Source organism: Thermobia domestica, chromosome 12, assembly GCF_964235325.1.
Source record: "Thermobia domestica chromosome 12, izTheDome1.hap1.1, whole genome shotgun sequence".
NCBI lineage: Eukaryota > Metazoa > Arthropoda > Insecta > Zygentoma > Lepismatidae > Thermobia > Thermobia domestica.
The window spans coordinates 230478155-230622333 of NC_137465.1; the positions used below are offsets into that span (position 1 = coordinate 230478155).

The following is a 144179-nucleotide window of genomic DNA, read 5'->3' on the forward strand; positions in this document are numbered from 1 at the left end:
ATTTCGAATTTCAAAGATTCAGAAGTGCTGAACCGAAGTCCTCATATTCTGGAATTCGGAAATTTCTAGCTGAAGTTTCGAGATTCCGGAGTTTCGGGTTTTCGAAATTCCGAAATTTTTAGCTGAAGTTCCGAGATTCCGGAATTCCGAGTTTCAGACATTCCGAAATTTCTGACTGAAGTTCGGGAATTCCGAGATTCCTGAATTCCGATATTTCGAGGTGAACTTTCGGAATTCCGAAATTCCGGAATTTAGAGATTTCGAAATTACGGAATTCCGAGATTCTGACATTACGGAAATCCGAGATTCCGAAATTACGGAATTCCGAGATTCCGAAATTACGGAATTCCGAGATTCCGAAATTACGGAATTCCGAGATTTCGGAATTCCGGAATAACTAAATTTTTAATTCCGATTCCGGAATTAAGATTTTCATTCCGAAGTATTCCGGAATTCCGGAATCCGGAACACCCCTAGTCCCTGGCCGGGGTCAATGACCTAGGGGTACTTAGGACCACCCCCTTTAAATTTTGGCAGGGGTACCATGGCCCACCCTCTAAATTTTGGCAGGGGTACATAGGACCACCCCCTTAAATTTTGGAAATTGCCAAATCTAAAAATTTGGTGTGGTAGCCTAGACCATAGTATGCACCTCTATCAGTATTGGGGGTCTATGTCGTTCCCTTTCATGGGTAAAAAATTGCCAAAAATTGAAATTACGGAGGTTTTTGACCTAATTTATCCCCTTTGATGAGGTATTATTACCCTATATGGTTATGTGGGCGTATACAGGGGTCCATTACCTTTCATAAGACATGGGTATATTAATGCACCCCTTGAAAAATTTGGGAGGGGTACCTTGGCCCACCCCTTAAATTTTGAAAATTGAACAATTTAAACATTGGGTATTATAGTACAGCACCCTAATATGTATTATGATAAATTTGGGTGGTCCACCTCATTCCCTTTTAGGGGTACAAAATTGTCAAAATATAAACGTAAGCAATACGTTGTACCACGTGTTTGGTCTTTTGGCCCAATTTATCCTCTTGGATGAGGTCCTATTACCTTATATGGTTATATGGTTATGTATAGGGGTCTATCCCCTATCATAAGACAGGTACATTTATGCACCCCTTTAAAAATTTGGGAGGGGTACCTTGGCCCACCCCTTAAATTTTAGAAATTGCCCAATTTCAACATTTGGTATTATAGTACTGGACCCTAATATGTATTATGATAAATTTGGGTGGTCCACCTCGTTCCCTTTCATGGGTACAAAATTGTCAAAATATAAACGTAAGCATTACGTTGTACCACGTGTTTGGTCTTTTGGCCCAATTTATCCTCTTGGATGAGGTCCTATTATCTTATATGGTTATATGGTTATGTATAGGGGTCTATTCCCTATCATAAGACATAGGTACATTTATGCACTCCTTTAAAAATTTGGGAGGGGCACCTTGGCCAAAAAGTGTCCTCAGGTCATGCCATTACTACTGATATGTTCTGAGAAAATCGCGTGTGAACATTTCAAATATAAATATAATTTTTATTTAACGTTTGTACATGTACACCCTAGAAGAGAAACATAGATTGATTCTTTTTCTTCTACAAAATACAATGAAACTATCAGTTTGTTTCACTATAACATAAATATGAATATTCTTAAAATAGCTTACATAGGCTCTTTTTAGAGAGAACGACTTCGTATGATTCTCGCCTATATATGTATCGCGTATATACGTATCGTGTGTGATATACTATGTGAAAATCAATTAAGAAACGTAATTGCAAAGTAAGGAACAAAGTACAAAGTAAACAGAACTATATATTTGTAACAATAATAGATTAAAATAGTCAATTTATTGTGTAGAACCTGCACAGTCCTGGGTACTAGAAACCAGTCGTTCTTTCAGAAAAAGTATTCCGGGGGGGCACGCGTAATATTCCAGGGGCACTCCTGGTACTATTTTATTTATTATTATATTATAGATGTATTATTTTGCTCTTGTCCGGAGGGCAATCTCAGAGCTCCGGGGAAGCAGTGCCCTCCCAAAAAGATGTCTGGAAGAAACACTACTAAAAACGGTTTATGCATTGTGTAACGCTGGTAAAACATACTTATGAAGAACGTCTGCATCCTCACTGTTTGCCTCTTGGTTTACCATTTGGGCTTGACGGAACATTTCCTCATACCAATCAACAGCATCTGGATCCAGAAACGGGAACAAACTCCGTCTCGTTCCTTGGCTCATTACATCTACTCTGTAGTATGTCTGACAGCAGGACGTCGTGTTGTTCCTTTGAAGCACTTCCGTAAAATTGAGCAGAAGACTTTTCTTATTCCCCAGCATTTAAGTTCTTGCAAAATTTACCTTAACAGCACTTGTGCACTACTTTACGAGAATATCTGTCACTACGTGTTGTATAGCTGTTATTTGTGTACCTTTTCTCTTTCTTTGCACTACGGTCGCTTTCCGACTGTCTCTTGTGTTTCTTTCGATTATATTCGAACTCGTACTACCACAGCGCGATATGTTCAACGTTGTTCAAACAACTTTCACACCAACATAACTTCAGCAGATACTCGCTTCCGTGTCTCGACGACCTCTATTCCTTCACTGTAGTAACATCAAGACTTACGATATCGCAATGAAATTTTGTAGGGTATATAATTAATACCAAAGAATTTTAAAATGCAATCTCCCGAAAAAGGGCCTATGCTAGTATGAGTCACAATTACATCGAATTCTTCAAGTATGGATTTCCTATGCGGAAAAATGCTTTGGTAGAAAATGAAATAAGTATGATATTATTCAATAACTAGTTAAATGTAAAAATGTATATATTTTCCCATACAAGCAATAATAATAGTACTAAGTTTACATTTTTTGGGTGTAAACTAAAAGTGTTTTGCTTTCTCGCCCACCTCAGATGACTACCCACGAGTTTAGAAAAATGCCTCGCTTGGAAAGAGAACAGTCAAAGCTAGAAGACGAACAGAGCAAGAAGTAATCGAGAATCATCCACCATCCTAATCTTTATTGTATCCCAGTGATGTAATTTTTATAGTGAGTGATATATCGTGAAAAAGGATTCTGCATATTCCTCCATAAGAACACAGAGCTAAGCATGACCCTATAATGTGATTTAATCGCGTCGAGTGATTCTGACGTGTTTTTTGCGTCTCGAAATTCGCCGTATGCATGTTGTGCTAGCATGTTTTACATTACGGCACAGCTATAAAAATAAAAAATCAACAAGTGTAATACAATAACTATCTGGATATTCATAAAAATAATTTGTAAAATGATAATATAGACATCTGCACAATTTTCATTGGATAGAAAATTTGTAATGTGCCTGACTTAATAATAATAATAATAATAATAATAATAATAATAATAATAATAATAATAATAATAATAATAATAATAATAATAATAATAATAATAATAATAATAAAGTCATTGAAAGTTTTATAAGACAATTTAAGTCATCTTTCATTCGTTTAACACATTTTCACTCTACTGGCATATTTACTGTAAATATTTTAGCTTTATGTGTGAATAAAATGTTATTTCCATCCGCATGCTAGTGTAGATCTTATTATTGGACGGTATGGGTATCCAAGATAAGATATGATCTATCCAGTTCGATGCCTTTTTGGAATATTTATACAATTACTCTTCAATCACTTTGCTGGGCTAGTGAACAATCGAACTTCGGCCACCGGACTTCGAGATCCTATGATTTCAATGTAATTGTAAACTTGTGATTTGGTTAGAGGGCACATCACTTAGAAACGAATCCAGAACTTCCTACGCTAAGTATCTGTAAAAGTGGGGCTATTGAGCTAAAGCTTAAATATCTACTTTAAGTTCACCTGTGAGACGATTTGAATTCAGTTATATTCAGGGGTAAAAGTGCATCTGAAAAGGTAGGTGGACGGTATAAGTAGCTGCATGACGTCACTCCGATCAACCTACTTATCTTTGCCCATTAGAATTTTTTTTAGAAACTGGGGGACGCCATACATATTTTTTCGAGGTGGGGACGGCGTCCCAGCTTTTCCCCCTGGTTATATTCAGAAGAGTGCCAGTCACTATCTAGATATAAAACTGTACGTTCCGGAACTATGTTCGAAAGAAACTCGAACTCCGGTAACCTCATAGCTTCAATGCAAGGGTAAGAATTATGTAATAACCTCAATAAACACATCTATTACATTCTGTTAAAATCAAATAATATTTATAGGAGTTAGAATATTTTTTTTTTAAACCAGAGGGAGCAAATTCACTCTGTCGTTTTCAATTGATTTTAAATAAAGTCAGTAGACACAATTGTGAAGCTTCAAAAATTGTAAATCATGTTCCATAAAAATCTAATATTTTTTCGAAAAATATCTTGGATTATTTTTTTTATCGGAGGGAGAAAGAGATGGTAATCCATAGCACATTAGGGGGCTAAATTTACTTTTCATTAGTGACTTATTTGCATTCCAAATGTAAGGATTTTGGAAAGGAGTCCAAAAATGTACATTATATTGTATCAAAACCGAACGATTTTTTTTTAAAAAAATGTAGTGGAATTCTAAAATGAATGGGGAGAGATTAGAGGATAAATCTACTACCGCTACTTTATTATTTACACATTTTAACTCTCTGCAGAGAGGATGATTGTGGAGCCTCAAAGACTATGTTTGGCACATTACACAAAAAGCAAAATTATCGTGGAACATAGAGTAGTTTTTTAAGTTGCTAAAATGAATCCACACTTTCATTCTTGGCAGGTTTTACACATCAGTTATGGGAATATTTCCAATGCCACAAACAAAATATACATTAAGTTCTCTCAACTGTCATAAGTGAAAGGAAATTTACGTAGTGAAAACTTGTCTTCCATGTACATGTGTAAAATTGCAACATGGAGTTGATTTTATCCTTTTATACCCCCTTGTATTTAATTACTTGTAACCAGATACAATAGTCATTTCAGCAAGTGAAAGAAAAGCACTGATTGGCAGACACAAATGCTAATCAAGTCGAATAGTAGAAGCTTAGCTGACGCTCGCATCAATAATAACAATAACAATAACGATTCTAGCCAAGCTTAGATATTATTGCTTCAAAATAGTATATTTTAAAGCCTAGTCCAATCTCTTAATTCCTTAAATTGGCTTTTTCTGTTAGTGGATTGATGTTTGCTAGGTATATATATATATGCACGAACAGATCCGTCCCATAACCCGGCAGCGAGGAAAGAAGGTTAGTACCACTAAAATTTTGAGTGAAGATCGCCTACGGATGTGGCTAGTTAAAGTTCCCAAGGCTTAAAGTATTTTAAGCAAATACATATTGGGTGCTTGCACAGCCTTCTATATACCATATAGAAGGCTATGGTGCTTGACATTCCTGCTTTTATAAATAGAAACTTGCGTGGTAGTGCAGAAGCAAATGTGCGTAGAAGAAAACGAAGATTTAAACATAAAATGGCTTCGACATAGAAAAACAAACCCCTTAAAATAACTGAAGTTAGAGTAAGAAAGATGTGAAACTATTTCCTTATTGTTAATTGTATTTGTCTCTGTACTGTTCAGAACAATGTACTCTCATCAGAGAATGTTTTGACTCTGTGCATAGCTATTGACTATGGGTAGCTGGACCACATTAGTGATGAGTGCACAATTCGTTATATGATGATACTGATTGGCTCACCTCTCCTTCCTCTTCAAAAGAACTTACTATCATCCTCTGCGATCATGGGAGGAAGATCCATGATCCCGTAAAATAAATAAATAAAATAAACGTATATTCTCGCCATGACTATGCTTTTATCTTTTAACAATTGGGATATTTATATCTTACACTAGCAAATGACCCTATGCATTACTATGAGCAATATTTTACGTTCCTCCTACTGTCTTTCATATAGAATTCGTTGGAATTCGAAGTCTAGCATAAAATTCAGCAAACAGCTCGTATGAACACCTCAGCGAATCACTTCATCCCTTTCAGATCAAGTATTAAAAAAGCTGAAACATATATTTCAATATTTAAAATGAAATGTCCAACCTCCAAATTTCACGTATCTAATTTATTAGTCCAAGTAGGTATTCCCTGACTGATTATTCTGTGATATGGCATCTTATTATAATAATTGAATTGAATTGAATTGAATTGAATTGAATTTCTCTTTATTTCAGCGGGCGAGGTTCAGCCGGAGGCTGCTTTGCCACCTAACCCTTGTCATCATTACAAAGAAAAAAATAAAGACACAAATAAGATACAAGATACAAATAACAACATAACATGATACATTCAATAATACTAATGATAAATAAAACACTCAGTAAATGTAAACGAATGAAAAAAAACTATACTCATACTGCTAGTCCAATTTCAGTCCAATTTTAAACTGTAGTAAACCTGTCATGTGTGCCAATGCTTTGTCTCTGATCTCTAAATAATAACGTTTGGAGTGATGATTTAAATAAATTATACGGTTTGTCAGTGATTGACTTTGGTAGGGAGTTCCAGATTCTTACTGCCGAGATTGAAAATGCCTTCTCTGTTATTTTTAAAGAATGCCGGGGCATATTCAGCTTATTACTTCCTCGGATATTGTAACGGTGAATTTCCGATCTACATGTTAATTTATGATGCAAGTAAGGTGGTGCTTTATGTGAATTTATTTTGTATAGTAAACAACAGTATCGGAGATATCGTCTTCGGGACATGGTTAGGATATTGTTTTCATTAAGTACCAGCAGAATATGCTGAGCCTTCCTGTAATTGAGAGAGAAGCGTATAGAGTAATTCTGTATTTTCTGAATTGCTCTAGTATTTTGAGTGGAGAGAGAGCTACCATATATTGAATCGCAGTAATCGAACAGAGGCAAAATGAGAGTGTTAACCAGATATAGTCTTGTTTCTTGCGACAAATAGCCTTTTAATTTATAAAGCTGTCGTAAGATGCGCTTAGCTTTAATACACGGTTTAGAAATGTGTTTATTCCAGCTAAGCCCTTGGTCTATTATTAAGCCTAGATCTTTTACAAAGGGAGAAAATGGAATACTGGAATTCACTACAGTTACTTTTAGGTCATCAGGGTTGATTTTGCTCAACTGATGTGATGTTCCCAATACAGTGAAAACACATTTTAATGGATTAAGTAAAAAAACATTCTTAAGGCACCAGTTGCTAACAGCTGAAAGATCCGTATTAAGTAACTCTATTGTGTCCATAATATTTTCAGGCGTACTACTGATGAAGATCGGGTATCATCCGCATAGAAGTGAACTGATGAATATTTTATGACTGTAGAAAGATCTGCTGAAAAGAGTGAAAATAATAGGGGACCTAATATTGAACCTTGCGGAACTCCTGCCTTTATCAGGGATGGGGTAGATACCTGAGTCTTTTCTCCTCTTAGTATTACTTGTTGCTGTCTACAAGAGAGATAGCTGTGGAACCATTTAATAACTGATTTCGAGAAGTTGTAATATTTCATTTTGGCCAGTAGGAGTTCATGATTTACTACATCAAATGCCTTCGAAAGATCCAACAAGACCAAAACTGTTACCATTGAATTTTCTATTGAATTCAAAATTGAATCTGTAATTTCTAAAAGGGCTGTGGTTGTGCTATGTTCTTTACGGAAGCCGGATTGAGTAACAGGCAATATTTCATTTTTATTGATAAAAGTTGTTAATTGCTGAAATGCTACCTTTTCTAGTACTTTGGAGATTATTGGAAGTATACTGATGGGACGAAGCTCATCAAGCGACTGTACAACTGTCTTCTTGGGCAGTGGAACCACCTTCGCTCGCTTCCACAGTTCTGGAAAACAACCTTGAGTTAATGAGTAATTTACAATGTAAGAAATAATTGCAACCACGACCCCTTTTTCTTCTTATCTCCTTTCTTCTCTTCTAAGACAAATATTAAAAACTATGAAGAACGTATTTAAATATAACAAATGAGGGGTCCAAATACTAAATTTCATGCAAGGATCTTATAAAAGAGAGGATCTGCCCTTACAACAAAATCTTGAAGCCATACGTCATAGTTTCTCCACCCCTACTCTACCCACTCCGCTCAATAGGATCGCAATGTTTTGAGCCAACAATCGTGGCGGAAACGAAAGTAGCCAATCAGACGATGGCGGAAACGAGAGTAGCCAATCAGATGTGCCTATGCTCGGTTGTTTTTTTGGCTTGATCGATTTAATAGGATGATGATTAATATGGGCAGATCCTCTATTTATAACATCCTTGATTTCATGTGTCTAATTAAAAAAATATTTCTTTCAGAATTGCTTCTGTATGATAATTACAATATTATTTTCTTCTTAATTATTTTGAGATATGTACATTTTATTATAATAATTCCAACCTCCACCCATCTTTCTTCCCTCATAGGACCAGCATAAAAACAATACGTGTTAAATTACTGAAAATGAATAGTCCAAAAAGCATACTCCATGTCACTACCGTAGAGTAATTTGAAGATATGGCCATCTTATTATAATAATTGTAATAATATCGCTTTTCCGTTTCATCCCTTTTCTTCTTCTCTAGCAAATAATAATAATAAAACAGTGAAACGCGTGTCTATTTTAAATGAAGTCCAGATAGGAAATTTCATATATCAAACCTTCATATGGATATTTCAATATAGCACTTTCCATCCCTATTTACCCTATTTAGCCCTTCGAATTTCCAACGTTACAAATTCAATTGAGAGAGAGAGTGAGTTATGTTTGTGGTCGGTCTGGTTATGTTGGTCTAGTTGGAGTAAAGGTAAAATAACTTGTAGTCTGAAGATGGCTCTGTAGTTGATATGATTTGAAAAATACAAAATTTCTGGCCTCTGTAGGTGGTTTGTGAAACTAAACCAATATGGCGAATGTGAGAGACAGTGATACTTCGTTATGGCTACATAATAAGTTAGGAACCTCTAATGACTCGTGGACCGGTGGTTCTATCTGTTCTCAACTTAACGCAGAAGTATTACGAAACATTAAGGATTGTTTTCCGGACTTACAAACCCAAGTGAAACTTAAATTACTACTATCATTCTTTCACATTCCGCGGAGAAATGTTGAGGAGGTGTGTCTGACATTAGTGTTATTTATAAAATTTGTGAAGTCTGTTTATAGTGATCGGAGTGGTATAGTGAAAGTAGATGCTTCAGTGAATGTGTATAGTATTGCTTTTGGTTGTTAATGATTTAGTAATTGTGTAATGCTTATGAATCTAAAGCGTTGGTCATAAATTTTGCAGCAGGGAGGTTGAAGAAATAATAGATATTAATCCTCTTGTTTGGTTTAGTACGGTAGTTATTATAATAATTATCATTGCGGCAGATATCGGCAGTCCTGATTTCGATTACTGTTATTTATTGAGAAGTATCCGCTCTTTCTCGTACCATTTCATTTGTGCCGACGGCTTTGTTTGGCATTATTTACGTGTGTGCTCAGGATTATTATTATAAAATTTCATTTGGTTGTGTTTTTAAAAGTATTACATTTGCTAAAGCGAATATTACTTAGTTTCTGTCCCAAATCACTTGGTAGTGACTCTGACTCACTTTGTAGTGACTACGGTTCGTTATTTGTAATTCTGATGTAGTCATGAGTATAAATACAGTGTGGATGTATAGCATAAAAACTACAGTACATAAAACACGAACCAACTTGTACTAGGGGACCATTAAATAAGCACGAATGCTATATAACGTAGTCGGGGCAGGAGCATAGCAGAAGGCCCAAGCGCAAACGAAGGAGTGCGTCTGTAGGAAGCGGGCACGTCAACGATGGTGGGTATACGCGTACACGTTTACAGCAGCTCCTATAAGTCAAAGCTACCGGCTCTGGAACTGTCGATGGATTTCAGGGAGATACTAACTTCTATCTGCTAAAGCTGTAATTGGAATTTGTTGAAATTAATTTGAGTGTCCCACGTTAAGTTTTAAGACTACTATAATTAATGATTTTCCTTTTGCGAAGGGTTTGCATAGATAGTGTGACATTGCGCGTATTGAGTACAGGTGAAGTTTATAATTAAGTCAAAATCAGCCTTCTCCAGCATATAAATTTCACTGTGAGCAACTAGCGGAGCGAAAACACTCACCTCTGATGTGAGGGCCCATAGTTTGATTTTAGATCACGTTAATTTGTAATGACCAACGTCGTGTGCGTCTGTGTTCTCCTGTTTCCTTTTATCATTCACTTTCTTAATCGTCCGTTATCTTTAGCCTATAGGGTTTTACCGTGAATTGTTAAGTTGAAAGACTTATAAGAAAGTAATTAATTGTGCTGTAATAAGAAATGAACACAATGCAGAGATGTTTCATGAAATAAGAAATGAACACAATGCAGAGATGTTTCATTTATTGTTTTGTGTTCCACGATTTTTGTATGTATTTTGGTTTTTTGGCCCGTGCATATCTAGTGGCTAATGTGCGAGCCTTTGGTCCCTTGTCCGGTTTCGATGGTAAGAGCGTTGAAATTTGAACCCATTATGGTGGTTCTTTAAAGGATTCAAAATTTTCCAGCCAACAAATATTTCTTTGGGTAAATCTCTGTGTGTCATTCCATGTCAAATCACCTCATTTTAAAGCATGACCGTGCTTCAATGTCTCAGGTTCTCTTCAATTCTTTTTCATACATAAATACCAATGAAATTATGCTAAATTATTTTTTTCCGATTTTTTGGATGAGAAATGTGCTGGGGGGAAATTTGTGTAAAATGTGGATTTTGGCGCCAATTTCACTTTCCGACATTCAGTATCATGGAATTAAAATTACTATAACTCCCTTATTTTTCAAGTTATTGGACTCATCCACGTGTCAAATGAAAGCTAAATTTTTGCTCTCTCAGAAGATCCTAAGAAACCTTGCAAAAGGTTACACTATCAAACATTAATGGGCATGCAAAGCAATTTTTTTTTTTTTTTTTTTTTTAAATACAAGTTGTATCATTGCTCATAAGTTTCATCTATGAAACTTTTGAAACTTTTTTAATATTTTCATCTTAACACGTACATGGTATGGTTAGAAAATAAAAAGCGTGTTTTTTTGTATTTTTGTAATTATTATTTTTTGTATTTTACATATACGGAAATATACAGTTTTAGGTTTTGTTACAAATTGTGTCATTGTTGGTAAGTTACAAGTATGAAACTGTTGAAACTTTTTTTATAGAATCATTTTAGCACGTACATGGTATGGTTAAAAAATAAAAAGGTGCTTTTAATATTTTTGCAATTATTATTATTATTATATTATTGTGCTTGAATTATGCCTTTCTTTTTTCCCAATTGTACCATTGCTTACTACTTACAAATTAACTATCAAACTTTTTAATAGGATTAGTTTGCATTTAGGGGGCGCGGTGGCTCAATGGCAGAGCGTTCACCTCTGGGGCTTGGAGTCTCTGGTTCGATCCCGGCGGACTTTGTGGTGGACAAACACCGTGCTCCTTGGTTTTCTCGGGGTTCTCCCGTTTTCTCCCACTTTCTTCATTCCATCATTTCTCATAATCACCGTCTCTTTAGCCTAACTGGCATAACCGTGGGACGTAAAACTCAAAGATTTCATTTCATTTCATTTTAGTTTGCATTTACTTGGTTAAATAGCAAAAAGGGTAGCCTTTTTTGTAATAATTTTGTGTTTTTTTTTTAATGGAAAAATATAGGCCTAGCAACGTAAGCGTTTGAGTAATTATTACAAAAGCTATCAACAAAAATAAATAGTAGACTAATGTACATAGATGAAAACAATAAATATACATAGCAGTAATACTTCTTAGAATTACACAGATTTACATACTAAATGTTGTGTCCTATATGTCACAGCTCATTGTTTTCACTGATGATATGATGTCTTTCGTAATTTGGTTTCAATTGCGTAAGTCCGGGCTGATTGGCTTGTATAAGATGAAACAGGAACTTCCCAGATATTTTCAAAAGGTACCCAACAAAAGTCTTCATTCTGTGGCCAGGAGAATGTAGAAGGCCGAGAGCGATTCATGAATTGTAGTCTGACGTACAAAAATAATAATTATAAAAATATCAAAAATACCCTTTTTATATTTTAATCATATCATGTATGTGCTAAAACGATTCTATATAAAAAGTTTCATAGTTGTAATTTACGAGCAATGCCACAGTTTGTAACAAAACCTAAAACTGTATATTTCCGTACATGTAAAATAATAAAATAGTAATAATAATAATAATAATTACAAAAATACAAAACACCCGTTTTTATTTTTTAACCATACCATGTACATGTTAAGATGAATGTATAAACAAAAGTTTCATAGTTATAACTTTTGAGCAGTGACACAATTTGTAAAAAAAAAAAAAAAAAACCTAAAATTTGCTTCGTATGCCCATTAATGTTTGACAGTGTAACCTTTTGCAAGGTTTCTTAGGATCTTCTGAGAGAGCAAAAATTTAGCTTTCATTGGACACGTGGATGAGTCCAATAACTTGAAAAATAAGGAAGTTATGGTAATTTTAATTCCATGATACTAAATGTCGGAAAGTGAAATTGGCGCCCAATTCACATTTTACGTCCAGCACATTTCTCATCCAAAAAATCGGAAAAAATTAGTTTAGCATAATTTCGTTGGTATTTATGTATGAAAAAAAAAAAAATGAAGAGAACCTGAGGCATTGAAGCACATAGCTCTAGGTGAGTTGACATGGAATTACCTCTGTGTGAAAAAGTAACTAGTTTAAGTGAAAAGATGCACGACTGAACTGTGAATCAAACCGTAGTCTCCGGTGTGTTAGCCACTACGTTGCTCAGTCCGTAACATGAGCAGCTATACGTTGCATCACACTTGAAGTCATAGTTCATATTTCACATACTTTATGGCAATTTCCCCCATGTTAAAAAAAAAAAAAAAAAAAAAAAAAAAACTACGTTATACGCAGAATAGTATTAAGATGGGAATTACTTTTTAAAGTATAACCGTGTTTGCAGTTTAGATGTAATGAGGATATCGTCTGGTGTTTTTTGTTAAAATGTAAACAATTTACTCGTCTCTTCTATGTGTCCTATATGCGTCTGCTTGGAATAATTTCAAGAGCCTCCCCTGCTTCCATCCTCAGCAAGGTTTCCAAGTGGTAAGTAACCGTGTCGAGTATTCAGATTCTATTCCTGACGCCAGTTTTTATCATTCTGAAATTTGGCTGGGGGTGGCAACAGGAATCTATCGAAATTATTCCAAGGATACACATAGAACACATGAAGTTGTCGTTAAATTATTTGTTGTTCCAGTTAGATTACAGTTAAATTAAGTTAACCAACAATTACGTTATATTTAGTTCATGTATGAAGTTACCAAAACTTCCGTTATTGTCCCCAAGCGAAGTAATTTTTTTTTTTCTTTCTTTCTTTTTGTTCCTGTTACCTTTTGGTATGTACATATACTCTATCTATTCACATTTTCAAGCAGTTGACGGTAATATAATTATTTCTGTTATTTTTCTTATTTCAGTGGCATGTTGAATTGGAAGAAATTTTGGAGGTAGCACAGGTTGACAGCGAGCAGTGGGTCTCCATGCTGGCTGAAATAATGAAAACATTCCCTTCGACAGGGTCTCTAAACACAGAGACAATGGAGTTTGACGAAAATAGGAGAATATTTTTAGACTTAGTTAATGATCTCAGAAAACTAGGTGAGTGAGTTTGTTAATTATTATTGTTATTCTAAGTTAGCAGAGAATAGAATAGAATTCTGACACATTAATCATAACATGTGTTGTTTTTGGAAGTAAACATTTCTACTTTTGTATTTTCTAAGTTTTTTTTTTTTTTTTTTTTTTTAAGTACATGGAGAAGGTTTAAAAGTAAAGACGATTACGAAGAAGAGTGAAAAGGAGAGCTTTTTTAATATCTTGTGAAATTACTTTGCCAGATCTCCGGAAGTATGGACATTGAACCTCTTCACTCAACTTAGTTTATTTTCTTTCTTTCTTTTTCAGTCTGCTTTTCTTTACATTTTATATGTTCTTGGCACATATGAAAAATCTATAATATTACTATATGAAAAAGCAGTTTCTTCGAAAATATTAACTATGGTTATGGTTTAGTTAACCCGAAATTTCATAAACAGTACTTGTTGTATTAGTCTAACTAAAGATCTTTTGCCCAACTAAGACCCTGTACACTGCATTCATACTTCGCCACCATGTCATCAACGCATACGTCACCAACATGTCTCTCTCGCCTTGGAGACCTGGATCTTACTATCTGTATGGTATTCGGGAACGAGGACGCATTGTACAATTTTGAATTATGCAACTCTGTATTGCCCATTAATTCGTCACTTTTTGCTCCAAATGTTCCCTTGACAATTTTTCTGCAAGTTTTGCAAGATAAAACACAGCTTATAGTACAACGTGTATTTTCGCTGTTAATTTATTCCATGTTAATTGCGATGAAAGCAGATTCTTTGCGGTATAATAGAACAAATGTTCTTACATTAGTACGGTTTTTAGTTTTATCCCTAACATCAAGGTTCCCACATTCTGCAAAACAGAGAATGTTAGGGAAATGATGCATTTTACGTAAAATATCATGGAAAGTCAGGGACCGTAAATATGCAGGTGTAACTTTTTTTTTTTTTTTAATCTAACATTGTTTCCTCTCTATCAGTTGTACAGATCGATATGTGAAGAGGACCACAATGCTATAATGTATGGTGGAAAAAAAAAATGCACAAAAACTACAATCCGTTTGCCACTCTGAACACCCGCAATTTTATTTTGTTCTTTGATTGGTAAACAAGAATGACATCTGCATTTGAATGTACAAAAACATTTACGCCATGTCTGCTGGCCTTGCGACAATTGCGGGGAACTTTCTGCATATATGACGCAAAACATGATGTATCAATTTCATTCAAGCATGTTACCTTATGCCCAGCATAACGTAACATGGCCCGATGCTTTTGAGCACCTTGTATGTTGGTAGGAAAATTTTAAAATTTATTTAGAATGTTAAGAGAAACTTTTATTTTATAGTAGAAAACCGTAGATCGAGAATTTTTGCGTAATTTTAGTACAACAGAGCGTTTCGATAGATGTTATAAGAAGATTACATGATTATTAGTTATATTTTATATATTTTACGCATTTATCCATGAATATATTATTATTTTAGACAAATAAGTGTATATTTCAGCTTTTTCAATGGTTTTCAGTTCATTTCTATTCATATTTCGGCATAGGGAATCTTCACAAGAAAGCTAAAAATTTTATTTCGTAAAATCTTCTTCAAAATTCCAAATTAATAAAGTCAGCCATAATTTCTTCTTGGTGCATCTCTTTGTTTCGAAGTAAAATTATCTGATTGGATAATCCACAATCACAGCTGCGGCTGAGATTTCGGTTTACTTTGATCTTCGCACAGAAGCCTATCATCCTATCATTACGTCATGATTATCTTCCAATTAGGGATCATCTTCTTGTAACTCTTTGTCTTACGGCGTTAGCCATTTCAAGAGTCAGACGTGCAGTGTTTAGCGTCTGCAGAAAAGTGGAATAATTTGTGATCACATTAAACTGTGTTAAATTCTTCGTTCTGGCGAATGTTGGAAATTGTCATCAGAGATAAACGTACGGTGTTTGGTGTTTTCAACAGATTATTAATCCAGAAATAGTCCAATTGTGAAGTGAGTTCGTATAACATAATGGATACTAGCCTGTAGATGTCTAGTGTTATGGAATGAGCTCCTTAGCAAATTTTGCGTTCTCGATCAGCCAGAGAACCTAAGAGAAGCCCGAGGAGACGGTGAAGGAGAGAGAACGTTGAGTAGTGGTGCAGACATTGAGGAAGAAGAAGTCAAGCCACGCTCGATGGTTTTGTCTGGATAGGTGCTGTAGGAGTTAGTATCCTAAAACTGTTTTGAGACCACGTTTTACGAGTTTCCCAGGAATCTCGGGTGGAAAAGTCGTCAGGAACCTTTTTTTTTTGTTGTTAATATGTCCGTTCAGTCGCTGTGTAAGAAGAGGATTCAAGTAAGTAAGGAATAGTGAAAGTGAAACTCAATCCAGGTATTTGGCGTCAAAATTTCCTTGTTCTGACAAACATGTGTGAATATATTTTCTGGTGTACGTGTAATATTTGTAATATGAAGCATTAAGTTCGTAAAGTTTCCCTCAACGCCGCACACATGTAGATTCAGGCAATGTGACATCGTGTTTTCATTCGATGGGGGGGGGGGGGGGAAAGAAGGCTAGGATCTCAGCACAGAGCGATTGTTGTAATCTCAAGAAAATGTGTGTACCACACACACATTTTCCCCAGTGATGAAAAGATGTTAGATTCCCCAAAATCTAGAAAGTATTCATTTCGGTAATTCTGCTCAAAATTCAACTTTTAGTTATTTTGGCATGTTTTCTTTGGTTTTGAAATAGAATGATTATAAATGTTGATTTACGTAAACAAGTGTCAGATTCACGGCTACTGTCAAGTGCAAGGGTACATGCATTTTGCGTACCGATAACCGAAAACTTTCATCAATAGGCTAAACCTACGTAGTATTTTAAAATTCTGATACCCATCAAGTTAAAAATTGCAATTTTTGTTAATTACTAGTAAATATCTTTTCCTTCCTTTTTTTTTAAGAAATTCAATATATATATTCAGAGCGACACTGATGCAAAACTAACCACTGCGTCTTCGGTAGGAATGTGGTAGCGGATACGAAACAAAATATAAATGCAAAATAAGTATGGTGCTTTATGAAATATATGGGTGATTTTTTTTTTTTTAATATATATATGCTTGTTTAGGTTAAGTTAGTATAGTTAGATTAGGGCTTTAGGTTTAAGTGTGATGTCAATATGTACATGAATGTTTTGCCTGTGCTAGATTGTCATGTGGGTCCGAGCTGAAGAGAGGTCGCGAAGAGCGTAAATCCTCTACGCCGGCCACAATCTCGACGCACAGAGGAGTGTAAGCACCAAAGAATATGTAAACAGAAGCAAAATTAGCTAACCACAACATGTAGGCAGTGAAGTTATTATTTTCAGTAGTGTTTTGTATTTTCTATTGTGTCCTTTTGATTGTTTTTGCGTGTCGATACAGTGTCAATGTTCTAGAAGGCAAGAATATTAAATGAATATTAAAGAGTATGAATATTTCGAGAATATGAGCAAAAGTAAAGAATGTTTCGGCTCTGAAAAGTATAGAAATCGATTTTATTAATTTTATTTTGATGGGTATGTCAGTTCAATGAAAATATTTTCCTGTTAATGAATATTTTGTCCGATAATACATTCATGAATATTTTAAAGAATAAAACTTACTAGCCGTGAACGCATCTCTCCTTTCGAATACTAAATCTAATTAGCTTGTAGTTTTAAGAAGTCATAGAAATATGTAGTTCGATGTTTTTGGTATGCATGCGAAGCATGGTCAAAACGAAGAGCAGTATGTGCAGAATAAGTTTACTGGGGAAATGAAATAGCTGTGAAATTCAGGGAAGAGACTTTCCTTAGTGTGACCGAGTTGAAAACAACCGAATCTGTAGAAATTTCTCATTTTATCAGTTTCGATCAAAATCTCAGTTTGGATTTTTGTTTTTTTAATTACAAAATTCTGTTTCGAGATTTTTTTTTTTTTTTTAAATTCAGATAGGGCTTTCACAGACAACATCAAGATCTTCTTTGTGCTCAGTGCCAGCTCTACTCGGAGGTCGGTGTCCTGTGTCTGTAGTCGTGGTTCACAACCTATTTCCGGATGGGATGTGGATGATGAACTGCAGACCTGGATATCGGGCTGTGAGTCGAGATGGAAGAGAGTTTGGAAGCTTTATATTTCGGGCCAAATTTGAGTTCTATTTTCCGGAGATGATTGGCTTGGTGAGTGTATCAGTGACTGCTGATGACGAGCCCATACGGGCCCAGTAGGTTCGGTGTCACTAGTCAGTGATACATTCAACATAGCATGTAATCTCAAGGAAAGGGAACATCATACAAGAAAACACAAATTAAGTCAATTCATTTTATTTTTATACATTATTTTTTATTTTTTTTTTAAATAGTAAAAATGGCGACCCAGCCAGGATTTCTGTTGTTTCAATCCTACGCGAGCGCTAAGGAAAACAAACGATCACAGCAGAGTATTTGTAATGGGGATCATTATGACAATCGCTGCATTGAATGAAACATGGTCACTTCTGAATCTGTATGTGCGTGATGTTGTGGGAAACAAACTTCATGAAAGTCGAAATGTCTGTGGGTAGCAGATCAAGTAACGAATCTCGTCATCCGAGTGAATATATATGCTGTTCTGACGAAATTGCAGGGTTTAGTGTTTATTGTGACAGCTGTTTTAGATGGGTACATGCCCAGTGTTATGGTTTGTCAGAGGAACAAGTGCAGGAGTTAGACAAAAGCAGTGAGCCGTGGTTATGTAAGCCGTGCCTGGCGAAGCAGGTGACAGTGTTGCCACTGCCGAAATCTCCGGAAACTGAGAGTGATGAAGGCGAACGTGTAACGCGGGGTAGCCCGAATGATTCTGATAAGGAGGAAGGAAGTCGAGGAAACGTAGCTTCCGGTCCAAATGTGCAATTAACGGACTTTGCGGCCATGATGGAACGCTTCAGTCAAACCTTAACTGTAACCCTAAACGAAAAATTTGAAAAGGTGGACAATAAATTTCAGCATATTAGCAGTAAATTTCAGGATGTTAATAGTAATTTTCAGGCGATGAGCAATCAAGTTGACAGTAAATTTCGGGACATACATAATAACTTTCAGGCAATGAATGAAAAATTCGATAATGTAAAATTTGAATTGTTACAAACAATTAATGAAAAAGTAGCCCATGTGAACGAAGACGTAGAGGCTGTTAGGTCGGAAGTTCGCGATTTATATACCTCTGTTGGGAACTATCAGAATAAAATAGACGCGCGGGTAGATGCCGTTGAGGAAGGTCTCCGGTTATCGGTTGAAGCGCAGAATCGACGATGTGACGACTTGACAAAGGAGTTCTCACATCTCGAACTCAGTACCCAAAGGTCGTGTCAGGCACTTGAAGCCAGGATTCAGACGTTAGAGGGAAAACAAAACCAAAGAAAAGATAAACGGTGTAGTCGTAAACGAGCGCGAGACTTTGTTGTCGGTGATGAAATCGAGTCTGACGGGACCGAGTCAGACATCCAAGTGGATGTACCGGTCTCTTCAGTTGGGGAGACTCGTACTATTCCCACGGTGACTGTCTCTGTCTGTCAGCCGACCAACATTCACGGCACAAATGTCCTTCCCTTTGAATTATCTTCCCGTACGTTGAACTTAAACAAGTCACATACGTCCTGTGTTGAGACAATAGGTTGTCAGGCGTTGTCCAGGAGGGCGAATCCATTGTTAGTTTCGCCTCAGGTGTCAGGATTTTCCAATCCTAGTTGTCGGTTGAACCATGTGGTGTCCTCTAGTAGTGTAGCAGACATGACTCCTTCGTGTGCTGGAGTTCAGGAGGGAATATGTGGTCACGCGGTGGTATCAATGCCAGACAACTTAATTTCTGGACAAAATTACCAACACTATTCCATTTTCGGTCAAAATCACTTGGGTGCAAAGAGCCCCGTCGTTGGCCACAATTCTCCCGTGAACCCCAGTAGAAGCGAGGAAGGCTTTGGTAAGCGAACTCTAAATTTAAGACTTTCTGAATTAAATCACTTACCCACATTTTCTGGTGAATACGGTTTGGCTAGAACATTTCTAGAAAATTTGGAACAAACTTTTAAGGTAATTTCGGCATCAGAACACGAACGTCTAACCTTGGTACCTTGTTGCTTAACAGCTGGGGCCAAGACATGGTTTCAGACTGTATGTCAAGACATTAATAGTTATGCGGATTTTGTGCGTCTGTTCCGAGAACACTATTTTTCGGCGAGAATGGAAAGGTTGCAAAAGAAATTCATTCAGGGAATGAAATACGATCGAGCGAAGTACAGCCGATTAACGGACTTTGCGTGGAAAATTGTAGCAGAATATTATGCTGTGGCACAACACCCGGATGAAACCGAACTGATTGAGATAGTCTTGGATTGCTTACCAGCTGGTGATGCCAAGTTGCTGAGGGCTGTTGAGCCAAAGAACATTCAACACCTTATGGTGAAAATAGCTGAGATAGAGGGACATCCAGAGCCTAGTGAACCGGTCACGGATAAGAAGTTTAGACGCTTTCAGGTACGTCAGGCGAAAGTTGTCAAAAAGACAGAAAAGTCAGGGAAACAAGCCACCAAAGATACTTCGTCTCAGACGGAGGAAGACGAAAGCAAGAGGAAGGAAGGAAGTTCCAATGGCAAAGGAGATGACCGATTTTCCGGAAACCGGGGTCGAAGAAGGAATTTTCAGTCTCGAAGACCATGGCCCAATCAAGGAAGACCGAATTGGGTAAGAGATAGTAATGGAAATCGGAATGCTCCGTATGGGTACAACCAACGCTACTATCCAGCAGCGATGAGTTATGGGTATCCGCGGGGTACATCTCAGACATGCGCGCCAAACGCGATGAACTCAGCAGGAGCGCAAGCCTATCCGGGATACGCGCCGAATTTACTTCCTGGAGGGGGAGTGGCGGCTCCCACGTCCACTTCTTCCCCGGGAGTGAACATGGCGATGTCCACTGGATGGCCTCCGCAATATACGACATTCGTACCTACGATGGCTCAGTCACCAGAAACGAACGGGAATAGTTTGGGAAATGCATACCGCAGCCCTCATTAGGGGAGAGTGTGGACTGCGATGTGGATTCCTCAACTCCCCAGAAAGAACAAGATCGGTTAGCGAGTAGTCAAAATTCCAATTTGGTAACAACCTCGTTCGATTTTGATACTAACCTTCCAAATTCAAAATTCAATGTTTTGGCAGCTTCCGAAATTCGGGGATTGTAGAAAACTACATGCCATCTGGAAGGATTCTCAATTGTAGTGAGAATCAGTCCAAATGGAGTAAGTTTCTAAAGCAGCCCAAGATTTGTGCAATCACTCTTGGTGTGATGCTCTCGGATGTACTCCAGCGGAGCGTTTCTTAACGTATTCAGCATCCAAGAGCTTCAAGGAAAACTTCGTTTGGCCCAAAGAGACGGTGCAAGTAAATGAAGACAAGAAATTTGTAGTTTCTGTTCCGGCAGCAGAACCGAAGAAGGAGAGAAAGCTGCGGAAACAGCAAGACATCGTCACAGAAGGTTCTTTGGTGATGGTGAAAACTCATCATATATCGTCAATACCCAAAAAGGTATTTGCTAAATTTATGCACACATATGTCGGACCTTACCAAGTGGTATCTTTATCTCGAAATTCGGCGAGATTGCAAACTCTGAAGGGAGAAAACATAGGAGTTCAGAGTTTTGACAATCTGAAACTGTTTCGCTGCTCAGAAGAGAAAAGAAAGGAATTATTAGAAGGATGAAAAAAAAAAAAAAAAAAAAAAAACAGTTTATAGGTTAAGGTTAGGTTAGGATTGATTAGAATGTATAGTTGTAATTAGAATTGAGAGAGGAAAAAAAAAAAAGGATGTTTTATCTTGTATAGTCTCTAGTAATTTAGTAGTAACAAAAAAAAAAAAAAAAAAAACAACTTAAGAAGAACTCATAAGTTCAGATTTTTTTTTTTCTCCGAAGCTCCCGGAGGATGTTACCTTATGCCCAGCATAACGTAACATGGCCCGATGCTTTTGAGCACCTTGTATGTTGGTAGGAAAATTTTAAAATTTATTTAGAATGTTAAGAGAAACTTTTATTTTATAGTAGAAAACCGTAGATCGAGAATTTTTGCGTAATTTTAGTACAACAGAGCGTTTCGATAGATGTTATAAGAAGATTACATGATTATTAGTTATATTTTATATATTTTACGCATTTATCCATGAATATATTATTATTTTAGACAAATAAGTGTATATTTCAGCTTTTTCAATGGTTTTCAGTTCATTTCTATTCATATTTCGGCATAGGGAATCTTCACAAGAAAGCTAAAAATTTTATTTCGTAAAATCTTCTTCAAAATTCCAAATTAATAAAGTCAGCCATAATTTCTTCTTGGTGCATCTCTTTGTTTCGAAGTAAAATTATCTGATTGGATAATCCACAATCACAGCTGCGGCTGAGATTTCGGTTTACTTTGATCTTCGCACAGAAGCCTATCATCCTATCATTACGTCATGATTATCTTCCAATTAGGGATCATCTTCTTGTAACTCTTTGTCTTACGGCGTTAGCCATTTCAAGAGTCAGACGTGCAGTGTTTAGCGTCTGCAGAAAAGTGGAATAATTTGTGATCACATTAAACTGTGTTAAATTCTTCGTTCTGGCGAATGTTGGAAATTGTCATCAGAGATAAACGTACGGTGTTTGGTGTTTTCAACAGATTATTAATCCAGAAATAGTCCAATTGTGAAGTGAGTTCGTATAACATAATGGATACTAGCCTGTAGATGTCTAGTGTTATGGAATGAGCTCCTTAGCAAATTTTGCGTTCTCGATCAGCCAGAGAACCTAAGAGAAGCCCGAGGAGACGGTGAAGGAGAGAGAACGTTGAGTAGTGGTGCAGACATTGAGGAAGAAGAAGTCAAGCCACGCTCGATGGTTTTGTCTGGATAGGTGCTGTAGGAGTTAGTATCCTAAAACTGTTTTGAGACCACGTTTTACGAGTTTCCCAGGAATCTCGGGTGGAAAAGTCGTCAGGAACCTTTTTTTTTTTGTTGTTAATATGTCCGTTCAGTCGCTGTGTAAGAAGAGGATTCAAGTAAGTAAGGAATAGTGAAAGTGAAACTCAATCCAGGTATTTGGCGTCAAAATTTCCTTGTTCTGACAAACATGTGTGAATATATTTTCTGGTGTACGTGTAATATTTGTAATATGAAGCATTAAGTTCGTAAAGTTTCCCTCAACGCCGCACACATGTAGATTCAGGCAATGTGACATCGTGTTTTCATTCGATGGGGGGGGGGGGGGGAAAGAAGGCTAGGATCTCAGCACAGAGCGATTGTTGTAATCTCAAGAAAATGTGTGTACCACACACACATTTTCCCCAGTGATGAAAAGATGTTAGATTCCCCAAAATCTAGAAAGTATTCATTTCGGTAATTCTGCTCAAAATTCAACTTTTAGTTATTTTGGCATGTTTTCTTTGGTTTTGAAATAGAATGATTATAAATGTTGATTTACGTAAACAAGTGTCAGATTCACGGCTACTGTCAAGTGCAAGGGTACATGCATTTTGCGTACCGATAACCGAAAACTTTCATCAATAGGCTAAACCTACGTAGTATTTTAAAATTCTGATACCCATCAAGTTAGAAATTGCAATTTTTGTTAATTACTAGTAAATATCTTTTCCTTCCTTTTTTTTTAAGAAATTCAATATATATATTCAGAGCGACACTGATGCAAAACTAACCACTGCGTCTTCGGTAGGAATGTGGTAGCGGATACGAAACAAAATATAAATGCAAAATAAGTATGGTGCTTTATGAAATATATGGGTGATTTTTTTTTTTTTAATATATATATGCTTGTTTAGGTTAAGTTAGTATAGTTAGATTAGGGCTTTAGGTTTAAGTGTGATGTCAATATGTACATGAATGTTTTGCCTGTGCTAGATTGTCATGTGGGTCCGAGCTGAAGAGAGGTCGCGAAGAGCGTAAATCCTCTACGCCGGCCACAATCTCGACGCACAGAGGAGTGTAAGCACCAAAGAATATGTAAACAGAAGCAAAATTAGCTAACCACAACATGTAGGCAGTGAAGTTATTATTTTCAGTAGTGTTTTGTATTTTCTATTGTGTCCTTTTGATTGTTTTTGCGTGTCGATACAGTGTCAATGTTCTAGAAGGCAAGAATATTAAATGAATATTAAAGAGTATGAATATTTCGAGAATATGAGCAAAAGTAAAGAATGTTTCGGCTCTGAAAAGTATAGAAATCGATTTTATTAATTTTATTTTGATGGGTATGTCAGTTCAATGAAAATATTTTCCTGTTAATGAATATTTTGTCCGATAATACATTCATGAATATTTTAAAGAATAAAACTTACTAGCCGTGAACGCATCTCTCCTTTCGAATACTAAATCTAATTAGCTTGTAGTTTTAAGAAGTCATAGAAATATGTAGTTCGATGTTTTTGGTATGCATGCGAAGCATGGTCAAAACGAAGAGCAGTATGTGCAGAATAAGTTTACTGGGGAAATGAAATAGCTGTGAAATTCAGGGAAGAGACTTTCCTTAGTGTGACCGAGTTGAAAACAACCGAATCTGTAGAAATTTCTCATTTTATCAGTTTCGATCAAAATCTCAGTTTGGATTTTTTTTGTTTAATTACAAAATTCTGTTTCGAGATTTTTTTTTTTTAAATTCAGATAGGGCTTTCACAGACAACATCAAGATCTTCTTTGTGCTCAGTGCCAGCTCCACTCGGAGGTCGGTGTCCTGTGTCTGTAGTCGTGGTTCACAACCTATTTCCGGATGGGATGTGGATGATGAACTGCAGACCTGGATATCGGGCTGTGAGTCGAGATGGAAGAGAGTTTGGAAGCTTTATATTTCGGGCCAAATTTGAGTTCTATTTTCCGGAGATGATTGGCTTGGTGAGTGTATCAGTGACTGCTGATGACGAGCCCATACGGGCCCAGTAGGTTCGGTGTCACTAGTCAGTGATACATTCAACATAGCATGTAATCTCAAGGAAAGGGAACATCATACAAGAAAACACAAATTAAGTCAATTCATTTTATTTTTATACATTATTTTTTATTTTTTTTTTTAAATAGTAAAAAGCATCTGCGGATCCGTTGGATGAGACCTGAAACGGATGTTAGCTGATAATTATTGGCATATACTTATCTGTTTAAATTTGCCTAAAAATCGTCAATAGGTCGAAGTTGTGGAACATTAGGAGGTTTTTGATCTTTGGGTATGTAGCGTATAACGTAGTGTGCCATGGTTGCAAGACTTGTTATAGCGTAGTGGCAGCTGGCTAAATCAGGCCAAAACACCACGTTGTCTCCACGATGATACATGTTGATAAACTGTTTAACTTTCGGCAGACAAAACTTCTCATACCGTTTAGTGTTTAACGCAATATCGGTGGTAAAAAAAACTGTAGTTTACAGAGTCCCTTTTCACTCATCGCAAGCTATAGCAAGACCTTCAGCGGATGTTTCAATTTCGCAGAAAAACGCACTGAATCAGACACATCACCAGTTCCTAGATCATAGTACGTTTTAGGCTGCTGCTCGTGACCGTCTAATGTGAAATAAGTCTCATTAATCATGATGCACATTATATCATTTGTGACAGTGAACGTTTTGGTGACTAGAGATCTTAAAATTGTTTCCGAACCACAACTTGTCGTTCCGTAATCTTCGGCATGGTTTTCCGTTTACGTCTGGTAATTCCCCTTTGTCGTAAACCGTCCTGCACTGTATTTTTTCTTTCTTTCTTTCTTTTTTTCTTTTTTAATCACAGTGATGTTTCCTACAAAGTTCCAGGTACGATTTTGTCACCTTACCTGCAGTAACTCGTCGAAATTGTCTCAACACTTTGGGATCACATAATGCCGATTTCCGTCCACTGCCGATCTTCCTTTCTACGTTCATACTTTTCTCTACTTTCGACACAATACTATATACCGTTCGTCTTGAATATCTCACATTCTGGAAGTGTTTCACAAGGTCTGACTTTTTAACATTTGGATTGTCTTTCCAATATTGCACGATTATTTTATGACGCTGTTCTTCATTTAACGCTAATCTCATTTCGTTCTGTTTCTCCTGCACTTGCTAATAGACGATAGATACACTACTCTTCCTGCATAGCTCATATCATGTGCCATGGCCCACTGTTGCAGGGTCTGCAGTGTTGCAAACTTTGTGCAATTTTTTTGACCATTGTTAGCATTCCCAATAATGACAGTGTTGCTATTTCGTGCTAAGGAAGTGAGGTACTGTGTGTGTGGGTGAGAGAGACAGGGAGGAGGATGATCTTGTAAAAGCAGAAATCGAGTATGACTTGTCATCTTCGTGGACATCGGTTTTGAGACAGAAAAACTACTGAAAAAACTGAAGCTTTCAGGCTTGTCTATCGAAACTTTTTGTTAAGCACAATCAAGAAAATTGTGAAAAGGAATCTTCTGAAGTACAAACTGGTAGGTGCTCTGTCAGCTTTGGACTCCAGGCTATAAAACAACAATCTAGAACTTGCTCAAACTAGAATGAAACGTATCCTACAAACTCAGCATAAGCATAACAGAATATCTGATTCTGTAGCTAAGAAAGCAAGTTTCAATTTATGTCTTTCTGTACTGAAATTCAGGGGTCTCATAACTTCAGAGAATACGAAAAGAAGATGAGCAGCATCAGGTTAGATGACTTCTTTGCAAAGGTAATGTCCAAAAACAAGAATATTCTGATTTGTGGAATGTTGTGAAAATGTTTAATTTCGTCTCATATCAATGCCTCAGTGAAGAGCGGGTTGTTAGTCAGTAAGACACTTATTGCAGAAAACGAAATCGAAGATTCTGTGGTAGCAAAGAGGCGTGTGTATGATGCAGTTATGTACCATAGAAGTGTAGAATCTGTTCCTGTTGATCGAAGAATGCATCTCTCAGTTCGTTCAGCTCGGAGACGCTATGATAAATACCTTAAACAAAAACGAATCAAATATGCAGAGGAAAGTAAAATCAAAGGTGAAAAAAAGGAAACGTAAGTGCTGAAGTTAAGAAATTGGAAGCAAAGAAGAAACAAAAATAAGATTATGTTACAAACAAGAATAAGACGCTCTCGTAGAACAAATTCAAGAACTGAAAGAAAAAGAAAATTCTGTTTAAAAGAAGTAATTGTGAGAGTATTAACGTCTCAGAGTTGGCAATAGTAGGACTGATAGTGTTCCACGGTGGCTTATCGGTAGAGCGTTCACCTCTGATTCATGGGGTTCTTGGTTCGATCCCAACTCACGCAAGGTGAACTTCGTGGTAGACAAATACCGCGTGCGTGGGTTTTCTCGGAGTTCTCCCGTTCCCTCCCATTTTCTTCATTCCACCATTCCTCTTTCCCACTTTCTCATCATCACCGTCTCCTTTAGCCTAGACGACATCACCGTGGAACGTAAAACTTGAAGATTTGATTTCATTTTAGGACTGATAATAGATCTCAGGGAGAGTTGGCAATATATTCTTGACTGCGTGTTTTATTGCTTTTTCAAGAAAAAAAAAAGTCAAATTTGCAATGTCAAGGTATGTGGTACTGTATCGTACACACATTATTATATACTTACATGATTCTTTTTGTAAATAAAAATTACTCATATTGAACATAACAAGTACTTAAATGGTAATTAAAGGAGTATGTTGGACGGCTATGGAGACGGAGGAGGCTGTTAAAAAAGTGTATGATAGAACTTGCCTGATGTTTTCCTATTTATATTAAACAATTTATGTCAGGGAAATCGAGTTTCACTTTTTTGTGGAAACCCTAAACATTATTCGCTGTTTTTTTTTTAAATTATCTTTTTCTCTCTATTTTTTTGTTCGTTCCGTGTCCTTATTTGTACGAAATACAAAACAGTTTTCGGTTCTGCATGGAATTCGATTTATACTCAATAGCCGTTTAATTTTATGTACATGAAAAATATTTTCGTTTCTACATGTAAAGCACTGTATGAATCATTGCAAGAATCAATACATTCCAGTGAATCATTTAAAAAAGAGAAGCAAATATAGGTTATTTTTCTTTTATACTTCAGCCCCCGCCAAGTGAACTTTGTGGTGGACAAACACCGTGTGCGTGGGTTTCCTCGGGGTTCTCCCGTTTCCTCCCACTTTCTTCATTCCACCATTTCATTCATTTCTCATCTTCACCGTCTCCTTTAGCCTAACCGGCATAATCGTGGGACGTAAAACTCAAAGATTTCATTTTTCTTCTTTTATACTTCTCAGTATTTAATGCACTATCGTTTAATAATTTTGTGCTAATAGATATTGCTTTAGTTTTCTTTTGAGTATCTTATGTAACTTTATTTCCTGTAAGTTAATTGGTACCGACAACGCTAAGGTTATATATTCAACATGAATGAAATAAGTTAGAATTTTTATTTTCATATACCCATTGTGGATATTTAGGTTATTCAATAAATTCATTAATTTTACAAGTTTCCTATACCTTTCAACTTACTTTATTCGTACAGCAGCAGATCATTGAATGATCTTTGTTACATATAGAAGGATTGATTGATTGTTATGCGTAAATAACAATTGTTTGTCTGTTGTATAAATATATTATGATTACTGTGGGTGACAAAAAAGATAACCAAGCTCGGGAATCGAACTTGGGAATCCGTCCAGCACCTTTACATTGATAATTTCACTAATGGCAACCTGAATACTTACAAAGCTATCTGCAAACAAGTGCTGTTTCCCCGCAAATTGTGATGTGGTTCAATAAAAGTAAGTTTTGTTCCAACCTCACCATAAACACAATATTATGAGTTACATTACAGCAATAACTTCAGCAATATAAGTTCATCGTAAATAACATAACATAAAGAAACCTATAATAGGCGGGCTATGCACATAACAAACGAGGGAATCTTTGAATCCAATGTATTTACAGTTCAATTTATTATATTTGACAAGTTTATAACAGCTACATACTTACGTTGTTGTACAGTAACAAAGCGTTAAAAAATGAATGAAAAAAATAATAACAGAAGAATTTAAGAACAAGGACCGTGTAACGTGGGTTCCTGTCACCACGGCATGGCGCGTCCTCAGGTTGCGGATCGAGAAGAAGACCTCTAGATATAGAGGTTAGCTGCGAATATACTGAATAAGCAGTCGCGGACAGCCGACTAGGAGTGGTCCTCCAGCTTGGGGGTTTGGGTAGGGCTAACAACCTCATCCTGTAAAAAAAAAGCACTTGTTCAGAAATATTCACAAAAGCCTCGGACAAGGACTGATAACTCGGCACGACCTCAGCAAAAGAAAATGGACATGAGATTTGGAACATGGAATATTAGGAGTCTTTATAGGGCAGGCGCGTTAAAATCCGTAACGAGTGAGTTAGAGAAATACAGGATGGACGTAGTAGGAGTTCAGGAAGTTAGGTGGGAAGGAAATGGATCTGAGAATTCCGGAAATTTTACGTTCTTTTACGGGGAAGGAAACAAAAATCACCAGTTAGGAACAGGGTTTTTCGTTCATAAACGTATATTACCAGCAATTAAACGGGTTGAATTTGTCACTGACAGACTTTCTTTTATTACTCTTAAGGGACGGTGGTATGATATTATTGTTTTAAATGTACATGCACCAACTGAAGATAAGGATGACGATATAAAAGACAGCTTTTACGAAGAAGTGGAACGGATATTTGACCAACTCCCGCGATACCATATGAAAATTCTATTAGGGGATTTCAATGCGAAGGTAGGACGAGAGGATATTTTCAAACCGATTATAGGGAACGAAAGTCTGCATAAGGAAAGTAATGACAACGGTGTTAGATTCGTAAATTTTGCAACATCCAAAAACCTAATCGTGAAGAGTACAAAATTCCCACATCGCGACATTCATAAATACACTTGGACATCACCAGACGGGAAAACACATAATCAAATTAATCACGTTTTAGTAGATAGAAGAAGGCAATCTAGCATAATTGACGTCCGGTCGTTTAGAGGGGCTGATTGCGATACCGACCACTACCTGGTAGCAGCGATAATACGAGAGAGGTTATCGTTGAATAAAGGTAATATTCATTGTCCGAAAACGGAGAGATTCAATTTAAAGAAATTAGAAGAGAGCCAGGTAAGAGAGAAATACCAGCTTGAAGTTTCGAATAGATTCGGAGTGCACTAGTGTTGAGGATACCTGGATTGAAATTAGAGATAGCATTAAAATTTCAACAAAAGAAAAATTGGGACACGCGGAAATACATAGGAACAAACCATGGTTCGACCAGGAATGCATAAAACTAGCAGAGAAGAGAAAACAGGCAAAATTACGCTGGCTACAAAATCCGAATGAAATAACTATACAAAATTTCGCAGATATCAGGCGGGAAACTTCCAAAACTTTTAGAACAAAGAAACGCGATTTTCTGAAAGCTAAATTTAAGGAACTTGAAGATAATAGTAAAAATAAAAACATCCGGGACATGCATAAGGGAATCAACGAATTTAAGAAAGGCTATCAACTTCGTGCTTATATATTAAAGAAATCTGACGGTACAGTTCTCACTGACACGGATAGCATCTTAAATAGATGGAAAGATTTCTTTGACGATTTGCTTAACACGCAACCGAAAACTAGTGTGCGTGGAGAAAAGGAGATACGCACCGCAGAACCGTATACTCCAGAACCCAACCGAATAGAAGTAGAAACTGCTATAAAGAAATTAAAGAAACACAAATCTCCGGGTGTAGATGAAATTCCGGCTGAGTTAATTTTAGCTGGAGGCGAAAAATTGTGGAACAAGATACACAAACTCATTCTCCTTATCTGGAACAAGGAAGAATTGCCACAAGAGTGGAAAGAATCAATCATTGTTCCAATTCACAAGAAAGGCGACAAAACTGACTGCAATAATTATCCAGGCATCTCTCTTCTGTCAACATCCTATAAAATTCTTTCAAATGTTCTATTAGCAAGACTGACCCCATACGCAGATGAAATTATTGGAGATTATCAATGCGGATTTAGACGGAATCGATCAACTATCGACCAAATATTTACCATTCGCCAAATACTCGAAAAAAAGTGGGAATACAATACCCCGGTACATCAACTATTTATTGATTTTAGAAAGGCGTACGACTCGGTTAGGAGAGAAACATTATACAACGTTCTTACAGAACTTGGAATACCGAGAAAGCTAATTAGATTAATTAAGATATGTTTAAATGAATCCCAAAGTAAAGTCCGGTAGGAAAATTTTTGTCCACGAGCTTTCACGTCGAAAATGGCCTGAAACAAGGAGATACGTTGTCGCCATTATTATTTAACTTCGTTCTGGAATACGCTATAAGGAAAACCAAAGATAGCAACCAGGGCCTAGAATTGAACGGTATTCACCAGGTTATGGCATATGCTGATGACGTAAATTTAATAGGTGATGATAGGAGAAGAATAGAAAGAAATGCAGAGATCTTATTAAACGCTTGCAGGGACATGGGTTTAGAAGTAAATGCAGATAAAACTAAATACAGTAAAACCTGTCTTCAACGGACCCTTTATTAAACGGAAAACTGTCTTAAACGGAAATATTTCACGGTCCCATGAATTTTGGAGAACAAAACGTGTAAAACTCCCTTCATTAAGCGGAAACTGTGTTACGCGGACAACGGAAAGAAAAATAAACATTTAACGGAAAATTCTGAGTTCCGGACTACAGCGTTTAGAAGATGTTTAGACATTCTGTGAGACATATACATTACACTGTCTGCGATAAAATGTTCGTTCTTTTGTTAAATATTTCTGGACAGCGTTGACCTTTCCCAACCACTACTCATATTCACCCCCACAAATTGTCCTTAATCCACGCAACTTGATCAAGAATCATACGGAATGTCGGAGAGAAGAAAACGAGATAGAAGAAGAAGAGGAATACGATACCGAGTTCCAAGAAGAGTGTAGAATAAATACATATCAAAATGCTCTCAGAAGTTTAAAGGAAATGGAAAAATTTGCCTTACGAAAAAATGATTCTGATTCACTTAGTATAATTTCTCAGGCTAAAGTGTATGCGGAAAGTCAAGCAGCCAAGCAGCAATGTACACAGAAAACCCTGCTTGGCTATTAGAAAAATAAAGAAAACGTCTGCACAGCATATTTTGTATTCATTTTAAATTTTTTGTATACTTATTCGTAGAAGAAAGAAGTACTGTAATCGAACAATGTACGTACAGCAATATATTTTCTCAGTATGCCCCTTTATAAGCATGTATTTTTTTTTTTTTTTTTTAAAAAAAGGAAAGATCTACCTCCACTAAGCGGAAACCTGACTTTAACGGAAATTTTTGCAAGTCCCGTTCGATTCCGCTAAAGACAGGTTTCACTGTACATGGAAGTGCGTCGGGACCGGAATACAGCAAACTATGGATGCGTTAAAATATTAAATAATATTTTTGATAAAGTGGATAGTTTCAAATACCTAGGATCAGTGTTAACAGAGGAAAATCATATTCACGGAGAAATTAAATGTCGACTAAAAGCGGGGAATTCGTGTTACTATTCGGTTCAAAATCTCTTGTCGTCGCGAATTCTGTCGAGAAATTTGAAGCTTAAAATATACAAAACGGTAATCATGCCTGTTGTTTTGTATGGCTGCGAAACATGGTCACTTACTCTGAGGGAAGAACATAGACTGAAAGTATTTGAGAACAAGATCCTGAGACGAATATTCGGACCCAAGAGGAACGGGAATGGGGGAAACTTCATAACGAAGAACTACATAATTTATATGGTTTACCCAACATTGTTAGGGTCGTGAAGTCTAGGAGGCTTAGGTGGGCGGGTCATGTAGCTAGAATGGAAGAATGTAGAAACGCTTTCAAAGTCTTGACAGGAAGACCAATCGGAAAACGACCATTAGGAAGACCTAGGCGCAGATGGGAGGACAATATTAAGATGGATCTCGCAGAGATTGGAATATAAAGTAGAAACTGGATGCAGTTAGCTAAGGATAGAAGTCAGTGGAGAGCTTTTGTGAACGCGGCATTGAACCTCCGGGTTCCATAGGCCATAGAGTTAGTTAGTTAGGTAGTTAGTTAGTTATTTAAGAACAAGGACAGGTCTGTTTGCTATTCCTCAATTTTGGAGAATGCTGTGTCGTTCTTCCCGCTTCGCAGACAAAACCCCGTCCACGGATCTAGAATCCAGCCGTCAAATGTAACCTCGGAATCCTAAATTCATGAAATTTTTATTCATTTCGTCGGCACTTATATCCCATTGACTGGATCATTATCGTAATGTATAAGCAGAGTCTGTGAGAGTACGTTGTCTCTACGGTTCCCACAGGTGATGTTCAAACGTGAATAAAGAGTCCATTGTAACGCAAAAAGAAAGAAAATGCAGCAGTGAAAACTAAATGCACTTTTTAAGTCTATTGCGCAAAATAAAATGAAATGTCCTCAAAATTGGTTCATAATTAAGATCACTATAACATGACTCCCAACAGGGTGAACGATAGAGTTCTCTTGATTCGTTTTCATTCAGAACCCTGGATTACTGTAAAACACATTAGAGAAGAAACGACACAATGAACAAAATATAAATAGTTCACTCAGTTCACCTGCGCATTCAAGGATTAAAAGGAAAAAAATCTCTGACACGAAGATTAACTTGAAATACTGATATACATAGGATAAATACATCAAAAAATTATTATATATAAAAATGAATATATATATATATATATACATGGTGAGTGCTAACTACATGAACAAACTTGGACGGATGATAGTACATCTAAAAAGAAGCAAAAAAGTCCTAATGAACATGGGAGAAATTCCGTCCTGTTTAGGAGTGACAGTGTGTCGAAAGCGTGGGAACATGAACTTCAGAGGACAACAGCTTAAAAACAATACATCATAGAGAGTGCGGTTAAAAACGTCAACTTAGAAAGTCATACCTATTCTATTGAAAAGTGCATCACAAGCACACAAAGGGAAGGAGGTTATAGAAATGAACACTGCTGTTGAAAAGAATTTGCACTGCCATTGTTATCTATAAACACATTTTATTCAAAATGCTATGAAAATAAGAAAGTTCATGAAACCCCAGTAAACACGCAAAAATGCAGCAGTAGTACAAGCAAATCTACCATTCGGGTGCCAACCGGAGAATATGTATACATGGAGCTCACTAAAGAACACACTAAACACCGATATTTTGGTGGTATGTGTACAAGTCTTTACTGTGACATGTACTTCGAACTTTTCCTTTTCGTAAACATGGATCATCTCTTGTACTCTTGTTTGGTCTCTCTCAGAAGAAACCAACAATAGTCCCCCATCATAGCAGGATCTCGTTTCCCTTAGTACCGTTGTTCCAGTTGTAACATCTGTTGGTGGAAAAGTTCCCTTTGTTCATCGCTTACTGCCCCTAAGTTGTGAGGGAAGTAGTCGAAGTGCGAGTGAGTGAAGTAAAATTTCAGCGACATCATGCATCCTAACAGTTCATAGTTTTGTACTAGGTCAGCTATGAGTTACTTGTAGTTACCAGCTTTCTCGTTCCCTAGGATACCTTCCACCATATCCTAGGGAACGAGATATGAGCAGGACATTGAGCAGGAGTTAATTTCCGCAGGAAAACATCATCGTGCAGAACCCCTCTGATCTGTGGCCCTATGAAAACGCCCTCCTTCAACTTGGCCTCCTAGAACTTTGGGAAGAATTCCCTCAAATAGGAGAAACGAGACCGCACGTGCAAGTGTCTTCTTTCCGTTCAAGGTCGTATGCGTCATCGTTTTGCTTGTAACTACCTCAACAAAATCAGCCACACACTGATTTACTTAAACTTCCTTACAAAACAAAAATGGATTACAACAGTTTCTATATGATCTATACATCCTCAACACGACAAATTATCTCTTGTGGAAAAAAAGTGCGTGCTGGAAACTTTTTGCATTGTTTCCAGTTATTATGGGGTAGTAGCAAATCGGAAACACCCATTCCCCACACTTCTACCAAAAGTGTGTTGGACAGTGTTATAATTTGTTGTAATTCAAATAAACTGCTGTTTTCCATTCTTGTATGAGAGTTTAGGTTATATTTGTACATATTTCATGCAGAAATACATAATATTGTTTGTAGACAATTGTGTATTTTTTTTAACGTGACAATATATATGAAAATAAAAGCAAAGTCAGTACAGGTATATATGTACATTAGGTATATGACTTTTTTTAAATTGAAAAGCCTGGGGTGGCAAACAATGAACATTTGGCTGCAAACCTCAAAAATGTCTTTGATTTTGTTTAATTGTAAAAAAAGCTCCCGCACCTGCATTGATGTTGTTTTAGCATTAAAAGAAAATTCGCCTAATTACATAGTCTACATTTCCCACTGAATATTCTATACAGTATATTAGGAAAAGGGTTTTAAATTTGTAAATTACTATTAATGAACTAGCTGTTGAGATATTTGTCACTTTTGCAAGTGTCGTGAAGCTTTTGCGTCACTTTCATAGCTTGCTCGGCCACCATATTTGAGCGAGGCACATCCAGCACAGAACGTTATTTTACCCAATGAGCGGAAAAACACTTTAAAGCTTTAGGACACTTTAGGTCGGAGATAGCAGCATGCAATTCATTGTATGTGTTCTCTGTATAGTGCTGATTTGAAAACATCCTTTGTCCATGTAGTTGCGATGAAGTCGCAAGTACGTTGTAGCTGATCTCTCCAATTTGGAAGGAGAAAAAAGGCAACCAGTGCATAGATTGCACGTGAATTCCACCTAGCATTCTTGAGGGAAGGTAGCTTCTGCCAGTTCAGTTGAGGCCACTTGTTCTCCTTCCGGTAGAAATTATATACTTCACAAAGTTCAAATAGAAACCGGAAATCATTTCTCCATCCTGGGTTTTCACGTGGTGGTACCTTTCCTGTGCCAGAATAGTTTTCTTGTAAGTCCTCATTCCCAGCTAAAACATCTTCAATGAATTGATAGTTGAAGTTGGGTGACCGTGATTTTATTGTGAACACTGAATCCATCCAGTGTCGCAGAACCAGGTCAAGAATATGGTACTGACATCCTGTAAACTGAAGGCCATCGAGCCCCATTTGTTGAAAATGTCTCTGGAGTCTAACAACAACATCACTTTTGTGCCCTATATTCAATGCTGTAGTGCCAGAAATGATCATTTTAATACTCCTCCATGCATTATACTCATCCAACAAAGCTTGCAGAAAGATATAGATGTTCTCGGCGGATCCGCTTTCACAAACCAAAACTCCAAGGTGAAGACTTCTTGCACAATTCTGCAGACAGACCACTTGATAATCTTTACTTCCTATTCTCTTCCCATCAAAGTGCAAGCAGTATTCCTCTTCACCGATAATTTCTTTCAGCCGGTTCTTCATTTTTCCAGGTTCCTTGATCACTCGACGCCAAATTCCCGATTGTGAAGGCGTGGGTACATTTATCTCTTCCTCCGCCAAGTTCTGAAGAACTTTCGCTGATTATCTTGTAGACAAAGACAGTTTTGACACGAGTTTGGCTGCAGACTTTGTTGCTTGATACTTGCGTTTCATAGCGGGAGGCTCTTCCGAAAATTCAGAGTCACTGCTGACCTTACCTTCTTTAATATCACTGATACTCACATGTTGCACTTGGCTTGTAGACGGACCAATTGAGCTACTTTTCCTTTTTGAAGGATGGATCGTTGATATAGAGGCTACTTTCTCTATAGTGTGTCCGACTCGGCCTTCAGATTCAATTTTTTTTTCTATACAATTCTTTGTCTTCACTGGAAGGCCAATTTCATGTTACTTTTGTAATATCGAAGACACTAGTGAGAAATTTTTCAAATACCTCATTCCTCCTTTTTCTGTATTTCACGAACAACTGCATCAGCTTGTCAACTTTTGCTGAAATTTGCTGCATAGAAAGCAAAGGAAAGTTCAGCTTCTCCCAAAGTCTGCACAATTCTTGAAAGAACTTCTTTATTCTGTCCGACTGCCCTTTCAGTTCAACGTACAACCCCAGGTATCTACCAATTATGTATCTGTTTGTAGGCATTTTACACATTTCACTCATGTCCGTTTTCATTTCTGGTATGCTGGACCGGCGTTTTCTACATGTTGTTAAATTCTGTGTCCACTTTTTCCCAGCTGATTCAACTGCTGATTTTGATCTTTTGGTTTTGAATGACATTTTCCAATTGAAAATAGAAGAGATCGCGATTAGAAAGACAATTGAGGGTAGCACTGTAGCAAATACATTTAAAAGCAAAGAATACTAAAGTTTTATCACCGGAAAATCAACCTACTAGGCTCGCAACACAATAAAAGTGATTTGCTAAAGTGTTTAATGTGCATAGTATAAATTAAAATTTGGAAAATAACTTGTATCTATGTTGCTTACTTATAACAAAACACAATGTGCTATTTACATAGGAGTCTCTGAGTTTCTGCGTGCCTGATAGGTTGATGTACAGACAAAGATATGTATATTTTGATTGTAAATAAACGATAAATAGATTACGTTACCACAATTTATGTTATACAAATGTCTATTAAACCTTTCCTAGATGCCAGACTTCTTTTCACTATCATGTTTTGCGAATCAAAAATTCCTATCATATATCGTTTTCTCATTTAACTCGCATATGACAATAGATTAGGTGCGGGACGTTTTTCCAGCCCCGAACGAAAATAACACCAGAGAACTAACGTATAGGCAAAAGTTCATTAAATACAACATCAGGAGAATTAAAATTTTGGAAAAAGTTAAAAAATCATATCCCTAATGTACATACCCCACCCTTACTATTTAGAATGGCATCGAAGTATTCCTCTCATCGACCCCTATGTTTTACTATCATTACATGTCACCCCACCCCTAACCCCCATGCCGATGGGAGGTAAATTTGGACTTACACGGCATCCTGAGAGTTACTATTCATCTCAGCAATTCAAAAAACTAAAGATTGGACACTATTATCGTTAATTTTTACACGCTACCCGTTCTCATCCTCATCCCTTCTTAGCAGCCCCCATTCCAAAACTGCGATCAAAGAGCTAAGTTAGATCATGGTCAATTCATGTACCAAAGACCATTAAGTGGTCTAGGGGGAGTTAGCAAACATAGGTACATTCATTTTTATTTATATGCATGATTACATATCTACATGATTATCTACATGTCTAGGTCTAATATATTTTAATTACTACGTTGCTTCGGTGTGGAGGAAGACCCAGTTCGATTCCCAGTAAGTGCCCTGGTGGTTCGGATCCCACGTTAAAATGTAGGCCTATTTGTCCGCCTCGCTGCTGAACGAGACGCTAAGTTCCAAATCAACCAACTTTTTTTTTTTTTTTTTTTTGTTTTGTTTTGTTATGTTTGTGAAGAAAGCATCATGTAGCTTCCGTCGGAATATTTCTTTGTGTCGTACAGCAGAATAAGGCATTTTCAGGGTTCAGATGGGTTTCATACCGAGAAACCCACACTAGATGCGGTAGCACTGCAAGAAGACGTAACATTACTCGGAAAATACGTAAATTTAATACAGTTATACTCCTGTATTAAATTTACGTATGTTCCCCGTAATATTACATCTTCTTGCAGTGCTGGATTGTTGAAAATGTTGCCAGCAAAGGAGTGAAACTTTTACTATTGATGATTAATCAATACATTTCGCAATGGGTATATAACTAACTAACTAATTCTATTGCCTATTTAACTCGGAGGTTCAATGCCTCGTTCGCAAAAGCTCTCCATTGACTTCTATCCTTAACCAACTGGATCCAGTTTCTATTTGTATTCCTATTTCTGCGAGATCCATCTTAATGTTGTCCTCCTATCTGCGCCTAGGTCTCCTTAATGGTCGTTTTCCGATTGCATTTCCAATTAAAACTTTGAAAGCGTTCCTACTTTCTTCCATTCTGGCTACATGACCTGCGCACCTAAGCCCCCTAGATATGGTGATCTTAACAATGTTTAGTAAACGATATAAATTGTGTAGTTCCTCATTGTGAAGTTTCCGCTTATATTAAAGCAGCTTACGTTAACAGAGCAGCTTGATAATACCTCCTTGTCGCATAATTTGAAGTAGGTATTGGCAACATTGGAATCGATAGAGAGGCGTATTTCATATGGAATGAAAAGCACAGAGTGAGTTACAGATATTATCTGTAGATAGAAGTTCGTTTGCTAATTTGAAAGTAGTATTTGTGGCATATAGTTCATTTTTATCACGTAAGTAATTTCATTTTAATACTAAATAATGTGAAAAGACAAATATATAACAAATTATTTTGTTAATATTCTGTTTGTATCAATTTCAGTTAAAAGGCATAATGACCATGGATTGTTACCTCTGGAATGCCATTATCTGAATAAGTCTGCATTGATAAGCGTAGTTGGACAGCAGGTTGGTATACTCATAAAGTATTACTTCGATATGGCATTGTATTTTTTAAAATTATTTATTTATTACCTTTCTCTTTTCACGTAATAAAGTATCAGTAAGTTATTTAGCGCTTTTGTGCTACTTGCCCAAGCGACATCGAAAGGTTCGATACTTCGATTTTTACAAGGAAAGTACTTGGGCTCGAACTGGTGAATATACACAAAAAGGAAAGCATGTGTAATGTTAGGACCCCGAAAACAAACCGTGATAAACGTTTTTCTGGTGTAAACGTCCGCAAGAGAAGGGCAAAGTAGAACACGTGCCATAACTACTGTAATCATGGCATGGGCTCTACTTCACCCTGCTTTTGCGGACGTTTACACCATCTTGCAGAAAAAGAGGTATCACTGTTTGCTTCCAGGGTGCTAACATTACATATGCCTTTTTTTTTTTTGTGCGTATTCACCCATTCGAGCCCAAGTACTTTCCTTGTAATTTGTATTCCTGTGAGGCATAAGTAACTTATTTTCTTATACTTTAATGAAGAATATTCCAAGAGAAAAGTGTAATTTATTATGCATTTTGTTCTAGCTGCATTCCGTTTGCTGCGTATTGCTGCTTCGTTTTGTGCTAACGTTGACGTCACAGGAAATTCCAAAGTATATTACGTAAGCACGTCCGCTAGGTGACGTGGGAGATTTATGCTTTCCATCAGGGCAAAGTCGGTTCTTATAGTAGCAGTGTCTAATTCCAGGGGCTTCATTTGGCAGGCTTACTTGCAAATAAAATTAAGTAAATACTTATGAATAGATGCTATCATGTGTATAAATATGTTAACTAGGGCTATATTTAGAATACTTACAATAATATATTCTTAAAAAGGAAATCTGTGACCATTTGTAAGTTATAATTGTATGGAAGGATCAGAAAAGTGGACGCGGTTAGGCTTTCATACATATACGATTATAATCAATGATACGTAAAGAACACTATCCAGATTTTTCATAATGACCTCCGTATTCTGTGGAGACATATGTATAATACCTAAACATCTGCAATATTTCGAAAACTACTCTATTTTTCTTCTGGCAACGAAGATTTGCAACTCCCCCCCCACACACACACATATTCTAATTTCGTACTTAATTATTGAGTTTCGGTAAATGTGTGTATCCTTATATGATTTGAAAAATCATTGACGTAACTGAGTTTATAAAAAAATTATACTAAAGAGTCTTGAATACCTCCGTCTCATTTTTCTTTTTCAACCTATTGATTTATATGGGGAAGTATTTTTCTTTGAAATAAGCAAAGCTTTTAATGTTTTATTTTACTAATTCTTTTTTTAGGTCTATTTAAATGGCTCTTTTCTGGAAATTAAATTCTTGTTGTACATTTTTAATATTTATAATTGAAATCTAAGTAAAGAAATATTATATTTGTATATAATAAAAGGTCATTTTGACAAAGCAGGATACATATAAATAAACCTGAAGAAAAAAAATCAGTAAAATAAAACCATTGAAAACTGCTTATTTTAAAGAAGACAGAAGAATACCCATATAAATCAATGGGCTGAAGAAGAAAATGGTGGAGGCATTCCAGACCCTTAACAGCATTTCAATGATGTTAACTGACTTGTATTCAAACACATTATTCTTTTCTTTTCAGACTTTTTTCTTCTTAGGTGCTCCTGAATAATTCACCACATTTTACTTTTTAAAAACATGCTGTTATTTATAAATCCGTGTGATTTAAACCTTTTTATGTTTTTTTCATTGATCTTTTAAATGTATTAAGAACGAAACACTAGATCTGTTTCCAGGAAACACGGAGGTGATTCTGAAAGAATGTGATCAATGAGTTTTAAGAATGTAACTGTAAGAAGAAGAATGTAAGAAATTTACATTCTTCTTACAGTTACATTCTTAAAACTCATTGATCACATTCTTTCAGAATAAGTGGTATTAATCTGAAATATTGTGACTTTTCTCACGTCCCTTCCTCGCAAAGTTATTTAATTCAGTAAATTTATTCATTTATTTTCCAAGTGTATCTTCATAATAAGCGGCACGTGAGGCGCATAAAAATACATATTATGAGCTCTACAATTTCTTTCTCCGTATTTCTTGTTTTCTTTCCAAATAGCTATTGTGTAACTCAAGAAAGGAAAGAAAGAGATTGGTCTCAGCTTCAAGGTTAAAATACTACACAGTTATCATTTATTTATGCATATAAACTGATCTATTCAGTTGAAGTCAACATTTGTTTACATGAGTGGTGCGTCATGGCGTCTGAATAAATCTGCGATATTTCGTGGACTTTTACTTCTGTCGGTATTGACGATAAATATGGAATAAGTAACAGTTCAAGAAATAATCCCAGAGTAATAATATGCCCGTTGATACGAATAAAGTCAACGAAATGTGGGAGTTTGTTTCAAACGCCACGATCACCACTCAGGTAATGAAACTCTTGACTTTTAATAGAAAATAGTGCGATAAAAATGCATGGACGTTAACGTATCATCTTTTCAATGTTTAAAGTAATTTTCTAATCCATTCTGTCTAATTGCTCTGATAAAGGTAGTAGGTTTAAAAAGTCATTAAAATATAAGCAACATAACATTGTTTTAGAACACTAAATAGGTTATAGCAGTGGTTCTTAAACTTGTTACCGCGACCCACATTACATATTAAAACTATTTTGTGGCCCACCTACTTTTATTCAAATACACATCGTGATGAATTCCAAACCAATTAAATTTTGTAAGTAATATTTCTAATTTTTCCATAGAAAGGTAACTCAGAACTAACAATATTCCCAACGCAATGCCCTACCCCGTGACAGATTTTGACTCACTCATTCTCTTTCCATCCTAATCCAGCATCTCTACTGATTGTACAATCACGAAAGAAAGTATTCTTCCGTTGACAAAATTTCTTTTCCTAATAACTCAACAAAAAATAACCTGTTAGAGTACCGCTTTTGACAAGTTATTAAGTTATAACTAATCTAAGGATAGCAACAAAAAGATCCAAATTAATTCATTTGTTCCCGAGTTATTGACAAAAGAAAATTTGTCAACTGTCAAATACTTTCTTTCCCATGTGTACAACAAGGCAGGGCTCTGAGCAATCACTTACTCTTCACCTCATTAACAAACGCTTCGAATTTTCATTTCCTGAATGGTATTTACTTTATAACATATGTTTCTGCATCAAAATAAATTTTTCATACTTAATTTCTCGCAACCCACAAAAGCATGGCCCGTGACCCACACTTTGAGAAACACTGGGTTATAGTGTATAAGTTGAAATACAAGGCGCGTTCGGAAAGTAACGTCCGATTGGTCACTGAGCGTGAATTAGTGGAGGCAGCGCTACCATCGTTGCACACAGATGCGCTATTGATCAGACTGTATCCACCTGTAGTAGAGTGAAGGTTGTCTGATCACTAATTCCACTTGTGTAGCGTCTTAAAATATGTGCTACAACAGAAAATCCCGCCAAGAGCGAGGTGCAAGCTGTTATACGTTTTCTTACCGCAAAATAATATTCGGTAGCAGATATTATCGGGAACTTTGTGACGTGTATGGACCAAATGTGATAAGTGAAAGAGTTGTTCGTGAATGGGTTCGTTCGTTTAAAAGTGGACGAACAAACATTCATGAGGAGTGGCAGGCCATCAGTAGTCACTGATAAACTCGTTCAGCAAATTAATTGAAAAATTCCTGAAAATCGACGTTTCACAATCTCGGAGCTTTCCAATGAATTTCCACACATTTCCAGGACTGGGTTATATGACGACTGTGATGAGGAGCACGGTCATAGGCTGGCTTAAAGGTACAGACGGGAAATTTTTATGCTGATTGAATTTCTAAGCTAGTGCAGAGATATGATAAGTTCTTGAATGTTTATGGAAACTATGTTGAAAAATAGAACAAAGAAGTAGTTTTCACACGTATATAATAAATTATTCTTATTTACTTTGGTGTTTCTTTTTTAACCAATCGGATGTTACTTTCCGAACGGCCCTCGTATGTGTTCTTCGCGTATTTTAATGTTTTAATTTTTGTGTAACTAATTTAAAGCGTGAAAACAGAACAAAATCTTAAATGATTGAGATTAGTGAGTATAATGCTTCAAGCTTATTGCTGCTAGGGACAGTATAACTAAATTTTGCAATAATGCGAGAAATCTATTGAATCGCTATGCTCTACCCTCCTCATCCACACTCAAGCTTCAAAGGGAACTAGAGAATGAAACAACAACGAGGTTATCATTTAAGATCGTTATTATTATTTGTTTAATCTAGGCTTTTGAATGTCAGATGATAATGAACATTTATTCCATTACTGTTCCACATGTTTCTAATAAAAATCAGGGCATGAAAAGGATATTTGAAGGATGGTAATAGAAGAAATTAAAACAATAAAAGTGTGTTCGGATATTGATAGCATAGGTTTGTGAACATTACAGGATGATTGATGGACAGACGAAGTACACATTAATTCAATTTAGAAGTTAAGGAGCTTGTAACTGAAAGTAACAATAATTGATGTTTTTCGTTTTAGCCTCAGCCAGCGAAGCATTTTACGTTGAAAAGAAAACCAAAGTCCGCGGCCTTGAGAGCAGAACTCCTTCAGAAGTCTGCAGATGCAGCAAGTAATTTGAAGAAAAGCACTGCTCCAACAGTTCCTGTACGGTCACGGGGAATGCCAAGGAAAATGACCGATACAAGTAAGTGATTTTATTCTATATTATTAGAATATTAATACAGGGTGTATCAGAACTCATATTGATTTATTCGTTGACCTTACAGACATGGTTTTAGTGTCATTTTTTAGCAAAATACATCAAGTTTTGACTCACGTAGTACACTATTTCAGAAACAAGCCACCACAAGCACTAGCGCAACTGCAGCAAAGATGGCTGCCTTTATTGGTCCCGAGCATGCTAGCTGTGTGTTTTGGTTTGAGGAATCCAAGTCTGCTACAACTGTGCAACGTAATTTTCATACAAAGTGTGGTAAAGATCCTCCTAGCAGGCCTACTATTTATCAGTGACATAAGTATTTTATTGAAACTGGATGTTCGGTAAGACACAACAAATCTTTAGGTCGTCCTCGTACGTCTGAAAACGTTATAGACAAGTGAGACAAAGCTTTGTGGACAGTCCTAGAAAATCAACCCGGCGTGTTTCTCGACAGCTGGGCGTCCCACACATAACAGTTTGGCGTGTATTAAGAATACTGTTGCATCTCAAACCATACAAATTATAAATGGTGCAAGAATTAAGAGATACTGATAGAATTGCTCGTAAGGAATTTTGTGTGGAAATGCTACATCGGTTGGATGACGATGAAAAGATTATTGATTGAGCAGGGTGTCTATCGGTCACGAATGTCACGAAGAAGTCACGAAATCAGAAAACGGTCATGAAAGTCACGAAAAAGTCACGAAATTTAGCGTTTGGGCAACGATTTTATTTTTTAACTGCAAATGTAAGTACAGATTGGAAAATTTTGTTCTATAAAACGTCCAAATTCACCACCAAAAATGTCTATGATCGGCTTTAGACGCTACCAAATCGCAAGCAAAATATGTTTCTATCGCATGGATGAAAATTCGGCCTAATTCGCACCCGAATTCGCTACTGAAAATGTTAAGAAATTTTATGATTTGGTAAAGAAAAGATCACGAAATTTCATTTTGGAATTTTAGTAGACACCCTGTTGAACCTCTTTAGGTACAAGGTAAGACACTTTTGATGTACTTTGCTACAAAATGACACCAAAACCATGCCTGTAACCTAAATAAATAAATCAATATAAATTTTCAAAGTTATAAAGTCCTTTTTGATACACTTTGTATTGTTTATGCTCGCTTCACCACTCTGTTTCAGGGACAGGCGTGTCACTTTCTTTAGTACCACTTCATTAAGGAATTCTACATTGCTTGAATAATCACATTGCCGTTATCATTCTTGCAGTGTAGAATAAATTATCAAAGTATCTTCTACTCACTCACGATTTAGTTCCTTATTTTTGAAAGAACACATTCAAACGATCATAGTTTCCACTGATGTTATCTCTTACAGTGCAGGAATATTACCAGTATTGTGATCCTTCAGGCAATGCAAAATACTGAAAAAAACAATAACCCGGCCACTGAAACTTCTATTATGAAGATTAATAAAATGGATGTTTAAATGAGTACAAACATGATTAATATTTGATATGCATCCTATCAGATCATTAAGTGATTTCTGTTGTTACTGTTTGTGTTGAATTTGTAAAAAAAAAATGTGAAAGTGTAAGTGCTTAAGTAAAATAATAATAATAGTAATAAATAAAAATAAAAATAAAAATGGTTGTTCACTTCAGAGTAGTAATATTCACTTACTGTAGATATTTCTGACATTTGCAGATGAGTCATTCTATTTCAGCTCAACCAATGATGAAAAATTCATGTCTCAGATTTTGATATTTTTTGTACATGTTTTTTGAGAATAGTTATTTCGCAAAATAAAACTTTTCCAGCCCTTGTAGTGAATTAGTAATTAATTACGCAATTAGCTTATAGGTCACGACTCAAAAATAGCTGATTTTGCGTTTTACTGTTTATTTCAATAGCTGTAAGAGCTATAAAACTAAAAATTTCCATCTGCATGTAATTTTGCTTGTAAATTTCACATCTGCAATCAAAACTAAACTTATCAATATTGTATAGGTGTAGTTATAACAGCATTTATAGTCCCAAGTTCGGGCCCCGGAATGAGCATTGGTGCGTGTGTAAATTTTAGCCCAAAGTTGTACGTGTGTGAAATTTTAGTACAAGGTGAAGAAATACCTATATTTCGTGTGAACCAAATTTGGTTTTGGGCATTTGAACCTAAGGCTCCCCAAAAATTTGAATGTGTCTTTTGACATAACGAGCTTCTGAAATAATGATACAATAATGACAATTTTACTACATATTATAAGTTTTATTTTGGTTCTTAGGTTCAATTATCCAAAAACTAAATTTGGTTAATATGAAATGTAGGTATTTCTTAACCTTGTGCTAAAGTTTCACACATGCACAACTTTCAACACATGCTCATTCTGAGGCCTGAACCTGGGACCGTAAATGCTGCTATAACTTTACACCTGTATAATATTCATCAGTTTTGACTGCAGATTTGAAATCTACAGGCAAAATGACATGCGGATGCAAATTTTTATCTTCATAGCTCTTATGGTTATTGAAATAAATAATAAAATGCAAAATCAGTAGTTTTTGAATCGTGACCTTGAAGCTGATTGCGTAATTAATTACTAATTCACTATGATGGCTGGGAAAAATTAATTTGGGGAAATAACTCTTCGCAAACATTCTTTCAATGTACAAAAAATTATCAAAATCTGATACCATGAATTTTTCATTTTTTCGTTATTGGTTGACTTGAAATAGAATGACTCAGATGAGTACTTCGATGACAAATTTTCACAGTGAAGTAATTGACATTGTCAAGACGATGAAAAGAGTAAACTCAAATGCATGCAAATGTAATACAAGAACGTCTCCTCCTTGTGTAACGCTCCTCATAGTTTACAATCACCTTATTAGATGTCTCTACCTGCGCTGTCTTACGTAAATAAATGACGCTAGCGTACAAGCAGTTGTAAAGCATTGTTTCAATTTAATTATTTCAAAATAAGACAAACCACGATTTTAACCTATATAATTTATATTAATAATGTGCTTAATTATTAATATATGTAATTCGTGTTCTGACAAATGCGTCATGTAGTACAGGAGCAAGATTTCACATTTCATCCCTCAATTTTCTTCCCATTGAATAGTTGCAAATGATCATGTTTTCTGAGGACCATACTTCCATGTGCCAGAATGATTCTTACTACCTTTCAAAAATTGTTTATTCCTACAACCTGCCTTAGATAATGACCAGGTAATATACGAAAAAAAAAATGGTTCTGCTCTGTATATAGGTTTAGCGTAAAGATGGAACGATGAAAGAATAGTCTCGTTTGTAATGATCCATTATGACCATTTAATTGAATTTCACTTATATGATGGCTATATAAATTAATATAAGTGTAGGTACGTTGTTTCCTACCTTGAAGCAAGCTATATATATATATGCTAAACGTATTTTAAATGATGTGTTTTTGTGTTCTAGCCCCATTGAAAGGTATTCCTAGTCGAGTTCCTGCCGGAGGCTTTCGATCTCCTAGTCATGCGAATCCATCAGTGTCTCGCCCAATGCCTCGAACGCCTGCAGGAAGGAAGGACGGAGGCATTAAGCTTTTGGATATTAATGAACAGCCGTTAGGATTTGCTCAGGCGAGGAAGAGAAAGCGGATGCTGGGTAAGTTAATATGTTTTATCTTAGAGATGTTATAACTTGTGTCATCATGTACTGTGAGGAACGGAAATGTATAAATGAAATAGTCCGTAATTAATTTGTTATAGTGCAATTTTATTATATGTACAATCTCTGTAATTGCAATTAACTTCTAATCTTTTTCTAAGCCTTTTTTCCAGTTAGCTGGGATCGGCTTTTCGGATCGATTTCCTTCACCTGTTTCTATCTTGTGTTATATTCGCTGTGACACCACACTGCATCATATCGTTCTTAACGCAATCTTCTTGTTTCTTCTTTGGCCGGCCTCGGGTTCCTTTCCCACTTACTTCTATAGCATCTACTCGGTAAGCTACGTATTTCAAAAGTCTTATCCTTCCTCTTGTAAGCCTTTTTCCCAGTTAGCTGGGATCGGCTTTTCGGATCGCTTTCCTTCACCTGTTTCTATCTTGTGTTATATGCGCTTTGACACCACACTGCATCATATCGTTTTTAACGCAATCTTCTTGCTTCTTTGGCCGGTCTCGGGTTCGTTTCCCACTTACTTCTATAGCATCTACTCGGTGACCTACGTATTTCAAAAGTCTTCTTCTTACATACCCAAAACCATCGCAGTTTACTTCTTTGCAGTTCTTCTACTCTAACTTTTAATATTTTGTAATAAGAGAAAATCAATCGTGGCCATGACTTTAGTTCCTTAGTTTTTGCATATGAGGATGCGCAAAGTTCATTTAATGAAATAACGGTCATTGGTTACTTTCAAGACACTATCCTGTTTGACCAATCGCATACATGTATGAAAAATAGTTTCCATTTTGTCTGAATAATAAAATAATATAATAAGAAAAATATTTGTATTGCAAAATAGGATGAATTTTTAATTATATTTTGAGAAAATAAAGTTAAGTATAGGCAAAAGGACACACACAGTTCTTGCACGGCGTGGGACGTAAAACTGAAATATTTAATGTTTTCATATCATGCATTCGCAAACATCGTTATCTTAAGATCGTTACAAACTGCCAACGATGGTGAGCAACTACGAAATGATCGGAAACAATCAGAAATTTATCCAAGTAAGGGCACTTTTAACTAGTGGCATGATTGTTAATTTTTTAACTTGGATTGCGTCATTCTAATGTAATACGATTCGATACATTCTTTTCAGTATGTAGTGAAGGTTTTCTGGTAATTTTAACCTCCTTAATTGAACATCCCTAGATGTTTGGAAATATATGAAACCAAAGAAACTTACATTTTTAGAGTCCCGTACATGTTCCTTGATCCTGGTGTTAATATTCCTCTTGATCTTATCAATGTAAGAGTTCTCATAAAGACAGATAGCTTTATATACTCTCGCATGTACACAGTTCTTACTAAATATATTTCCTTTTCATCGTAAAATATTTCTCTGTATTAATGGGAGATTTAAAACTTGCCTGTAAACCATATCTCGTAGCAACTTCGTCCAATAATTTAGGCTAAAAAGGAATAGAAATTCATTTTTTTTTTAACCTTTAAACTACGGGATATTTTGTTTTCAAAATACCCTGTTTCTTGTCTTAACTACGGATATTTCGATTTCGAAATGGTACTACAATAACTTTTTTAACACGTTTTGTTTCATGTGTCTTCGATAAATAGGAGTGAGTGTTCTTTGTAAACCTCACGAAAACGCTTTAAATGTAGTTTAAAGGTAAATTACCTTCGTAGTTTACAGGTTAAAGACTTACCTCCGTAGTTTAAGGGTTAATCATGATTATTCATAAACTTTTTATTGGACATCCTTGAATGTCCTCAGTTTTTTCTTTAATTAATATTTCAAGAGCAGGGTGTCTGTCGGTCACGAAAGTCACGAAATCAGAAAACGGTCAAGAAAAAGTCACGAAATTTAGTTTTTGGGTTACGATTTTTTTTATCTGGACAAATATAAGTACAGACTGGAAAATTTTGTTTTATAAAACATCAAAATTCACTACCAAAAATGTGTATGGTCGGATATAGACGCTGCTAAATCGCTAGCAAAACATGCTTCTATTGCATACATGAAAATTTGGCCTAATTCGCACCCAAATTCCCTCTTGAGAATGATTACGAAATTTTATGGTTTGGTAAAGAAGAGGTCACGAAAAAGTCAAGAAATTTCATTTTGGAATTTTAGAAGACACCCTGAAGAGTATCAATCTCTTTTCTCAATTCAAAAATAATTTTTACTTGATTTTTAATTTCTTTCTCCGTAGCTTTCAAAGTTAGTCATATCATTTAGTTAAAAATGTGCTGTATGATTTTCTGTTAACGTATAGTCTGTATTTGCTTACGCTCGGATGTATCTGTTCAATCTCCGTCTAGTATTGATAAAAGCAAGATATATGTGTTCCAATATCTGATTTTAGTAGAGAAATTGTGTTGTTATTTTTCAGAAATGGAAGAGGCGAAGAAAAACTCGGAAGCCCAGCAACAGCAGCAGCAGCAGCAACAGAATGCTACTCCAGATTATGCTGTTGGCCTTACTGCGACAAATCCTCCAACACCAGCACCTGCGTCGTCTACTTATCCTCCTACTCCGCAACCTGTTACTACTATCATTACTACGTTGCCAAGTAAGTCCTTAGTTCTCGATATGTTTGCCACTTTTTTATTTATTTATTTATTTATTTATTTATTTATTGACAAATTTTCAAATACAGATGACTATCTTTCCCCAGTGGTTAGCGCACTTGCTCTCAGGTTTGATTCTCGGTGGGAGAGGATTGTATGTATTACGTTGATTCGGATTCTTCTTTAAACTGTAGGTCCATGTATCATATAGCTTCGGTGCTGAAAAGAAACGCTGAACTTCAACAAACAAACAAGTGCAATTATGAAGTTATTTTACATGAGTAACTATTTATAGGGAAACAGGAATGAAATCGGCCACCAGCTGTTTAAAAGTACCATCCCAGCATCTCTTGTGAACTGAAGGAAAATCTCAAAAATCATAGGATTCGCACTGTGGACCTCTTGGTTACGAAACTAGACTGCTAACCTCTCATCAATATTTGCTCAGTGAATAGATTAAAGTATTATCGATTAATAGTAGGTTAATGTATGAAAATTATAAATACTGATTATTTATACAATATTTCGGCTGCTCTACTGTGGTCTTCTGCTGGTCTTTGTACCTAGGTATTTCATAATTAAAATGTCTACTGAGTGCATGCCGGAGGCTAGCGGACCACTCGTGAATGGAGTTACAAACAGTGTCGACGGAGACTGAGCGGCTACCTTGATCAGGATGCGTTCCAGGGAGTCCACATTAGGGTCTCTCTTGTTGCAAGTCATTCATTGAAACACTGACCACAGTTTGTAGTCGAGCGGGTTCAGATCCGGGTTGCTAGAGGGCCAGTCTGGTATGGAGATGAAGTCTATAACGTTGGCCCGAATCCACTCTTGTTGATTTCGAGTGGAGTTTCATCATATAATGCATCCTTGGCTGACGGTCCGATTCCACTCTTTACGGTTTCACGCTCGCTGCCCCACAATGATTGACCACTAGTGTCTGTCTTTTGGTATGCGGGATGTGCGATCTCCAATGAACAAATTTGGCTAATCCGCGTTTTTCCACGTGGTTAAAAAAAAGTCTTCGTATTAAATTAGCCACTTCTTCAGTGTTATATTACAAAAACTCAACGGTGTTCTGATCAAACAATTCTGTTAAAGGAATAAGCACGGAATGGAAGGAGCTTGTGGTTTCAACAAACGTATGTACAGAGACTAACAAAACTTGGGAGAATATTTCAAGGCAGCAAGAGCCTGTAGCAGCCGAAATATTGTCTGGTATGATTTCCATTCATTAAAATAGGCGCACAATGCGAACCGTAACTAAGCAGACAAATGTGTTGTGAAAGCAAATTCAAACATCGAGGTCAAATACTTTAAAGTTTATATCAGTCTATCAATCTGTACTGTATATTTCTAGATTCGATTTCTACCGAGGTAGTGCTGTTTATTATTTTGTATAGTATTTTCATACATTGCGAAATTTTTGAGAATCTAAGATGTGTGTATTGGCATCGGAAACCAATGTACTGGCGACTGCCTTTTCTTTGTGTCCATATTTCCGCTACCTCAGTTCAGACTCTGCTAGAAGCGCAGCATTTAAATAGGAACCCAATTCGTGAAGAACTATAAAATTCCAAAAGGGAGATACGATTGATATGGGAAGCACTGTAGATGATATGATGTAAGAAAGAAAGAAAAAAAAGTAGTTTTCATTCATTTGTAATAAAATGATTTTAAAAAAGTACGCTTAGAGTAACATTTTAGTACATACAAGAAATATTTCATTGTCTTATAGAATATTCACCTTACTTGACGAACGTTTTATATTCTTTAATCTTATAAAACTCCTTGAAATTTTTATGAAAACTGTTTTTTTTTTTTTTTTTTTTTTTTTTTTTTTTTTTTTTATTGTTTTGTTACTATGTGTAGATTACACAAGTAAGTGCTAGTACACAGTGAAGTATTTTTGTCTTTTCTTTTTTTTACTAATGAGTATCAGTGTGTGTGTGTAAAATAGTAACATTATTTTCTCGGGAAAGAAGCACTTTAGAGATATTCATTGTAAACTCGATTGTGGTTGATAAGTTGTGTTATTATTGGATGTATGACTCATAACGAATTTTAATAGAAACTGTAATGTTTCTAATCAAATGTTGTGCACATTGGTAATGTGGTAATGTATGGAACTGTATTGGTAATGTATCATCTACATGACCTTCTTTTTTCCAGCGAATGCAGCTGCAGCGACCGACGCAGCAACAGCTCAGGGCACTGAAACAATCGTGCAACCACTGCAGGCGGTGGCGGTGACGATAGCCAATCAACAGGAAACTAAACCTCAAGTGCAGCCTAGCTATGTTCCCCAGCCGGCTACAGCAGCTATTCAGGTATGAAGGGCAACACTTTTTTAAATGAAAGAATGTATTTATAGTGGTATGGCGCTTTAGAATTATAAATTTAAATCCTGCTGTTTCAATAATTGTTTTGACGTCAAAAATTTGAATTTGAACTAAACTCTATAGCCTATAGAACCTGGAGGTTCAATGCCACGTTCACAAAAGCACTCCATTGATTTCTGTCCTTGGCCAACTGGATTCAATTTCTACTTCCGCGAGATCTATCTCCCATTTGCACCTAGGTCTCCCTAGTGGTCGTTTTCCGATTGCATTTCAAGTTAAAACTTAGAACCTATTTTTACTTCCTTCTATTCTGGCTACATGACCAACCTACCTGAGCCTCCTAGACTTGATGACCGTAACAATGTTGGGTAAACCGTATAACTTATGTAGTTCCTCATTATGAAGTTACCGCCATTCCCCATTCCCGTTTCTCTTGGGTCCGAATATTCGTCTTAGGATCTTGTTCTCAAATACCTTCAGTCTGCGTTCTTCCCTCAGATTAACCGACCATGTTGCGCAACCATACAGCACAATAGGCATGATTATCGTTCTTCGTAACGACAAGAGATTTTTGACTGAATAATAACACGAATATCCTGTTTTAGTCCACATTTAATTTCTTCGTAGATATATTTTTGGTCTCTTAACATTGATCCTAGAATTTGAATTAAAATAATATTTTTATGACCTTACCCCTGGTTGTATTATATGTATGATACTACCTCTTCTCTGCTTATTAACTTTCCACCTAGTCAATTGACCCAAGCGCGGATTTTGTTTTACATAACGTTCCTACCACTCTAATGGAATTTTTTCTGCAAAGTAGAATGACTTCGATATTTACACTTTCCTTAGTCGAAAACAAAAGGTAAAGGAATAAGACTAGAAGGAACGGATTGCTAAGGGATTATATGTGATATTTAACAAAAGTAACTTAAATATACCTCTCAGAAATTTCATAATCCTCTTATGCTGAGAGTGTGGTCGTTCAACGCAAAAGATCGTTTTACGAGCACATTGTTTGGTAACGAGAGGAACATCCACATCTTTACCTGCAATAAATGTAGATGAAATTGGATAATGAAATCTAGAGATGCGAAGAGACACTTCGTTCAACTTCCAAGAATATATTGGTGAATAATTATAAAACATTATGCAAAAGTTGAGGAGGAAAAAAGGGGAGGGATGTTCTGTTAAAAAAAAAAAAAAAAAAGTTACTTAGCTTTAAAGATTCTGCAGAGCTGTCAATCCTCTTTCACTTCGCAAGTCACTAAAGTGTCTTCATCTAGGAGTACAACACAGTCACTACTTAGTTTGAAACAATCCATTCAGTGAACTTGAATCCAGACAGAACTTAGATTTCTCATTAAACTTGAATCTTCCATTTGGTGCCAATCCAATTCTATGGACCGCTTCCTCCACTGCTACCTCTGCTAGCAGCCAGACCTATAACCAAGAAGAGGAAGACTCATATGTGGCTACACTTATATAGGCATTGGGCAGCATATGGTTAATGGTGTTGCCAGATCCTTAGTCGAGAACGTGTGGTACCAGCTGCTAACACAGGAGCTCGACCATTTTAATCTTCTGTACAAAGTTGTCTGTTCGTGTTGTTAGGCGTAAACAAATCATCACTCTAAGTTAGTGATTCATAGCAGTTTTGAAATGGGAATAAATACGAATATATATTAACTTGTAATAAAATAATACTGTGCTATATTTCTGTAAGAACTTTGTAATAACAATAATATGCTAGTGATTATTAAGATTGCCTTACTTCAAATTCGAAGCTTATTGTTAATATGTGAAAGGATTCAAAAATTGATTAAATTATTTCGACATGTGTACGAAGTGGCGAAGTTTTGATCATCTGTAGTATTGGTTTCCGCGCTCTACACCTTTGGCGCTTTTTTTTATTATTTATTTATTTATTTATTTATTTATTTATTTATTTATTTATTTATTATGGAGAGTTATTTTATAGTAAGATATTGCTGGTATGTTGGAATTAACGCTTTATTTGCAAAACATGCAAAATTCATTATACTTCGGCCATTCTCTGTTTGAAATTACTAACTACCTTTACATTTATAATAATTAGTTTATCTTAGCCTTATTGCGTCTTGCCAGCAGTTGTCTAGGTTGTTTCGGCGGATTCGCTTGTTTTCATTAGTAAAATGGAGAATTCCTTTACTGGCAAAGTGATAAGTTTAATTAATTATTATTAAGCATCGCGCTGCCTAAGTATTTTTTGTAACGCAGACTACCCAGGGGATCATTTTGTACCCTCCTGCTAAGAATATATATATGTATCTCGCTAAACAAACAAATTCGAAACTCTCACAAAAATCTAAGGTAACTGAAGTGAACAGTACACGAAATAAGTAAGAACTATTTATTATACTGCCCTCTAGGAGTGACACATCTAAATGTCAGTTACATCTACCAACGGGGGGGGGGGGGGACTTTGTGCCCACTAAGTTAAAATAGCAAATGTATAAGACACACTAACGTTCAGTTTGCACCACCGTAAGGTATATGCGTTAGATAAACATGCTGAGCTTTTTTACAATTTTAAACAATTGGAAGAGTAGTTACGAAAAATCTACAAAGATGAGCACAAAGTACCCCCCCCCCCCCCCCCGTTGGTAGTGCGAGGGTTAACATGCATCAGTTTCTATCGATATATGCAGTTGGTAAATTTCCGGTAGGGAGTATTGCTATTTTCTTCTTGGTCCTCTAGCTTTAGTCACATGTGTTGAATAAGTATGTTTTACATGAATTTCAACTTTTTGAAGAAGAACTGTATAGTGCGTGAATTACTGGATAATGTAAATGTGATTTACTCATGATATAAGAAAGGTATTTTCAGTAAATGTGGTGTTTATAGGTTCAAAGTCAACCTTCTCAAGTGGTGACGACTCAGCCGGCAACAGCTCAGGTAGCTACAATCCCTGCGGCAACGCATGTGATACAAATCAAGCCAGCCACGCAGCAAATGACGCAGATCAGAATTCAGCCACAGCCGGTGCAGCCCCAGGGACAACAGCCACAGCAAAATCTTCAGAGGAAAGGACTCTCACTCACGGTAAGTACCTGCAGATCACTCCTTTTCGTTTTCCTGCTTTTACTATTAGCTCTGTAATTTTATAACGTAAAATATCGTACTAGTTGCTCCCGATTTTTGTCCAGTTACAATAATAGCTTCGTTGGTAGCTACAAAATTTCAGAAACATGAATGTTCGTGCCTGCAGTTCCTTATAGTCCCTTATTTATCTCTTGATCTGCTCCTTTCCATAGTAAACTCTTGGCGTAGATAAAAAATTTAAATAAAATAAAATAAAAACTGAATTTTTATACCATGCAAATAGTGACGGGACGTTGTTTGACATACAAAATGTGATCAAAAGGTACGGCGACTGTAGTTGCGCAGTGCCATCCGTCAATGCTGTATCCATTTCAACTAGTAAGCCCGGTAGCCTAAACCTTTGGTACAGTCAGTGTAGAGTTGGAACGAGTTGTGACATATTAGTTGGCTTCCAGAGGCAGGGAAGTGAGGACGTGCTATGTACTTAAAAGGTATGATCAAAAAGTAAGGTGAATGTAGTTGCGCAGTGCCATCCGTCAATGCTGTATCCATTTCAACTAGTAAGCCTGGTAGCCTAAACCTTTGGTACAGTCAGTGTCGAGTTTGAACGAGTTGTGACATGTTAGTTGGCTTCCAGAGGCAGAAGAGTGAGGCAGTGTTGCCAGAGCTACTGATTTTGCAGGAGATTTCCTGCTTTTTTCACGTTCTACTGATCTACTGCGAACGAAAATGAAACGTTAACAATCTCCTGCTTTTTCCTTATTTGTAGAAGTTAAAGAAATATATTATTATTAATATTGAACTTTCATTTTTTCCTTTCATAAAAAGATTAAATTTCTCTGTATGCATGCACAAAGATCTGTAGAGCATATAGTTATAGAGCTTTGCTGTATATAATATGAATACAAGGATACAATTGTACGTCATCTTTGGTATGCGAGATGGTTGGTGATCTTTATGACTTACTGTAAAATTTACGAGTACATGTTGTTTAGATTGGGACTTCGGTTGGAAGAGTAGCTTGGATCATCTCTCCACGATCGTTAGCGAAAAATCGTCTTACGTCATGATCACATGTGACTACCATATAGCTATAGTATCGCTAGGTGCATGATAAGACATTTTCGCACTCCACTTTGCTCTTTCAGTACGTCTTACTTCACACACATGTGTATCAAACATTATTGATATAAAGGGGCTATGAGGGTCTTTCTACCTCCAAAAGATTACCTAATCATCGGAAAACATGAAATTTAAAATTCAAATTTATGTTTTGTATGTATTGTTTTATTTAGGAATGAAAGTAATATTCAATTCTGGACTGCTTGTTTTGACCACTGTCCCCTTAATAATGGCAAAGTTTTTGCTCTCCCTGGATTTGCATTCAAACGACGCCCCTTTATGTGTCTACTGCTTTCTCCTGTTTCTTATCTTCGAGTCTTCTGCTTTTCCGTCTAATCGGTCTGGCAACACTGGGGTGAGGTCGTGTTAAGAGTGTCTTTCGCTAGCCAACATTAAGATCATGCATTCTAAGCTTAAAAAGTGTCAAAGAAGCTCACGAAATGTTAAACTCAGTGTATGGCGATGAAGCTGTTTATAAGTAGTACAAGCGATTCAAAAGCGCGAAGGAGTCTGTTGAAAACGAGCAATGTTTGAGACGTCCTTCGACGTCAAAAACAGATCAAAACGTGCAAAAATGGCACAAATTAAACAGCCGAGTGACTATTCGAGAGCTTTCCGAAGAACTAAACATTTCGTATGGGTCCATGAGAAACATTTTAACCGCAGATTAAATGGGCAAATGGGTTCCTTTCTCACCACGAAAACTCCTTGCTACTCCTTGCTTTTGATCCGCGAGTTTTTGGCCGAAAAAATATTTGTCTGTCCACATTCGTTGTGCTCTCCAGATAACAGCACCATACGACTTCTGGCTCTTCTCTCAAGTTAAAACTATGCTTAAAGGCAAACGTTTTGGCTCCATTCCTGACATTAAGACCACGACATAGCAGCTGAACATCCTACCAAAACAACCCTTCCAGAAATGCTTCCAGTCATGGATCCAGCGTTAAGATAAGTGCATTGTAGCCAGTGCCGGATTTACGTATAAGCTAAACAAGCTATAGCTTAGAGCCTCACTCTCTTGGAGGCCCCCCAAAAAATTAAAGACAAAAACTGGTTGTAATATAATTTCCAAATAATAAGAGAAAGCAAATAAGATAAAACCCACATACAACAACGGTATTTTGTATTGTTATGCACTAAGCTCTTATGAAGCAAATAATGAGGGCCTCGCTTGTAATGCGGCCCTGTTTGCCAACCCTGCTTGTAAAAGGGCCTCTGTTACCCAGCCTCACTAATGATGGAATCCCTGTTTCCTAGTCCTGCTTGAAATGAGGTCTCTGTTTCCTAACCCCTCTTGTAATAGAGACTCTGTTTCAGAGCCCCGCTTGTAATGGGGATCCAATTTTTCAGCTCCGCTTAAATGGGACCCCGTTTCCCAGTCCCGCTCATAATGGGGCCCTGTTTCCCAGCCTGCTTTTAATGTGGCCCTTGTTTCAGAGTTCTGCGTGTAATACTGACCTTGTTTCCCACCCATTACATTTAACTACTTTAATAAGATTTCACAGTATGAGTGTTATGGTATATTGTACTTGTATGCTGATAGAACTCTAGTGCTGCCCTTTCTCGTACTCTTTGGAATACGACAAGAAATCGGGGGCTGGGAACAGTGGATTCATTAAGAAGGCATGAAACGACGCTGGCGAAATAATAGAAAAATATCAAAAGAAATTACAGCCCTAAGCGGCGATACTTTTTATATCGCGAAATTATAGATATTTCGTTGTACGTATTCAGGGTGTCTATCGGTCACGGAAGTTATGAAAGTCATGAAAAAGTCACGAAATCAGAAAACGGTATTGAAAGTCAAGAAAAAGTCACGGAATTTAGCTTTTGGGTCACGATTTTTTAAAATCTGTACAAATATAAGTACAGACTGGAAAATTTTGTTCTATAAAACGTCAAAATTCAACACCAAAAATGTCTGTGGTCAGCTTTAGACGCTACCAAATCGCAAGCAAGCACACTTCTATCGCATGCATAAAAATTCTGCCTAATTCGCACCCGAATTCGCTCTTGGGAATATTACGAAATTTTATTGTTTGATAAAGAAAAGGTCACGAAAAAGTCACGAAATTTCATTTTGGAATTTTAGTAGACACCGTGATATTAGAAGTAGTGTCAAGAAATATTTTCATAATATTCAGAATTACTGTCCTTGCCACTCATTTTCATAGTGATCAATAATTTTTCACTAAAGGAAAGAAGAGGAGCATGAATCATTCGTTTTAGGCATCTGAGTCGTTCGTTTTTATATATTAACAGCGCACTGTATTTTGTTATGTATTGCTGTGTTCAGAACTGCACAACTGAATCTGTCTTCTGTAAATTAATACCCAGCATTCTGAATGTGTTAGGTCTATCGCCACTAGCTACTACATAACAAAGTAAAGTACCTAAATCTTTTCATGTCGTAGTAAAAAGAAGCTATGTATAATAGAATCATTTTAGTCTAACAGTGACGTTTTTCAACGATATTTTGAAGATATTTAGCGAATTTGCGTCGTACTATACCTCGTGGGTTGCATTCCATTTTGGTCCGAGTTACTCTAGTAACTTGACCTGAAAAAAACTCACACTATTGGTTGAAAGTGAAATTGAGCTTCAGGCAATACTTACTAACCAGGGCGATATTCAGACTGTATGTAACTACATTGAATCTGTGGAAACGTTTGAAACTTTACCAAAAAACGCGAATAGAAACAACTTGAAATTAGAAAAGTTGCGACCTCCACGTATAGAAGCTTGGAATGGAACTTTGCTCATAAGGAAGCAGAGAAGATCTGAAAGAGGCTTAATTAGGACGAAATTAAACTACAGCTAATTTTACAGTTTTCCTAGACAAAAGTAATCGAAAAGCGGAAACGCAGTGGGCTAGACAATATTATTTTGCTTGAGATACTGTTACTAGGATTCACCAGTCTGCTTTAGCTTTGCAACTTATAGATTCGGCATTTATTTGCGTCTCTATAAGTCTGCTGTCCCAATGAACAGTGTGGACTTTTATGATGATACTGATATTCACGGTTCCCACTCGTCCTGGAAATCCGGGAAAACCTGGAAATGTCCTTGAATTGATTTTGTCCGGGAAATGTCCTTGAAAATGAATTTCTGTCCCTGAAACTTACAGAAATATAGAATGTCAGACTTTTATTTTTCATAATTATAATGAAGATTTTAATTGATTGCTATTTTTGTTTGCTATTCCTGTTTGTGTACTGATTAATTGTCATAATCCTGCATGTGTGGGTGGTTGGTTGGTGGGCTTTCTTTCTCCCAACAATGTGGTTAGCTGGCAAAACTTCTCTCTTCTTCTTTCATCTACTAATTTGTCAACCCATTCTTGGATGCTCTTTCTTCGCTATCACTATCCTTCAGAAACTGTGTTTTGTACCAGTATCAATCCTTCATAGATTGGTGTATGGTAACATTTCCCATAAAGACCTTACTCTAGTTAACATCACGAAAGAAATATTGCATCATGCCTTCCACATAAGCATCGCTATATGGCAGAGCTGGAGAAAATAACGACTGTTGAAAGAGAAAGTCAAGTGCAGAGCAAGAGGAAAGACAGAGAAAAGGAAATTGATGAAAACAAGTGAAGTTTGGAGACTGAAGCAAACCAGTTTGCACATGAAGCAGATATTTTTTTTTTTTTTTTTTTTTTGTGTTCAGTTATTATTATTTTTTTGTTTTGAGTGGCCGTTTTGTTGGCACTTAAGGCTGTTTTACACATTACAAAGGTTAACGCTGTAGCTCCGTTATTTTTAAAGATATTAATTTCTAACAAAAAAAGCATTTGAAAGAATACGTATACTTACTTACACAGGAGCTCTAGGGCACATATTCGTGAGAAAAGTGGCTCACATTGTGCCTCCGTGTTTATTACTTTAATTCAGTATTTTCTTTTTCTCTGGGAACGTCGTCAGCACTATTTTTATTACTGCGTCACCGGATTCTTACTTTTACATCCCTTACTGTAAGTTTTGTTATCTTCTTGTAGAGCCAAAAATGAATTGAGGGACTACCATATAAAGCAATAAGTTAAAGATGTATTGTTGACATAAATTATTAATGTGAAAAGCGTTTACGTAAAAACAATCAATTGACTGTAAATACAAGGATAAATATTAAGGGTGATCAAACCCGAAATTTAGTCACGGAATACTCTGTACTAATTATTCTTTAAACAGTCACAAAATCTACAATAGGAGGTGTAGAAGTTAGGATCCGGTGACACGGTAATAAAAATGGAGCTGAGAGCATTCTTAAGAGAGGAAGGAAACAATCAATTAAAGTAATAAACACCGAGGCAAAAGATAAGCCTCTTTCCATTTGAAAGAGAATTAAAGAGAGCGTTGACTTCGCATTCCGGAGGTTGCGGATTCGATTCCCGGTGCCGACCATCCTCACGGGTTTTCCAGGGTTTTCCTCAGTACTACCAGGTAAATGCCAGGAGGGTACCTACTAAACAGGCCCTAGCCAATACCTTCCCAGATTCTTTCCATTGTTATTGTTGTTAGATATCCAGTATAAAATGCCCTTTGAGCTGTATTTGGTGATTGTTAAATAATTAAAAATAAATAAATCTTTAAGTTTTACGTCCCACGGTTATGCCGGTTAGGCTAAAGGAGACGGTGATGATGAGAGATGAATGAAATGGTGGAATGAAGAAAGTGGGAGGAAACGGGAGAACCCCGAGAAAACCCACGCACACGGTGTTTGTCCACCACAAAGTTCACTTGGCGGGGGCTGGGATCGAACCCGGGACCCCAAGCACCAGAGGTGAACGCTCTACCACTGAGCCACCGCGGCCCCAAATAAATAAATAAGTGTCAAGCATTTTATGTCCAGTGGACATTTAAGCGTACTACATTTCAAATACGTGAAAAGACCTTGTTGAAAGTTAAAGTTGAAAGTTAACAAATACTCATAACACCACCCTTTTCTTCTTGCCTTTTTTTCTTCGTTTCTAGGGCTAATATATATATATATATAGATGAAAGATGTATTTAATTATTTTAAATGAGAAGTCCATATGCCAAATTTAATGTTTCTAACATTCAGAGATTCCGAGATACGGACATTTTAAGATAATAATTACCACCCCTATCGTACCCCCCTCCTTCCCCGTTGAATATCCAAAAATCCTTCCTTAGTGGGATCTTAATCACAAATCCATGCCCTGTCCAAATTTCAAGTATCTTGCTTAAGCGGTTTGATCTAATATATGCAAAGAGATATACTAATTATATCTGTGGCTTGGTTCTAAAAGAGCCAATGTCACTTTTGGTAAAAATAAGATGTTTGTCAAATTTTAATGCCTATAAATGGATATTTTTTGTGCAAGAGAAGCAAATGTTAATATGAATGGTATATATTCAAAACTATTTCGTGTTGACATTTGCTCTTGTACAAGAAAACATCCATTTATAGAATTTTATTTATTAAAATTGAAGAGTATCTCATTTTTGCCAAAAAGTGACATTGGCTCTTTTAGAGCCAGAGCCAAGCCACAGATATATAGAGATTACTAATAAGAAATACAGTGTAGTTGTAAGTATTGTTAGACAATAAAGGATATTAATGTTCTATTCTTTCCTTCTTCAATAGCGAGAACAAATGTTGGAAGCGCAGGAGATGTTTCGAACTGCCAACAAAGTCACGAGACCAGAAAAGGCTCTTATTCTTGGTTTCATGGCAGGATCCAGGGGTAAGCATTGGATAAAATTAGAATTTACTTAGTATCACAAGCCTGCATGGCACTTATAATCTAAAGTGGCAAATTTGCTGAGAATAATGTAGTTTGCCTTTCGAGACTGAAGAACATAGTTTTAATATATTTGCGAACTTAATACTTGATTCAGACAGTATTCTCAAGAAGAATGTTCCTAATCAATCAATCATACTGACACATTTGTGTCTGATCGGATACCTTACGCGAAGTACAAATGTGTACATTTGAAAGCACTTGTTTTCTTTTTTCTTATCTTTCTTTTGTCAACAAACTTTAAAAGTTATTTACTGAATTCTATACGTCTGTGTGTCTGTCTGATTGTTATTTGCGATTTTTTCAATTTTAAACCCTGCATTCGATAGAGCATCAAAAATTATCTGAGAAAGTGATTAAATTTTTCGCGTCACTCTTACCGTTCCCGAGATATTGGCCAAAAAATGGCCGATTTCCAGAGATTTAAGGAGCCATATCTCGGAAACCGTAAGTCATAGAGAGATCATATTGGTGTTGATCAATACCTAAGAGGATGGTAAATATTTTGGTACTAAATAGTAACCGGCGCGAAAAAGTAAGATTTTCGAGTATCGAATTGTAATAGTGATCAAAAGTTGCGTATTTGCGTGCTAAATCAATGGAAAAGTAGCGAAAATAAACACACTTTGGATCTTCAGTCTGCGCAAACGGCCTAAATTTTGAAACAATTTACAAAAAAACACCAAAATTTACCTTTACACAAGGAATATACAGATTACTTTTTTTCATTTCTATAGAGTTTGTATTTTATTTTAGTTGTGTGAGGTCATGTTTGTTATTAATTCGTTAATGTGGGTATTTTTATACGTACATTTTATTTTCATAATGATTTTGCAGCTCTTCGCCCATTTGTCTTTTTTTTTTTTCTTCATGAAATGGCGCAGAACTCACCAGGAGAAGGTGGCTGCAGTTCGAGTTCCACCCACTCCCTACCTAACTCTCCTATCAATTAGAGTGTGCTAAATTATGTTTATTTAGTCAGGAATGTTGTCTTAAATCCAGATTTTTTAAATCCACTTTCAACACTGTGAGTCTTGAGAGCAAATTAGCTCTTAATATAGCCATCTCCGTTTTCTTATCCGCACAATTTTCCCACAGACTCTATAACAAGTTTCACACATCTTTCAACTTCCTGAGTGTAGCATGGAAAATTTAAGAAGTCAAACTCATGAGCAGATTTGTCATGCATAAGTGATAAGATATTGTCTGTTGTCAAGCTTTCGAACACTGGAGGGGGCGACAGCTTACATTTTATTTTCTCCAATCTATCAGTCCGTGGCATCAAAATGTACTGAAGGTGCCATAGAAGTTCTAGCAGAGCATGAGACCGACTGATTTTCCGCCTCAGTTAATTATATATTGTTCTCTGTACGGAAGAATGCATAGATATTTCAGTAACTTTTACACCAAAATTTCCGAAGCTTGAAAATTTCATTGCAAATATTGCTATTTGCGTTATTCAAATTTTGCGAAAGCACACCCGGCGCGAGGCTAGCTTGCGTTAATCAGAACTTGCGGAAGCGCACCCAGCGCGAGGCTAGCTATCAGAACATTTAATTTTTTGTTACTCTTTATACAAATATTTATTGTAATATTTAGTAAATAAGTCATTTAAAGGAAGTTTAAATGTTCAATTGTGTTTTATAAGTGTGTTTTCCTATTAAAAGCGAATAAGAAATAATAACTTACATGCTTCAGCGGAGCTTCCGCTTGAAATGCCGGTAGAGAAAAAAAAAGTGAGACTTCTATGTATCAGTGTTGGTATGAGATATTACTTATAAAAATACTCAGAATTAGTGTTAAATAGGTTTAACGTGAAGAAACAATAATTGGAGAAAAAATTACAAGCCATACAGAATTTATTGTGTGTTAAAGGAACGTCGTTACTTATACAGTTACGACAATGTCATAAAATATAGAAAGCCGTGATACAACAAGATGTTAAAACATGTGGTTATAATTCCTGAAGTGACGTATAAGTGGGAATTTGAGTTCATGATGGCTTGTTTTACATTCTCTTTCTCTTCTGCTTCATATGCAGGTAAAGTTTAGATAATAAGTGTATTGATATCCCAGATGTTCTGAAAGAAACTCGTTTCATCTGCATGACCAGTGGGACGAACTGCATGGAAACACATTTCTAATTATATTTGAAATACTGTAGTTTTCATAGAAGTATAAACAAGGAAATTCATCATCTGATATTCAGAAAGTGATGGTTTATAGGCATTTCATTACCTGGAAATTCTTGAACCAAAAGCCAGCTCTCAGGGGGCTTGTGGAAAAAAAAAAAAATGTAAGGTCCGGGTACTGCTGGATTTTTTTTCTTTCATATTAATCCAACGACTTCTTATTGGTGTATTGAGGTAATCTATGGCATGAATTACTATAATTTAACAAGGGATCTATTTATATTTGAGCAGTCTCGTGGCAAAATATTACAATGAGTGCTTAATTACAAACGTGTTTTCCCACAGAGAGCTCCCACAGCTTCGATAATCTTCATTCCTATTAGCTTAAATGTCCGTCCTCAACCATTAAAAATCCAACAACTAAAGGTGTTTAAAAGAAATTTCTATACGTCTATTGCTACTTCTTGCCATTATTGGTATTTAATACAGTATATAATTTGCTTCGAAGTATTTACGCTTTTATGTTAATAATGTTCTTTTGATTTTGTGTTTATTATCGCTACTATTCCATAAACAAAAGTGTATTATGTTATTGGAGATCATACCGCAGAGCAGTCCCTATCAGAGATAATTTGTCAGGTTCTGTCTACATATTTCAGTGCATTTTAATCAGAATTGGATTCTGGTAAAAAGAACGTGCATCTCCTCGATACTCTCTGGTCAAAAATAGGAAAGTAAGCGTTTACCATTAGTTTCGGCGAAACTACCTACTCAGATTTGAGAAGTTATTACGAAATATTCCTATCACATCTGATAATTTTGTCGAAGTGTACCATCAGAGTACAGTGAAGCCCGTCAAGGCTATGGGCATAAATAGATGTTAATACGGTTGAGTTCCGTCTACACAGGTTACACGTCAGATGTATGAGAGGTGAGTGACGGTTGCTGAGTAAATTGCACGTGTCACCAGTGAATATATATGGGTGACGGTTGCTGAATAAATCGCACGTCCCGCTGTCAGAGTAATACTGATTTGTTTTGTATTTTAAAAGTGTAATCCTGTTTGTAGTGGTTCGGAACTAATTTTTGCTAGTATTACTATTTATTGTAAGTCACGACGGCTGCGCTGATACCTTCATAAATCAAGCAAATAAGTAAATGTTATTACGCTTACTGCTAATTGTGTAATTAGAGCAAATTTGTAGGTGTATTATTTCACGCTCTTATCAGAGAAAACAAAGGTGTGTAAGGAAAATCATTAATATGTCCAATTTGATAATTGAATGATGTAAAGCAGTATACTTGGCCGGTGCTATGATGTACGTTGTCCTTGTCTTGTGTCCCTGAGAGTAGATTAGCGCGTCGTTTTTCTGAAGTTGGCTAGAGCTGCATATTATTTCTTAGGCGTCAAATTTATTAATTCATCACCTTCGATATAACAGACTTATCAGGTTCAATTACATGGAAGAAGATTAAAGCAAACTCAAAGTCTGAATACTGAGTTGATGTTCATTGACTTTTTTTTCTTTTTTAATGGTTTAAATTGACTTTTTCATTTTATTTTCCTGTTTCTCCAAAGACTTATAACCTTGTATTATCGAAGACTTGTGAACAATAAACATACTCCAAGTAATATATATACAAGGTGTGATTGAAAAGTACCGGAACTTTTCCCGCCGAGCGGCTCCCTGGCCTTCGAAAAATGTGAGGGGTGGGGGAAAATGTGCGCGGGACCTTCCTCTTTCAAGCGGAACTTGGCCCAGTGCGCTGCGAGCAGCGGTTGAGAAAGCATCGCTGTCCGCGCGAACGTCGTTTTGGTCGTCGGTCACGTTTTTTGAGCGCCCGAAATGGAGTCAAAGATTGACCAACGCTACGCCAAGAGACGTTAACCGAGGGGTCGTACTCGTAGCAGCAGGTTTCATCACCGCTGATCACACTGTCTAATAACTCTTCGTCGGCTTCCACACAATCCAGCACTTCACGACTCATTTTCACTCGCAGTTCTTTTTGCTCCTTGGTCAACACCTTGGGGACCAGTTTGGCGCACACCTTCCGCATGTTCAATTCTTCAGTCACAATTTTTTGCACTGCATAGTATGTCAAATTAAGTTCTTCGCTGATCTTCCGGAGGGTTGTCCGATGGTCCAGGTTCAGGTATTCGCGAAGTCGGTCGACGTTTCATCGGTTTTCGACGTCGACGGCCTCCCAGAGCGTGGTTCGTCATCGGCGTCCTCCCGGCCTTCCCTGAAGGCCTTGTGCCACTCAAAGATCCGAGTACGGGACATCACATCTTCCCCAAAGGCTTCCTTGAGCAGGTCCTGGGTCTCGGCGAACGTCTTTTTTAGTTTGACACAAAACTTGATGGTGTAGCGTTGATCAATCTTTGACTCCATTTTCGGCGCTCAAAAAACGTGACCGACGATCAAAACGACGTTCGCGCGGATAGCGATGCTTTCTCAACCGCTGCTCGCAGCGCACTGAGCCAAGTTCCGCTTGAAAGAGGAAGGTCCCGCGCACATTTTCCCCCACCCCTCACATTTTTCGAACGCCAGGGAGCCGCGCGGCGGGAAAAGTTCCGGTACTTTTTAATCACACCTTGTAATATGTTTCCAAAAATACCGATAGAAGAGATAGACTGCCAACAGACTACCAAGGAATTAAGTAGTAAGGTAAGATTGGTTACATTTCTAATGATATTGTTCTTTATAAGTTTGTTAAGTTCATTTGGTTGCTCCAGAATGCAAGAACCCTAAAATGTTACCAGCTCTAAATTTAAATAAGATTCCGTTGCGCGTTTGTTATAAAGTTTCCAAATCAGCCTGATTCTTGTTAGAAAGTTATCCAAGTTAAACATAATTTGTAGAACGTAAGAGATTTAAGTTACAAGCATGTTACCTTACGCTCGGCATAATGTAACATGGTCCGGTACTTTTGGACACCTAGTATATATAAAGAAATTTTATCTTTATTGAAAAATGTTAGAAAACATGTTTATTTCTCATATTAAAAAAGTAGGTCGCAAATTTTGCGTAATTTTATTCAGGTAAATAGTTTCAATAAGTATTACAGGAAAATATATGGTTAGTAACTATATTTTGCAAATTTTACGTATTTAACCAAAAAGATAACATTACTTTAGAAAATAAGTGTATATTTTAGCTTTCTTTATGGTTTTCAGTTTATTTCTATGGGTATTTTGGTATAGGACATCTTCAAAAGAAAACTAAAAATTTTATTTCGTAATTTTTCGTCAAAATTCCAAATTTTGAAAGTCAGCCATAATGTCATCTTGATGCATCTCTTTGTCTTCGGAATAAATTATCTGATTGGATCATCCGCAGTCACAGATGTGGTTGAGATATTTTCGGCTTTCTTTGATCTCAGCAGAGAAACCTATCATCCTATAGTTACGTCACAATAATCCTCCAATTAGGGATCATCTTCCCATTGTTCTTTGTCTTACATCAGAAGCAGCTATAGGAGATAGACGTGAAGTGTTCATCGTCTGTGTCAATTTGTTAAAATTCTTGTTGTAAATCAGTGATACTCATTTGGAATGATGATTCGTGCTAAATTCACGAGCTAGAACAGTGAGAAATTGTTGTAGCAGATTAAGACAGTGGCAAAATAAGAAAATCTCGAGTTTGGAGATTATCGTTGTGGAAGAAGAAGTGAGTTGGTAAGCCATATTTGCAGAAGAAAATCTGTCCGGAGCTATCGCAGCTATGTTCTATTTTGGGACCACAAATAAATGATTCTTTATAGAATCATGTGGAGTAAGTAGGTATATTTTGGAAAATTTTATGCTCTAACAATTTTGGCTCATCGTTGGATGAAAAACAAGTAAGTGTAACGAGAAAAAAATCAAGGAAACTGTTCAGGCACAATAACTTCTAAATTCATTGTCTTGTGGCAGAACAAACGAGTGTGATGTTTACTGTGCATATGTTAAATTCGAATATGATGTGCTAATTGCCGTGAGTTTTTCCCCAAAATTTCATACATATAGGTCCAGAAATGTGACTGCGTGAATACATTCAATGGGGGGGAATTAGAATCATCTTAACGAAGACGATTGTCATAATAACAAGAAATGTGTGTACCCAATGAAAGAAATTTTAGAATCCCTGTTAACTTCAAAATTATTTATTTATTTCGGAAATTTAGTACTGCTCGGAATATTTTACAATTTGGCATGGTGCTTTTCTTTGTCTAAATCATTCTAAAGGTCATAGAATTTTGGAAACAAATGTCAGAATCACGGCTTATGGTTAGTACAAGGGTACATGAATTTGGATACCAATAACAAGAGACTGTCGTCAACAGGTCAGTTCTCCGTTGTTTATTCTTATACCCATCTAGAAATTTTCAGATACAGTTTAAAGATTTATTAGTGTAAATATTTCAGTATTCTAAAAGTGAAAGAGAGAATTTTCAGAGCGACACTTTCGTGAATAGCCACTGCGTCTTTGCCAAACTGTGGTAGCTAAAGAAACATAATTGGTGAATAAAAAGGGTGCTTCATGTGTATGATTTTTTTTTTTTTTTTATTCTTAGGTTAAGGTAGTATAGTTAGGTTTAAGTATTGTACAATTTTCTTTTGAAGCGTTTTCCTGTGCTAGTTGTTCAACGAGGTCCGAGCTTCAAGGGAGGTAGCGAAGAGAGCGTAAACCCTCTATGCCGGCCACAACTACAGCGCACAGAGGTTTGAGCACCGAAAAAAAAAAAAAAAAAAAAAAGCTAACCACAGGGAATTTGTAAATTGGCTTAGTGTAGATTTAATGTAATGTGTTTTGTTGATTTTCATTGTTTTGGGTCGTTATAATGTAAATGTCTACAAATATCGAGAATATTAATGAATATGCATATTTTAAGAATATTGTGGAAAACAATGAAAAGTAAACAATGTTTCGGTACTGAAGATTTAGAAATATTTAATGTTATTCTCTTTTATTTCAATTCAGATGGGTATTTCCGTACAAGCAACTGTAAAGATTTTTTTTTTTTTTTTTTTTTATTTATTTAGTATTAGATTTCCTGTCAACTCTCTTTTCAATGAATGATGAAAATAAAATTTTACTAGCCGTGAAGTAACATCTTTCTTTTCAAGTACAGAATATAGCATTTGAGTTTTAAGTAGTAAATTTGAGTACAGTTATGTTTGAATAGTATATGAAGTATGGACAAGGCAAAGAGCAGTACGAATACAATTATTTTACTGGTGAAATGAAATAGCTGTGAATCGAAGAAATAAATTTTCCTTAGTGTGACCGGGGTTGGAAACAACCGAGTCTGCAGAATTTCATTATTTTTTTCTTTTCTACCAGTTTGATCAAAATCTCAGTTTGGATTTTTTTTTATTTCCGTTGCGCTACTAAATTCTGTTTGTGATTCGTATGAGATTTTTTTTTTTTTTTTATTTTGATAGGGCTTTTACAGACAGAATTAAGATCTCCATGGTGCTCATTGCCAGCTCCACTCGTAGGTCGATGTCCTGTGTCGGTAGTTTGTGGTTCGCAACCTATTTCACGGTGGGATGCGGATGATGAACTGCAGGCCTGGATACCGGACTGTGAGTTGAAAATGAAGAGACTCTGGAATCTTCTCATTTGGGCAAATTTGAGTTCTATTTTCCGTAGATGATTGGCTTGTAAATGTGTCAGTGACTGTTGATGGCAAGCCCACATGGGCCCAGTAGGTTTGTTACCACCAGTCGATGATACATTTGCATAGTCCATAGTCTTAAGGAAAGTGAACATCATACAAAACACAAACACACAGGTTTATTTATATCATATATATTAATATCATATATTTATATTTATATATTATTATTATTATTATTATTATTATTATTATTATTATTATTATTATTATTATTATTGTAAAAAGCAATTAGACAGGGCGGTGTGTTCCAGATGTGACTATAAGAGATCCTGGACCTCTCAGTTGCTTCCGATGGCTGACATGTGCAAATCGGGTCTTACGGTTGTACGTTTCTCAAACAAATGATAGGAACAAACTGAAAGTTCTTGTAAACTACATTTTAAAGACATGCTCCTGCCTGTTTCGACATAAAGAGATATCAGTGATAGCAGTCAGTGAAATATGGACCTAAACATATTTTAAAGGTAGTTCAAACAATTAGACATTTGCCTAACAAGATTTAAAGAATCTTCGATCTTGTGATTGAGAGAGACGCGTTCATCTGTCATCCAGAGAACATATTGTTGTCTATGACAGTGAATGAGAGACAACACGTACGACAATTGGGTTACAGGAAAGTGCTAGAGGCAAGAAATCAAGATCTGATTGGAGAAAATGTAAGCTGTCGCCCCCTGCAGTGCTCGAAAGCTTGACAACAGACACTATCTTATCACTTATGCATGACAAATCTGCTCATGAGTTTGACTTCTTAAATTTTCCATGCTATACTCAGGAAGTTGAAAGTTGTGTCGAACTTGTTTCCGAGTTCTCAGGAAAAGTGTGCGGACAAGAAAACAAGAGCATTTTTAAGTTTCTTCCGGCAATGTTCTTGGAGCATTCTCAACTTTTTTTTTCTAATATCTGCCTGTCCAAACGAAGAGTATAAATCAAGCCTTATAATATAGGTTTTTCAAGGGTAAAGAGATAGGGAATAAAAGTTTTTAAATGAAGGTAAGTATATGATTAATGGAGTAAATCGATGGTGATTAATGTGAAAAGAACTCAAACCAACTACTCTTTCTATTTCAATACTCCGTATAAGTTAAGGACACGGTGGCTCAGAGGTAGAACTCTCACCTGTGGTACTAGGGGTCTCTGGTTCTATTCCACACCAAGTGGATTTGTGGTGGACAACATCGTCTGCGGGTTCTCTCATTTCCTTCCACATTCTCTTTCCATCAAGTCTTTCATAATCATTCACTTCCATTAATCATTCGTTTTTTTTTTTTTTTTTTAAATCCTACAAGGCATGACCGTGGGATGTAAAAGATTTTATTCCAGTTATTTTTCTTTTTTTAAAGTTGTTTCGAAGGTGGATTTGCGTTTTTTTTTTTTTTTTTTTTCCTTTACTCAGTGGGTCTAGTAAGTTGATACTGTACAATAGAATCGAACACAAAAATGCATGTACCATTGAGCTCTTATCACCAGGTGAAAGGTTTAAAAGGAAGATTAAAATATTGGTAAAGACATTAAGAGATACTTACCGTAGTCCGCTGGTTTAAGAATTTTTATAAGAAGTCTTTGTCAGAATCTACGTTATATTCTTCGCCCACCTGTCTTTTTTTGTACACAAGACATAATATAGCTTCAAACACAGCTCTTTGTAGTGGGCTAATGTATCCTTTTACCGATATTTTGACTTTCCTTTTTAATCCTTTCAAACTGATGATACAGATCAGATTAGCCCTGAAACATTGTGAAATTGAAGCATGTCCTTTTGAGGTAACTTTTTTTTTTTTAAATTCGATTTGATTCAGTGTTTCATAGGCCATTAAAATTGAAGAATTTACAAATAATTATGTTCTTATAGTCATTCTCTTTCTCCCATTGAAATGCTTTTATGTTTGGTTTCCTTTGTAGACAATCCATGCCCGCATTTGGGTAACATCGTAACGATAAAGCTTAGTGAGAATCAAGAAAATATTCAACAAGCGGATGGTACATATCTCACTATGATTGTAGAAACTCACTTCCAGATGAACTATAACACAGGCGAGTGGAAAAGGATAAAAAAATATAGGAAACTGGAGGAATCGACAGCCACTTAAGGTATGCACTTTTTCTTGTTATTATTATTATAAAATTTAATTTAATTAATGATTATAGTGAGCATTGTGCATTTTCGAACATACAATGCTCACATCATGCGGTTTCGTACATTGAATTTTTCATTATACCTGTGGGTAGTTGATACGGTATATCAAGCAAGTTACTGTATTTTGTAATTGAAGGTTGTAAGTCACATAATCTCTCTGCGGTATCCTCCTTTCCTTATGTCTTTTCATACCTTGAAAACAAAGAAAACAAAATATTTTCTTCGAAAACGAAGTTTCCTGGAAGATTATCGTATTAGTACATATCAAAAAACTTTGCCTGTAGTTGAAAATTTTATCTATAAGCCTTCTAAAAGTTGTAGGAACTTGTATTTTAATACATGATGTTCCTCTATGGAATCAGTGTATTTCCTATATTTCACTGGTTGGGATGCTGCAAGCTTACTGTGAGCAAATGCAATTTCAAGTAGCAGGCACGTGTGAAATTTTATACTTTTTTTTTTTTTTTTTTTTTAAATACCTCAAATCTATTTTTAAAAACTGTGGAAACTGAGGTTATTTGTTTAAACTGCAATGCAAAAATGTGCTTATCCTTTGAAGTCTAATGAAATTTACTACTGCCGTGTATCATTTACTTGCCGATGTTTTGAATTCTTGATATTATATTTTCAAATGTACTGTTCCTTACTTTCAGTTAATTTACATTTTCTAATTAATCTGTAAAGACAATTCGGTTGTACATTTGCAGATATTGGGTACAATATTAAGAGTTCAAAATATTAGCAAGTAAAAGATGCATGGTTGCAGTAAACAGCATTTGGATTTCAAAACGTTAGGCATTTTAGCATTGCAGTATGAACAAATAATCGCAGTTTTTGCAGTTTTTAGTGTGGATTTGAAGTGTGTTTTAAAAAAGAATAATAAGAAAATTATATAAGATGTAAAAATTTCACACGCACTTGCTATTTGGAACTGCATTTGCTCACAGGATGTTCGCAGAAGTGTCAGTGAATGAAATAAAAGAAGGAATAAACTGATTTCAAAGAGGAACAGAACACGCAATCTAAGGTAAAATGGTTTCATTATAGTAGTACAAGTTATGTAAAATAAAATGAAATCGTTAACGTTTTACTTCTATATTGTTAAGCAAAAGGGACTGAGATAATCCGATGACATAGAAAGGGTAAGTGGTGAGTGAAAGGGGATTCAAAGACGTACCGTATATACGAAGGTGTCAAAAATTATCCGCAATGTAGCTGTAACGTGTTACGCACGAGAAAGGAGCCGTAGATGGTCGTAACACTTGTGCGACCATTTTTGAATTTTTCAATCCATTCGTAGACACTTCGTTGTGACAAGACACTGTTCCTGTATTGTGCCGAAAGTTTATGATGGATTGCGGCCCCTGATACACCTTCCGACCCCAAAAACCGGATCACTGCTCGTTGTTCCTCTTTGGTGCAAACTTCTATTAGAGCGGCCATGATCTATCTGTAACAAAAGGGAGACAAATGGAGGAATTAGTGTCAAGCATGACTACAACAGTATAACAATAAAATAAACGAGGATAGAGGTCAGTATGAACAATGTAAAAAAAGTTATAGCTACATTGCGGATAATTTTTGACTTACCCTCATATATGCAGGTACCCACGTGGTAGATGAAGGTTCCGTTGTGTGTATTAATAGAAAACACACATGAACATTTTGGCTGAAGTAGCATTTATTGATAATTGGAAGGACGTATTGAAATAGAGTAGGCAGAGCGAGAGCTGTGACTTCCTTCTTTATATGTGTAACTAACACTTTCAAGAAATTAAAATAACTGCGGAAAGAAAATGACTTACGGATACTAAAGTTCAGAGTAATTATAGAAAGTGACACTGACAGTCGTTTAGAAGATTCATAATAGTGTGCGTCGCTAGAGCTTTTTTCGAGGGCAATTTCCACTCGAAAAAAATTTTTTTTCCCTAATGATGTATAAAAAACTATAATACCTCCTTATTTAGTATTGCATTTGAGTGAAAACAAGTTTGCTGCGCCCATTATTTATGATCAATTTACTAGAGATGTTGGGTAATGTATGAGATAATGTAGGTAACGTAATAATAATAATAATAATAATAATAATAATAATAATAATAATAATAATAATAATAATAATAATAATAATAATAATAGATCTTTTTTTTTTACTTCCGTCGCTGCTCTGAGAGGTGACTCGCTGAAAATATGAATGCATGCTAGTCAGTATTCTAGAAAGAAAACATGGTGCAAGTTTAAACCTCGATGTTAAATGATACCTGAAAAAGCTAAAAATCTGTAACATGAAGGAAATACTGAAGATACTTCAATGCGTTCAACATACAATATTTTTTTTTTCTTTCGAAAACAATGTACTTTGTCAAGTAGATAGATTAACCATAGCCAATCCTTTATCTCCAATCTTGGCTAAATTAGCTTTCCACTATTTTGAAAGTAAAATCTTAAAAAAAAACAAGAATTAAGTACTATAGATATGCTGTTTCCATACGAAGAAAATCCGCATTCGGATTTCTTAAACTAAATAAGATCCACCGTAAGTTGAAATTCACTGTGGAACATGAGAAGGAAGGTACACTCTCCTAGTCAGACCGTAATATTAAATGTCATTAGTAATAAGTTGGTTACCAGCGTTTACTACAAGCGCTCTATATGTATGCAATATAGATCCATACATTCATCACTGACTGAAGCGAATATATGGAAAAACGTTTTTCTTTGTGCTACAAAAGGCTTTCTTCATTGGAGTCAGATGTAATGAAAGAGATCGATTACTTACTGAAGCATTGCAGCCTGAATGAATATTCTGTTTCCACTACAGTCAGCTCCCTCGTAGCTAAGTGGTTAACGTATGCATCTTTGGCATCTAGACCCGGGTTCGATTCGCAGTGGGTGCTCATGTAGTTCAGATCCCACATTGAGCGGGGGAAAATAAGTCTGATACTTTTTGAATACACTATACGTATTCTATTATAAATGTATTATAACGTGAGAGAGAGAAGAATTGTAAGTGCTAATTTTCATGTATTTGTTTTTCTTTCTTTCTGAAAATAGGAGAAAGGAAGGCCGACTGTCTCTACTTATTTTTGTTATAAAATTGAAGTGCGCTAAGATGAAAGTTGTGTTGATGAACATCATACAAGAGTCAAACTGAAGAGAGCGTCGCTTTATGGAAAAAATTATTTGTTAAGTGTTTTATATATGTATAAAGAAAAGAAAAAAAACTTTCGAGTAATCTCTTGTAACAACAAACATAAGGCAACTACAATTATCAGTATTCTTTTTTGGTTTTATATGACAAGTAATTCGAATCATTCGCTGTACGTGTTAACAGCATTTAAGTCTTTATTATTGTTTGGATAATTCTTGATATTTGATAAACATTGAGCTGCAGGAATGTTGCTTCCGACATGGTGGTTATGTTAGAGGTGAGGTCTTGGGCAAATGTGTATTTGTTTATGTTCGTTTGCTTGTTTGTATGTATGGATGTATGTGTGTGTGTGTAAAAGAGAAAGATGTATATTCTAACAGTGTTACTTGAGTGGTTCATATGTTGAGTGCATATATTGTGCTTACGCATGAAAATGATGTAAGTGCGGTTTCGTGGGCAAAAAATAACTATACAAATGCTAAAACTAGAATACAAGAAGAAACTGTCTTCCGTAACCAGCTTGGCTTTACGATATAGATAAATATCAGATGCCACATTTTTTTTGTGCTTTTTTGTTAGTGTAAGTACCAATTTGCGTTTATTTTTGTTATTAACATCTTGCTTGTTTCCTGTTTAGACCCAACAAAATCCAGTGAGATGAAATGTCTTTTTTTTTTTTTAATATTTTTTTAAGAAGAAAATCACACACACAAATAAAGTTTTCCTACGTCTTCCTTAATATACAGGGTGTTTCAAAAAGAATGATCTGATTTTAAAGTCCATATGTATTCATAAAAACATACTACAAAAGTGGGATAAATTGCAAAGTACTCACAAATTTGTTTGCACCGTTTCATCGGAAGTGCGAGGTCGACCTGGACTCTTACCTTTACACAGGCATCCTGTCTCTTCAAATTGGCGATACCAACAACGAATGTTTTTGAGTGCAGGCGGATCAATGCCAAAACGCCGATAAAAAGCACGCTGGACCGAAATCATTGACTTAGTCTTGGCGAACTGCATCACACAAAACGCCTTCAGTTGACTGGACGCCATCTTACTTTTGACTGACTGCAAACTTTGAAGACGCATTGACTGACATCTAACAACGATTTTCTGAAACTCGAGGCCACGCCCATTCAAACAACACTCATTCCCTTGCCTACACGCCCCATGTTTCGAAATTATTACCGTCCAAAATCAGGTCATTCTTTTTGAAACACTCTTTATATTCAGTTTTTAAAGGTATTTCTGATAACTAGGTATGAAATCTTTTATTAAATGTCTTATATATCATCAATTGAAAAATATGCCATATAATTTAAATTTGCATTCTCTTGTTTATTTTCCTTGGAAATATGTGCAATATTGATTCTAGTACAATATATGTATAATATTATTGGTTTGTTTAGACAGCAGAATGGAATAATGTGTGTAAGTATAATTTAGATCTGACACTGTTCTTCCGTTATTCTCACAGGACGTAACAAGAAACTTTACACTAATTTTATGCGTGCGTGTTTGACATCCAATAAAAGTGGGTTTTGTATGGATGTAGGGTAAATGTGTTTTCAATTAAACTATTTTTGTCAGACAAATTTTTGTATGGTACAAGAAAGAAGTTTGTAGATTGGTTATTACATGTATGTGAGAAGGGACAGGGCAAAATGAAAATTACATTCAGCTGTTTGAAGAATATTATTATTAAAATGTGCACGTCAATACTTGTTTAAATTTTAATTCTTCATTTGTGCTATGAAAACTTTTGTGAGTTAAGTTCATAGTCCTTGTAGCCATATAAAATTTATCATGCCAAATCTGTATTGTAAAACAGGCCAAGGACTAGATAAGTTATGATACAGTTGTAAAAAGCTGTTGTAAACTTCCTTAATTTTTGTATTTCTTTATATGTATTGGTATGTTTGTTTGAATTTCTCAGAAATTACATGATAATTTTCAATTTGTAGTGTACTTGTTAATTTTACTTGAGAATAGAAATTTTTCGAAGACAATAGTCCTAAACAGAAAGGAAAATATTAGATGATATATGTATTGCATTGATTAGAAAACTGAAAATAGTCGACACGGTGCCCCGAAGACCCAGGTTTGATTCATAATTCAGTCTTCATAATTTCTCTCAGAGGAATTGGTATTAAATAAAATCGGTTAACTTAGACAGTATGAAACCACGCTCAGGAATTCTATCATTCTACTTATAGATTTCTGTAATTCCTCAATATTATATGTACCTCCCTCGTGAGCAAGACTCGATGGGAGAGTCGAAAGCTCGGAAGTACAAATAATATTGAGAAATTAAAGATATGGGTAAGTAGAATGATAACATCGGTTATTGTCCTCGATTTATTGTATGAAATTTACTACAAGAATTTTATTTAATATAACAAAAATAGATTGTTCATAAATTTGAAAATAGAGTCAAAATTAAATCTACTTTATTTCTCATGAAAAGGTTGAAGGGTTTTATTCCGGTTAATACTTGATATTGTAAAAGAAATTCAGTGGTGTATGAAGTGGACAAAGTAGAACTTCCAGTTTTCCTATATAGCTTCGATAAGTGTGGTTTAATCAGTATGATTAGATATCAGATTGCTGAATTATTTTTTAATAAAGTCAGCACCAAGTGATAGAGAATCGTTAGCGTGTTTGCTTAACAATTGTTCAACAAAAATTCTGTATAGTTTCAGTATCTGTTTTAAATAAGTGATGTAGTTATGATCAGTATTAACAAACATTTGTCAAATTCTATGAAGAGGCATTAAGTAATATTTACTTATATGCTAATCCTTCAGGCCGGCATTTAAATCCCTTCTTTCATACCCAACTGACGTTATTTATATAATGCCCTGTTAGTAAGACTTTCAGAGCTTCTATTTAAAGCATAAAGAAAACTCCATAAGAGGCAGAGCAATGCCAAATTTAAGACTGAAAAGATTGCGTCCGAATGAGTTTCAGAGTTTCGCAGGGGCCGCGGTGGCTCAGTTCACCTCTGGTGCATGGGGTCTTTGGTTCGATCCCAGCTCGCGCCTAGTAAGCTTTGTAGTGGACAAACACCATGTGCGTGGGTTTTCTCGGGTTTTCCCGTTTCCTCCCACTTCATTCCACCATTTCATTCATTTCTCATTATCACCGTCTCCTTTAGCTTTCCTGGCGTAATCGTTGGACGTAAAACGTAAAGATTTGATTTAATTTAATTTCATTAATATTTAAAAACAAGTCTAATTTGATTCAATATAAACACTAATACAGCATTTTCGACAACAGTCCGTGCCACTAAGGTTACATCTTATAATGTAAGTAATCAACGGAAAGGGAAAAAGCGAGTACGTGCTCGGGATTCTGCCGAAGGGGTAGGCATTTAAATGGCGACTGTGTACTCGGGCTCCTGACTTGAAGGATTGAAATTAACGATGTGAGATTAAAACTTGAGTGTTTTACCGATTACCGTTAAGCATAACGTAAGTACTATTTAATGTCTCTTAAGTACAAATTGTTAAGCGAATAATAATGAAACATGATGGGACAGGAAACTGGAGGGCTAGTTAGCGTTTTTTAAAGCCTATCTGCTTGACATCAGCAGATGTGAATGAATATGTATATCTTTCATCACTGTAATGATAGTTCTGCCAGTTTGAACTTGTTATCCCAGATAAAAGAATTTAGTTTCTCTCATTGTGATGCAGTCCACAGTTTTTAATTTAAACGTTAAATGTTAAGTTCTACAACGAGTTTCTCACATTTTGAATAAAGACTAAACAGGCAATATAAATAAAAATAACTTAATTACCCAATAAAATCCTTTTTAAACGTTGAAAACTGGTCTGAATACGCTTAACGAAATAGAGCATGGTATCTATATTGTTGGTACTCTTTTAATATTAACAGTTTGTAACAAATGATAGTAAGGAAACACTTATGTTCAGAGCTTTAAATTAATTTTAGTATTGTTTCTGTATTGTAGAATGATTTTAATTTTATAATCATCTATGATTTGTTTTCAATTGAGTACTAAAGAAATAATTCCAAACAATTTTGGTATATTGTTTTAAAAACAACAGGTTTGATTATATTGCTGAAGGTAATATTTGTTTTATGCGGTCAAAAGTCCGTGATTATGTAACAAATCAACTGAGGAACAGCTTCTGTTTAAATATATTCATAGTTTCTTCGTACTACCTAAAAAATGGGTCGATGCTTTAAGAGTTTCATTGGTATGGTGACTGACTAGTTTCTCTAAGAGTGGGATTGATGAAATAGGGTCGAGTTTAGATCAGTGTTTTTTCTTCTTCTTCTTCCTTGCCTTCGTAGGAAGTCTTAATTACAAATACAGTATAATGTACCGATAAATAACTTCAGAGTCTATGCTCTATGTAAGTATCATACTAAAGAACTCTTTTTGAACATATTACAAAATCAGTGTATCGGAGGACTTTACATTTTTTGAGATAACCGTTCCGTGTTGGTTATTTAAATGTAAAGTAAGCTGTTTCAGGTACTACTAGTATCATAGAGACTTGTGTTTTTTTAAGCTTTGGAAGCCATGTCTCGCATCGGAAAGTATTTTGAATAACTGATTCTGTAAGAAGGTACAGTTTTATATATATATATAGGCTTAATCTATAAACAACCATTATCAATCCGTTGCTGTCTCTCCAACTCTCCTCCATACCATTTGTCTGGGGGGAATTCCTTTCCACATTAACGCTGCGGTGATTCTAAATTTCGTTACATTACCTTGTATGAAGACGTTCCTGAGGCCGTTTCGTGTCATTTGGTATCCAGTCAAGGTTTACCGTTGTTCACTGATCATCGTCTCTCTTGGCCATTCTCTGTTCAGTACTTTTGTTTTCACGAAAACATCGGTCACTCGTGTCATTTTTCTTGCCAAGATTGGACATTTAATTATTTACCAGAAAATAATAAATACAATAATACACACCAAAGTACCACACTTTTTGGTATATTCTCTTTAGTAGTATATATTGTTTTACTGTTTTCTGGTATATATATCAAATGACGTAAGTGCCATTTTATTCAGTGTAAATCTGGAAAATTAAGTAATAGCGTTCCCATTGAATCTGCTCGCTAAATATAATTTTCCAACTTACCGTACGTGAAATTTTCTGTTTTCATATGTACTTCTATTATTTTTTTTGAATAGATGAGTGGCTAGCAGAGGTTTGATCATCTTTGGGAAACTTAAATGGTTCAGATCCTATGTTGTTTGTTTCATTTCCTCGTATATCCTCAGTTCTGAAAATGAACATTTCACATTAAATTTCATCCACGCATATCATATCATGAATATATGTAACCGAAAGCTGTGGTGTACACTCTTATTAATTTTCAGGGTTATTTCCTATCAGATCATTTGAGACATTTTTAAAATGCTAAATTCATTTTGTTTTGGATTTACCACTAAGCAAAATAAATAAATAAGTTCAGATTTTCACATTTATTCGTTTTTTCACCGTTAAAACTATGAAATAAGGGCATTTTGTACTAAAAAATAAATTCTCTCTTGAATTATTGGCCAAATTTGAATTTTACGACCTTGTTCGCACTGTAGGTTGAAAAATGTTAAAAATTTAATGTCATTTCACTGTGCTTAAATGAATAGTAAAATTACATGCTTGCATCTGACGCAGAATTCAAACCAGCGAGTATGGCTTCTTGTGATCCCCAACTTAGTACCGCAGATCATCCGATTATGTCAGCCATCTTCGTAATTAGTATCCTTGGTTGATGTATGTGCGTATGTGCTTCAGTGTGGTGTCGATATATCGATTGGGCTTTTTCGATTTAAGAACATATTCATGAATACAAAAGCAAACAAACAAACAGTTCAATAAATATAATGTCGAAAATGTCACTAACAGTTGTTAATACTTTGTAATGCATGCGAGGGTTGGAAGATATGTCCTTATGGTGGAAGTTTGGGAGCCATTTAAGTGTGATATTTTTTTCCCTCCCTGTTGGAATGTAATGTAAGCCGTGAAGTTTTCTAACAAAATTACATAATACACTCAGAGATTCATAAAATTGTATTTCTGAAGTCTGTTGTTATCTATAAAGGGAATTTTTTTCGTTGCTTTTCGTACTTTAAAAAAAAATCGCTGGATGAGATCTACCGTTATACTTTTTTTTTTCAAATATATATATAAAAATGTGTGTGTAAAAGTAGCAGTGTGTGGGAAAAACTAACTATGCAGTTCGTACCGTTCGCTTGTTCAGATTTATGCATTATATGTAATACGCATGTAAAATATTTACATATATATATATCTTTTCTTTCTTGCATCACTTATTTCCGACGAAAATATGTGATTTTTTTTGCGATAAATTCCTATGAAAGAAAAAGTTCATTATTGAAACCAAAAATTATTTGGGGTAAACAATGGTGAATTTTCAAATTTTAAAAAATAAAAGAAATAAATACTGTCAGCCTTATTACATTAAAATGGTCTGATGTTTATTTTCTGTACAGAAAATTTAAAGAAAAAGAAAAAAACTTTCTTGTAAGTTGTGTAAATAAATATTTTTCTATAAGATATTTGTAAATTTCCTTTTTTGCCCTGAACATACAGAATCAAAGAAATCGGCGTTTTGATATCTGTTCTGCGTTGCACTTGCGCTAGAGAAAGATCCAATTCTCCACCACACCAAAAGATTGATCTTAATACGATAACCGACATAGTCTACTAGTTGTTGGATCGTTTGTGTCCAAAATGGACGTTGGTTTGAAAAGAAGTTTGGGGTGACGGTGAAGTGGTCCGTTGATGTGTAGTGATCCAGTACAGTTTGCTTAATTCAGGCGAATCCATTACGACCGAGAGGTATGGTTAGGAAAGTGACGGAATGAATCCAAAACCCCAACGCCTGTGTCCGGGGCTGGTCAACAGAAAAAAGTATGTTACGCTTTAGCAATGTGATAAATGGCACTGCTGAAGTTACAGTGGTTCGTATTCTACTCGAAGCAGTAGGTTCCGTCTCATATAACGTCTGTGCGGTGCTGTACTTTACCTGAAAGCAGTGGAACTATTCAGCTGGTTCTCCCGAAACGTTTGTTAAAATTTCTCAGGTTCCTAAAACCGTCTCTTCACTTCTAGATTCAGTATTTACAAATAAGAATAGTAATTATTTTCTGAAAATCAGTATACAAAACACCAATTATAGATGTTATGTGAATGAATGCTACTCACTATTGGTAGTATTATTTTAATAAATAAATAATGTAATTATATAGTAATAATATTAAGTTATATTTTCCATTGTACAGGCTTTCCTTTTAGTATACTTAAATCCAATTTAAACTACTCACCGAGGAAAACCATACCTTTATTGTAAAAATTATTTACATGTAATATTTTCGCCAACTATCCACTTGACTTAGTGTCTGATGAAGCCAAGTGGATAATTGGCGAAAATGTTACACGTTAATAAACGTACTGTTTTCCTCGGTGAGTAGTTTAAATTGGGTTTTAAGTTAAGCACAGAACCGGTTGCTAAATTAGGATCTTGGAAGAGATAGGGCGAACCCGAAAAACCTTTTTTTTTTCCCCTCGCAACAGACAGGTGTGGACAATACATAGATATCGTGTTTTGCCCTGGTTCGTCCTTAATTTCCTCACAGTTTCAACATAAACAAAGATTCTCCCTTGCTATCATAATGTACTTGCAAAACTTTCAGCTTGATTTCCCAACACCTCGATTTCAGGATTCGCCCTTTCTCTTCCAAGGTCCTGAAATCATCTCAATGACACCACTGCCTGAAGGGTTTGTTTCATAATGGTAGCACACGAAATAAGCGAGCGGGTTCAAATCCCCCATATCAATTACTTTTCTTCATTTTTTTTTGTTTGTTTAGGTAAATTACTTTAATTCTATTATTACTTTATTATTATTGTTATAACCAATCACTCCATCCGAATCATTTCACGGATTCAGCCTCTCTACTTAAGTTATTGACATATGAAAAGTACGTTTATACATTGCAAGAGCTCAATTATTCGCCGCAAATTCAATCGTATCTGACAGTAAACAAAAGTTAGTGTCGAGCAGAAAACCACTTTGTATAAAAATCGAAAGCAAATGTAAGACAGCATAAGAAATGGTCGAGCAATTTGGGTAAATAGTCTGTCAATTGGAAGTTCCTGGGTTCGAACCCTGTAGGAGGTTAAGATTTTTCAGTTGCTCTAATTTTGACCCGGACACTGTGCTATGGGGGCCACCCATAGGTCCTGTTGGATCGAAAAGGTCGAGAGCAAATTAATACTGGACTTTGTCTAATGGTACTAGTGGATGATTTCTGGCTTCATCACATGTTCTGAAAACCGTGAGTTTTATGGCAATATGGCCGCCAAGGTCAAAGGTCGCCGAAAAATTACTCTATATCAGAAATCTTTAAATATATTTAAAAAGGTTGAGTTTTTTGAAAAAATAGCCTTCTACAAAACTTGTTTAGAATTATATTTTCAGCAAATTCACTATTTTTTACCTTTTTGTCCAGTGGCGTAGCGTGATCAAAAATTTAGGAGGCTACTATTTCTTAAACTATCTTATAAATATCTGGAACATACAAATATCAATAATAATAAAGAGGTTAAGTACATATATTAGGGGGTACAAAGTTGGGGGCATGTACACTCATGTCCAAAATTATTGTCGCATGTTTATAAATATGTTGTAGGAATATAATTTGATAACGAATTCGCCTGGTATATCTTATAATGTTAGTATGTGTATAATCGGCAAAGACATGTATGTGGCAAATTTCATGTCAAAGGACCAGTAAATAAGAAAAATAAAACGAAAATAAAATTTTCTCCATTCAGCAACATTTTATTTTACTCACTGTAATTTTCGTATTTGTAATTCTTTTCCTATGAAATTTACCCCAAATATACATTTCCCGATTATACATATAGTATCAGTATTAAAGTACCCTGCAAAATCATTATCAAATTATATTCTTACAAGAAGACAGTTATAGATATGCGACAATAATTTTGGACATGAGTGTACCTCCTTGTTCCAACCCCGCCCCACCCGCGACACGACGCCCTTGCCTGAAACTTACCGTATCTTTATCGCAAAAATGCGCACAAAGTTAAATGCTAATATATAACGTAAACGTATATGCTACGTTTTATTTTATTTTTACTTTTACGGTATTTAGTTAAATGTAAGTCATTTTAATTTCTCAGAGGTTTTATTTCATTTAGTAGAAGGAATGCTGTTTTTAGTAAAGCCAGTATTAACTAGTTCTTTTTGTATATAACCTACATGTTTATATCTTGGTTATCTGAGTTCTGAATATAAGTCTTATTTACTTACAAGAAAATAATTTTATTCTACATAGATACTTAAATTACATTCTCGCTTATTACCATGTTAAGTTTGAAGTTATATGTACTGATAATTGTTTATTTTTTTTTAAATTGTATGAATTGTTTTCTCTCCTATTACTTCAAATACTGATTACGCTGAATGTACTGTACAAAGACCTTATTTCCATTTTTCTTTACAAGGTATAACACTAAGTTGGAATCTAATTGCAATCGATAAACAAATAAAGTGACATTGAGGTTTAGAACATATACATGTTCTACACGAATAGATGTACATAGATGTGATTTATAAAAAATAGACGTGACTCGATAACATGAAAATTACGGGAACGGATTTTTATTCTCTGCTTTCACAACTGCAGAATTGACAAGACATGACATTAATGCGACACTTACAAGATGTGTTTCTTGTGCGACTTTTGGAAGTGCAGGAAAATGGGAAGTCGATAGGAAGAGTTCCAAATGTCATTTCTAGGATCCATTCTCCATTATTGTTTGTGTATTGAGATGGGTCGAGTTCTTGGCCTTCATCAAGTATGTGTTACCACTTGTAGCAATGAAAGTAAGCTCTTCTGATGTCAATATGTATCAAAGATGAGGTTGGCGGTAATTGGAGAAATCCAGACGCTTCATGGGATGATACTGGTGAATTCTATATTTATCCATCGATGAGAATTTACTTGGCATTATCTGCACTAGAAAGGTTTCTGCACACATTATCATAGTTTCTGACAATTCTTCTGTGCCCAATTCAGTCAGATACTGTGCAGTGGTAACAGCAGAACTCTTAGTGCCAACTTTGCTTGTCGTGTCACATCCAGTTAGAGCGTGGGCTGTCGGTAAGACATCAATCACGGGACTCCACAAACATTCAGCAAGAATATGGATGGGGACATACCGTGAAGTGATCCCAGTCGCACATAATACCCATAACTCTACTAATCCGTGACTTCTGAAGTCTTTCTGGTAATGATACAAGGCACAAATGAAGGTATCAGTATCAGAGGATACAAGAATTAGACGCGTAATTCTCGAGTTGGATACTGCATGTTTAATATGAAAAGTTATTCTCTCATCAGCTTCTTCTAGATCGCATTGCAAATCAGGAACATCGCGTATTTCCTCATTTAATATGCGAATGCTTATTTCCCCACAAACTTCTAACCCACTAACATACACATCCATCTTTCGCAATTCATGATTGTTTCATCAAATAGTCAGCGAAAAACATTTGTAGTCTGTACTTATTTTGGGAAGATGTCCAGAATGAATGCATATCTTTTGGCATTGGGGTTTTTGCACCATTCAGGGTAATTTCAGTGGGTTGACTCTCACATCATCTGAGGCGTTCGTGCGATTTTACACTATCCTCTTTATACACATCGAATATGATATCCATTCTGCTTGATCCGTGTGCTATCGATAGAATTCTACGCAAGATATGATGTGCAGAATCTCCAAACGCCATTCCAACCGACGCAGCAATAACACAGGCAAGAGAGACGAAGTCAAATGCAGCTGAAGTTGCTAAAAAAAAGAAAAAGAAAGATGAACTAGGCATTTCAGGCTATTCTTTTTCCAGTTCCTTCATCATTTTAGATTATTTTCGTTTGGACAGGAAACCGTCTTTTGTTAGGAAGAACCAAGCTAAAGTTGTTTCATAGCACAATAAGCGATCGAGTGAGTATTTTTTTTTTTCTCTCTCTCTCTAGCTATGTCAATAATCCTCATGCTTTCAGATGATATCAAATTTCTTGTTTTCTGGTTGAGTCTTTGGTTTTTTATTTACGCCACAGGACTGAACAAATTCTGTCCGTCGCGAAATTGAAGGTATACTCTATCGCCAATGCTCATGCACATCAGCTTGAAGTTCTCGTCTGTTTCCTTATAATGTTTTCCAGTTACTAGATTAAGCAAACTACAATCATTTAAATCAAACAAGTTCTGTCTTTCACAGATAATGTTCATTTTTATTTTTTCACAGAATCAGCATCTGATTGCGTGACACTATTGAGAATTCGTGGTGAAGAGTGTACTCGTCATCTTCCTGGAACCCACACATCCTACAATGGTCTTGATGCTGGTCTTTTTATGTCGAATTAGATCGCGTTGAGCAACAGCTTCCTTCCATCTTTGATCCTAATGATTCCTGTTGAACCTTTTGCGGGTTTGTTGTACATTTGCTCCATTGCCTGGTCCATTGCAACTCCACTAAAGTTTCGATCTGTTTGTTGGACAACAAAGTGACCTCTCATGAACTCCTCGTGGATAATTTTGTGTGTTTCTTCAAGCTTCAAGTAGCCTTCCAAATGAACTGAGCCCCAAATAAAAAACAGAATTTTTCCGAACGCAAAGAACAGTAGAAGGGTCCGTCAGAGAGCAGACACATGAAGCTCCAAATTGCCCTCTCTATCAGCTCTAATCATATCTCTCAAGACAGGAAACATCAACACTGACGAATGTATTTCAATAACGGAGCATTTTTGATTAATTGCATCCATCTTCCATAAAGGAATTGCAATCATCGATCGTGTCTTGCATAACGTTGGAAACTTCAATATGCGAACATATTGCAGCATCTCGGTCTTCAACTTCACATGCATCTTGAAGACATTTCACTGACTGAATAACATCCATATATTTCCTGAGATCTGATTTCAGAAAAAATAGTCGCGACTGTAAAATCTGAATTGCTTTTGCGAATAGAAATAGAATAGAAATAGAAATAGAATAGATTTCTGATATAAAGTGATTTTCGGCGGCCATATTGCCATAAAACTCATGGTTTTCAGAACATGTGATGAAGCCAGAAATCATCCACTTGTACCATTAGACAAACTCTAGTAATAATTTGCTCTCGACCTTTTCGATCCAACAGGACCTATGGGTGGCCCCTAGACTACTGAGAACATTTCTTTTAATATCCCTTAGCGAACTCGTTTTTTTTTTTTTTTTTTTTTTTTTTTTTTAATGAAATATTTCAGTTGAACGTTCCTCGATTATGCCTGTTAGGCTAAAGGAAACGAATGATTTACGCAAATGAATGATGAAGATGGAATGAGAAAGTGGATGGAAACGGGCAGTGGCGGATCCAGGATATGATGAAGGGAGGGGCTAAACCATAGTTTGCAGCTTTATCCAGTGTAAAGCTGGATTAAAGCCCATTTCATTCAGTGTATACCTGAGCGTTAAGGGGGAGCTATAGTCCCTATAGCCCCCCCTTGGATCCGCGCCTAGAAACGGGAGTACCCCGAGAAAACCTACGAACATGATGTTGTCCACCACAAACTTATTTGGGCGGGGATCGAACCAGGACCCCATGCACCACAGGTAAGCACTCTACCACTGAGGCACCTTCCCTCTCATTTCCTTTCTAATTAGATTAGGATTGAATGTTATAAGAACGGCAAATGTAAAACGCCATAGCTCTAAACAAAATATTATGTTCACTACTCTATATGAGCCTCTGATTTGTAACAAAATCATACAGTAAGGTTTTCTTAACAAATAGAATATCGGCGGTACTTTGCAGCTACGTCATATCTCAGAAACAAAACACAACTTTACAGAAGAAAAAAAGTTTGAAAAAGTTTGAGATTAGTTGACACTCAGCGACTTCTTACGATAACAGATTGACTTCTCCATCAGAACAGTCGCTGACTTTTAACTAACTCCAACTTTTTTATTTTTTTTTTCCTTCTCCGGTAAAGTTTTTTTCAGATGCGAGGTAGCTGCAAAGTACCGTCGATTTGTTTCTTGTTAGACTATACATGTTGAAATGGCATAGATGATAAATCAAGCATAATGGGATTAATGTAAATATTGCTGTGTATGATACCAATATCCGGTGGGGATACTTACCTAGGATTGAAACTCGAAAACTTTTTCAGATTGCACTTTAACGTAAGCCCCCTTTTGTATAAATGTGGTGCTGGAAAAAGTCGCAAAACTCCAGTTTATCTGCATTGTAAACAGAAAATGTGTATCACTTATTTCACAAAGAGAACAAACATCTGATTCTTGTTTCGGAATACGTATTTTTACACTTCCAAACTATATGCTATGGATAAGTGTGGGAAATCTTGTTAGAGAATAACCGGTAGACAGATATAAGAGCAAAAGAGGTAAGAAATATCGAGCTTTCTTTCTTTTAATCGATTCAGCGTCTCAATAATAGATTCAATCTCCATCGTATCGTAGAAATCAACTGTTTCCGGTTTCTACATTGAAAAGACACCGTAGTGACGAAACTGGTTACACATTTCGTGAATTTGGAAGTAGTCAGACCCGTGACCCGGTATTGACCTAAGCAAACCAGGGAAAGATGAAACATTGTCATTCACATGTAGAATTTGTATGAGGGTGTTAACTAATTCTAGCCCTTCCTGCTAGTCTAGCGGCTAGCGCGTGCAACTTTGGTGCACGTAGTCCCTGGTACGATCTCCGATGGTAAATCATTAAACTTTTATTTTCACTAGCATTTCCCTTCATAATCATCCCTTTTAAAATATAATTCTAACAAACACGATTCTGCTTTTTCCTCTTTTTCATAAACCTGTTATTTTCTTTTTCCCTTGAAGTCTGCGAGTGTATATGTCAAAATATTACACTGAAAGATAACTACAAGGTCTGTAAGAATATAAATGCGCGGGAATTACATAAAAGATAAGCTATATGTTTTTCTCATAAGAGATCGTCAAAATTTAATCAAGCGAGCCCGTAAAACATGTTATGTAGAGTACCAATGAACACAGTGCTAAATTTAATTGATATATAGTTGTAGTCGTATTTTCCTACTACAATATTTTCGATTGAAGCAAAATGATCTCCGAACGGTTCGAAGGAAAAGTAATCTGTAAGTAGTGTCATTGATATTTCTTACAAAGTTCTGCAATAATTATTATATTAAAAGGAAAGATAATACAATTGCACTATGAAGATATTGCACTCGGTGTTGCAAAGGGATGTTAAACACTAACTAATTTGTAAAGAGTTTGGTTTAGGAGTTCATTGATGGAAGTGATATTCAAACCAGAAGTGGTAGAAATCATCAACTTCCGGCTTCATTTGGTAATTGGTCATTATAGAGTAAAACGGTAATAGCGAGAAGCGGTTTTTTGCATTCGATTAAGGGTCCTAAGAAAGTATTTCATGTTTTGAAACTATTTCGATGGTTGAGCGCCAAAAGGGCGTAACTGTCGAATTTTCATATTTTGAGTTAATGCTATGAGGACATGTATAATGGATTGAATTTTCTTGTGCCAAGACGCCTTAATGAAAATCCTTGGAACGTTATTCGAAAATGATATAAAGGTACAACTGAGTTATTAGCATTTGGTTCTGTGCCAGAGAGGCACATATCACTTAAGCCTCTAAACTAATAAAATTGCAGTTACGCCTTTTTGGCGCTCAACCATCGATTTGATTCATCTGAGCTTTGCTTTAGTCGTTCAAAATGGAAGTGACACAGCTTCTGAGTAAAGCATATTGTTATTGAAATATCGATATGTAACAGTTTGGGCAAGTAGCTAAATCTTGGGTTCCATCGGGCACATATCTGATGTCTCTGATGAAGATAAAGGCTTAATTATTTGGCGAAACTCTTACTTTAATATATTAATATTAATAAAATATATTAATAAAAAAAACCTTGTCCTTTGCTCAGAGACTGTGTTATTTCTATTTCGTCTCCATCCTTGATTCTCTGCTGAAACTGGAAGTAATAAAAATGCAGTGCGACTTGTGGCTTCAATATTGATCTATAAAGAGCAAACACTACAAGATATAGCGTGAAGCCGAGTTTCTGGAATCGATTTAGCATTCTAATAATATATATAGGAACTATCTTCTCTCTTAAACCTCTATTCAACCCGGAAGTGGCAGAAATCAACTACTTCCGGTTTTGACGTTGATCTCAAAAGAGCAAAAACTAATAATAATTGGCAAGAAGTGGATTTCTGCAATCAATTAAACGTCCCAGGATTATAACTCATCTCTAATCTCAGAACCAAAACCGGAAGCAATAGAAATCTACTACTACTTCCGGTTTCAAAATTAATTGAGAAAAAATCACACCATACAAGCCAGACCTATTCATTGGTGTACAAGTGACAGAGCTACTTGTTAATCTTACATTACATTTTCTGAAGAAAGATCTTCACGAAAAATTCAGGATCTTTAACTGGGAATGATGAATTCACTATACTGTGACATGTATAAGACTTTTTTTTTTTTTTTTTTTAAATATTTCTTTCTAAGATGATGATTTCCATTGAACCGCTTTCGTGAGTGAGAATCCTCTTGAAGTAAGGGCGTTTCCTCTTCTTGTGACGGTGAATGAGATGAGACACATTCCTTTGACACTTCCTTCTTGTCGCTGTATGGTGGCGACCTAATGACCTCGTGATTTTCTTTTCAAAAACCCAGTTGACATTCATCCAGAAGAACAATTGGTTCGCGTGTGCCAATAATTTATGCAGAGCGTCACACCTTTTGATGAGCGTGATGATTGAAGCGTCCTCAATGAGTGGGAAATACGATTTTTTTTTCTTTCTTGAAAACTTTAAAAGTTGTTTTAAGAAGTTCCATCTGACTCGGAGATTCTAGGCAAACGTAAGGTTTATAACTACTTAAACCGCCCACCTACATTTCAATGAGTTATAACTAGGTATACGCCTTTAATTCAATACTAAGTCAATAACTATATTTTATATATTAAAAAAATAAAAGTGCCTTACGATCATAGTTGAAATTCAAATCAAACAATACTTGCAATAGATAAATATTAAAAGAAAACCCGCTTTGTAAATTTTAGTCAGTTTTCTAGTGGTCACTGTTTTCATCCCGTGTGCAATTTAATGGTAGAGTATTGTGGATGGTATCATTTTGTTCCTTATAAGGTAAGGAATGAGAAAAGTGATGGTGGACATATCAGACCCACGACTGGGAGGGGGAGGGGGGAAATGATGAGTCATCGTTCGCTTAACTTCTGATAACTTCGCTCGTAATCATTCGATTTTATTTTTTTTTTTTTTAAGAAAGATCTAAGTACGTTCTACACATTATGTTATTAACATCTTTTACGTAAATGTAGTAGTTTTGGCTAAAAATTTCAAAAAAAGGGATTTTTCCTAAGAGAAAAATATTTTGTTTGACAAAATAATATTTTTTTAAATTATCTATTTATCCAAATAGCTAAATTTATAAAAGGAGCATGAAATACAATTTTTTAATTTCCAAAATCGTTGTTATATAAAACATAAAGAAAAGAACAGTACACAAAATCTAATATTTCACTCAAGAGAAGCAATTAATATTTTTAAAAAAATTATCATTACACCTATTTCTACTATTTATTATATTATGTGATCCATATTAATGTTAATTCTGTAGATGTTCATAAGTATTTTAGAAATATGTTTTAATTATCATGGAATAAGAACTCCAGTCATGTGTTTTCTTATTATATTCAGTTACTGAAAAATAAAGGATACTCTTCTTCTGGTGTGAATTCACAAAGCAGTCATCCAGACACTTCCAAAATCCGAAGTTGTCCTTACTTTAATCTTTACAACATTAATTCTTCTTAATGTTTTAATATACACTTCACTACACTCTGACACCACGTTAAGAACGCACTAAGAAAAAATAAGATGGTTAAAAGGGGAACAAAGGAAACATACAAACACTTCCTGATTTCCGTTCCTTCACGTCACAGAGAGTTTAAGCTGTTCAACCGATCGTCAGCAGGTCGAAAGACGGACGGACTGGTTCACGAAAGAATAGAATAAGAAGTCATATAACTAAGGCTTTCCCTTAATGACAGTGCTAAGTAATTTCTTGTTTCACAAGAGTCTACTGGTTCTATCCTAGTAACAGATTCCCTGTCTGCGTAGTCCGCTTCGAGGTACTCATCTCGTAACCATGATTCAAATTCATTGCTGAGAGAAGCTCTTTAGGACCACTAAGAAAATCACACATTATTGGCTCGTATTACTCTTTCCCATTAACAGTCCAACCCCAGACAGTCACTGTAGGTAGTTCAGGATTCGCAATATGTCCTTTACATTATATTAGGGCTTGAAAATGTGCTCTTTTTTTATGGCCAGACGCAGAGTATATTGTGTTGGAGGCATGCATGATCCATCGACTTGCTTTCAGTAAAAAACCACTACCGCAGTTCTTTTAGGGATGTTATCTTCGGGATTCTTAAGTATACAGAGCGTATAAATGCTTCCAGGACTCGGAACATTTTTTCATTAAAAGTATCTTTTCCCAGTGTTGACAAAGGGTCAAGTAGTGTCTCATCAGCGTCTATAAAATTATTAAAGAAACTTGTATTCACTTTACCATAAAATGATCTCCCAGAGAGAGAATGCAATCCAATCAAAGCACCAGCTCGTTTATGAGCTAACGCTTGATATATCATACGAACAGAAAATTCACGTATTTTAGTTCCTGAGACAACAAACCAGATATCCTCTGGAAGTTGAGGGTAGAAATTCATCGCTAGCAGTAGCGTAGCCAGGATGTGTGTTTGGAGGGGGGGGGGGGAGAAGTGCTGTTATAGGTACATGTAGAGAAATTACAAACAAAAAATATGTAAACATAAAAATATATAAAAAATTACAAACATCAAAGTACCAAAGTACATTGTCGGACATCTTTGGAGGGGGAACCTCTGGGCCCTCCCTTCCCTACGCCACTGGTCGCTAGTATCAGTAGGACATCAGTCTCAGGAGAAAATATTTTTAGAGTTCTGCTTCGTTTAAACTCGCGAAGAGTGCATATAAAATAGTCTCGTATCATAATACCGTATGTGATGTATCGTGGTGGACATAAATCATTGATCAGGTAATGGCGACTGCTTTGAAACAAATGCAGAGTATGAGAATTAAATCTGTCATATCTGTAGTTTGGTGTGGAGAAGATACAAACTTCTAAACCAAAGGTTTAAGAACAACTCAAGTTATTAATATAAACTATGCCGAAGATAATTGATTTATATCATGATAAAAGAAATACGAAAGAGGTTTTGAAATGAAGAAAGTAACATAGTGAACTTTCCAAGCGGAGGCAAAGAAATTTAACGTAACCACACTAAAGACGAATCATTTACCGCATAGTAATCGTGGTTCAGTGGTCAAGGCGCTCGACTACTAATGTTCGATTTCTTGGATTGAGTCTCCGTCGAGGAAGTATTTTTCTTTCTTACTTTAGAATTTTTGGTGGCGATGACACATGTTTTATTATCTTAAGATATTTGGATACTCGGATGTCAATACTTGAACTATCAAATCTTCAGGAATAATAATAGTATAATAATTAACTAATTATTATTATTATTATCATGTAAAAGATTAAAAGCTAGGAGCTAATTATCGCTCAGTTTATATCGTTACAAGCAGGAACGTGACATTTGGCAAGAATATTTCGGTTTTGTTTAATGTTGCCCACGAGAAGAGGAATTTCTCATCTTGTTTCTAAAACAAACAAAATAACATGAGAATTAACATTTTAAATTCGAGACGGAACAAGGCTAACTCAAATTATCGTCTCGCTTTGGAAATGAAAATCGAGACGAGATGAAAAGTATCGTAAACATTTTTCGTCTTGTCTCGATTTTCGAAATAGTGTATGTCTATTCTTTAAGTAGCAATTGCTCTGTAGACTGAATCTTATAGCCTATTTTGTTACTTTGTATTTCAGAGCTCATTGAATTATGGTCTGTGTAGGTATTTTTGTAGCAAAGCTTTTATAATTACCTCTGCATATCCTAGTTTATTATATGCCTTATTGTTGAGTGATATTCAGTTATTTTTACTACAGTTATTTTCCTTAAAACATACAGTAGAATACTTTCGACATGAAACTTGAGTGGAACGCTTTCGTTCAAAATTTGGGTAGTTGTAGAGATGTGTCTTGAAGGTATTGAAGCCCTTTCCCGAAATCCCTACTTTTAAGTAAGTTTTGCCAAATTTTAGGGCAACTTTCAAACTTTTAATACCATTATTATTATTATTATTATTATTATTATTATTATTATTATTATTATTATTATTATTATTATTATTATTATTATTATTATTATTATTATTGAATATTTGAGACCTCAATATTATGTCCGCCCCCCAGAAGAGTCGAGTCGAGTCGAGATTCGAGACATGTTTCGAATCGTCCGCATCCCTATTAGCATATATATAATTATTGTTTTCGTTCCCATTCCCATGAACGCAATAGGGCTACATAACTTCTGGATTATTCGCTTTCCCAACTATTTTGAGGCTTTAATGTGTTGCAGCATATCCCGAGTTATGGATAATATATAATGTAACATTTGTTGTATATATATTATAATACGAGACTATTTTACATAGTATATTACAATAAATGAACTGCTTGGATGCCAAGAACTAGTACAGTTAGATACGTTTCACTTCTATAGATAGGTAGGGCTATTTTTTAAAAGGATTTTTGTAAACACTAAATGAAAAAACAATAAACTACATACAGTAGTTATGGTTTTGGTTCCCAACATAAAAGAAATATGGATTTTTTAATGAGATATTGCACTTCAACTTTCACTCCTGGAAAATTTCAATTTTGGAGTTAGGCCACTTGGCATCAAAGCAGTTCACTGTAAGATAAATACATTCCTCACTTTACTCTAGTAACATAGTTGTTCAGGAGCCTGGGATTTCCATCTTCTCAAACGAAAGCTGAACGATTGTTTAGTACATGCTGACTATATAGGAGTAAGAGTGTATTAAGTTTCCGAGCTTTGGTGCGTATCAAGGGCGGCCATCAGTGGGGGCAAGGTGGGGCGCTTGCCCCCTATAGGAAATTGTACTTGGGAATATCGAAAACCCAATAGAATTTTTACATTAGTTACAGCAAAATTTGAAACTATATTTGAAATATCGCTTATACTTGCACCCCTTGGAAACCACAACATGGGCACCCTTGGTGCGTATCCCTATTTACACACTGATATAACTTTTAATATGAGTTTATTTAGCTTTCTCTTCTTATTGACTTAACACCGATTTCTGCCTGTTATCATGGAGGTGTTCATTCACTAGACATCGATTCTGCGCACTGCTGAAGGAAGGATGGATTTAGTAATTTTTATTTTCCGAAATCCACGTCTGAAATGTATTTCAATTACTTACTAATCTGGTTGTAACGCTATTTCCTTTTTTCTTTCTTTCTTTTCATGACATAGTTTTGTTTTTTGCTGGGAGTGTATTTTACATTCACCCAATAAAATTACGGGTTCATTATGTAATCAGTTATAAATTTACAGAAATTATTAATATAAGTTCGCGCTAATTGTTTAATGCATTTCAAAGGTTTTTGTTTTTATGCAGCTCACTAAGGAAAATTTATTTCATAATCGTAACATTTATGAACTAAGAAACTTTACTAGTAAAGTGAACTCGACCTAGCACTGTGGCCGCTGTGACTCAGTAGCATAGCTTTCACCTTTGGTGTGTGAGGACTCTGATTCGATCCCAGCTGGTGCCAAGTGGGCTTTGTGGCACAGAAACACCGTGTGTGTGGACTTTCTCGTGGTTCTCTAGATTCCTTCCACTTACTTCATCCCAGCATTTCATTCATTCTCAATGTCACCGTTTTCTTAAGCTTACAGGGAATAATCGTGGGACGTGACGTAATACTGAAATATTTTATTTCAAGTTAGAAAAGCCCAAAATTATCTTGCCCTCCCCCTGTTTTAATGTTATGGTTAGGGGTCTGAGTTGGAGGTGTGAAATCCAGCATGCAAACACTTCGCTCATGAAGTAAGAAACAGTAATTCCTATACTGCTCTAACTTCAGATCTTATAAGTACATGTTGGATGTGAGGATTCACTAAAGTCAGAGACGTGGGTTATTGATTATAAGCTTGTCAATAACAATGAGCAAACAAGTATTCCAGCTTTCCCGTTTTTAAAGTAGAAAGAAAATTATGGTGAATAGGTAGGAAATCCGACTGTATTACTTAATAAATATCAAATTCATTCTTTAATTACTAGATGGTTATTTAGTGCTCCTGTTGCAGGTGATACAAATGACCATTATATTTTTCATTGACAACGATAAAATCCATTTATTGCTAATTGAAACATAAAATACCCACTAAAATACCCATTTTGGGTAAATACACGGGTATTTTACATCCCTAGGAATGCCTCGTAGCTATAAAGAAAAGTTATATATACATACATTCATACATACATATATATATATATATATATATATATATATATATATATATATATATATATATATATATATATATATATATATATATATATATATATATAACTTTTTCTTTATAGCTATACGGATCCACAGATTTGTAAAATTTACAGAACAAATTTGTAAAATTTTTTAATAGACTAGTGCGTAAATAATCTAAATATCTTATGTTCTTATCTGTGAAATGCGTATTTACATACAAATACATTATTGAAAGTCGAAATGTTATGCACGAATTCACTCATAAGATAGCTACTAAGTACAGTAAATGAGGTTTCTAAAGTAAATATTCTAACTCATCACTCGCAATTATAGAAATGTCCGAAAGCGAAGGAATCCACATATTGCGAAATTTACGTTAGTAATGTGTTATGTTACTTTGGAACACAAATATGCAAGCAATGAAAACATATCGGAATATTACCTATAACGTCTTTAGTAATGTATATACATACAAATACATAATTCAACACACAAGGTAATCCAATTGAGCTAAGTTTACTCTTGGATTACCTTAAGAGATGAGACTGAAAAAACTCGGAAGCCGAAAAATAACGACCACTGTAATATATACGAGGGCCACTATTTATTTTGAGCCTAACAATGAAAAAACAGTAATTTGTCATTGAAAATTAATTTATTGTTTTTCGAAATATTCTTCTTTATGATCAATACACTTTTACATTCGTTCGAATCATTTGTCAAAACATTTTTTCCAATCTTCTTGAGACACCTCCATAATACGGTTTTTGAACGCATCAACGGCTTCTTCCGCCGACGAAAATCGTTGTCCACGCAATTTATTCTTGACATTCGGGAACAAGAAGAAGTCATTGCGTGCCAAATCAGGACTGTATGGCGGATGACCCGTCAATTCTAGTTTTTGAGTGTTTAAATAGTCCGTTGTTAGACGAGATGTGTGAGAGCTCGCATTGTCTTGATGAAGAATAATCCGACGGCTCTTGTTTGTTTTCCGTATTTGACCGAAAACCACCGGCAAACAAATTGTTGTGTACCATTCAGATCTGACCGTTCTACGTTCCTCCAAGGACACAGTTGCCACATGACCAGTTTTGCCGAAAAAAACAGGCGACCACTTGTTTCGACGTGCTTCAACGCGAACAACTGTTGTTGGATTTGGTTCATCTTGAAACACCCATACAGTCGACTGCTGTTTATGTTCCGGCTCATATGCATATATCCATGATTCGTCACCTGTTACAATCTTTTATACGTCTTTTGAAGCACCGCCATTGTATTTATTGAGCATTTGTGTGCACCAATCGACGAGAGCTTCTTTTTGAGTCTTTGTCAAATTATGTGGGATCCTACGAGAACAAACCTTTCTCACAGGTAAATGATCATGTAATATTTTATATATGCTGGTGGAACTAATGCCTAGGGTTGAATCAATCTCACAGTATGTCACATGACGATTTTGCAGTATTAAGTTTTGCACAGCATCAATGTTTTCTTGATTAACAACTGATTTTGGATGACCTTCGCGAATTTCGTCAGTGAGCGAATGGCGGCCACGAGTAAAATCGTTATACCAGCGTTTCACAGTGGCAAAGGTTGGGGCTTCATCGCCAAATGTGGAAGTAAGTTGATCGTTGCACTCTTGTCTCGATAATCCACATCGAAAATCGTAATAAATCATCGCACGAAAATTTTCACGAGTTAATTCCATTTTTCTTTTGTCACGCAATCTTCGTAAACAACACAAACAAAGCAATAAATTGACAAAATATGTGAAGTACGTTATGGTCAACAATGTCAAACGTTTGTATGCAAACAAAAAAAATGTCGTCTAACTACAATCAGTGTTGCCAAGGCTCAAAATATAAACAGTGGCCATTGTGTATTTTAGGGCATTACCGGCATCTATGGTCTTGGCTCGTCACGTATGAGAGATGGCATCCCTCAGCAAGTACTATGAGGAAAGGGGAAGGAAAGAAGTGGCCTTGGACCTGTATGTTAAGGTACAATCCCGGTATTTGCCTGATCTGAATGAAGAAAACCCAGGAAAACCTCACTTAATATGACTGACCTGAAAAAACTGTTACACATTTTCAACTTAGTGTCCTCACCGGAAATCCAACCCGGGATCACTCGCACTAAAGGCGAGAGTGTCAGCAACTACGCTACGGGTTGCCACAGGAAAAGTATTGTAAAGATGGACAAATAAATTAACGCTTGTCAGTTTCAGTTGTTTTAATTATTTTAATGCGTTGACGTTAAAAAAGTTCATATTCTATTATAAGTATTCTCCATTTGCTGTGAGTATGAAACACGTAACAGGTGAATCTCATTCGGAAGAAACTAGAGATCATTCGGGGGCCCGGACAACTCTTGTCTCTTCTCTATCTTCTCCGTGACTTAACCTCTGGATCCACGTCTGAGTTTTGAAAATGTACAGTACCTTGAACCTCAAACCAACTGACAGATTAAGTTGAAAAATGTACAATTTAATCAGGGGTTTATTAATCCATCTGAAGGCCCCGGGGCTAGAAAAAATATGTGGCCTCTGCTGACTTCGTCTAATATATTTCTGTGAAAGTACGGTAGGAAAGTTAAGGGAATATATTTCATATTTTTGGTCATATTTTATTTTATGATGATAATTGTATCTTCATGATTCTTTTTAGATAACCAGTTGAGATTTTGATCAGAGTGGAGGCTCCTATCTACCTGGAGGCTCGGAGCTATAGCCTCCCTAACTCCCCCTTAATCCGGCCCTGAATTTAATGCACAAATTAATACAAATTGAGAATAAACAGTAAAAAATGGTTGTATCAATTCAACTCAAATTTAACACAGGGCAGTGGTTCCAGCGTGACTACCACTGTGCGGTGTTAATTCATCACAGACCCCGCAGTGTTGGCGTTTAACACAGGGAGTGTGTTACGTTTTCAACACACAACCGGTGATGAGCGGTGTTAAATTCGGATCTGTGTTAGTATTTTCGGTGTTGATTCGACACCATGTCAGAGTCAGAGGTGTGGGGAAAAATGTTGCGTGTTACTTGTGGCGGTGTTGCACCAACACGAAGCAAGTTAAACAGTGTGTTAATTATTTAGTGTTAATATTACACCATGTCAAGTATCAATATAACACAGTCCCTGTGTTATTTCAACATCATTTCCTTATTATTTCAACACAAAATCTGTGTCAGAATTCAAGGTCAAAGCCGTACTAGCAACATCGTTTTGGTGTTAATTCAATAGTTCCTGTGTTAAAATTCAAGGTCAGACAACCAGATTAACACCATTTTTGGTGTTAGTTCGACTCCACTTCTGTGTTACTACGACACCTATTTCGGTGTTGAAATAACTCCGTGTGCGGTGTTGATGTAACCATTTTTCTGTGTTGGAAAAGCTTGTGGTGTGCATGCTTACAATTACCAAAGATTCTAATTTTAAAATAAGAATAGTAAACTACAGAATACTTCATATAGAAAAATCTTCATAAAAATTTTTGTCGTCCTCCCCAACATTTATTGTGAAGTATTTCTTGATGGTGCGAAACACAACCTTCACCAATATCTTGTTAAAGAATGATAGGAAACTCTTACCTATATTCTTATAGTATCTTTGCCTCTTAATCGTGTTTCTACTTGTTTAACGCCATTTTTGAAGCACAGTCCCCGGTGTTGACTGGTGAGCTCTAGTGCAGTGTAGAAGTGACAAAGTAACACGGTGTTGTTTCTCGCTGTTGACATATTTCTTCAGAAACATTATGTAAAAAAAAAAAAAAAAAAAAAAAAAAAAAAAAAAAAAAAAAACCAGAATACATCGAGCGGTTTGCATGTTGAAATTTTGCGTATACCTGGATTTGTTTAAGTATTTCTTTCTACTGTGTTTGTCTGTAGCTTCAGTACATAAGCCTTTATAATTACTTGCCCAACATATTTGGCAATCACGCAGAAAACAACACCGAAAATTCTACACTTGTGTTAATTTAACACACAGGCTGTGTGTCATTTCAACTACCGGCATTTGATACACAACTCCAAATGGAGACTGAGTTGTTTTAACCAGCTGTTTGTGTTATATTTTAACACAATCGTGTTAACACACAGGCATGTCGTTGAAATAACACGATTTTTTACAGTGTACGGTTTACTAATGTTGGAAGAGTTATTTTGAATGAAGAGAGATTAAATTTAACCTTATTTGTATGGTTAGGGTAACAAAACGATTTTTCAAACAAAGAACAGTTTATTTAATGCATGAGGTCGTTGTAAGACACTATATATATATATAAGAACCTCTAAGTGTTTGATTATACCTACACATCAAATTGAAAACAATATATTTTGCTTGTTTGTTTCGTATGTATGATAATAGCATAAAAGTAAGAACAAATCCTGTTGAAGTGAAAAGTTATTTGATAATTTTACTTTCTGTTCCAACTAAGACAACATATCTATTGCTTGTTTCATACAGAGTGCTGGAATGAAAATTATAGTTCAGCCCAGTCATAACTTCCGTTTGACTTCTCCGAAAGCGATTATAATCTATGGAAGTCACTGTGCCAAAACGTGATAATATTCTGGTCTAGTTCTCAGTTTGATTTCAAGGACGCACAATACTCATTGCAATGTAATTTTCAGTTTTCTTCTGGTCATCAATATGCGTAAGCAATGGCTGTTGGAAGAAGCCTTCACTTTGCCGCTCTCGCAAGTTCAAAGCACGTCCGTCGATTTCCGTTCCGAATTACCGTTACCTGATTCTTCATTGATAATCACATGTACATGAGGTGACAATGGTGCTCTTTGGAGCTTTTAAAACAAAGTTAGTGACCACTGGAATGTATTATTCATTAGGATGTCCAATCTTGGAGCTTCAATCAGGCTGCAACCCTATTAAACATATGCGTCGTATATAAAGTTTGCTTTGAGGCCGTGGCACGCATTTCAAGGTTTGGTGGGTGAAGTGTTAACTGGACGAGAGCAGGTCCAGTAATATAAAATTCAATTTAAATAATTGGAAGACGAAATATATCTAAATATATTTTAGTGTGAATTTGTTGAAGATCATCCATTCGTGATGGGACCACGGTTAATTTTATTATTTGCTCTGGCTGCAGTTGCCGCCTGTATGGAAATGCCAACTACCATGATGGATACCATGGAAGATCCTACGACAGAATATGCTCCTACGGAGATGCCGATGTCTATGGGAGACGACATAGATATCGACAAAGAACCAGAGGCTGAACCACAAGAGGAGGAAGCTACCACAACACCCATGGAAGACGCTGAAATGGAAACTGCAAGAAGTAGTCATTCTTCATCACATGCATCCGAACTTTTTAAGAGAATTTACAACGAGTGTATACAAAGAGGTTCCCTTGCATGTGTTAAACCAAAAGTTCTTAGCTTCCTAAGCACTGCTGTCAAGAAGGACAATATTCATATCACGGATACTTTATCGATTGTAAAGAACGGCAAAGCTGCGTTTATGGGGTTGGACGAATCTCCCGAATATTTGGAGAAAACTTTGCCTCACGATGAAGATGAAAGAAGAGAAGCTGTGAGGTTGTTAGTGTTGGATAAAGTAGAGCGATTTCTCTCTACTCATGACTTGAAAGTTCGAATCCCGAAGGAGATAGTTACTGGTGAGGTTCTTCCATTTGTGCCAAAGTTCCTTCTGAACAACATTCCTAGCGAAATTCGAGTGCCGCTGTCTGACAGTCGAACGGTAGAAGGTAAGTTTTGTATACTTTCTTTAATTACTCTATTTATCCTTTATGTTTTTAGTCTGCAAGTTTATGAGTAGTCTATAGTCGAATTTCAAACAACAAATCTGTTTATCTTATAACATGTGATTGAGGTGGTGTTTTCGTGAACGTACTTAACGATAAAATAATAATAATAATAATAATAATAATAATAATAATAATAATAATAATAATAATAATAATAATAATAATAATCGTGAATTGCTAACTTAACAATATACAGTATTTTACTTTGTTGTATTTTATGAAATAGAGTTACTAACCTATCTTAGGCTAGATGTATCTGATATCTTATAATCATAAAAAAGCAAATTTAATTTAAGTCTCTATCAGTGCGAAATTAAAATACCGCTAATTTTACAGTAATTATGTGATATCTTCAAATAGATAAAATATAATCGAAAAGTGGATCAAGACCTCCCTAGACGATGCTATTTTGCATGAGTTACCGTTATCACGAGTCACCTAGTAGCTTTTCGTTTGCTGTTATTTAGAAACGCGAAAATAAATGCCGATTTCTAAATGGCTGGAAATTGAAAGCAGATAAATGAGTCGTCATAACGGTATCTCACGCAAAATAATACTGTCTAGGGAGGTCTTGTTCCACTTTTCGATTATCTTTTATCTATTTGAAGATATCACATAATTACTGTAAAATTAGCGGTATTTTAATTTCGCAGTGATAAGGCCTCTTAATTGTAGCTCTTAAGTAATTCATTGATTTTAACTGAGATGATAAAGTTATCTAGCACTATCTGGAACCTGATTTCTCTGCTACAAATTATTATGTTAGTTAATTAAAGACGAATATGTTTCGGATACCGCGATGGCTCAGTGGTATAGCGCTCACCTCTGGTGCATGGGAGTCCCTGGTTCGATCTCGCCTCACGCCAACTGGGCTTTGTGGTAGACAAAAGCTGTATGCATGGGTTAACTCAGAGATTTCTTCATTCCACTATTTCGTTCATTATCATCACCGTTTCCCTTAGTCTCGGAAATAGTGGTAAGTTAAACTAAAGTAGATATAAATAAATAAAACTTTTTTAAAAATGAATATGTTATATACTTTTCATTCTGTACATCAATCTGTATACCTTTACGGCCGAGTGATTGACATACGTGCTTTCTGTGTAAATAGCAACGGGGGGCGCGGTGGCTCAGTGGTAGAGCGTTCACCTCTGGTGCTTAGGGTCCCTGGTTCGATCCCAGCTCGCGTCATGTGGACTTTATGGTGGACAAACACCGTGCTCGTGGGTTTTCTCGGGGTTCTCCCGTTTACTCCTATTTTCTTCATTCCACCATTTCATTCATCTCTCATACCGGCATAATCATGAGACGTAAAACTTAAAGAATTCATTGCATTTTTTCTGTGTAAATAGCGCAAGCTTTGATCTTGAGTGTAGGCACGAAACGTTGGATACAGGTCTGACTTTAAGCAGTAAGTTCCTTGTTATATATAACCTTGATGGTGAAAAGGGGAGCTACATTCAAACTAATCACTGTCCTCTATTTTATGAAAACCATTTCTTAATTGACTGAAAGCTTAATGTTGCCTATAAAGAAAAGTAGTGTTTAATTATTTTGGAGCGCAGAAAACCAAGGTTCGATTCCCGGTGGTAACTCATATGGATCTGACGTTAAACTGTAGATTCTCGTCTCATATAGCCGCGGGGACTGAATGGACACTGAACTTAAATTCAAGCAACTAGCTAATTACTCTCGAAACAATATAGAGTATCCTATGCTAATGAATATATACTGTTAATTTTGATAAACTGATTGAAATGGGCTAAAGGTTCGGAAAGCTACATGAGACACAAGTTAAATGTTAGCAGTGGCCCACTGGAAAGCGAGATTTCTAATTGAATCCTTGCTCTTCCCTCTCCGGAAATTTCGCACTCTGATTCAAGAAATATTTGTGGTTATCTTCCAGATGTAACGCTATTCATGAGTGTTGATAATAAAGCTCAAATAAAATTTCTAAAAGTTCGGGGTCAAGAAAATAAGAAGTTTGCTTCTACAAAACATTTGTTCATTTGCTTAGTTTTTAAACATCAACATATAGATTTATAAGAAGAAGAAGAAGCAATACTATTCATTGATATCAAATAAACAACTCTTAAAATACATTCTCCAAAATTAATTTGAACTTTTTATTTATTTTATTTTGGATGGTACCGAAATACAGTAGAGCGTCGATTATCCGAAGTAATTGGGGGACATGGGTGTTCGGAAAACTGGTTTGTTCGGATAATCGAACTGTACATGTTTATTTGCCAAGAAGAAGTACTGTACAGTAAATTTATTCATAAAAAGAAGTGTGCTGATTGTTGAAACACAGCGACTGGCGGCTTGGCCGGTCAGCAGCGCCTTATGAAGGCCCCATTAGAAGCAATGTTCCGCCAGCGGTGGCTCAGTGCGGCGACTACTGTGGGAAACTTGGTTTGGGAGTGAGGGGGATGATGGACGGTAGGGTGGGAGAGTAACAGGTGCGAGCGAGTATACAGTTCGATTAAGCGGTCGTTCGGTTGACCGACGTTCGGATAATCGACGCTCTACTGTACATAGAAACTGAGTGAATAGTTATATTTTCTAAACGTTTTTAAAGAACATAGGCAGATGTTCCCTCTATTTTTGTGTGTCGCTATTCAAATATATGGTCTGGAGCACTATTGTGAAGCAATAGGAGAGCTACTTAAATGAACAGGTAAAAATTTCCGCTAACAAAGCAAGACAAAACAATGTGATGTGGAGAGCCGATGCATGGAGATTAAAATGTTACCAAACTAACAAGACGTGACGATGATATAATATTTTGTGATCTTACACGAATGGTACTAAATTTCCCATAATCTGACTTTAGCACCTTATCACATTTAATTACGAAAGAAACGGTACCTAGTGTTTTAGAAGTAAACAACTGAGATTAATTGAAGATTCGAACTAATCTTGATATATCTAAGAACTAATTTCATCTTTCAATAAGTAGGTCTTGATCGAAACAATGTAAAAAATTGTATAAATGTATTTCCAATATACGAGGGCTATCCAGAAAGTAGATTACGTTTTCGTCTGTGTCCGCTAGGGGCGGGGCTAGCGCGGCCATCTTGGGGTCAGAGCGTTGCGCAGCTCAGTCGGCATCTAGCCGTGCTAGTGAGAGGTTCGTGCTGTGCTCCGTTAAGATACTGTGACGGTTTGAAATGTCTGCGTTAATTGAAAATCCCGCGAGCTGCGAGGTGCGTGCAGTAATAAGGTTTCTGACAGCAAAAAACTGTAAACCGATAGAAATCTATCGGCAGCTGTGTGAAGTGTATGGGGACAACATTATCACTGAAGGTGGAGTGCGACAGTGGGTCATAAGATTTAAAAATGGCCGAACCAATGTTCACGACGAAGATCGAAGTGGGAGACCCAGCAAAGTGACTGCCGAACTTGTCGAAAAAGTCGATGTTAAAGTCCGTGAAAATCGAAAGTTCACAATAACGGAACTTTCTTTGAGTTTTCCACAAATTTCGCGAAGTTTGTTGCACGAAATCATCAGCGAAAAGCTTGGTTACCACAAGTTTTGTGCAAGATGGATTCCAAAAATCTTGACAGAGGACCACAAAAATCAGCGAATGGCTGCAGCGTTGCACTTTTTGGACGCCTACAATAAGGATGGTGACTCTTTACTCGATCGCATCGTTACTGGTGACGAAACATGGGTGAAACACGTGAACTGTGAAACGAAATTGCAATCAATGCAGTGGGGGCACACAGGTTCTCCCCAAAAACCCAAGAAATGCATGCAAACAATGTCGGCAAGGAAGATGATGGCGACTGTTTTTTGGGACAGAAAAGGTGTGATTTTGGTGGACTTCCTGGAAAGAGGCACTACAATAAACGCTCAAAGGTATTGCCAAACTCTGCAAAACCTCAGAAGAGCAATTCAAAACAAGCGCAGAGGAATGTTGAGCTCTAAGATCTTGTTGATTCACGACAACGCCCGGCCCCACACGGCAAATGTCACGCGTGAAGTTCTTGAATCTTTTCAGTGGGAGTTGTTTCCTCATCCGCCGTACAGTCCCGACCTGGCACCGAGCGACTTCCACCTATTCCCAGCAATGAAGAAGTGGCTGGCTATGCAGCGTTTTGATGACGACGAACAGCTGCAAGAAGAGGTAACGAAGTGGTTGAAGTCGCAGGCGGCCGAATTTTTCGACGAAGGAATTTCCAAGCTCGTACATCGCTACGATAAATGCCTTAATTTGAATGGTGACTATGTCGAAAAGTAGTATTTGTGTGTGGCTTTCATCTGTATATAATAAAATTTGTTTCCTATACTTTGTTGATTTTTTATTCCAAAACGTAATCTACTTTCTGGATAGCCCTCGTAGAATGTATTAAGCTATTGTTGCAACACAATATCTTGGTTACGCATTTCCAGTAATGAGCATAAAACCAATTTTGTGAGTACACCTTCCTAATGGAAAAGCAGACGATAAGATTAATGAAATCACTAGATTAAGGGAAGGGGATAATATTATCTTCCAAAAAAAGTGCCAAAATGAGAAAGAAAATACACAAAGTCAAATGTTGTCTCTGTTGCATCTTGTAGAGTGGACTTGGCAACATACAAAGAAGGGCGGAGCAATGCACTGACTGGGTAATATACAAGTTCCTTCCGTATTTCTTAAAACTTTTTCGTGACTAAATAGAATACCAAAAATAATTGTGTTTTTTGTGTATAAACTCGTTAATATTTATTTGTTTATTTCCAGAAAGAGGCTTGATGAAGAAAGTGGTGATACCGTTCCTCCTTGGTCTGAAATTCAAAGCTACCGCCTTAATTCCTTTGGCATTGGCTCTGATTGCCCTGAAGACATGGAAGGCTCTCACTCTGGGGCTTCTGTCCCTGGTTCTTTCTGGAGCAATGCTTATCTTGAAAGGAAGCAAACCCAAAGTTGTTAGTTACGAAGTTGTTCATTATCCTCAACATCACGCACCTCACAGCTATGACCACGTAGCATATGACAGAGGGAGCTTCGACTATGGTCCATATGAGAGTACGTATGCAAGGACGTTGTCTGCGCAACCATTGGCATACAGAGGGCAACTGGAAGGACAATGACGGCATTATGTAAAAGGTAAATTAAAGTGTTAAGGGTTTTTCACTACGCTTTGTATTGTCTCACTTTAACTATTTTTTAGAGCAAATATCTTAGTAACAGAAAACAGTTTAATAATTTTTGTAAGTGGGCCATGAAATAATTACACAAAATGCTATTAAATGAAGTGATCGTTGTTTTCGAAAACTTACTTTGTACAGACATTGAATCAGGGGCGGATCCAGGACTGACTTCTGGGGGGGGGGGCGGTGGGTTGTCATACTGCTACTTTTAAGGGCTCCAAACTTTGGGATGGGTTTCATTTATATATATATAAAATAAGAAAGTTTCCTCTTCTGGGAGGGGAGAAGCCCCGATCGCCCCCCTAAATCCGCTCGTTGAGTGATCAATAATTACAATCTTACAAACAGAGTTTTAGCCTATAAGAAAACATTTGGAAACAGCCATTACTTAATTTAATACCATTTTGTAAATTTTATCTGGCTTACTTTTTAATTTTTAAAAGTGTTTGCTTTACCAAAACTCCTTTATATAGTGTTTATTCGTTGGGTGGGTATTTAAATACCCCACGGCCTCTCTTCAGCAACATTTTCTCGTTGTAGGTAGATACATTTGTTGTTTAATGTAATTCCAAGGAAAGTAGTATATTTCATTTGTACGTTTGTCCTGATTATGTGTAACCATATCTGCAACTATTGCGCGCAATATAACTATTACTACAAGATTTGTAGTGTAATTTTAATGTGGGGTTTTCAGATACCCCACCAGTAGGCAAACGTGACTTTATTTTTCCAGCACTGTTAAGGGTTATCCTGTTTATTCGCCCGTACGAGAGACAAAAGATCTAAAAAAAAAAAAAAAAAATATTTGATGAATCATCAGGATGCAGAGGGTTAAAAATTAGGAATCGGATTCGTAGATGGATATAATATTCAAACCGGAAGTACTAGAAATAAAGCGAGCAACAACCATTTTAACGTTGTTCACTATAGACCAAATCAGTAATAGATAGCGAGAGGCAGTTTTCTGCAATCGATTAAACGTCTCAAGAATACGTTTCATCTCCACCCTTAACTCTCTACTAAAACCGGAAGTGATATATATCCACTACAACTTCCGGTTTCGATATGGTTGTGCACAGAGTATAAACGATAAGAGATAACAGGAAGCGGTTTTTAAATCGATTTAGTGTTCTAAGATTAGTTACCATCTTCTCTATTAACTCTGGTAACAGTTGTTGCTACCTACGCTAGTGCTTGACTGCTTAATATTAATTGATGTTGCTATCTACGATAACCCTTGTCTGCCTAATGCTAATAGATGTTGCTATCTACGCTAGCGCTTGCCTGCCTAATGCTAATAGATGTTGCTATCTACGCTAGCGCTTGTCTGCCTAATGCTAATAGATGTTGCTATCTACGCTAGCGCTTGTCTGCCTAATGCTAATTGATGTTGCTATCTACGCTAGCGCTTGTCTGCTTAATGCTAATTGATGTTGCTACCTACGCTAGCGCTTGTCTACCTAATGCTAATAAATAACGCTACCTGCACTAGCGCTTGCCTGCCTGATGCTAATAAATAACGCTACCTGCTCTAGTACCTGCCTAGCTGATGCTAATAGATGTTGCTAGTGAGTAGGCAATTTGACCGTTGTAATGATTCAATTGCAATTTAAAAACCATATTATTTCAATTTACTTTAAAATAGGACAAGAGCCACACTTATATTTAGATTTGAGTATTTATATTTGAAATCGTACTTCTATGTATTTCTACGGTTATGTAGTGTGACTTAAACTCTATTGTTTCAATTTATTCATTTCAAAATGAATAATGATGATACTGATCATGAACATGCTTAGGACAAGGAAGCATTAATATTTGTAATCTCATGTTGGTTGGTAGGTAGACTGAAAAAACAAATTTGAGGCCGCGGTGGCTCAGTAGTAGAGCGTTTACCTCTAGTGCGTGGGGTTCCTGGTTCAATTCCTACTCGCATCAAGTAGACTTGGTGGCAGACGAACTTTTTTCATTCCATTATTTTATTCATTCCCATAATCACCGTCACCTCTAGTCTACACGGCATAATCGTGGGACGTCAAACTCAAAGATATCATTTCATTTTCATTTTCAAAAATTAAACTTGTTAAATGTAAACATTTCGAGACACAGCTCACAGCGGACCGACGGCTCGGAAGCAATGACTAGTGTATTCACTACAGAGTCCCATTGAAATGTCCACGGAAAATTTTCGATCGCAATCCAACTAAAAATATTTTTAAAAATTGTGGTAGGGCGTCTGTGAAAACAGCTGAGAGGAAAGATGATCACAAAGCGCAAAAAATTTACTTTACGTTGAGCAAACCGATATAAAATGAGGCAAGAATGTAATTATATAATTAATTAATTAATTATAGTTGATATAACTTAAGTATTTTACTATATCAATACTTGCTTATTAGTTAACACTGTACGCAGGATGAAAAGGAAGAGTATAATCTTATAAAATTTTTAAAGCGTAATTTTAGTGTTGGGCGTTAATAGAACATTAAAGCAAAGCGTTAGAGACGAGATAGACAACTTTCATAATCATAAAATAATCTTTAACCATATTTAAACTTTAGAAACAAATTGTAGGTAAAGTTGACTATTTATTGTGATTTTTTCCCTGCAAACCATTAGTTTGTATTCAAAATGTTGCATCTTGAGAAAATCGATCCTATTTTCTTTTTTCTTTATGGAACTTGTATGTTTCATTCATCACAATGAAAAGTCTCACTAAAGTATATTTTACATAACAGTGAAACTGTACACTATGCACAGTACTAAAATAGTGATACTGCCATCTAGCGTTTCGAAATGATCTAGCGTGTGTTTGTCACGTGAATCAAGCAAGTAACAGCATTGGAAATTTGAAGTAGTACAATTGTGATTTTCATAGCTTAGTTCTGAAACATCCCTTGTCATATATTTATTTTGTATTCATCTTATTGGATTTTATGGATGTTGGAGACCTAAGGTAAGTTTGAACTTTGAAGGTAAAATTTATTTTTATTGGAATAAGTGTTCTCATTAAAATTAATTGTTTGCACACAAAAGTTTAAGAAACTTTTCACAAACGCACACGTATCTCGGTGTAACGAATAATAAGTAATGACGAATAAATTTTAAACTCCATTTTACTAATTAATCATTTTGTAAATTATTTATTTAACGCATAGTTTTGTCTTTGCGTATGTACAAGCTGTCGAAGAAAAGCTAGTTTGACGGTTTAAATTAATGATTGAGATTGAAAGAGATAGGTAAGATGTTAAGTTACATGATCATATCTTTCAACAGCGTAGGAGACGTATTATGTTTATACAAGACGAAGATTAGTACTTATCGTAATGATATTTAAGGACACTTATTCTAATTTTTCCTGCCGAAAAATAGCTTATGTGAGGAAAATATTACTTCTTAGATGCACGTCAAAAGATCAAGAAAGAAGAAGAAGAAAAAAAAACACAATCAATTGGTTAACTACTATCCAACTTTACACTAGTAGCACGACATATCACATTATTATTATTATTATTATTAATGTTTTACGCAATACATACTGTGTACAGTTTGAGCACGTTTGTCTGCATTTTTGAAGAGAATATGACTTTTCAGAAAATGAAACTTAATCAAATTCTAAAAATACAGATATAGAGTTTTTTTGGATAACCAATGAACAAATTCCATAGTGAAAGCATAATATCTAAGTATAGTAATGTCGCTAAGACTTTTAAAGACATAGTTTTGGCTTCGAAACGTCTCGTTTGCACACCTACAATAATGGGTGCGTTATGAATATAAAGTCTCAAATTAAATAGAAGCTATTACAACAGAAGAAAATTGTATCTGAAAGAGAAAAATACCTCAACCGTCACTATCATTGTGCACTCGTATCATAAATATGTGTAAGGTTAGGCGTAATAAATGTAATCGTGCAAATACAGGAAAAATAATATATTTATTTCATTTTCTTGTGACCGACAGCTTGCCAATCTGACCGTGTTTTTCTTTCATATTGTTGCCAAAGCCTTAATATATATTATGGCATTAGATAGCAATACAATATGTCCAATACCTATTCAACTCAGTCTACGTTTCACATTCAATTCATGATATGCCGATTCAAACTAAAACTTTTAGCGATAAATTTTTGTCATGTAGGAATAGGGTGAGGTTAAATTTATATTGAAATTGCACCACTCGATCGTGACGTAATGTCACGTGGGCTGTGAATTGTGATAAAGGTGGAATAAAACGTGTCCTGTCGGGCTTCTAACTACTTCGCTCGCTCAGCTATGTTTCATAGCGTAAGTAAATAACTTTTTTATCAATAAAGTTGTGTGTGCAAAGTGAACTAGTACCGTATGACATTACGTCACGATCGGGTGGTTCACCTTCAATGTAAATTTAACTTCATCCGTAGGTGCCAACTGAGCCTCATGATGTCGCTAGTAAAAGCAAATTATCTAGATCTACAGTTTCCGTTCTATTTCTTTTTTTCTTGTTTTTCTCGTTCCATCGCTCCATCTGGTATAAGTGGAACAATCAGTATACAAGTAAAGTGCCACTGAAATCAAACTTCGGTTGCACAAATATACCATGTGATACATTTCAAGATTCTGTAAACTATACTTTCGTTTTTATTTTAATTTTAGGTTGAGAGATTATTTATTACATCAAAGGAACGCCAGTCTTTAATTGTGAAAGATTGGAGTTTGTTCAGAACATGAATTTGCTCAACGTTCAAAGAAGATTCAGGGTTATTTATTTATTTATTATTTATTGAACATGAAATAGTCCAGTTGCACAGATTAATGTACATAAATAATTTTCCAGTATTATTTTGCAATTGGTAACATATGAATGAAGTATTTTTTTTTTTGTTAAATTATAAAATTAGATTTAAATAAAGAAAAATACCCTACCAAACCTTCTATTAAGTTGATTGGTGCAAAAATAACATTCTAATGTTCAATTGTGTATGTATTATGTATAAATGTAACAGTGATTTTAAATAAATCATTTTTTCATAACAAATGATGTTTTATTTTTAGAAGATTATTTTTATGTGCGCTACATTGAAGTTCAAAAGTTATTCTTCATTATATATTATACTAGCTAAAATGCCCGTACTTTATACGGGGAGAATACGTTTGTAAAAAAGATATTTGTACTCCCACTGTCCTTAAGATATACATTTCAAGGAAGTGTAACAACAGAAACTTGCAAAATAATTTATTTCTGGCATAAACTTTTAAATCTCATGCCCAGTTAGGTTAAGAAGTGTAATTAAAGTAATATGATAAAATGGCAGTTTGAAGTTGGTGTTATGTCCCAAAATTCATTTCAAATGGATCAGCCGCTTTTCCCCACAATGCTATCACAAACAATATGTAATATCGATTTAAAGTGGCCAAAAAATATAAAAAGTACCCAAGGGCGTCCATGTTTGTTTTCCAAGGGGGCCAACTATAAACGACATTTCAAATGTAGTCTCAAATTTTGCTAATAAATATTCTAAAAATCTATTGGGTTTTTGATCTTCCGAAGCACAATTTCCTCTAAAGGGAGGTGAGCGCCCCATTTTGTTCCCCCAGACGAGCGCCCTTGAAAGCTAGGTTTGAGGAAACGCTCGAATACCCCCATATATATATATATATATATATATATATATATATATATATATATATATATATATATATATATATATATATATATATATATATATATATAGAGAGAGAGAGAGAGAGAGAGAGAGAGGGATGGATATAGATAGATATAACTCTCTTAGGAAACAAACCATACAAAGTAGACAAAAGCAAATCTTACGAGGCCTGTCTAAAAAGTATCCGACCTTAATTCTTTCCACGCAAAGTAGTGATTCTCAGGCGGCGCCACCGTGCACGGTGGAAGGAGGAACCTTAATGCGCATGCTTGAATTTTTTCACCGCGTTCGCGTGTGCCAGTCGTGAGCTGGTGGTGGCGAAGTGAGGTGCTGTTGGTAGTGTTCGTCGGATTTAGTGTTTCTCGCAAGATGACTGAACGAATTGAGCAAAGATACTGCATCAAATTCTGTCAAAGGCTGGGTGATTCTCAAAGCCAAACAATTCGTAAGATTCAGCAGGTGTTTGGAGAAGATGCGATGGGTAACACAAATTAAACAATGGTTCAACCGATTCAAAGATGGCCGCACATCAGTCGAGAGTGAGCAGCGTAGCGGCAGGCCCCAAACTGCTCGGAATGCAGCTTTTGTTGAGCGGGTGCGAAATTTGGTGATGGCAGATCGCCGTTTGACAGTGCGGGAGATTGCAGAAGATGTTGGAGTGAGTAAAGATTCTGCACATGCAATTTTGCGTGACGATTTGAACATGAAACGAGTGGCTGTTAAATTTGTACCCAAGTTGTTGTCTCAGGAACAAAAAGACACCCGTTTTGACGTTGCACAGGACCTTCTGGACACCACCAACACTGATCCTGGGTTTCTGAATTCCGTGATAACTGGAGATGAGTCATGGGTGTACGGGTACGACCCAGAAACAAAACAACAATCGTCTCAATGGAAGCATCCCGATTCTCCAAGGCCGAAGAAAGCGCGGCAGGTGCGAAGCAAAATCAAGGTGTTGCTGACTGTTTTCTTCGATGCCCGTGGAATTGTGCATCACGAGTACGCACCGGAAGGACAAATAGTGACAAAGGAGTACTATCAAGATGTTCTCAGGCGACTCCGTGACGCAGTCCGGCGCAAAAGACCAGACATGTGGACAGCGAAGAACTGGCACGTCCATCATGACAACGCCCCAGCACATTCATCCCAATTGATCCACACGTTCTTAGCCAAACATGGAATTACAACCGTTCGCCAACCTCCCTACTCTCCAGACCTGGCTCCTTGTGACTTCTGGTTGTTCCCAAAATTGAAGACGCCTCTGAAGGGATCCCGTTTTGAGAGTAGAGAAGACATAATGCGGAACACGACGATGGAGCTGAACAACATTCCAAAAGAAGACTTCCAGCGGTGTTTCCAGCAGTGGAAGGATCGGTGGGCTAAGTGTGTGGAAGCACAAGGGGCCCACTTTGAAGGGGATTAGGGTCCCAAATCTGTCAGGTATTCGCAACTATTTTTCTGGCCAAAGGTTGGATACTTTTTAGACAGCCCTCGTATACTGAATACCACAAGTGACAAGTAGAGAATCTAAACAGCATCCTAATACAAGATGGTATAGCGCGAAATTAGGTAGCACTGCGAACATTTTGGAAATGATATCCAAGATAGATGGTTGTCAAAAAGTATCGGAAGACCTTAATCCAGCAATAGATCGATATTGTTGATAATGATATGTATGCGTTTCAAATATGAATAACCCTCACAACTACACTCATGTGATCCCAGTTTTCATTCTTGACATCTGAACGTTTGAGATTGAGAAATAAACGCTTATACCTTCTTCTGAGAGATCATGTGTTTAACCCTGTAGCTATAAGAAGTTCTAAACACAAAGATTAAACTAAAATTTACTGTTTTGGATATAACTGGATAAAACTTACTGTTATGTTTGGGGATAACAAACGATTCCGCGAACTCGAAATATTTTAACAACCGGTCCTAGGGAACCGGTCCGAACCGTCTGAAAAGCATCACTGAGTTTCATGTTCCTAGCTTGGGTGGTCGTGAAATACTCAAATTTTCGCATAAATTTTGATCCCCATAATCCACTTAGGATATGCACATGAATCAAAGTTATATGATAAAAACATTGCTCAGGGTACTTCCTATGTTTCAAAATTCATTTCAAGCTGTTCAGCTGTTTTCTGTGATGCGATCTTTCAATATGGCGTAAAAATATAGAAATTATCCCTCCCTCCTAAAACGAGGATTTTGGGAAACGTTAGAATACAACGGATATTGAATTTTTCGTATAAATTGTATCCTCTTGCTCTTCCCCTTCCCCATAGATTATGAATTTAATCAAATAACACGATAAGAAAACCATTCGAGTTAGATGATAACCATAGTCCAAGTTTCATTTCAAACGGTTGAGCCTTTTCCCCGAGAATTGATATAACACAAGATCATTTTCATTTTTCTGTGTTAGATTAATCAACTATCGTAGCTCACTGTTTGGCTTCAGAAAGTCGAAAGTTCATCATAGTAGAAACTAAACTCGCCATTAGATTCTATCCTCTATCCAATGGTGATTATTAGAAGAAGTTTTCATACACAGAGAAAAATCCGTTCTCCGTACAGCGGTATATTATACAAATGTACGGTATCCTCTTCCTTACTATAGAAATCAGTATGGAGCATACGTTATCCGTACGCTACATAGGCACTGCCGTTAGATGTTATATCATTCCGTTGCAGGATGTCTGACATCTAACAATTTTCCGTATATCACATGCATATACTTATGTTACCTTCGTCAGCTATATGTTATATACGTCCATTTGTATGTGAGATCCTGACCGCCTACATTCTTTCATACGGAAAGTACGTATAGATGGAACACATACAGAAAGTATTATAAAACATGCGTTTTCAGTTATACGTCTGCTGTACGTTAAGTCCAAACACTACAGGAATTACGCATGTAACCTATCTTTTTAAATATGCCACCTACAATTTTTTTCTCAGTGTAGGAAAAACAGGAAGAGGAGGTAAGTAAGGCGAAATAAGGACAGAACAGGTGCTATTTCCCTAAACTATTTTAACAATTATTTATCTAACTGAAAACAATATAAATGCATACCACCTCTATAACATACAGTATATATTGAATAGACTACATACCTCTATTAGGAAGAAAAAAACTTGTTTTATTTCATGTTAAGTATATAATTTGTTTTCTATTTGGAGATAAAATGTGTTTGTAGACATTGTTCCCCATTCACCGAGACCAATGAGACAAACTTCGTATTTACTAAGTAGGAATTGCAAATTCGACAACATTCAAATTCTTCTGGAAACTAACCTCAAACGCTTCTTTGGCCAAACTATTCAACTGTTGCCATAAGCGTTGTTGTTCTGTTTCTGTAGCAGCCCTCACGTATTTGTAAATGTACAGTAGATACAAAACAGTTTCTCTACAGATCTCTAAAACATGAATCGTCTCTGGCTGAAGAAGTTGGTAAGCCTTGAAAGTTGCAATTGTATCGTTTAGATCCAGAAACAGCACACGCAACTCATGACAGCCGGGAAATTTGTAATGAAATTTTCAGAAGTAGAAGTGAAAAAAGACTTAGGGGGGATTGAGGGCAGATTAAGGGGATAAAAAGTTCAAAAACGGGGGAAAAAGTGCTGGATAATTATGTCCATTCCCAGGTGGAATGAGCATTTGACACCTCACATCCTTATGCTCGACGATTATGGTATCATGCACTTCAGTAATATTACTCTTCAGAATAGTTAGAAGCTCCTTTATGGTTAAGCAGTTAGCGTACCGGTACGCGATGGTAAACTCAGGTTCGATTCTCGGCAGGAGCTCATGTGGTTTGGATTCCACGTTAATCAGTAAGTCCACGTCTCATTATAGCCTCGCTGCTGAACGGGACGTTAAAACTGAAAATAAACTCAACTCCAGAATACTTACTAGGAAAGTACTAGAAGTAGTACGCGGGGATCTGCATGTGTTATATATCGTTAAAGGTCACATCGAGTATACCTCACATGTGCAATATCTCGCTTGAATAGAGCATGTAGGGGGCGTGGCGAACATTTGAAGTTCAGAACAAGGCACGCTCCGAAACACCAGCAAATGATGTGGACAAAATAGGAAGCTATGATGTAATTGTTTTGAGACTTGGCATATATATGTTTAAAAGAGCTGAATACGAATCTAACATCAATTGTTTACAAATCAAAATGGCCGATTCAACATGGGGAACACAAATTACAAAAAAAAAAAAAAAAAAAAAAAAGATCTGAAATTGGATATATAGAGATATTAGACGTCGCTATGTATGAATTTGACACCAAAACTATAAAATTCAAAATGATAAATCCAATGTGGCGGACAAAAAGTGCAAAAAATACATACAGAAGGAAAATATGTTATTCTCACACATGTAGTAGAAAAATACCTATAGTAGATAACGGGGCAAGTAGGAGCAGGTGATGCTTTACAATAAACAGGGAACGTGTTTTTCTATACAATCATGCCAAAATTGAGGCACGGAATGCAGGACAGGTTTTGTAGTGAACATGGAAGTTTTATGATACGAACAGATTGCAATCATAGACAATAATTATTTTACTACCAACTTCCTCCCCCGCTTCCGAAGAGATACGCGGGGATCGAGATGTGTTATATATCGTTAAAAATCTGGTACTGAATACACTTAACATCTGTAACATCTCGCTTGAGTGGCGCCTGTAGGGTACGATACGATTACTTGCAGATATCATCTGAAGATCCGGACAGAAACGGTGAAAAGTGCACATTGGAGTTTGGAACATAGTTAAGCTCCCATAACTGTCTTTTCGGTTTCACATTATACCGTGTACACTTGTAAGCCATATGTATGACAAATATCCACTCTCATGAGTAGGGATGGTACCGATATCGAGACTAGTCTCGGTCTCGTCCTTAATTCGAGACCGAGATGTGCTTTTCCAAATCGACACGAGATCGAGAAGGAGTCTAGGCTCGTCTCGATACACATTCGTCCATTCTGTATTATTGTACTTTTTGTCCGTCACATTGAATATGTCATATTGCATTTTGCACTTTTAACATTGGATTCGTATTCTGCGACCATGAAAACCTCTAGCTACCCGCTTTCAGTTCCATGGCAGCAGTGGCGTCGGAAGTATTTTTCACCTGGGGGGGCAAACTGTTGTCTTGAAATTAGACACGGGAATGTAACATAGGTAAGATAATACGAATATATGTTCGTACTGTAACAATAATTTGATTTGATTGGTTAATAATAATAATAATAATAATAATAATAATAATAATAATAATAATAATAATAATAATAATAATAATAATAATAATAATAATAATAATAATAATATAATGAAGCTGTAATCAGTTTCATGAGAGTGAAATTTCCATCTATGAGAGGCATCTTAGTTTACATCTTTAGATTAATTAATCACGTGTCAGTTTTGTGCTGGATTTTGGTCTGCTGCAGAAATTTTCAACCACTGAAATCAGAATTAAAAACATAAAATTGTAAAATTTGTATTGCTCACAATGACTATTTGTAAGTACATTTTTTTTACCATTTTATATACTGGTATATATTTTTTAACTCTATTGGACGTGGTCACATGGACACTATTAAAGAATCTTAAAGTTATTTAAATCACTTGGAAACGAGGAAATTAAAATTATATATTTTTTAAATCCTGTTCTAGTGTTGCAGTACACTGTAATATTAGAAACTACTATTTAGAACTACAAACTTTGTAGCACTTTATAGTAGAAAGTAACTTGAACATTATAAAACAATGTACATAATCAAGTAAAAAATAAGAAAAAATATTTTTTTCTAGCTACTTGACTTCGTGCCAGAAATGGGAAAATGGAAATTTCACTAAAGACTTAATAAAATTTATATAGAAAATTCGGTTACACTAATTATCCAGAGTTATTTCTGTTTTTTACTACACTTACTTCAGTATATCCAGTTTGTTATTAAATTCACCTAATCTTCCTAATCTCATTATATTCACTTCACTTCACACTAATAAAGTACGATACAATTAATAAGGAATAATTCAGTTTATATTGAATTTTAAGTGCTATTTTCTAATTTTAATAATTGGTTATATAACGCATAACATTTTCACTTACGTAATTCTACATTTATTTCTTTTCAAAATTGACCAAAAGTATCTTTTCTTTCGCTTGTCTTTGATATTAATTCTCTTGCAATGGTGTTTAAATCTAAGTCTGGTCGGTACACATATGCAACAACAGCAGATGAGCCAATCTTTCCTGCGTCATGGACATCCTCAAATATGTCTTTAGACGACGCAAATAGCTGGATGACCTTTCGCAAATGCTCAAGAAGCTAGCATTGTGAGAACGAAAGTCCCTAGACGAACAACTTGATCAAGAAGGCTGCGAACAGTTGGCGTTTCAGCACTAATAGTTTTTAATATTCTGGTGGTCGTCAGCGACTCAGTAGTCATCAAAGTAGGTGAAAGCAGCCTGAGCTGAGCTCATAATCTATCCAGGTTAAAATCCGACGAGTGAACTCCCAATTCCTGCTTCAAATAATCTCTTGAGAGAGACCCACCAGCACATATAGCTCCTTCTCAAAGCATCTTCTAGAGTTTTATGAGTTGTTTGAGGCCTGGCTCATTGAAACGACGCTGCACTTCATTCAACAAATAGTCAATGATTTCGAAGTACATTTTTGGAAGATCTGATACAGGTTCTAGGGTACGTGCTATAGAAGTAGTATCAGTCTGCTCCAACCTAATTGGTGTTCTGTTTGATCTTGATGAAGGGGGCAATTTTAAGTATAATATGTTTGCATTTTCCTTTGCTTCCTTATAGATGTTTTCAAATGTACTGTACGTTCGTAGGTTTCTCAGAGTATCCTCTAGATAGAATTGCTGCTGATCTTTTAGCTCCAGAAGCAGAAGCTTCAGAATTTTTAAACACTTTCGCCAGTTGTCCACAAGGTACAAAAGCACGTATACTGACTATCAGAAAAAATAACATTCCGAATTGGTTCATTCTTTTCAAATACCCTTTTAGAATTACTTTTTTATCATCATTTGAACCACTTGTACTACTGATGATTCTTTTCCAACGTGATTGGAATTCGTTTGTAGTAGATTGAAATCTGCTTAGAGATTTTCGCCTAACACACCAGCGAGTAGGACAGAGGCAGCAAATGTTTAGTATTACTTTCGTTGATAGTTTTACAGGGTTCAAGAACAATGTCGGCGTATGTTGTCTATCGTTTTGCAGAATCCAGGTTGATGCTTCAAACGTCTTTCACTATAGCCCGTACGTCACAAAGATTCGCATTTTCGTGTTACTTCCTGCAATGGAAGATCTAATGCATGATTGTTGCAATGAATGTATACAGCTTTCAGATGTTGAGTCGAAATTATCTTCTGCACACCATTCACTCGTCCTGACATAATAGCTGCACCATCATGACACTATTCGCGTATATTTTCTGCATTCAGGTCAAGTTTCGTTAGAATATCTTTGATCGTGAATTTTGTTTGTGTCATGTGGGCTGATCATTCCCATAAATATTTTGTTGGGTTTGATGAATCAGAGTCAATACAGCGCACACAGAGACAACTGTTCTTTCTTTGAAATATCAGTCGTGGAGTCGGCAATGATTGCATAAAATGGAGACTCTTTAATTTCTGCTACCAAGTCTCTCTATATTGCATGTCCCATAATCTTTAAAATTTCATTCTTTTAATCAGCACTAAGCCAGTTATCCCGTCGATTAATCCATTGATTGAGAACGGGCACATCCATTTTTCTTTCAGCGAGGAGCGACATCAAATTATCCGTACTATTCAAAATGTCCACAGATTGCTTGACCACTGCGAGCTAAATATCTAAGACTACTAGTTATTATAAGCAGTGACGTTTTCCTTATTCTTGTTTACGAACTTGGTCTGAAAGGAGAGCTGAAACAGGTGTTCTGTTTCTGCACTCATATCTTAACCCTTTCACTACCACTGGGACATATGTGTCCCACGATACATTCTCAGAGGACCCGTGGTAATTTACCGCATGTCATTGCTATGAATAGATGTTCCACTAGTAAAGAGAAGCCTGCAAATGGTTCACAGAATTGTTATGAACATTATCAAATAGACAGTAGTGGAAGTGAACGTGAACAATGCAAGTGAGGAACAATGTGCTAGTGATAAAGCAGTGGTTGCATGTGCTGTCATTTGGGAAAGGATGCCGAAATGTAAAATATTTGTAATCATAAATACGACCTAATTGTTTTTTTTTTTTTTTTTTTTTTTTTTTTTTTTTTTTTTACAATATACGTATCATAATTGAAAATACAAGATGATCATTCATGTCACTACCACTGGGACATATAGGTCCCACGTAAAAATATCATTGGGATACATAATGTCCCACCCTTTCCACGTCGAAAAACGAAACGGTGGAAAATGTTTTTATATATATATTTATATGTTTGAAAACAACTTAAAGTAGCCATATATTAGTGTTTGTCACTCGGAAAAATATGGTAGTGAAAGGGTTAAACGAAAGGAACGACAATGGAGTTCGCATTTTTCATGTGCTCTGAATTATTAATCCTACCTAATACATTTTTCCTCCTCACTATAAAACTTACTGCACTCTGCATATTGTTTGTAAGAACATTAATTTAACATTGTCGAAAATGTAATTAGGTCCTAAATGTCCTGTTACTCATTTAAACTGTTATATTTTTCAAACTTTAAAATCTCGCTCGACGATTCGTTTCCTATTGCAGACTTACGATTACTTAAACAACAATTTTTAAAGAATTTACAGTGTTTTGAGAATGTACACCAATGGAAATAAAGAGAATTTTCAATTCTTTTTCCTAACTCTTTCTAACATGGGGAAGAAAAAGCGCCCGGTCCCTTGTTTCAAAGAGAAAGATGAATCTGGAATAGATAATTTTTTCACATTAATATAAAAAGCAAAATTTAGTTCTTATAATCAGTGTTGTGTGATGTTTCTACAGTTTGAAAGTGAGGGGGCAAAAGGAGTATCTTGCCCCCTCTGAAAATTTCAGGAGGGGCAACTGCCCCCCTTGCCCCCCCGGTTCCGGCGCCCCTGCATGGCAGTGTTTTGCATATTGTCCGCAATATTGGATCCTCCATTTTGAATTTTATACTTTTGGTATTAGATTCATACATAGCGATATCGAATGTCTCTATATACCCAATTTCAGATTCATAGCTTTTTTTTTTTTTTTTTTTTTTTGTAATTTGTGTCCACAATGTTGGATCCACCATTTTGATTTGAAAACATTAGATATCAGATACGAATTCAGCTATGTTTTAAACCTAAATATACCACGTCCCAAAACAATTACATCATAGTTCCTTATTTTGTCCACGTTTTCTGGCGTTTCGGATCGTGCCTTGTTCTGATCTTCAAATGGTCGCCATGCTCCCTGCAGGCCCCATTCAAGCGAGATATTTCACATGTGAGGTGTAGTGGGTGTGACCTTTCCAACAATATATAACATATGAAGATCCCTGCGTACCACTTCTAGTACTCCCCTAGTTAGACTGAAAGAATCATTATGTCAGCAGTTAAGTTGTTTAAAGACAATTGGTAAATTTCACTTCAGCTGCTGACTTAAATGAAACAAGAATCCTACAAAATAATAGGCTTTAGATAAATTCCAAAACAAAATAAAAAAGTCTTTATCACTACTTTTATAGTTTAATTTTATCAGTAATTATTTACTGATAGAAGGCATAGATGCAAACATGAAGAGTACATTATGTATCTACCCGGGGACTCCAAGTCTTAAGAGTGTAGAGTATCTGCGCCATTTTTTCTATTTAAGACTATCGATTTATATGCGGAATTATTTATCTGTTTTCTTTGAAATTGGCTGGAAATGTTAATGGTGTTTGATTTTATTTATTTCTTTTTAAAGTGCATTGGCCTTGCTTGGTCAAAATGAACCTGACCTGAGTTGACCTGAGTTTCGATACCTGGGTAGTATTATTAGTGATGATATGAAGTGTGAATATGATATAAAAACAATGATAGGAATGGCGGAAGAAACCTTTAAGAGGAAGAAAATATTATTTTGTGGGACCTTGAATAAAGAGTTGAGAAAAAGACTTATATAATACTTCGTGAGGAGTATTGTACACTATAGGGCAGATTAATGGACATTAAGCTTAAATGATGAAATACGACTTAGAAATGAAATGAAATGAAATGTTTGAGTTTTACGTCCCACGGTTATGTCGGGTAGGCTAAAAGAGACGGTGATGATGAGATGGTGGAATGAAGAAAGTGGGGGAAAACTGGAGAACCCCGAGGAAACCCACGCACACGATGTTTGTCCACCATAAAGTTCACTTCGCGGGGGCTGGGATCGAACCCGGGACCCCAAGCACCAGAGGTGAACGCTGTACCACTGAGCCACCGCGAATTTTATTAGAATTGATCAAGACGGATCAAGGAAAAATATTGACCTAATAATCTTTTAATTAAAGGAGATTGAGCAATTTCGTTTGCTTCTATTTTGTGTTTTGAGACGAAGGACTTGGTGACCTAGTGTTGTCAACAAGGTTTTTTAAATTTCTCGTCTCGTTTTGAATTTATAAACGTATTTTTCGTCTCATTTTCAAGATGAGAATCGAGACCAGATAAAACATTCATCGTTTCCCTGTCAACACTATTTCTATACAGATCATCTATTCAATTGAAATGCGCCAAATTAAGGCAATACTGTATTATATGGTTGGTTCAGCTCATTTAATATTCGTATTGGAAGTGTCTTTGACCTGCATGCTTCTTATGGAAAGTGTTTAATGAACGGAAGAAGAGAGACAATGGAATGTGTCGTCACAAGCCCAATGAGCCGCCGCCCCTTTGCTCCACCAAAAGAAAAAAATACCTTAATGTCGGTCACCTCCACCGGAACTTACTGTTGACAGGCCTGCTTCTTCTACCTTATCTACATTCTCAAATCATCTGCATCATTTTCCCCTACCTATTTGTTTCTGGAATCTCTTATCTCAAGAACTAATTTTAATATTTTCTCTGTGCTCGATTTCTTTAAAACATTAGTTTTTACCTTTTCTTATAAATTAAAACCAAAAGGATAAAACTGAAAATTTTGCAAAATGACTTGGCAACAGTTAAAACAAGGTTTAATAGGCAAGTGCTGTTATGGGTAAAGGGTTCGATTTAACATCGAAAAAAAATTATCGATAACATCTTCGGAAAAAAAGAAAATGACAGAATAGTTCAATTAAAAGACACAAAACAAGACGGGAACAAAAAAGGAGTCGAGTTTGCAATTGTTAAACTAAAATGGCCATATCTCGAAATCTCTTAAGCTGGTATATATATACAGCCTATTGCTCAATATTTTGCAGGTCGCTCCATTTTAAACCTTTTTGTTCATGTAATATTATGAATGATCTAATATATTCGTTCATTCGTAAATTTAAGGTAAATATATGATGCACTATAAAAATATTAGGTGTGTAATGGGTATACTCCCCATTGTATTCCTATATACTATATTATAGGTGTCAATACTGCAATGTAATTTAACATAGTCGCTGTGCTAATAGCTGGATAGATATAAATTCGTAGCTTTCAATATGATCACTAGATGGCGACAGGATAAATATTAGTTCATGAAGCTCCACTTGCCAACCGAGGCCCTGTCAATGGCATTCACTTTTTGTCAGTTCTAAAAACATATCTAGACGAATCTCTTTCCAGTAATGCATATGCATAATTTTCAAGACATCTCTGTTTTCTGTCTGAACATTTACCAGGATTAACATTTTTTGATGACAGAGTATCAGAAGAAACAAAGGGGAAAGACGGTCCAAAGCCTACAGCGGTCAACGTTACCGAACATTCCACGACAATTTAAGCTGAAAAAGAAACCAAAAGAACTTAATTTGGAAGATCTAGTAACATAGAGAATACTGTCAATATTTGATTTCCTAATGGAAAAAGGCAAAGAGTAGTCTCAGACTGTTCTCAAACAAACTCCACAACATTGGCGAGATAATTATCTTTTCCAGCATTTTGCGAATTATCAGAATGATGTACCTCAAAGATATATATGACTCATCCAAAAATATAATGAAGCCTTGGCAAAAGATGAGGAACAGGAGCATACAAATTTTCTCACTCCATTGGAGAAAGCGTTTTCGTAAATTGAGAATACAAATAGTGACGTTTTTTCTAAAAAATTTGACAACTAAAATATAAAAAAATAAAATGAAGAGAGCTGTAAATATGATTTAATTCTACTGAAATTTCGTTCGTTCTTTGTATACATCATAAGGAATAAAATAAGCCTTATGGACGTCTGATCACTGTAATTTTTGTGTTTTGGACCACCCTAATATATACAGACTAACCTTACATTTGCATATTTCAGAATTTTTTATTCCTTACCATTTTCGAGAAAAAAATAATTACCATGACGTTTGCAATATATATATCCACAGAGTGTTAATGAACTATACCGACAAACTGTATACTAAGAGGTGATTCCTCACATCAAAATAAGAGAAAAAAATCATATAGACCTATTGCAAAAAGTGCATAGTTTCAGGGTTAGGGCTGTCGAAAATCGCGAAAAGGCTAAATTTCAATAGGCCCTATTTCGAATTCCAGAAACTGTGGATGGTGGTCCTTATCAGGATAAAGGAAGTCACGCATACACAATCGCATACACAATCCAAAAATGCATGCTACATCAATTTTCAATGGGTGTGCAGGGTATACTGTACAGGGTATAATTCCCAAGTATGCTCTCAATAGACTTTTCAGATATACCCTGATTTCAAGGAGAGTCCAAAGTAGGCAGGAGATAAGCATTGGCATCGGAAGTGTTACGAGCCAACACTTCCATGTGTTTTGTTTTGTTTTGTTTGTTTTTTTCGGAATAACATGTGATGCGATGTATTTCGTCACGGTATATTTGACGTTTTCTTCATTTATAAGGGTAAAAGAAAACATCGCAGCATGCGTTTTTCCGATTACGAGAGACCGTGCTGCTGACGATCCTTAACACTTCCGATATCGCTCCAAAGGATTCCATGTTCACTGTTATCAAGGCTTATCGTTTGCCTACTGTGGACCAATCATAAAGTCAGAGCATATCTCAAAATTCGATTGATGGCATGTCTAGGAATTTCACCCTGCAGGGAATACTCTGCACACCCATTGAACATTAATGAAATATGCATTTTTGGACTGTGTATGCGTGGCTTCCTTTACGCTGATAAGGACTACTACTCCACGATTTCTGACATTCGAAATAGGGCCTGTTGAAATTTCGCTTTTTCGCAAATTTGGACAGCCCCTAAACTATGCACTTTTCCCCACAGGTTCATAGGAACTTTTTGACTTATTTTGATGCAAGGAATCACCTCTTACAGTTTGTCGGTATGGTTCATTATCACCCTGTATATCACTTTTGATTTATTTATTTATTTACTTATTTTTGTTAAAGGCTATTAATATTGAAGAATTATTTTGTTTTCCTTAAAATGAACCTGCATTTTAAAAGTTTGACTTTAGTCATTTCCATTTCAAATTCCAAATCTGTTCAAGTGTTCTTTGCTTTGAGAAAATTAAATGTTGTTACTTAATAATAAAATTTAACTTGAAGTAGTTTTAAATTTGCGTGTAAGATAAATTCATTTGAAAATGCAATGGACTTCGAAGTAAAGTTGAAGAACAAATCTGTAAAATCACATTATTAAAATTGTTTCTCCTCATATACGAGGTACGTACCAAAGCACATCCCGTATACAAGTAACTCCGGTCGTGTTCAACATTCGGGTGAAATCTCTGTGTCACTTTTCAACTTAATCTTCGTCCACTTTAACAAACCATTGCTGTCTATGTATTTATCTTTCAAAAGCATCAGATAAGGCATTTTGCGACGTTTTGGCCAGCAGCGAATCTAGCTTTGGCCAGAGAAGGGAGGCTATTTCCCCTGGTTTTTGAGTGAGGAATGAAACTATTATTTATATATTTTTGAAAGTTTATAATAAGCGTTACTTTTTATTCTTCACTGGAAAATTTTCGAAACATTAAATATAGTTTCAGTTTCAGTTTTTCTGTTATGCAATGTGTAAAACAATACTTGAGGCCCAGAATGTCAACGTCAAACCTAGCCATAATATCCATCGGGAAAGAGTTACGTTGGAAACTTTTGCAGGATCCATGAAAAATTGTAAACTCAGGATATGCCTATGATAGTCTGGTTTCTGGTTGGCTCCGCCAATTTTTACCTTCCAGATCCGCTACTGGTTTTGGCACTTGAAAATGGCACTTCTAAACGAGAGACGTCGGCCTACCAATATTTGTTTTTGTTTTGTTTTAGAAACGGACAGAAGCCACTGGGAAATAATTATTGGAAACAGAATGGATGAGGGATTTCTTAGAAATTCTAACCCTGTTGCAAACCTTCTTCTTATCCGAGAAACCACCTTCTCTTCATCCAGTTGTCAAGGGACCTAAGGTGAACCGACTTTGTCAGTTTCAAGTGGTCTGTGAGAGTCTGTATACACTGTATAAGAGTTGTTCAAAATTTTTCCCACAATATAGTCTGAGAATCCTGTAAGGTAACAAGTATTCTCAACGGTTAGCTCTCTGTCCATCATAAGCAGAGCCTCAACAGAGCAATGTTTTCTGAACTGGTTGCACAAATTAAGCTTCCGGACACTGGCGTCTCTGGCATGTAATTTTTTTTTTGGGGGGGATAAAAGAAAGTGATTTATCTGATACTGCCTAGCCCAGTCTGTTTATTATCTTCGATTCCATTTGTTACCTTTCTGCTTACCTTCACGGAGCCCCTAAGGCATATCAAGAACTCTGTTAAAATCGTTTCACAGCCTGAATATTACATTCCAAATAAATATAATAATAATTATTATTATGTTATTCTCTGCTAGTAAATAAATTAAACTAGAGTAAAATATTGCGGGGACGCGTCCCCCTCGTCCACAACGCTAGAGACGCCCGTGCTTCCGGACCTTGACAAATCTTCAGTGAACCCCCTCTCCAGGCCGGTATCCAACCCAAAAATGTAGTGGGGCCCGGTAGAAGTTAGGGGGGGGCAATTCAACCATATTATAGTTCATTTGCAAGGCCTTCGTGAAAATTTTAGGTGGCCGGTAAAAATTTAGGGTGAGCGGCTCCCTAGATCCACTTGGATACGAGCCTGCCCCTCTCCCGTAAATTGATGCACCCCTATCCGGACAGTGTCCACACAAACATCCTTCAACTGACGATGATTATCGACATCTTTTTCACAACATGGAAACAAAATTTTTATTAGACAGCTCTATGGTGAAAACCATAATTTCATATCGGTATCGAAAAAGGGCTTTCTTTCACAGTAGAATTTATAAACAAGTGAGTTTCGTTTCTCAGTCTGAAACTACAGTAGACTTCCAAACTTTGCGAATTCAACACTCAAACTTGAAGTAGTACATCTGTAGCTTCTGGTTCAAATAGAAATATTTCCTTCAGTTTAACGTCCCACGATTATGTCCTTTTGGATAAAGGAGACGGATAATTAAGGCACGTGAATGCTAATGGAAGAATCCGTCGAATGAGAATGTTGGAGGAAACTGGAAAACTCCGAAAAAAACCACGAACACGATCTTGTCCAGCGCAAGCTTACCTTACCGGGAAATGAACCAGGGACCCCATGGAACAGAGGTAAGGACTCTACCACTGAGTCACCTTAATCCCTGGTTCCAAAAGAGGAGTAAAATCAAAAACAGTATTTGTTCTTCGAACTTTAAATCCATATCGAAAAGCCATTACTCGCGTTTACTATTTTTGCTCTATGAAAATTAGTATTGAATGAATAAGTATGAAGTATTGTTGAAATGGCGGTTCTGCATTAAATATCCAATTTACATTAATTTATTACACATTTATTATTATTATCAACACATGTACATTTTGAGCAAACAGAAATTACAAATGACTTTAACTCAAATCTTATAACTAGCATTTTTAAAATTAACCAAGTCCAAGGTTAACTTTTAATATGAAACCCAAATGTTTATATTACTACCCAGCTTTGTAATCAGCATTTGGTCTAAAAGTGAATTAAGAATTAAATATTTTGCTTGCTTTGTGCTTTGTTCTGTCCGTTCATTCAGTGCAAAAACTGTTTTATGAACATCGTGTCTACCTCTTGGTCTCGTAAGACCATAAAAGTATATGGCAGGCGGCACGTATAAGTTTTTCACATATTATGGCCATTTTTTTCTTCATATTGGAAAAACTAAAATTTCTGCTGGAACTTAAAACAAAGGAAAATTTTCAATTTAACGTCCCATGATCAGGGATGGAAAATGAACCGGTTCTTGTATAAAAGCCTCGGACAGATTCCTATCTTTAGCATGGGTTCTTGGTGCCTGAACCGGTTCAAAAACGGGTCAGAACCGGCTCTTTTTCCATCCCTGCTCACTATTATGCCTTTCAGGCTAAGAAAGACAATGATTAAGGCAAATGAATGATGATCGAAGATTTGGTGGAATGTGAAAATGAGAGGAAACGGGAGTACCCCGAGAAAACCCACGGACACGAAGTTGTCCACCACATACTTATTTGGAGGGGGATCGAACCGGGGTCTCCAAGGACAAGAGATAAACTATCTACCATAGAGCCTCTACTTGAACTGAAAAGAGTTAGTCCTGTATACTATATAATTCCACTTCACTGAAGAATAAAAATGGTTTTATACAACAAAGGCTTGCATCAATCTCGAAAACATGACCTTCTCCAGCGGATAATACTAATTTTTCTATTTCAAACTAGCAGAGGTAAGGGCTACCAACAAACCGAACAGTATGTAACCTGCAACACAGCAGAGCAGTTTGGGTTGCATAACTCAAAACCTTTTTTAATCTCCAGAAAGCGTGGCCACTATCAATCTCCTCTCGAGTCGAAAATCGAAAGAAAAAAGTTTTGTATATGGTTACATCCTCCAGATATATAAGAAGTTGAACAATTTCCATTTGGAAAGGGAATGGGTACTAGAGGTGAAAATTAACTTTCACCTGTAGAGTGCTAGAGTGATATATAATAGACCAAAGAAGGTATTGAAATGTAGGTAACGTCTGTTATTTCGGAAAAGTTCTTAATTGCATGTATTGGGTGATTTCGATGGAGATTACTAAAGAAAAAAGGATGAAGCGGAAAGCACAAAGAATTGTAAGAAACTTACATACGAGTATTGTCAATAATTTGACAAAGGGTCGTATCTCAAAATACGACTACTATTTTCTTTTATAGGATAGTTTGGATAGAATAACTTGCTCTGTAATTACGCTATAGTAGTAATTTCTTCAAATTCATAGACAACACAATATCTCACTTTATGTGTCTATATAATACAACACTATTGAATACTTTCTTCTTGATAAGTGAGTATAAAATTTCCCTAGGCTAATTAAAGTACGTTTACTATAATGAAATCCACTGCCAAAATGTCACTACTAAATAGATGATGTAACCGTTTTCAGGACACTTAAGAAAAATAATTATTTGTAGCCGAAAAATTATACTTTAAATATTTGTAAATATTCACAATTGGCGCAACTTTTAGCGATGGATATCCAGAACACCCAAAATGGGAAAAGGTATAGATTCATATGGTATACCAGTAGAAGCATAAAAGAGTTTTGAGCCAGAAGGTTATAGATATTGTATGGGATAAACTTGTCATATTTCCGAAGCTCCAAACCAGGACATTTGTTTGTGCCAATATTTTATCAAAAATTCTCGTGATAAATTCTCAACTTAACAAGACTCATACAAAATGAAATTCTTGTTCTTCAGCTTATCACTAAATGTATATACGTGATGTTTTAGGCATCGTGAAACAACTGAAACAGACGTCAACTATTAATAATACTCTATTACATCACTGGCGCCGTAGGCTTTTTAAATCTGGGGGGGAAGGGGGTCGGATGAATCAAAATCAAAATCCTCTTTCCAACGAAAGTTATATATGCAAAGTAGCATAATTTCTTTATATTTCACTAAGATCTAAGGAGACGCGTTCCCCCCGACCGCCCGCTAACGACGCCCGTGAACATACACTACAACACGACGACTCGATGTAAGTAGGGGGCATATGTAGGTTCTGCCCCACTTTCCCCCTTCCACCCCTAACTACCAAAAATTTATGAAGCCGCCACTGACCATTACACTTTAACACAGAAGGATACCCCAAAGTGAGATTGAATATGCTTTTATGACATTTAAAATCATAAAAACTTATATCTAAAACTTATAACTAAAACTACACTACATATAATTACATCTACTCCTCTTCTATTTTATAATGTCCCCAAGCTAGCGTATTTATACCATCTCGTAGTATATATCTTTTATCGTCCGAGGAATCTAATGCTAGCTTATGAACGGTTATACTATATATATCATGCTTATAACTTCTAATAAGGTTTATGTCTTTATACGTTTTAACATTTTTAAATAAGCTTTCTTTATAATCATCAAACTGCAACTCCTTGGCAACTACGCATTTAGTTACTCCTTTAGCTTTTTTCTCTTCTTTATTTTCTACTCTATAAGCATACATCTTTGATCTCAAGCCAATAAACTCTGTCATTATCTTACCTTTATTCTCATCTTTCATCTTACCTATTACTTTTTTGTTTATTAGTGCTAGTCCATATATGTTATTTTCCTTGTATTCACTCGTGTCAAACTGGTCAACTATTTCTGCTATATCTTTGTAAAAGTCTTTAGTCTCAATCTCATATATAAAGCTATCGGTATCCATATAACATAAATCTATATTGTTTCCATATTTCGGCTTCATCGTGTTATAGTGAAAATCATACATTAATAGCTTCGATAGTTCTAACACACTCATACCAACATATATTGGCTTATTAAATGTTAATCGCTCTTTTTTCATATGTATAGCACACAAGTTCTCACTAAATATTGTTCTGTAATCAAAGTTAGGTTTAGCAATTAATGCCTCTACCCTCTTAGGATCACATTCTAATTGTATGGGCTGTCTTTTTCGAATATTTTCCATAGTCTTTCCAAATACCGAGTTATTCATGAGCTTATAAAAATCTTCTTCAAACTTGTTTCTAGCTTGCGTCCTCATCTCTGTATTTAAATCAATGTATTTCTTTAACCAGTTTGATTGTTTGAATTCTAATACTCTATGCACTTTCTTTAATCTCATTCCAAGTGACATATATAGTTTTAAGTTCCTATAGTGAATTACATATCTTTCCTTATTATAAAGCGTCGTTAGTAGTTTTGATTGTTTAGATTCTGGTGGACACATGTTTTCTGGAGCTAATGGTAAATCAGAATGTTTGTTGTGTAAATACTTCGGATACTCTAAATCTACTTCTAATATGTAGCCAGTTTCTGAATCATTTGGAATGTTCATTATATCTATGTAAGGTTTAACCCACTTAAAGTCTTTATAAGGCATGTATTGACTCATAGCCCATCCATAAAAGTTGTTTGCGTCTAAATATGCTAGGTATGTTGAACACTCATCCTTATTATAATCTTGCATATATTTGTTGTTAGCTTTTACATATCTTTTACTGCATTGTGAGATTCCCCCTCGTATACCCTTTTCTAACATTAGTATTTTATCATAATCAGTTAACATTTCTAAGTTAATTTTAGTCATCTTTAACATTGCATCCCACGATAGACCTGGTGCTGTATAATACCAAGCAGGATCTAATCCATATGCCTTTAAATACACATCTCTAAAGTTTTCAAATATATCTGTTAATTGAAGGACATCTGTTTTGTTATAATGTTCAGTTAAGTCCTCCAATAACTCTAGATTAAATTCTTTACAAACTCGTACATGAAGCTTATGACGTTCAGGACTCATTTTTTCTCCTGTTAATCTGTTTGTAAATTTGTCTGGAGATAATGGAACAGGTTCTTTCAATTTTTCAAATGAATCAACATAATCAAATGGATAATCACCTTTAGTATTAACTAGATCAAGTTTATCAATCGGGAAAAACTTTAATGTTTCTCGAAATTGTTCTGGCTTTAAATTCTTTGTTAACTCTGCTAAACTCTTTGGCATAAATCTAAATGAATCAACAAATCTTAAATTTATTCCATCTTTTTCTGATCCTGCTTTTACATATTTTTCATATGTTATGTACCTTTCCTCATTATTAGCGATCAGTTTAATTTTCTGTGTATCATAAGCTAACTCCTTAATAAACAAATGCGTATCATAGCCAGTTAAGTTGTGAAGAAATACAGGAACAAAATTGGGATTTTTATAGTTTAAATTGCAATAACTGTGAGCTGCACCTCTAAACTTTCCAGTTAAATGATCATGATCTCTTACTTTTGCTTTATTTTTATCTTATACAAACATTTTTTTAAGTCATGCTTCCATTCTTCTATTTTTTCACTCATATCATCTTTATCCTTGTAGAACTGTATTTTCTTCTTCAGTATATTTATTTTTTTCTCAACAGCCGGTGGTAGGTCATTCAAGTTTTTCTCACATATATGACAAGTATCCGAATTGTTATAAGCTTTTATTTCCTCCTCACTAAGCGGGGTCATATCAACTATTCTGTTATATATTTTCATAATTTCTATTGCTTCTTTTTGTAACATTTTAATAAATACTTTCGCAGCATCTGGACCTATATAACTAACAGGAGCTTTGTAGTCTCCATTTGAATACTTGACATAGTAACAAAAACTCATTGGTTTATGCTTTTGATATTTTATTGTTTTACTACAATTATGCTCTATTTTTAACTTACATAAGATACATTCAAAGTCAGCTATTATCGTAAATGGAACTCTTAATGATAGATTATAGTTTTGAAACTTTATTTGATTGTCGTATGGTTTTGGAAGCTCTATTCTAACAGCCTCATGCTCTTTACAATATAGCTCATGGTTTTGCAACTGCTTCTCATTTCGAAAGTGTCTCGTTAAACATCTGTCGCAGAAGTATAGTTTTTCCTCATGTTTTGTCACTTGACTTCTTATTAATCGTGATAGGTCTTTTATCCAACAAAAATGATTGTTTTTTTCATCTTTTACATATAATAAATTGATATGAGTTTCCTGCTTATTTTTTGTGATTTGAAGTGGATATACATTATAGTTCTTGTCATAGCTGTAAACATTGATGGAGATATTACTTCTTTTTGCAAATTTAACTATATCTTTTAACTGTACAGGAAACTCAATACCATCACAATATTTCTTTTGTAATTCATTAACAAGTTGTTTATAATGAGAGGGTCTTTGAGGATTTTTTGAAACGGTTCTATCAATAGGTTTTAAATAACTTGCAATAGAATATAAGAAACATTTATTATCTTTATTTTGAATATTTATTACTGCTTTGTTATCTTTAATCTGCTTTGGAAGTTCAATATAGGGAGAAGCTCTTAATGGTACATACTTATTTAATCTGATTTCTAGGTGTTTAATTTGATGTAACGTCCATCCTGATCCTCGCCCTTGAAATTCTTCCATTTCTCTACGAAGTTTTTGTTTGGCATAAGATATATATTCACTTAAGTCAGTTGATTCTAATATTCTCTCGTTTGATGTTTTGAAATTGTGCTCTTGTATTTCTTTATCTTTAATATAGTCACAAATGAAAACAAGGTTAACTTTAACAGGGTGAAATTTTAATTCCTCTTTGATTTTGTTAATAGCAACTCTTCCACTTGTATCTAAAAATTTTATTGGGTCTTTATATCCTCCTGTGTTTTCGACTTTAATGGTTTGTAAACGCTTCTTGAGTGCTGTTTCTTCTAATTCAACTTTGATGGGTATACGTGCTGGTTTCGGTTCTTCAAATACTTCTTGTTTAAAGGGGAATATATTTCTAATCTGCCTTCTGCTTTGTTCATCGTCATATTGTTTAAGAAGGTCTATCAGTTCTGCTTTTCTTAATCGGGAATATCTTCTGATTCCCCTCTCTTTACATTGGCGTCTTAACTCTACTACAGTAAATTTACTATAATTAGTCATCTTATTTATTATATAGAAAATCTTCAATTTTTATCTTCGCCGGGTTATTTCAGTTCATTTTCATTTGTCCTAATACAACACTTAACATTGTACACTCCTGCCATTGTCTACATATTACGCGTTGTATTAGAACACGACTTTCATGGGGATAACCCATCAAAGTCACATATACACATATTAAAATTAAATCATTTTTGTAAACTTACTCATCATCATCATCATAATCATCACTACCATATTTATATTCATCATCACTATTCAAATCAGATGTTTTTTGTTGCATTATTAATAATTCTTTTTCCTTCAACAGTATTTGCTTCTCTAGTAGTGCTGCTAAAAGTTTAAGATCTTCATGAATAAGGTTAAGTCTATCATGTAATAAATCAAATTCTTTCTCCATATTTATTATATACAAAACCAACAAAAATGAAATAAATTTTAAAAATCTAAGAATAAAAACGAACATGACTACTGCTAAGGAAATATTATCTTACAAACCTGTATTTGATTGTGTATGTAAATATTTAGATATTGGTAGTTATAATGATGAAGACAAAATAAATTTTAGCGTGTCCATAGGTATGTTAGATCATTTGTTCAAGAAAGCCAGTAAAGAAAACAACTCATTTCTTATACAAAACATTCTCTATGCAAACGTTATGGACTTGTCTGATGAGATATTAGATTCACTGACTGATGAACAATGGTTATCTATAGGTTATGATGATTATGAGGAGGAATATAACTATGATCACATTACAGAAGACTTCATACGCAAATATCAGGAGAAAGTGAATTTGATTGAAATATATTTATGGAAAAAGTTATCGGAAGAGTTTATAAGAGAATTTGCAGATAGAGTTGATTGGGAGATTATTTCAGGAAGCCAAGACTTATCAGAAGACTTTATAAGAGAATTTGCAGATAGAGTTGATTGGAAAGAAGTATCGTATAATCAAAAGCTATCTGAAGAATTTATTAGAGTTTTTATAGATAAAGTTGATTTTGATGCTATATCTTATGGAAACAAACTCTCTGAGGTCTTTATACGAGAACATGCAGATAAAGTTTCTTGGAGGTGCTTATCTGAAACTCAACAATTATCAGAAAACCTTATAAGAGATTACGCTGACAAAGTAGATTGGGAAGCAATTTCATTGTTTCAAAATTTAACAGAAGGATTTATTGCAGAGTTCAAAGACAGAGTTCATTGGCATAACATCTCAATTTATCAACACCTCTCTGTAGACTTTATATATTTATTTAGACATTACGTAGATTGGAGAGCTATAATAAGAAAATATCATAATAATCCCGATTTAGGTAGTATATTGAATTTAGCATTCGGTGTTATAACAGATGGTTTGTTTAATGTTTAACACTTAAATTGTACTTTGATGGGTTAACCCATAAAAGCAATGGTATATTTAGTTTCTCGTATTTTTTATACTTAAATGTCTCTTAACTGAATAAACCTGTCAACAAGATCTATATCACTTAAATCTGTGTTCATATGCGAACCGTGCCAAGTTATCTTAACATCATAGCGTTCTTTAGCTCTGTTGTATAAGTTGATAGAGTTTGGATCGTCGACGTTAAGCAGAATACTCATACTTGGATACTTAAGTTTGAGTTGTTTAATCCTACTTTCGTAATTGCATGTTTGTACTCTTCCAACCCAATACTTATATCGTTCTATTCTTTCTTTTTGATCTCGTTCTTCTTCGTCATAGTAAAAGAGTATATTTTCAAGTTGTTCTTTAGTAAGGTTTTTCTTGATAATGAATAGCCTATGTATCTTTCCTGGATCTTCTGTATATGGTGCTGCAACTGTTTTAAGATAATCAACTTTGCTTTCTAGTTCTTGATTGTACAATCGTAATTGTACCATTTGTTGTTCTATCTCTTCTACTCTTGATTGTAAGTCTTCTTGGTCTTCTTGGATCTGCTTAAAATTAGAAACGAAATAGTCTTCGATAATATCATAGCATTTGTCATAGAAGTCTTGTGATACCCATAAAGCAATAGCGAGAAATATCTTTTTATACATATATGTTCCTGATATTAGATTGTTTATTTCGTTACCAGCTAGTTTTACTGTGTAAGATGAGTTTTCAAAGTGGCCCGAATTCGGTCCACTTAGTTTGTTATTGTAGTATTCTAATATTTCCTGTGATTCATTATTTTCCAACCATTTTTTAAATCTTCTACCGTCCATAGCACACAACTTAGTAGCATTGAAATATCCTGTACTCTTATCTATAATCAACTTGAAATCACCAAAGATACCATACCAGTAATCATCTTTAATCTGTTCGTAGCAAATATCATTTAAACTAAGAGAATTATCCATAGTACCCATATTTATTATATAGAAAATCTTTATTTTTAACTTCATTTTTGTTACCAGCTAGTTTTACTGTGTAAGACGAGTTTCTAAAATTCCTAGCTTCGGGGGAACTTATTTCCCCATGTGCAAAATCCCACACAGCGAAACCAAACTTCTTTATACAAACACAAAACAAAAGAAGCAAGCAGATGGTACTAAATTTCAGAAAATTTTTAGCCCCTCTGTATTCGGAGGTCCAAAATGTCAAGTATTTTCTCGCTGAAAATTGTATGAGGTTGTATGTTTGAAAGGGGCCCAGTGCTGGTGGCCCCCTTGTTGTAACCTTAATTATCAGATAATAATCTATCATACAAGCGATCTATACTGTTAATTAATTCTTCTTCTGATAGTGATGTCCAAAACTCATTACCCTTACCTTTTTACACCTATTCATCTTTTAACTTACAACGACTCACCAAAGGTAGTCATCAACCTGGTTCGGCTAATAATATAAGTAGATCTTGAGTGGTGGTATTTGTTTACACATTAAAATATCTTCCGTGATTACATTTACTAGTATTCTCACCTTTTATATTGAAATTACAAAACGATGATACGTTTTAAACAATTTTATTCGTTGATTCTCTTTGAACGAATATGCACATAGACTGAATTGCAATCGTACATGTTTGTTAGGTATCTATCAACAACAACATAGCCACTAATTATACTATAATGTATGTTTCTTACATATATTAAAAACATTCTTCTTTTGTTATTTTTAAATTAACATTATATCTGGTATAGTGCTTATGTAGAAGCACTTTCTGCCCAAAAATACAAGTAATTATCAATTTATACAAAGTATCTCGTTGTATAAAAATGTCGCCCGACGATGGGACTGAATATAAAAGTTACAAGGGAGCTTGGATTTTATATTTAAGAACCACTGGTCCGTTTATAAGAACAATATTCCATTAATTATGTCCCATACATTTTGATCGACCCTCGCATATATATAACATTATTTATTTTCATTCATATAAATATATTTATAATAAATCTTTCATTTCATTATCATTTATCTTTTATTATATTAATATATATTTTATTATTAAAACGTCGTCGCTTATTTATATAATTAACGAAGGGTACGAATTCAAAATAGTAAGAAGCAATTACATTTTAAAACATGAGTCACCATGATCAAGGGCGCATTATATATTAGTTATTTTAGCTGATATTCTACAGTATGCATTGTATCAATTAGGCGTCAGAATATAGAAGAATCTTATTCAAGTAACATATAAGATTGTGCATGAAGACAGTCGTTGAATAATTAGCTTAATAGAATGAATCATATACTTAACATAATCTTTGACAATTTAAGTTTCAACATAAATCAAATATACTATAAATAACCTTTGCTTTTAATGAATCGAACTATAATTCTTCATATTAACAAGAAAGAATTAAAATCATTTGAAAATTGTCATTTGTTGAAACAAATGTGATAAAATATTTATGAGTCCATTAACTAATCCTATCAAGTATAGTGCTTGTATATTGAAGTCATAAGAATTGTTTTCATTATTGATATTAACACATAAACTTAAAAATAAATATTCACAAGAATCTATAGCTGGTATGGGTTTAACCCTTACTTCATTAACTAGAGTCAGTTTAAATTTGTACTAGCATATGGTTCTAATAAAGTACATTGTACTGCACTATCATGATTAGGTTCCGCAATATTTTGTACATGTATTGCGTCGTGATTCTGATTTTGATACGAAGTGCCATCTCTTGAACAACGATTATGTCTATACATAGAATTTGTAACATTTCTAGAATTTCGCCATGTATTTCGATTGTTTTTATGTCTACTTCGGTTGAGTGATCTGACATAATTATTGTCACGATTGGTTAGGTTAGGTTGATTCCCAACATAGCTTTGCCTATTTTTATCGTTCTGATTGCTTGAACTTATTCGGTTTAGGTTGTGTTCCGTATCGTTCACACTACGGATATTTAGATTCCGAACAGGTACAAAATGATCTGAATTATTTTTACTTTTACCTATTCCTGCTTGTTGATTCAGAGCATGGTATTGAGTTTCATAACATTGAACAAGCATTAATAAATGGTTAAAACTCATACACTGTGTAGAAAACAGAATCTGTTGTAACTTAAACGGTAGCAAGTTTCGAATTGATGCTATGATTCTAGATTCCGATTGCAATGGATTTACGACTTTTAATTCGTTGTATGTATTTACAACAAACTCGACAATAGATTTGTGCAAACGAGGATTGAAATGTTGGTTTCTAATCGTGGCATCTCTATTTGCAAGCAAAAAGTCATTTTCGTAATTTGCGATTAGCGCTGCTTTGAATTCCTCATACGTACTAACGTGATCTCGTACTGCTTTAAACCATAAAGAACATGGTGGGAGTAATAAATGAGGGATTAGTTTCATATATTGTGATCTATCTATACACATTATATTGCACTCGTCCTGAAATTTTTCTAGGAAAGAAGTAGCATTCTCATTACATTTACCACTGAACTTACTCATAGCACGTATTTCACTCATCTTTACGCTTAACTTTACCTTCCTTTTATCATTCCGTGTTCTTGTTGAATGACAAATCACCTTTCTTTCTCAACACCTTTTCTACCAAGTATTCATCCTTATGTTTCGTCTTTAATAGTTCTGGTTCGTAAAATCTACCTTGCACATCCTCTTCTTCTAAATCTTTAATTCTATATGTAGGCGGATTGGATGGAATAACTTCACTAATAACAAATACTTCTGTTGACCAATTAGGTGTATATCCTTTCTCAAATAACCCTTTCGACTTACTTATACGAACATGATCACCTAACTTGTATTTGGGCTTAACACGCTTATATTCTTTTTGATACACTTTCTCCAATATTGTTCGCTCATTCTTCTTGTTAACTTCTATAGGTTTTAAACCAATTGTTCTATGAATTTGATGATTATACTCTTTAACTAGTGTTGGTAATATCTCTATCCATTTGTAATTCCCTTGTGTTGTGAACCTTTTCCACATGTTCTGTTTAAGTGTTCGATTAAATCTCTCAACAACAGAAGCTTTCTTACCATTATAGGTTGAGTAGTGATTAATCTTATTTTCATCCATCAACTTCTTAAACTCTTTATTGTAAAACTCTTTACCTTGATCAGTTTGTAAGTTACTAGGCTTTCTCATTCTTAATATGGATTCGAATGCTTCTGTAACATTCATACCACTCTTATCTTTAACAGGAACAGCAAACGCATATTTCGAGAACACATCTATAATCGTTAGCAGATACTTATAACCTTTATTTAATTTGGAAACACCTTTTAATACTCCACTATCCATTTCAACAAGATCAGCTTGCCAAAGATCATCGATACCTTTTATAACTACACTTAATCTGTCAAAGTTTTTTCTAGATGGTTTGTGAATTTCTTCTGTTTGCGAATTGAGTTTTAGTAACACCACATACAGAACAAATACCTTTCTTTAGATATCTTCCATTCTTTGTTTGTTCAATTCTAATAGTATCTTTCTTCGTATCTGTCAATTTCTTACACTTAACACAATACATCCTGTTTATTACATAGAAAATCAATAACTATCGCTGTTTAATATTATGCTTTCAACATTCTCACCATCATCACTATCTTCGTCTTCTCTTTCTACATGCATAAGAAGCAATAGTAATTTACCATGTTTCAGATCAGAATCTTTAGATGGTCTAACTGCTAATTTATCATTTGTATTAAAGTGCAATGGAAAAGTTTCAACTAGAGAATCATTTAAATATATATCTATATAATACGTATTGTAAGATGATTCTATATGCATTAACCTACCTTTATAAAGAAATTTGTATGCGATAGATGGATTATGTATTAAAAAAACGGAGTTTCAACATTTTCTGATATCAATCGACTATGAAGCTCTATAACATAACTCCGTTTGATGAAGTTAAGCTCTTCTTTTAACATAGCAATATCTTTTCTCACAACTGTATTATCTAACTCTGATGTCATTTTAACATTACCAAAGATATCCATATTTATTATATAGCAAACGTCTTTAGGAAAGCTCTCTTTCTATGTACATTACAACAAACAATAGTTGTCCTTCTTCCATAGCAGAATTTTTATTTGGTTTAATCGTAATTATATCGTTCTTCTTAAAGTCAAAAGGTATCTCTTTAATCAAAGTATCACCCAAATATATATCTAGAAAGTATTTATCCAAACTTAATTCCATGTGCATTATTTTCCCATTATAGAGAAATTTGTAACCATTAGAAAGATTAAATATTCTAAAGATTGGCTCCTTAACGTTTTTAGCTCTTAATCGATATAATAGAGGCATGGTTTCTTTCTGCATAACCAATTTAGTAGTATCCATCCTAATCTTTTCAATATCTTCTTTCTTTATGTATGTGTCTTGTAACGTTTCTAATGCATCTTCAAATCGTTTTCTATCGTTCTCTAATTGAGCTTCTATTGATCTAAGTTGACTTACGCTAACAATATCATTTAAATTCTCCAACAATTTTAATTTTTCTTCACTAATATCAACATTATCTTTTCTATCTTTAACATTACCAAATATATCCATACTCATTTATTATACAGAAAATGCCCATCCTAATTTTTCAAAACGTTTCTTTAACATCTCTATTTGTTTAGGTGAGTGTTTAAAATCAATATCAACATGAACATCGTGCTTTTTCAACAGATGGTACAATACACATTTCAAGTTAATAAACAATACTCGTTTCGGATACAGCTCCCTAAAGACCTGGTGTAAGTTTTCGAACTCATTTATAAGTGTTTCCTCCATATGCTGTAATTTTAATGGTTTTTGATCGGTAAGGTGATAGTGTATTAAATAGACATCATCATAATATTTTGTGTATTTGTTTTTCTTTAGTACTTCTAGAACATCTTTTGTTGATATTAAATCTCTTGGTATATCTCTAAATTCATCATTTAACACCTTGAGCACCTCTTCGGGAATAATTCTATCCTGTAAAGCTTGCAAACGAGATAACTGTAACTTAAATCTTTTTATAGTATCATACCATGGTTTTCTTACGCAAGCAGCTTTCACTTCTTCACAAGTACTGTAAACCCAACCACTCTCTACAGAACAATCGTCACAAATGTATCTACTCATACCTTTTGTTAATGACTTACTACCACAATAACTGCATTGTAATGGTCTAGAGCTATAATTCGACAACAAGTCCTTTAAGGTAATTATTGGACGTAACTTTTCCAACTCTTCTTTCGTGTACAAAAATTTTGGTATTAGCATTTTCCATAAATCAATAACATTATATACGTTGTTTCTATCTTTTAAGTCTATCTCATTAACATCCTGAAAATACTGATAAAAATTATATCTATCTAGTGCATCTAGTTCATCCTCATGCTTCTCAAAATAATCTAAAAATCTATTGTGTATAGCTTCCATATTTATCTTAAAACTTTTATGGATACAAACCATAAAAGCGCTTAATCATTTTTAATCATATACATAACGTCGCTAAAAGAATACCCTTGATTTAGAAGATTTAAAACCTTAACACAAAGATGACCACATATAACTGAATTAAAGTCTTGTATTCGTTCGCCATTGTAAAATAAGTTTTCAGTACCAAGATATTGTGCGAGTTGTTTAGGAGGAACACCACCATAAGAATCGAACACGTACTTTATGTTGTTATCTTTCCAATAGCATATCCAATGAGTACCAATGTTTTCTGATTTATCAAGGTTAACTACGCCACACTCATGTACATAAGGTTTTTGTGGAAGTTCATCACTCATAAATACACCTCTAAATCGTTTTATCTTTAGTTCTTTAGCCAACCTCTCTATATCGAAGTTGGTCAATGGTTTTAGTTTTTTGACTTCTTCGGTTTACCTGCTTCCTGCTTTTCTTCGATAGCCATATTGTGTCTTTTTTGTTCTTCAAGTTCTTGTTTATTCTTCTTAGCATCAAGTACAGTTTTAGTAATCGCTGCTGCACCACCTGCTAATGAGCCGACTGCTCCTAAAGCTGCTA

General features: G+C 35.6%; 2 protein-coding genes and 1 non-coding gene across 3 annotated transcripts; all 3 read left to right on the forward strand.

The window, feature by feature from the left end:
* The first annotated feature begins 8869 nt into the window (after positions 1-8869).
* Positions 8870-82040, forward strand: LOC145667113 (negative elongation factor A-like). Its single transcript, XM_081734856.1, has 11 exons — positions 8870-9115; positions 13520-13700; positions 39037-39122; positions 43678-43843; positions 47288-47476; positions 49891-50070; positions 52241-52398; positions 55301-55498; positions 62231-62330; positions 72086-72274; positions 75375-82040. The coding sequence occupies exons 1-10, from the start codon at positions 8906-8908 to the stop codon at positions 72271-72273; spliced, it is 1656 nt and encodes a 551-aa protein (XP_081590982.1). The 5' UTR covers positions 8870-8905; the 3' UTR covers position 72274; positions 75375-82040.
* A 19901-nt stretch (positions 82041-101941) lies between these two features.
* On the forward strand, positions 101942-112851 carry Osi18 (DUF1676 domain-containing protein Osi18). The gene is made up of 3 exons (XM_081732993.1): positions 101942-102812; positions 107606-107971; positions 112650-112851. The coding sequence occupies exons 1-2, from the start codon at positions 102152-102154 to the stop codon at positions 107953-107955; spliced, it is 1011 nt and encodes a 336-aa protein (XP_081589119.1). The 5' UTR covers positions 101942-102151; the 3' UTR covers positions 107956-107971; positions 112650-112851.
* Positions 103992-104063, forward strand: TRNAQ-CUG (transfer RNA glutamine (anticodon CUG)). The gene has a single exon. It is a non-coding gene; the product is annotated as a tRNA-Gln (tRNA).
* Positions 112852-144179: the final 31328 nt, after the last annotated feature.

What these genes read in the sequence shown, in the direction of transcription:
- LOC145667113 (XM_081734856.1), top strand. Translation starts at nt 8,906, where the DNA reads ATGGCGAATGTGAGAGACAGTGATACTTCGTTATGGCTACATAATAAG. An exon ending in AAGGAAAATGACCGATACAA is followed by an intron (nt 43,844 to 47,287) that starts GTAAGTGATTTT and finishes TTTGTGTTCTAG; the next exon opens with CCCCATTGAAAGGTATTCCT. An exon ending in CGGCTACAGCAGCTATTCAG is followed by an intron (nt 52,399 to 55,300) that starts GTATGAAGGGCA and finishes TGGTGTTTATAG; the next exon opens with GTTCAAAGTCAACCTTCTCA.
- Osi18 (XM_081732993.1), top strand. Translation starts at nt 102,152, where the DNA reads ATGGGACCACGGTTAATTTTATTATTTGCTCTGGCTGCAGTTGCCGCC. An exon ending in TGACAGTCGAACGGTAGAAG is followed by an intron (nt 102,813 to 107,605) that starts GTAAGTTTTGTA and finishes GTTTATTTCCAG; the next exon opens with AAAGAGGCTTGATGAAGAAA.